The following is a 144,179-nucleotide window of genomic DNA, read 5'->3' as shown; positions in this document are numbered from 1 at the left end:
TATACAACCAGTCCTGTATAACCAATCCTATACAAAGAATCCAATATAACTAGCGCTATAAACTAGCTTTATACAACCAGCCCTATACAAGTATCCCTATACAATCAGCCCTATACAACTAGCCCTACGCAACTAGCTCTTTTAATCCAGTCTAATACAACCAGTCATATACAACTAGCTGTATACAGATAGCCCTATAAATTAGCCCTAGTCAACTAGACCGACTTTATATAAATATACCAATAAAACCCGCTATATATAACCAACCCATTAAAACCACTTATAGCCAGGCAGCCCTATACAACTAGACCTACTGTATACATCTAGACCTAGAAAACTATCTCAATTCAACCATCCCAATGCAATTAGCCCTATACAACACTGCAGAAAAAAATCCTATGTTTTGGTGCCACAGCCTCCTCCTGTGTGATGTGTTGTCTACATAAGACCTTCCTGGCTTCAGGGGCAGGACTTGGGTGCAGCTACAGGGGTCCTGAGCCTTTAAACAGTGGTTTCCAAACTGATAGGTTTCCCACCCATTGGCCAAATGCCTACACTCTCTTCTTAAATTGGACTATAATCTTGGGAAATTCTTGGATTTTGGTTGAATGGATGATCAAGCAATGTCTAATCTAATTGTAACCTTGTGGGGGTCCCTGATCAGACATTTGTCCACCAATGGGGGCTGAAGATGCAAAAGTCTGAAAACCTCTGCCTTAGGGAGTCCCATGGGCACCAATAATTACATGCTTCACTGCTAGTGATGAGGAAATTTTTCCGCCGGGCATCGATTCACTGCGAAATTCTGCATTTAGACATTAGCAATTTTTTTCCTCAAACTGCTGCAAAAACTTGCCGTGACGGAAAATTAGCGGGGAAAAAACACCCACTGACTTGTATTTACATTTACATGTATTTGGAGTAAATTGCGTAAAAAAAAATTGTGGTCACGTAAAAAAAATCACATTAGAAAAGCTGTGGTAGTAGAAGCATTTTGCGAATTTTCCACTGTTATGCGAATATATCAGCAGTTTTGCTAATTCATTACATAAAAGAATGTCGCATAAAGCAGTTATTTCTGGTGGCCATATGCAGGACATGAGGGATAATCAAGGCAATAGTCAGGGGAGGGCCGAGCCGACTGGGCGCCCTAGGCAACCCGGTCGGCCACCTTGCCCCTGCACCTGCTATCGTCCCCGTCCCCCCTGATAGTTCCTTCCTACCACCACATAATGACAATCGGCGGGGGCAGTGAAAACAGAGCACAGACTAGGGGTATACAAGAGAGGCTCCTGCCTGGCGCCCCCCAATCGTTGCCTCTTCTGCTTACCCCTAGTTCCGGCCCTGGCAATAATGTACTGGGTCCCCCTTTCCAACTTGGTCATAGAGTGAGAACAGGAGTGGCACAACTTCAAATAACTGCCAATGGAATTAGGGATCTATTTTCCCAACTGAATCTGGCCCTAGGGAACATTCGCAGCATATCATTTGTCAGCTACACAATAATATTATTATTTACTAGCAACATATTCAAATTAGTTTATAATTTTGGGAGAAAATCTAATTGGTGGAGTGTCTGCTCTAAATGTTTCACAATATTAATAGCAGGGTGTATGCTTAGCCAGTACCAACACACCCCACATATTGGCACTAAAGTCTTGCCAACAGGATGGTATAAACCCACACACCTATAGTAGCCTGCCTAATTGCTGCGAGTGTTTGGATAAATTAGTCTTATTTTCATTTGGTCTGGTAACCCAAATTAACGGACTGTATAACAGAATATAATGTATTCACTGAGATGTGTGAGCGAGTGGTATTAGTCTGGGGAGGAAAGATATAAGATATAAGAAATGTAAAGTGCAATAAAGGCAAATCAAGCAGACAAAGGCAAACAGCTCCCATAAAGTAGGCCCAATATAAAGCACAAATCCATAGCAGCTTTCAGCAACCCAGCAGAGTTTCCAGATTGCCAGTCCCTGTCTGTTTAATCATCAGACCATGGAGGAGATGGAGATGAATTGTTTAAATTTGCTCGTTTAATTTGGCCCAATTTGTCCTACCTGCCAGCTGTTGGTTGACTGGTCAAATTCCATACGTTATTATTATTATTAACATTTATTTATAAAGCGCCAACATATTCCGCAGCGCTGTACAATAAGTGGGTTACATACATTGGACATACAGAGTAACATATAAAGCAATCAATAACCCATACAAGAGGTGAAGAGGGCTTTGAGTGCTTTTCTCTGTAATATTTAGAATAATGGGGTGAGGGATTCCATGGCAACAATATTTACAGAGCTGATTTTAGGGCATGGTAGAAACATGCCCCACCCTACATCTCTGAACTCATCTCTAGGTACCATCCAACCCGCTTGTTACGCTCCCTACTGACCTGCTCCTCAACTCCTCTCTCATTCCCTCCTCACACGCTCGCATTCAAGACTTTGCAAGGGCTGCCCCCCATCTCTGGAATTCGCTCCCACAAACTGTCAGACTTTCTCCCAATCTCTCTGCCTTCAAGAGATCTCTAAAAACACATTTATTCAGAGAAGCTTACCCTAATCTAGCTTAGCAACACCCTGTGCCACACCTCTCACAACTCTGGTCATGCCCATTCCCACACCTTGTGTCTCAACCCTTTCTCCTTGTAGATTGTAAGCTCTTTTGGGCAGGGCCCTCTTCACCTCTTGTATCGGTTATTGATTGCTTTATATGTTACTCTGTATGTCCAATGTATGTAACCCACTTATTGTACAGCGCTGCGGAATATGTTGGCGCTTTATAAATAAATGTTAATAATAAATAATAATAATGGTGCTCACTGAGGGTTCAAGTATACAAATGGGCAAAGAACACACATTTGTAGCAGGTGTTGTTAGGTTGTTAGGGGTGTCCAACCTGCTGCTCTCTAGGTGTTGTTGAACTGCTAGAATTGTACCAAAGGGTTTATGGAAGATGTTTGAAGTTGAAGTTCTAAAACAGTTGAAAGTGCCCTGGCTAGGACCCCAGAACTGCAAGGCAAGACAAGCTTTCCAACGCCAATGGAAAAATCCAACTGGTTGCTATGGGTTTCTAGACTTCTAAACCTTGAAACTTGTTAATAAAGGGGATGTTCACCTTCAGACAATACTGTAAAAAATAAATAAATTGTAATTCATCTTTATTATTTAAAATGTTTAGTTTTGAAGCAACAAACCAGGATCAGCACTGATAAAACTCTCTCTGCTCTGCTCTCACTTTGGAAGGGATCACCGACACCAACTTGCATTCTGCCCAAACAGGAAGTTGACACTGAACTAGTTACTACTCATGCCTTTCCTCTCCTGCTACATTTGCATATCTTTGATACCATTGGTTGGCAAGATTCAGCCAATCAGATCAGTAAAATGCAAATGAAGCAGGACGAGGGTGTTGGTTGGTGTCGGTGATCCCTTCGAAAGAGAGAGCAGAGAGCAGAGCAGAGAGAGTTTTATCAGTGCTGATCCTGGTTTGTAGCTTCAAAACTAAACATTTTAAATAATAAGGATGAATTACAATTTTTTTTTTCTGGCGGGGCTCTTCTAATTCAACTATTACCTAAAGGTGAACATCCCCTTCAATGCACCTCAGTGGGGGACACAGGTTATTTAACTACTTAAAGTGATACTGACACGAAAAAACATTTTTTTTAAATATGAATCTACATAAAAAGTAACCTGTAGGTCGTGTTGATCATTTTTCCCTGGTAGGGCTGCTTATGTAAGTAATTGTCACTTGAAGTTCCTAAACCCGACTGTTTTGCCAACCTAACTGTCCCTTCTCAGCCTGTCAGTTATAGCTTCTAATGCTAACAGCCTACTGCTGCACAAATATGGCAGCCCCCTCATAGAGGAACATGGGGGATCAGATAGTTACATAGTTACATAGGGTTGAAAAAAGACCAGAGTCCATCAAGTTCAACCCATCCAAGTAAACCCAGCACACCTAACCCACACCTACCAATCTATACACTCACATACATAAACTATAAATACAACCACTAGTACTAACTGTAGATATTAGTATCACAATAGCCTTGGATATTCTGATTGATCAAGAACTCATCCAGGCTCCTCTTAAAGGCATTAACAGAATCTGCCATTACCCCATCACTAGGAAGGGCATTCCCCAACCTCACTGCCCTCACCGTGAGGAACCCCCTACGCTGCTTCAAATGGAAGCTCCGTTCCTCTAATCTAAAGGGGAATGTAAAAGCTTGGACAAATACTTTTATGGCAAAATAAAATAGCATCAAAAGACAATGTTATGACAGATGTAAAAAAAGGTTTCATTTCTGGTGTCAGTATCTCTTTAACTATTTAAGTACCAAGAAAATGATATTTTGCATTGATGTTGGTATCAACTCAAGCCTCACATTACAGAGGAACATAAAAACTATAATTATTATTCCAATAAATGATATATGAACTCATTTTTGCATATGGAAATTGCCGATTGGTCCCATATGGCTGAATATATATACGAAACACCTAATTAGCAGCTTATTACATGCATAAAACAACCTTATAGTATCAAGAGACATCAAAATCCTCGCGACCTAATGAGAATTATTACCCCAATTAATTTTAGTGACATAATGGTGTGAGATGTTATGAGCAGAAAGTGATGATCTTGTCTCGCTGCAGTGCCATGTCATGTAATTACAGTTTAATGGGAAACATTCATTCTGACTTAAGCAACATTTATGGGCTCAGTGCGTCTGGATGAGACACTGGGCTTATTCTAATCAAGTACCACATTCTTTATTCAGAATTCATTCATAAAAAATGCTGCGCTTCTGATCGTCGCACAACAAACGCACTGTTACAGCAACAAAAGTGTGAAATGGAAAGGCCTTTTTTCCCCTCCGGAGTCTTTGCATATTTGTGGTTAATAAAACCACGTTTTCCTAGAGCGGCAGAGCTGCTAAGTGGGCCGGCAGTTGGACAATGCGCAGAACTGTTCCCTTTCTTGCGCCGGAGACAAAACTTGAAATAAAAAGGCAGAGAAGCTGCAGCCACGTCCTCGCTTTCAAGAACATGACAAAGAATATTTGTCTTATCTTTTTCACACTAGGGAGGCATTGGGTTATGTGAAGGACAATCTGCCGCTTTATCCCAGAGGATGAGAGGTTCTGCAAAGCAAGGCACTTCCTCTGCAGGGTCGGACATCCAGAAGATAATGCTTTTTTTGTGAAGTGAACTTTCCCTCAAATTGAGATGAAGATAAACAGAAGAAAATGCAGATCTCCGGGCTGAAAGGCCATCTAATTGGTGTGAAATTGCTCTGATATTATATTGTCTTGACACTTTAATCATCATGGTTTTTCCTAGAAGCAGCAAAACACAACAAATCACATGAAATTGCCACTGATTTTTAGCAAATAGGCATTGTGTGATATATAAGGGATTATTTATGATTTTGGACACAAATCCGCATGTTTTGGTTATCCACAATGAAGCATTTTTGCCACAATTCCAGTCTCATTGTGTCTACGTGGGAAGTTGAGTCAACGCAATTGTACTCAGTTTTTCAAACCAGACACTTGCAATTGATTTTCTGCTGCAAGTATTGAAACGACCTGCGGTGGGAACCCCTTGACTTTCCATTACTTTCAGGGTGGCAGTAGCTCGAGGGTTCCCCTGGGTTAATATGTGCACGGGCCAATTAATAAGAAAGACTGAGGGGGCACAAACACTCTTATTGCAATCCCCATATCCCCGACCATGGATAACTAAACTACAAATATGGCCATTTGAGCTGTAGGCCAGTTAGATCATTTGAACATCATAATTCGTGGAGAACACTGCTCATCCTTAGGCCTAGATTCTCACTACTCGGCTCTCTGCATAATTAGCAAAATATTAACTTTTACGGGGAAGAAAAATCTATGCACATTTTTCTCAATCCCACTTCTTTTATTTTGACTCCCTTGCCTAGAAACAGCCTGCATTTGTATTTGTATGCACGTGCCCCTGATGAAGACAACTTGTATTGTGTTGAAATGTGTTGGGTACCTTTCCCTTATACTTAAGATAAAATTAAAAAAAAAAGTTTTTTTTCCCTTCCCTGTTCTTTTTACTTTTCCCTAGAATGACAGAATGTCAAAATTACATACAAATAATTGGCCATTAGATCCCGACCTGGTTGGAAGATAGGTAACATATGTATAATTCTTGGCAATATACTACTAATATTTTTAACCTTTCAAATGTAATCGTTGGCAAAGCTTTGCATGGCAGTGTCATTCTACTGTACTGTGCTAAAAGCCTTCGCAATACAAAAAGTGAGAATGTGCTTTAAACCTGAAAGAACATAGAAAGATCTCTGCTGCCCCCATCTGAACTGCAGTTGGATAGTTATCAAGAGGATGCAGTGAATACAAACACTGTTTATATTTCAATAAGTTGATGGAGGGTCAAGCTACTGACATTTCTAAACTTGTGCAGCCCTTCGCTTTCAGGGGCCTCCCAGCCAACCAGTGAAGCTTCTGCACCATCTCAAGTATTGCCCCTAGAGACATGGATACCCAGATGGAAACAGGTCAGAGCTCTGTTACAATGATATGGAAAAAATCCTGTTACAAAATATATAAGGGCATTTAAAGTGAAGCAGTTGCAGTCACACCAATCAACATTACATCAAGCTTAATAGTTACCCCCTTCGGAATACTTGTTAAACCCTGATCACATGTAAAAGGCTATTTACTGTTCTGCCCGGATGACTTCAAACTGACAAGTGAGCGAAGGCAGACGAACTGACTCTTATCTCTTGTAGTGCGATGATAAATAGAAATAGTCTCTGTTGTGATGTGTAACTATAATGCAGGCTTTACAGATGTGTAGGCCTGCATAGAAATACTGATATTTCCATTTTATCCATGGCACACAGTAGTCTACAGGCATTAGTTTATAAAAATGCAGGCCCTGGGCCAGGTGTCTTTTCCAGTAAACAGTGGACAGTAGACCCTGGTCTGGCTGTCTATGTAGAGTAAATAAAGAACAACAGACTCTGGTTTTGCCATTTATACACAATAGACAAAAGACCCCGAGCAGGGTATCTTCTTACCCCACACAGCTGTATTCAATACACCACAGACACTGTACCCCACCCAGAACCTTTTTTTTTTTATTTTTCTCCCACTATTTGAGCGGGGGAGTTAGCTCTAGAGCAGGGGGTTCCCAACCTTTCTGAATCATGAGCCACAGTCAAATGTAAAAAGACTTGGAGAGCAACACAACACAAGCACCATAAAAGTTCATGGAGGTGCCAAATAAGGGCTAAGATTGGCTATTAGGGGCCTCTATGCACACTATCAGCTTACAGGGGGCTTTATTTGGTAGTAAATCTTGTATTTATTCAACCAAAACTTGCCCCCAAGTCAGGAATTCAAAAATAACTACCTGGTTTGGGGGCACTGAGAGCAACATCCAAGGGGTTGGTGAGCAACATGTTGCCCCTGAGCCACTGGTTGGGGATCACTGCCCTACATTATTATAGAGAAATATAGGATAGATCATCAGCTTCATCCTGATAGGTCCCCATGTTACAGGTTGAGTAAGTATGCCTAGGTTGTGATGTTTGATTGGTTGAAAGTTGGGGTAGAAAAGAGCTTGCACAGGATGTCTTATATAAAATCTTATATAGGACGTGAAAGAGGGAAATCCCATGCAGGACTATAGAGGGGATCCCATTGTGGACTTTCTCACCTAGACATGTAACTCTTTACTAAAGGGGGCTATTTTCACCAAAATAGCCAACTACATGAGGCCCCCAGTCGGGGCCTCATAAATGACCTCATAAATAGTAGGGGAAAGCATAGTTTCCAGCATTTGAAATTTATTGCTAGACACACTAGTTGCTGGGTAAGATTCCCATGGAATCAGTTGTGTCCAACTCTTATAAAACAAAGGACAACACAGCTCCAGGGTTTTCAATTAATTATCTCAAAAATAATCTCAAGATAATGAATCACTGGATTGTTCTTTATATATTAAAATATATATTATACCCTGGTATGAGAAATGAGTGCTCTATATATCTTCCCTGATAGCAAATTATTTTTCTTGCTTGTTTTTAGTAAATACTCTGCAAATGCCATATATTTATACATGTGTGTACATCCCTCAGGATCATGAGGAGCTTTAGGGACAACTCAGTCCACACTGGAGATGCCAACTGCTTTAGTCATCGAACTGCCAAAATATTTACTTTGGCTCTTCCGTGAGTATGGGTATCCCTGTAGCACTGCTTTCTCTCCATTACTAGCTGAGGAGGAGTAAAGGGGTTCTGGGGCAAATCCCACAGGAAGAAAGGAATGCAGCAGGTGGCAGAAAATGAGAAGACTCGATGAGAAGAATGGACCTAAATGGTGGGAGTACACTCACAAATGTCATCTAGATAGACCATTTGCAAATGAATAATGTCAAAATCTTCAAAGCGGTTAAGACAAACTGTTTAATCCCTTCGTGACTCCAAATTATTTCCACTATGTGCAAGAACATTCCATGTAAATGTCTCTTTTTAGAACTTATATACAATCCCTGCTGGAGAATGAAGGGTCCCCTTATGATGTATATTTTGCTGTCTGAGATGACATTACAGTGAACTAGGTGAAAATGCATGACATGACACAAATGGGCCTGATGTACAATATGAGTCGCAATTTGGGCAAAGCCATCCTTAATAGTATTAGCCCAGTTGGCAGTATAACATAGAACCTTAGTGGCCACTGCCCCCTCTTGTAATGGACTAATACCATCTCTGTATAATGTGATTATCTAAACAGTAGGGTCACTGTAAAGGTGGCCATACACTATAAGATCGGCAAGGTCACCAAACGAGTGGACTTGTCCCCTGATATAGCTACCTAAGGTGGGCAAAATCAGATTGGATTAGGAGCCTTTGGAGCGAGGACTACATCAATGAGCAGATGTGGTCCCTGATCCAACGAGAAAATCAAACCCACCCAATCAACATCTCGATGATTTCCAGCCAAATATCTTTCCACTAGGCCCATCAGGGGTGGCCAAACTAGCTGGCAAATCAGTCAGGATCCGAATTGGCAGCTTAAATCTACCCGTGTACGACCACCTTAATTGTATTTGTTCTAGGAGGATTAAGTGAAAGGGTTTGGGTGCAATAACAATAGGAGGCCACAAAGATATTCAGGAACCCAGACTTGCACCATCACTGTGTTTACAGACTGCCTTTTGGGACTTGCGTGTTTTTGCCCTAGCAGTAGCACAGACATGGTAGCAGGGGGGCTCAATAGGTTTAAAACAAAGCCTTGGCTTTCAGTGACACCAGTAATAACTCAGGCAGAACACAGCTTAGACATGGCACAGGTCAGGCAGGCAATTATAGTTTTACAACACGCAGGTACAGTTATTAAGGCAATACAAGGACAACTAGTATCCAGGATGTAAAATGATAGGAAGTGACAGTGTTCCAAAAAGCAATATGGCTGCCAACAAAGTTGGAGCTATTCAACAAGGTGACACAGATAATCCTGTCTAAAGCAACTGTACATTCTTCTGAAAGGTTCTGCAGTTTTTCAGTATAGTCTGTGGCTGGCATTTCTTTTGCCTTCTCAGTGCATGCTATTGAATATCTACCCATGTTAATAAGGACCTGTACCAATATGTGTTCCCTAACAGTGTAAAGCAAATGTGAAATATGAACTGGGGTAAATGTGAAACTGTGACAGTGTGTGCATAATGTGAAAGCAATCCCTACTTACACACAGGAGCTGATACTCAGGGCTGCCATCCGAAACCCATTCTCTTACTTATATCTTTCTGCTAATGGTTATTTTGCCTGTATTTAAAATATATTCTGGTTTGCATGACAAATATTGTTCTGCACATTTGTTATTCAAATACCCTTCCATGCATAATGCCTGAACCTGACACTAAGCACCTGATGCTGTTACGGAAAACACTGACGCTTGGTGCACTGCAGTATTGGGCAGCCATTGGCTCATCTGATAAACTGGGATTCTAAGCATTCAACACCATGTTGAGGACCAATATTTGCCTATTGCTTTGTGTATATTTTACCTCTATTCCAGTTTCCCATGTACGTTGTGTACAAAGGCACTGTGTTCAAAGCAATAAAAGAAATGATTGCACCACAGGCTGCCAGTATCAGCTAACTGATGTTTAGTTGCTATGTGTTACTGCACTTAGACAAATCATAACCCCAAATAAATCATGGAAATGGATCACATGGAATTTTTATTTGCCCATTGTGGTATAAGTTACCCTATACGCCCTGTGTTCCATAGCAATTCATTCTTGTTTAATCATCTATTATAAGAAATACACATTTGTGTAGCTCAGTGGTTAGCATTGCTTCCTTGCCGCACTGGGCGGCACCGTATGTATCTTCTACTTTTCCTGTGAGGTTCCGCTGGGTGCTATGGTTTCCTAATCCTAAAACATAGTGCTAAATTAACTGATGAAATTGGCTCTGGGGTTCATGCATATCATAACAAATGAGACTGTAAGCTCCTCTGAGGTGGGGAGTGGAATCTAATCTAGAGGCTGCACTGGCAGATTCACTAGAACGTTTCTAGAAAGGGTTGGAGAAATCCTATTGGCGGAAGGGCTAATGCCCCCTATGCGCTTATCCCTGCTTCCCACCGAGCACTGAGAGATGGACCTCTGCTTAGAAAGCTGCATTACTGAAGATTGGAGCTTTCACCCTGCTTTGGATCAGCTAAAAGTCATGTAGGAATTATTTTATCAAAACATTGGACCTACTTGGTCTTTGAAAGAGTGTTTGCAAGCATGATCATTGCTAAATAACAACGTATTGCTCCCCGTACCCTCCAGCAACCAAGGGAACATTTTATCAGTGCTGAAACTCTGGCACCATGGATTGTCCTTATTTTGCACTCGGAACCAGGAGACGGAAGGAGACAAAGACACATACAGTAGGTCATTTGGCTCATGTGTCTATCACCCGTCTGTCACTGACACGTGTTTTTGATTTGGCCTTTGCAGCAGGCTATACGCTGGCATTTACGTTGTGTGAAATGACCGCTTTATTAGCAGTATTTGCTACTTACCCAGGATCCGCACATTAATCTGCTTTGGGGCCACGGCTGGTTTGTGCATTCCAGTTTGGTATGCCTGTCATGTGAATAGCAGACTACATATGTTGTGCCCAGGCCGACTGCCACTGGCTCAGACCTTAACGTTACAAGCCTGGCTTTCTATTCTTAGGTTCATTAAGCCTTTTATCAGAGCCCTCGGCATCTCATTATTCCATAACTGTGTCGCTTTATAGCTTTTACACTAATGACTAATTACACTTTGACACCATAGCTCCACACACAAGATGCCGTTACATAAGGGCTGTAATGAGTGGGCATAATAGCGAGGCTTAAGCGGCTTTGTGAAATCGACTCCCCTACTGTGAGGAATTTCCTTCAAATGTGGAAATAGGTTTAGGCCACACTACAGCCAAGTGCCAGCAGCTCCCCCCCCCCCCATGTGCTATAAATATTTTATAGGAATAGCATTACACTTAAAGAAATCAGTTCTGGCCAAATTCATTCAGTTATGGAGTATGGGGCAAGCTGCAAAGGGAAAGAAATTGGTGCAAAGTGTCCTGTTATTTGTACTTTGTAGCTAGTCCCTAAACTTATTTAGAACTTATTTACGGGGGGAAGGTGTTTGTTGCTATGTATTTTTGCTCTTTGCACCCTATCCCGCTATGTACACCCACCAGTGATGATTGAAATTTTTAACCAGGCATAGATCTGCAGTGAAATTCTGTTTGGCCATTGGCAAATTTTTGTGAAATCATGGCCAAATTTTGCTTTCAAAAAAAGAACTTAAAAAAATGCTCATTGACTTCAATGCATTTTATGTGGCACAAAAAGGCAAAGTGAAAACGGACATAGACATTGTATTTTGCACGAACAAAACCCACTGCCATAAAAGCCCATTGACTTTAACTCATTTTGCATAGGGAAAAATTTGCAATAAAAGCTCATTGACCTAATGCGTTTCAGTTGCGTTTTAGTGAATTTTTCTGGGTTTTCCTGATTTTTCAGCAAAGTGAAAAGGGACAGATGCATTCATAGCTAACGCCCACCGCTACACATGCTTGGTTTATGAAATGGAGCAGTTATGTATTCATGGGGGGGGGGGCAGGGGAGGCACGTACAGGGTTGGATTGGATTTGCAGGGCCCAACGGGGCTACTGCCTCAGGGCCCCCGCTGCAGCCTTCACACCCCCGCAGGGGCCCCATAACCCCTCCTCCAAGCGTGTGTAATTTAAACTTACCTTCAGCATGTCGGGGGAGGGAGACCAGTGGCTCGGGGGGGTGCCCAGCGGGCATCAGGTCAGGGCCGGCGGGGGCCAACAGGTTTTTTCTTGGTGCCCCAGTGGCCCCGTCCGACCCTAAGCATGTAGGTTGTTCCTATGGCACCCACCTGATCTGTACATAGGTTGTTCCTATGGCACCCACCTGATCTGTACAAAGGTTGTTCCTATGGCACCCACCTGATCTGTACATAGGTTGTTCCTATGGCACCCTCCTGATCTGTACATAGGTTGTTCCTATGGCACCCACCTGATCTGTACATAGGTTGTTCCTATGGCACCCACCTGATCTGTACCTTGCATTAGATTCAAATCTGGCACAAGGTGCACACTTTGCCCAACCAGGAAACAGCTGCACTCAACACCTTGTGCCAATTTATATTTTCTTATCACCTATAGCAACCAATCAGCAGATAGGATTTCCTGGTCACATGTTTAAAAGCAAGCATCTTGTTGGTTTCTATGGCTTACTGCACCGGCAATTTTTGGGCCTAGAATGGAGTGCATAGAGTTGCAGTTCATTCAATATGCAATGCTGGCTGTGCTTGGCGCTGCTGCATATAGTGAGAGTAGCACGTGCCCTGGAACATCCAGATGCACAGCAACACCAAGGGATTCCAAGGTACGGGGGAAGCCATGTACTTACCACCTGCATTGCACCAGATTTGCAATTCATGAATAGTATTAAACCTTTTTGTGACAAAAAGTGCAAAAAATAATTCAATCCCAACTTAAATTTCAAAATGAGTAAAAAAAATGTAGCTGGGGACCAAAACACCCAGGGTCATTGAGGAAAGCAGCTGCAAGTGCAGTCGCACTAAAATGGATGCAATTGTTGTGCTTATTGACGCGATTGATTAATTTATAGAGCATCCAACGCTTCCATATAGTTGCGCTAAGCTCCATTGCTTCCATCCAGAATCCTGCGCACGTGCACCTATTAACTCTATAAATCCCTGGAGCATCCACCTCCCTGAACCTGGCAGCAAGTCAAAGGTTCCCACAGTGAGTTGCATCAATTGCCGCAGCAAACTTGCACCAGAAGAATGGCATGCTAATGTCAAGTGGCAGAAGTGACACAGTGCCAACTTTGGCCATGCCAGAGCGCAAATGTGTTTGTTTTTTTTCTCACTCATGAGATGCAACGATTGAGCTGGAATTCTGGGAAAAAAACACATTGTCAGTAAAGGACATGGCAATTTGAATCCAAATATTGCACTCTGCGCATGGTGTTACACCCTGGAACAATAGATTCATCCTTTAGCAAAGAGCCCCTTAATGTCACCCAATGGCCTCAGCCAATAAACGTGCCCATTATTTCCACGCATTGTGTTCTCCGCCATTACTGTGCCTTTTGGGTTATACTGATCCCAAATCACATGCATGGTGTTACCCCCTGGAACAATAGATTCAACCTTTAGCAAAGAGCCCCTCAATGTCACCCAATGGCCTCGGCCAATAAACGTGCCCATTATTTCCACGCATTGTGTTCTCCGCCATTACTGTGCCTTTTGGGTTATACTGATACTAAATCACATGCATGGTGTTACCCCCTGGAACAATAGATTCAACCTTTAGCAAAGAGCCCCTCAATGTCACCCAATGGCCCCGGCCAATAAACGTGCCCATTATTTCCACGCATTGTGTTCTCCGCCATTACTGTGCCTTTTGGGTTATACTGATCCCAAATCACATGCATGGTGTTACCCCCTGGAACAATAGATTCAACCTTTAGCAAAGAGCCCCTCAATGTCACCCAATGGCCTCGGCCAATAAACGTGCCCCATTATTTCCACGCATTGTGTTCTCCGCCATTACTGTGCCTTTTGGGTTATACTGATACTAAATCACAGTAGCAAGGTCTTATGCAACAAATGTTCCGACTCTTTAACCCACCGTGCTCGGCGCTATGTCCTTGCGCAGTTCAGTTTCCTCAGCTAATCCAGCAGGGCCCTTGCCAAATATCTGAAAGCATTGTTGGAAGGCTGGCATACGTTGCTGCTTAGGTTACATATCTCTGTCCTGTTTATCACAGACAGACTGTACTCTGGCCAGGCCAAGAGACTGCTCGCTTCAGACCACACATATCTAAGATGATTATTCATTTATTTTTGATTCTCCTATAAATACTTCAGAGTCCCAGCAGTATGCTCAATAGATAGCTCACATATGTATCAGTCTTCACATTGGGCAGCCTATACCAGCGCGGGGATTAGTGGTGCCACTCACCTAATGGAAAAGGCCTAGACACGCAGGCCACATGCTAAGCAGCCCGCGAAGTGAGTATTTGTTGCATCCTGTTATTATCATGTTTAACCGCTAGGCATGGGAATTCTTTTAATACTGCTGAAGAAAGGCTTAATTTCCGGTGCCTATTAGCTACGTGTATTATGTAACGGCAGCAATCTCTTCAGCTTGGGGCCCAGGATTTAACCCCAAGCTGCTCCTACCTAGAATAAATGCTTCTGCCAATAAGCCTCTGTTCTCATAGATAAAATTGTATTGCTTTTTCCCCAGTATAAACCAAGATAGTAAGTGAAGCCGGAGACTGAGATGCCGGGGGCCACGCTTACATTTTGCTGTGTCTGTCTTTCCTTTTTTTGCGAAACGAAGTGAAATGCAATTTGCCCTCTTTGTGCGTTTATTGTACGCGAATATAGTGTTGCGAATATAAATGCACATTTTGCGAAAATATTTTTTCCACCACCAAAGTTGTGGTGTAACTCGGACGCAGAGTGCGCGTATAAATATTCGCAATTTGAGAATATGCCACATTTTAAAAGCTTTTGCGGACATTCGCACTGAGAAAAGAATTCGCAAAATTTATAAATGACTCCCACTGACACCTGGGCCCACTGGGAGTTTCCTGGTTCCTATTATCCAGAATACTCAGGACCTGGGGTTTTCCAGGTAAGGGATCTTTCTGTAATTTGGATCTCCATAACTTAAGTCTGCTAAAAATATGTTCCCAGGGGGCAGAAATTCAGTGCTTGATCCCAGGATCAGGAACTCCCTGCACCACAAGACAATAAATGAATATGGAGGAGGGCCATGTCAACTGTTTAGCAGTGGGGGGATCTTCCTCTTTGGCCTTCATCTGTTGAACCAGGGGGATGTTCCACTGAGCCTGGGATCAACATGGCCCCAGTAAAGACTCATTTGCCCTAGAGAAGCCATCTATCTCTAGTGATGTTGGGGAGCAGGAACCCCATGAATGAGGATTTAGTAAGTGCAGGATATCTTGTGTTATATATTGTGTTATAGCACCGTCTAGGAAAGTATCTGGGGAGTAGCTTTTTGCTGGTAACTTGAGGGGCACTGCCGAGGTGAGTTTCTCAGCTTGCTTCATAGCAGCAGCACCCCTGTTTATAGCAGTAAATACATTTTTACCCCATGCATTATCCTTAATGACCAGCAGGTTGGGCCAATTACTCCAAATTGCTACCAAAACTACTATCCTATCCACATATTCAGGTTGACCTTGCTGGAAGTCCTATAGCTTGGGATCCTATGCCATAAAGTGATGGGTCTGCTGGGATTTGCCCATCTAGATATGTAACTTTAATAGCACATTTTTCTGCACCTTTGTCTCTGCGGTCAGCTGGAAGGCGTTTGGCAGAGCTTCTAGTTGGAAATTGACCACGTTGAGTTTGTAATCCAGTTACTGGCCATATCTGGGGAGTTCTGGTGAGGCCTCTGGGGTGACTAGCCTAGATAATCCAGTTCACAACCTTTGTAACTCTTTGTATTCACATTTGCTTCTCATCTCATGAGACAATTAACCTGATCTCGATGGATAAACTCTGGATGGAATGGTTTCAGTCTTTGTGCTAAAATGTATATCTTCTGGTCCAGCATCACCATGCAATAGCATTAGGAGACTGGCCTACAGCTACTACAGTTGGAGCATCTCATGACATAAACATAACTAATACAACTGTAGACTTTAGTGCCCCTTTAATTGACTTACCCTAAAGTCAGAAAACAACCAAGTCCCTCTTTTGAAAGTGAAACCAAAGGAACCGTTATGTTTGTATGAATATAAGATCATGTCCGTTAGCCTTATGCTAACCATAGTCAGATCCAGTGCATGTTTTCACCCCTGACTAATGGCAAAGTTTCATAATTAGAAGATTGACTATCCCCATCCCTTTCAGGATAACTGATTGGCTTAGCACAGAACCAAAAATGGAGCAGGCCGGCATATAAAGTCAGAATACCGCAGCCAATTCTGTATAACTGACCCAAAAGTTTTGTAGGGGGAATAGTATAGATGTTTTTTAGAAGTAGAAGAAATATCAGTAGACCTTTATATAACCTTGCAAATAGCATTACTGTGTCACTGCATTGTGTGTGGGATATTGCAAAACAGACTTGTAGCTTGTAACTAAGCTGATCAGATCATCTGAAGAAACATGTTATTAGCAGGATGAGACTGATTGCAAATTGATTGCAATTAAAGATAATCAGTTTGTAATCAGTGCAGTCATTTTAATGGTAGTTTCTACTAGGGCCCCTAATTCTTCAGACGATATAAAACTTTCTTATTGTAATCTAACCTGTTAAGAGCAGCAAATGGACAGATAGTGCCTATAGTATCAGTGGGATAATAGCCTCTGGGAAGGGACTGGGGCTGTGGGATAGCAGGTATAGTAGGGAGAGATGGTGCCTATAGTATCAGTGGGATAATAGCCTCTGGGAAGGGACTGGGGCTGTGGGATAGCAGGTATAGTAGGGAGAGATGGTGCCTATAGTAGCAGTGGGGGGATAATAGCCTCTGGGAAGGGACTGGGGCTGTGGGATAGCAGGTATAGTAGGAAGAGATGGTGCCTATAGTAGCAGTGGGGGGGATAATAGCCTCTGGGAAGGGACTGGGGCTGTGGGATAGCAGGTATAGTAGGGAGAGATGGTGCCTATAGTAGCAGTGGGGGATAATAGCCTCTGGGAAGGGACTGGGGCTGTGGGATAGCAGGTATAGTAGGGAGAGATGGTGCCTATAGTAGCAGTGGGGGGATAATAGCCTCTGGGAAGGGACTGTGGCTGTGGGATAGCAGGTATAGTAGGGAGAGATGGTGCCTATAGTAGCAGTGGGGGGATAATAGCCTCTGGGAAGGGACTGGGGCTGTGGGATAGCAGGTATAGTAGGGAGAGATGGTGCCTATAGTAGCAGTGGGGGGATAATAGCCTCTGGGAAGGGACTGGGGCTGTGGGATAGCAGGTATAGTAGGGAGAGATGGTGCCTATAGTAGCAGTGGGGGATAATAGCCTCTGGGAAGGGACTGGGGCTGTGGGATAGCAAGGTATAGTAGGGAGAGATGGCGCCTATAGTAGCAGTGGGGGGGATAATAGCCTCTGGGAAGGGACTGGGGCTGTGGGATAGCAGGTATAGTAGGAAGAGATGGTGCCTATAGTAGCAGTGGGGGGGATAATAGCCTCTGGGAAGGGACTGGGGCTGTGGGATAGCAGGTATAGTAGGGAGAGATGGTGCCTATAGTAGCAGTGGGGGATAATAGCCTCTGGGAAGGGACTGGGGCTGTGGGATAGCAGGTATAGTAGGGAGAGATGGTGCCTATAGTAGCAGTGGGGGGATAATAGCCTCTGGGAAGGGACTGGGGCTGTGGGATAGCAGGTATAGTAGGGAGAGATGGTGCCTATAGTAGCAGTGGGGGGATAATAGCCTCTGGGAAGGGACTGGGGCTGTGGGATAGCAGGTATAGTAGGGAGAGATGGTGCCTATAGTAGCAGTGGGGGGATAATAGCCTCTGGGAAGGGACTGGGGCTGTGGGATAGCAGGTATAGTAGGGAGAGATGGTGCCTATAGTAGCAGTGGGAATAATAGCCTCTGGGAAGGGACTGGGGCTGTGGGATAGCAGGTATAGTAGGGAGAGATGGTGCCTATAGTAGCAGTGGGGGGATAATAGCCTCTGGGAAGGGACTGGGGCTGTGGGATAGCAGGTATAGTCAGGGACGGATTTCTATCCTGGGCGCCCCGAGGCCGCCCCTGTGGGTGCCCCCCAGTGCGCATGCGCGAACGCGCCCCCCCAATGCGCATGCACAAATGCGCCCTCTCCCCAGTGCGCATGCGCGAACGCTCCTTTAAACTCCCATACGGAGCAGTGGGGAGAGGTTTATTGAGGTGTATGACTTCCCGGCCCAAATTGCTGTGCCAGTTATAAGTGGGGAAAAAACACAGAATGAACATATTTTGCAAATAATCCCCATCTGGTAGGAGTTACATGAGTTTATAATATAATGAAACTGAATGTTCCATAACACTGTGTCTGTGAATGGTACAATCATCAGTACCTAAGGGACTGGACAGGATTTAATGAGCTACAATTTAAAAAATGTTCTTACTGGCCAATAAAAACATAGATATATACGGTATATATATATATGTAAGAGACCAATAAAATAGTTACCATGTTGATCAGGCATTCCCTTAAAGACAGGTCCTTAGTTATTGTAGGGAAAATGTTCCTGAGTTTAAGTATTTACCTGGCAGTACAGGAACTGGCCAGTAGATGTCACTGTTCTAAAGTGTATAACCAAAAGCACACATTTACTCTGTTTCTTCCTGGATTTTTCCATAGACAGGCATTGGAAGAAGGCTGGAGCCTAGGCAAAGCTAGGCATAGTAAGTGGTCAGGATATTTTCATTTATACTTCACACCAGGAGAGATAGGAGTAGGGTAGTTAGTGAGCAGAGTGCTGAGTACACTGCCCAGAGTAGGGATCTGAGTGTACAGACCCAGGGGTAATTGTCCCACCTACTGTAGGTTCCACTCATGGGGCCTGAAAGCTTGGGTTGACACTTATCCCATGTGCTGTTAATGACCCCTGGGGGGCAGTGACTCCTGTAAATATATACTTTATGCTAAACAATTTGCTACCACCGCTGCCAGTGATCGGAATATTATCCTCCTAATAAAGAAATACTACTGGCACCCAATTACTCTCTCTATACAGTTAGGTTTGCCACCCGGTATTTCACCAGCCTAGCTGGCAATGTAGTTACTGGAAAATATATAATAACTCCTCTCTCGGCTCCCTGTTTAGTTCACCCTACTCGCTATTTCCCCTCAAATGCGACCCACTGACACCATGCTATAATGATATAATGCTGTAATACTCTATATATCCCTTTATTTCCTTGTCTTAGTCACTGCAGACCAGCTTTTAAAGTGACTGGCCCACCTCTGCCCCCACCCAGCCCACCCATTTCCAGCCCATTTCCTGGCCCTATTTGCCTTTTCTTCACCCAGCCCACCCATTTCCCCACCCCTTGTTACAGCCCTCCCCCCAATGACATTACAGGCAGCATCTGAGCCAAAGATCAGCATTACAAAAGATAAAAAAAAGTTGGCAACCGTAACCTGAAGGTGAACCGCCTCTTTAAGACTATGGGGTTGATTCACTAAAGGTCAATATAACAAGTGCTATTTATAGCATGCGTTAAAAATTTTATCTTTTCTTACTTTTTGCGACTTAGCGCTCGATTCTCTAAAAGGACAGGCGTCATAATTAAGACGCAATGTTCTTTGCATTATTTAACTCGCAATGAGCATTTTTCTTGCTTGATTTCCCACCGTATGCGTTATTTCCCACTGCGTGCAATATATTTTGCCTCTTGCTATATTAGCACACAATATTACGCACGTACCAGTTACTTTCGGAAAACTACAGTACTGAAAATGCCCATTTCCCTGCAAACTGGCGGCTGCATCACTCTGGGGCCAACATAGACTGAATAAATCCCACTGCAAAGTCCTTATTGTGTTGCCAAAAGCTCACGAACCACAATTTTCTTTAAGTACCGCCTGCCCCAAGTAGGTGTTAATATTCGTAGACGAATGCGATATTTAGCACGTTTAACGCTAATTAATGCAAAAAAGCATGCGATAAGTGTTATCGACCTTTAGTGAATCAACCCCTATATGTGTGGCATGTGTGTAGCATTTAGTCATGTGAATGGGAACCTTTCACTGCATCTCAATATCTTATACCCACATACCCCCATATGTAATAGAAGGGACTACATTTGCCCAGTAGCAGTAACTCAACTAATAAGATGTTTGCTTTTAAACAGGTGACCAGTAAATGCTACCAGCTGATTGGCTGCTATAGGGTAGTGCTCCTGGGCAAACGTAGTACAGGTATAGGATCCCTTATCCGGAAACCCGTTATCCAGAAAGCTCCGAATTATGGAATGCCCGTCTCCCATAGACTCCATTTTAATCAAATCATTTAGAATTTTAAAACTGATTTCCCTTTTCTCTGTAGAAATAAAACAGTACCTTGTAATTGATCCCAACTAAGATATAATTACCCCTTATTGGGGGCAGAACAGCCCTATTGGGTTTATTTAATGGTTAAATGATTCCCTTTTCTCTGTAATAATAAAACAGTACCTGTACTTGATCCCAACTAAGATATAATTACCCCTTATTGGGGGCAGAACAGCCCTATTGGGTTTATTTCATGGTTAAATGATTCCCTTTTCTCTGTAATAATAAAACAGTACCTGTACTTGATCCCAACTAAGATATAATTACCCCTTATTGGGGGCAGAACAGCCCTATTGGGTTTAATTAATGGTTAAATGATTCCCTTTTCTCTGTAATAATAAAACAGTACCTGTAATTGATCCCAACTAAGATATAATTAATCCTTATTGGATGGAAAACAATCCTATTGGGTTTAATTAATGTTTTATTGATTTTTTAGTAGACTTAAGGTATGGAGTTCCAAATTACAGAAAAACCCCTTATCCGGAATACCCTTGGTCCCAAGCATTCTGGATAATGGGTCCTATATCTGTACCTTTTATTCCATTACCCCCATTATTTGATAAAAATTGATCCTTCTAGTATTAAACGAAGTCAAGTTCTCCCAAAATCAGGGCCGGCAGACACATTTTCTCATGGTATGGATTAGCCGTTAGAATGTATCAGTGTAATCTGCCACATCCTGCTCATGTCTCCCGATTATAGCGCCCCCCCCCCCTATGTCCTAAGTCCTTCCTGTAGTGTCCCAAGTGCAAAATGTAACAGGAGCCAGCTTCGGAGGCGTCCATGTTTCTGTCTGCTGGGGTCACCTGCTGCCCCGGGCTCATCGCACAGCTATGCGCTGCCCTGATACCAGACGGAATGTAGGCCCCGTGCTTGAGATTCATGCCAGTGTTCCAACCTTAGGTAATACCCCACGGCCCGGCCAAGTGCTCTGTTTGAGAACACATAAAAGCATTGGGTTTCCCTCGCTGTTGGCAGGACTTCAAGGACTATCCCAATGAAGAGATCTTAACAACATACTTGCAAACTCCGCAGGCCGTGGGGGTTTTAAACAACGGATTATTTATGAGCCGACACTCATCTCTGAAATAGTTGCGGTGCTGAAAGTGAACATTCGGATCTTGCGTGCTACCGGGCCCGGCACACCTGCCCCCTGTTAATTGGTAGTGAAAAGCTCTGTGTTGGCTCTCTGGGGTATGGGGGGGCAATTTAGCACTTACAGAATGAAAAGCTGTCAGACATTATACATGCGCAGAGAGACACTCAGTGGGGGGAATGATTTTCATAATCAAATAATTCAGATTTTTAAGATTGATGTCCTTTATCTCTATAATAATAAAACAGTACCTGTACTTGATCCCAACTAAGATATAATTACCCCTTATTGGGGGCAGAACAGCCCTATTGGGTTTATTTAATGGTTAAATGATTCCCTTTTCTCTGTAATAATAAAACAGTACCTGTACTTGATCCCAACTAAGATATAATTACCCCTTATTGGGGGCAGAACAGCCCTATTGGGTTTATTTAATGGTTAAATGATTCCCTTTTCTCTGTAATAATAAAACAGTACCTGTACTTGATCCCAACTAAGATATAATTACCCCTTATTGGGGGCAGAACAGCCCTATTGGGTTTATTTAATGGTTAAATGATTCCCTTTTCTCTGTAATAATAAAACAGTACCTGTACTTGATCCCAACTAAGATATAATTACCCCTTATTGGGGGCAGAACAGTCCTATCGGGTTTATTTCATGTTTAAATTATTTTTTAGAAGACTCAAGGTATGGAGATTCAAATTACAGAAAGATCCCTTTTCCGGAAAACCGCAGGTCCTGAGCATTCTGGATAACAGGTCCCATACCTGTATTAGCAACCAACCATTAGGTAGCATATACTGCTTAGCTGTCTGGAAACAGACATCTGATTGGCTGGAATGGGTTACTAGAATAACACAATATATTACCCTAAAAATATTTGGGCATACAGGTAAAGACAGACATACCCAGCAACATCTGCTCTTTCAACAAAATGACAAGGGCTGTGGCAATTACCCAATGTTGTCCTGCTCTGATGGGATTTTATTAGGCTTGGGGTAGAGGACCCAATGAAAATGCAATATGTTTTAAAGGAAAAGTAGCCCCCAGAATGAATACTTAAAGAACAGATATTTTATGTCATTTTAAGTGGGCACTTGCTGAGGATTGATAAATCAGACTTGTGATTGGTGGTAAATACATTAGAATGGCACCCTATCACAGAGAACCTCTACTAGAATATAATATACTGTATGTAGGGACCAGTTATTCCTCTATTTATGCTCTTTGGTACTTCTAGGTCTCTTGCTTTACCCTCACTTTTCAAAGTTCTCCCTACTTTTTAGTTCTTTGGGAGCCAAATAACAGAACAACGCTGTTTTATACAGTTTGTTTCAGAGTTTACTGGTTTGTCTGGTTTAGAAACATAAACCTAAGATTCAGGAAAAGGATAATACATTCTGAACTGGCCCAGCAATCACCTAGTGCCATCTAGTGGCCTATGAAGACACTGCAGGACAACAGCACCAACAAAAAACCTTATACAGGGTCCAACTGGGGTGTGTGAAGCCCACAGAGGCTGCTACCTCCAAGGCCCTCACATCCCCTCTGGGGCCCCCCACCACCAGCCCCCCCCACGCATGCACCCAGGGCCTCTCCTGCTATTAGACAAGGTGAGAACCTTCCCTCAGGCGGCAGGGAGCAGCCACTTACCAGGGATGGCAAAAAGCCACCTCATCATTTTAAGAGCCAAATTTCGGCTCTGTTAGACCTTCTTTGAATTCAACCAGACACTAAAGTTATAAGCATGGAGTGGCCAAGAGGGGGGCCTGGGGCAGCAGCCAGGAATCCCCACTGGATGCACCTTATACATTTGCTGTGATTGGGGGAGGGCAGGCAGCAGGGAAGCAATGGGGCAGGGCAGGCAGCAATCAATTCCAGGTCGGCGGGGCCCACTGGTTTTTTTCCTGGTGTCCTGCCGGCTGTGGCTTTAAAAATAGAGGAGGCAGACCCTGTGGTTGTGGGGGGCTCAGATCTGCTTCTTTCAGTGTTGCATTTAAGTCTCTGCTCACCGCCGGCTCTCTGGTTGTAGAGGGGGCAGGAGCAAGGATTTATATGCAAATGGCTCTGGGCAACGCGTTTCACTGGTGCTGGTATTACAGACTTACTGGCAATATACCTGCTGGTAAATTTGTAAAGCTGGCAGCCCAACCCATAGATCCCACCCTTCCCCGACTTGCTCTGTGTCTGATCAGCCCCCACCCTTTTCCCTGCCCCACCTGCCCATTTCCCTGCCCCACCTGCCCATTCCCCCACCCTGTGACATCATCACCCACCTCCAAGTGATGTCACTGCCCGACCCCAAATCTGAAGGCCAGTATTATTCTAAAGAAACAAAGATGGCAGCCCTAGTGGGAAGCCTGGACCTACCGTCTGGTTTGGAAATGCACTGCACTTGGAACAGGAGGCGGGGGAGGCAGCAGCACTGAGCACAAAATGATGTCCTAATAGTGCAATTGGGACTAAGATATCAAAATGCAAAATGGGATTTGTATTTCATTCTCATTTCATGTTGATAGGGAAAGAATATGTCATTTTTGTGCAACCAGACATGTGATGTCCCAGAGGTCGCTATCATTAGGGGGTGCCTCAGTGAAAATATTGGAAATAATGGAACAACATTTTCAAATCATCTGGTTGAAGGGAGGGGGGGTGGCAAATGCACCCGGACCCGCCCCTTTATACATTGCTGGTAAATTTGTAATACTGGCCTTGGTAGGTGTTTTTTGCTGGCTAGGCCGGTAAGATACTGGCTGGGTGGCAACCCTACACACCAATATTACAGCTAAAAAAATACATTTGTTGGCTCAAGAATAAAATTTTAAATGGTAGAGACCAAGGCGTTTATACAGGTCATGGAAATCCAAGTTTACCTCTAATGTCTAAAAGCGAGGCATCAATATGCCCCAAATTGCCCCATTTCCCTACATTGCCAATCAGGCTGCTATCTCCTGGATGTGTCAGTATTAGGCATTATTGCAGAAAGTGTCCCACGTGCCATTACCTGTCACAGTCAGTGCTGCTGTGTCTCCTCCAGGGAACGCTAGGGATGTTTGATGGAATTCATTCACTTGCACATTCCCTAAGTGAGGAGATGCCAAATGTTAGCTGCAACTTGCATTGATTTGCATGCAGGAATATGCCTGTTATGTGTTCCTTATGTCTCGGCTGGAACCAATATGAAACATCTTTACAGAAATGTATTTTCATGACTTTTTACGTTCTGCAAAACTGTTGTGTGATTTTGAGATAGGCAAAAAGAAAACAAAAAGAGAGACAGTTCTTGCAAATAGCCACTAGAGTGCGCTGTGTATTCACAAAACTACTGTGAGTTTATATTCTATGCATTCTGCCTGACAGATAGTAAAGGTTTATCTTTACATGTAACACTACAGCTAATAGGGAATAAAACCCTTCACTCTGGGCTCTTACCTGTGGGCACAGGAACACTCTCGCTCATTGTGCACTGATGGAATAGACTCAGTCTCTTTATTCTCAGCTGTTATTCAAAGTCTTTGAGATGATTCCATCATATTTTATAACTTACTTTTCATGATACACATGTTTTAAGTTGTGATACTGCACCAGTTATAAGTAAAGACATCATGCTCTTCCCTGATTGGTTCCCAATGTAGACAACACGGCCAGCAATATCAGAGCCGGGCACCAAAGGCTATAATTCTTAAAGGCAATCTATACCTTAAATACAACTGAATGTGAAACTGCTCAGAATGCTCTTCTAAGCACTTTAGCACTTTAGAATTAATTATGCTGCCGAATTTTCAAGATAATAATTATTAATAGTAATAATTTTTAAACTGCTCATATAATGAAATTAAAGGAACAGCGCCACAAGTTGGTCAGTTCTTCCATCAGCTGGGAGAAAATCTTATAAGAAACCTTCTGAGACTTTGGGTTCCACCTCTGCCTGCTATCTCACTGAGTCCTGCCCCGTTTTCCTTTTTTGAAAACCGGGCAGGAGGTTTTGACGTGGACAGCCCTTCCTAAAACCAGCTTGTCCGGGTCAAAACCAGACAGGTGGCAACCCTACCTGGGGCGCTGTGCCTAAATATGTAAGTTTAATGTGCTTAGGTTTGGACTGGGCCGATGGGGCACTGGGAAAAAACATGGTGGGCCTGCGCCCCCCACTGACCCAGGCCCACTCCCTCCACCAACTGCAGGTGCCGGCACATCTTACCATCTCCGCCAAGCGAGCCGAGCTTCTCCCAATATCTCCACCTACGGGTGGGCAATATCGGGTGAATTCAGGCTAACTCAGAACGCCAGTAATAGGCGCAGTTGGTTCTGGGGCAGAATCAATGAGCCGATGCGGTCCCCGATCTGACTAAATTTTTAACCTGCCCGATCGATATCTGGCCAATTTCAGGGGCAGGCCTGCAGTTTGTGCCCCTATCCGGCCGATAAGCTGCTGAATCGGTCTAAGGGACCGATACTGGCAGCTAGAATCGGCCCGTGTATGGCCACCTTTAGTGCAGTACACAGTGGGGGGGGGGTTGATGTTGTGACTGGGGTAGTGGCCACCAGGTGGCAAACTCAGTGGGCCCTGGACACCCCAGTCCAATGCTGAGTGTGTTGTGTCAGCCACTGAAAATATGTTTGGGACAAGCCTTCTGTACAACAGATACAGCACTGGGCCCTTATAATGGTAAGGAAACCATTCTGCACCTTTTCTTTTTCAGCATCTCTTAGCAAATCATGGCATTCCCCTGCCCCAATGATATATAAAAAAACATATTTGGTTTAAGCTATAACCCTCCACCACTCCCACTGGTGCGACTGCGTCCGTCCTGCCCCATCTTGGGTACCGCGTGCCTAATGGTGCTACCTTCCCACAGCAGCCAGCCTCAGTAGGCACAATGTACCTTTTCTACAGTGTAGCGGCACCCAAAGAATCAGGCGCAGACATTATTTTGGCTCAGAGAGTTGGATGAGATACAGTCCTGTCCAATTTGACAAAACATGAATGCACAGTTGCGAGTGTCTGTACACACTGGCTGCAGTTGCAAAACAAAATTGTGCTTTGTACCCGGCACTTACAGTCATAAATCCCCCCTCCGCTTCCGTCTTCCTCCCTAATAAATTCCTTACTGCTGAGTCGGTCGCTCATTAATCCTCTTATATCTCTTTCTAATGGAACATTAATGGTTTTCACTTTCCTGAAATCTCATTGTCTCTCATCCTTTATAAGATTTTTTTTTTTTGAGAAATATAACAGTCATTATTACCCAAATGCGCCACTGCTTGCATCATTTCATGCATTCAGGGTTGTTAGAGATCTCTAAATACAATATATCTTTATATCATATTCCTGGTTGGGTCACCAACAATCTCTGGAAGCATGGAATGTTTATCCTACACATTTAGAAACTTGCTTCCATTAAGTATATACACACATTATAAATGTATATGTGTATGTATGTGTGTATATTGGTATGCATATATATAATTATCTTAGAATCTATATCTACAGTATCTATGTAAGAATACAAGTATATATGTATGTGTATAAATGTGTATATATAGAGCTGCTAGGATATGCAGCAATGTACTTTGTGATTTTACAATGTGAAAAAGCACACAGGAAGGACACACAAATAATATAATAATAATAATATGTATAAAAAAGAAAGGAAGTCCCTGCCCCAAGAGCTTACAATCTGAGTCTGTTGGCAGTACCATAACTCCAGTCCCCTGCTACACCCAGGTCCCTATCCAACCTGTTTTCACTATTTCTTATTATTCCTCACTGCTCCCATACATTAGTTTAAATTCTCCTCTAACCATCCGTCCTCTCCCTCAAAAAATTTGCAGCTCACCCCTAAAATATAATATCCCCAGGATAAACACTCGGGAAGCCCTCGCCTTCAGACTGCTGCTGAATTTTCTGATACCATTGTTAATCTTTCCGCCCTTCCTTGTCTTACTGTAGACTCCACACATACACAATCAGGGGCCATGTTGCTAGGCTAATAACACAGATGCCAACTGGGATCTGTATTAAACACTATAGGGCAAGCATTTGCCACTGTGGCACCTATACATGACACCTGTCCCCTCCTTTGTGCCATGAATGTTCCATATAGATATCTAACCTCCCCCACCCTACTGCCCTCCCAAACCGCATTGGTTTCCCATTCAGAAACCTTAGTTTGCCCATGAAATGTAGAGATCTTAAGTCTGAAGAGTTTTTTGCAGCCAACCATCTTGGTGCCATCCATCATTTCTTGAAGTAATGCAGGCAACATGGCAAGAAGGGCAATCTCTGCTTTTTTTGGCCGGGTTTCATTAACTAAAGGTGACCATACACGTTAAGATCCACTTGCTTGGAGAGGTCGCCAAGTGAGAGGATCTTCTCTCGATATCCCCACCTACGGGTAGGCGATATCGGGGAACATGTAGGCTAATTCGATCGTTTGCCCATCGAATTATAATGGTGGCAATGGGGCAGTCGGTTCGGGGACCACGTCAACGAGCCAATGTGGTCCCCGATCCGACTAAATCTTTTACTCTGCCCGATCAATATCTGCCCAATTTCAGGTCAGATATCGGTCGGGCAGGCCCCTCGTTACTGCCCCTACATGGGCCGATAAGCTGCCGAATCAGTCCAAGGGACCGATATCGCCAGCTACAATCAGCCCGTGTATGGGGGCCTTAAGAGTACTGGATTTTGTTGGGACCAAACTTTACCCTAATTGTTGGGTTTTTGCCCCAATAATATGCCCAATGCACACTGGATCCCAGCAAACAACACCATTTTCAGCATGCAGGACCTGGGCAGCAGATTTCCTTAATCACCGTTGTATTAACTGAATTCCCTATTACTATGACTTCCTATAAATGTTCTGCCCCCCTCTGTATCAGGCAGGCTGCCCCCTGGGGTGCCCTGAGAGTCACTCTGCTCCAGGTGAGGTTTCATACTCAATGAAAAAGAGAGTTTGGAGTTACTGAAACACATAAAATATAACCTTATGGAGCACCAGTATGTGTTTATATAACAATGCCCCTTGTGCAAGTATGACCTGCCCCACATCCAAGTCCCGCGTCCTCTCCTGAACTTCCTGCTGGCCGAGGTGACACACACGCCAGGGGCGCTCAATGTATAGGGAATCCATGACCTGATGTCAGGGTGGAATGTTGATGAGGCAGACAGGATTTGCCCGAGGCGCTGATGGACTGAATGATATTAGTAATGCACAGAATGACTTGTTTCCGGGAAATCATTCTCTATGGACTTGATATACATATCATTCCCTTCTGTCGGAGAGAACAGATGCGCTACTGTATCAGTGCAAGAGGCTACACATCCATAGAACGTCACAGGGTTTCATTGACAATGCCAAGCTCTCTCTAACCAACCATTAAACACACCAACATGACCTTCACTAGGAAGGACAGAGTAATCAGATGCAATCAGTACTCCGACACCACGAATGGCTCCTCTAATCCCCCCTCTCTCTGTCACTGCTGGCCGCAATAATGAGATGATCACTTGAATCACTCGGACGATAAACCAATCCATTCTGAACAAAACACACATATATAGACTCCCCACATACACAATCAGGGGCCATGTTGCTAGGCTTATAACACAGATGCCAACTTGGGTCTGTATAAACACTATAGGGCAAGCATTTGCCACTTGGGTCTGTATAAACACTATAGGGCAAGCATTTGCCACTGTGGCACCTATACATTCCATATAGATAATTCGACCCCCACCCTACTGCCCTTCCAAACTGCATTGGTTTCCCATCCAGAAACCTTAATTTGCCCATGGAATGTAGAGATCAGAAGAGATGGTTTGAGTTTATTGCAGCCAACCATCTTGGTGCCATCCATCATTTCTTGAAGTAATGCAGGCAACATGGCAAGATGGGCAATCTCTGCTTTTTTGGCTGGGTTTTTTTATTGACTACTAGATTTTCAAAGCAAAATCTGGGGACACCTATAAAAGTCAAACAGGGATTTTTTTTGGCCATTGCCTATTTTTGACCATCTCTATTGACCACACCCACTCAAGGTAACAGCTACAAAGTTCCATTTAATAACTAACACAAAATAAATAGTTTGCTGTGTTATAATTTGTGGCTGCTGTGATTCTGCCATCTTCCCTACAGCACGATCATGGGGCTGGGGGGGCCAAACAAAAAAAAAAAATACATTATTGAGCCAATCGCTGCCTGTGTCTGTATGGGACACTTTTTCCAAAGGACCAAGGTCCTGAAATGAGGCTTTTCCCCCTGAACTGATGGGATCCCAGTCATGGGCATAATAAGATTCAATTCAGTTCAATTAGCGATAGGAAAGGGCGATCTATAATATAATAACAATTAATGTGAGCGACCTCTTAAATCTTTATTCTTCATTGTTTATTAGTTTGTGTGCGTCGTGTTTTGCTCTCCGTCCCTATTGTATTGTCAGGATGAATAATCTATGGGCTCAAGGAACAATGTTCAGCAGTTCAGAGGAATATAAAACAGTTGAGAATTACACAGTGCCAGGCTTTGGCCCAGGGTACATTGTTACAAGATATAGTACCATATTAGATGAATTAGAGACAAAGGTAGCCATCAAACGTGTGGCATAGTGTAAGTTTTGGAAGCTGAGGCCCAGAAAGGGAAGGTATAGTCTTTACACTGGGGAACGACTACTGGAAGTGGAACCTATCACCACATTCCATCACAAAGATCTGAAGATATTTAGGCACCGTGTCATTGTCTGTCACCAACTGAGGTATCCATGCCCTGCAGGCATCTTAGCGACAGGTTAGACCCCAGGATCTAGTAGAATTAAATCTGAAACAACTGGACTTTTCTGAGTTTTTCTTGAAAACGTTTCACCACTCATCCGAGTGGCTTCTTCAGTTCAAATGACTGGTAGGGAATTCCCCGGTATTTAAACTCTTGTTGGTAGTAGAGTCACAGACATCCAATCACAATGGTTCCATTGAACTTGTTCAGTTAGGTGTTAGCTGAAACTGACAGGTGTAAGAAGGTATGATCCAATCACAATGGTACCAGGATTCTCATTGATGAAGGTGTTAATCCTTCAAAGTACATGACTGGAAGTGTGAATTGTTGTGAAACCACCGGGGTAAGGATGTCAACGCGCCATTGTATGTTGGTGACAAGCGGTGTCTCAGGCCCCCTCCTCTGTTCAGGGATGGTTTTTTCCAGGCTGGCATAAATGGCCTCTTTCACACCTCTGTCCTCTCGGTCCAAGATATGCACGTTAAATACCGGGGGAATTCCCTACCAGTCATTTGAACTGAAGAAGCCACTCGGATGAGTGGTGAAACGTTTTAAAGAAAAACTCAGAAAAGTCCAGTTGTTTCAGACTTAATTCTACTAGATACTGTATCATGAGAATCTTCATAGACATGTTAGACCCCAGGGTTTCCTGATCTGCCCATAGTTACAGTACATACACTCACACACATACACTAAGGGGCTGATTTACTAACCCACGAATCCGACCCGAATTGGAAAAGTTCCGACTTGAAAACGAACATTTTGCGACTTTTTCGTATGTTTTGCGATTTTTTCGGATTCTTTACGAATTTTTCGTTAAAACTTAACGCTACGAAAAATGCGCAACTTTTCGCGTAAGTTTTAACGCTACGAAAAATGCGCAACTTTTCGCGTAAGTTTTAACGCTACGAAAAATGCGCAACTTTTTACGCAACTTTCGTAATGGATACGAAAAACTCGCGTTTTTACGCAAAAATCATATTGGTAACGAAAAATTCGTAAAGAATCCGAAAAAATCGCAAAACATACGAAAAAATCGCAAAATACCGATCATTACGAAAAAAACGCAATCGGACTCATTTCGACCCGTTCGTGGGTAAGTAAATCAGCCCCTAAGTGCCCTCAAGCACAGAGAGGGCTTACTATCTCTAGGATGTTTGCCAACTGCAGTTTCCTGCTATTTCCTACTACTTTTTTGGGTCACCAAAGGAGGTCACCTGTTGACTTTGGTCACTTCCAAAGTTCTGGCTCTATATTAACCATCGTGGATAGCAATGGCGTAGACAGGCAACGCAATTTATTATATTACAAGGCAGCAACCACACAAGGAAATAATTTTTCTTAGAATGTTACTGCCCAAATGTGTGCCGGAGAATAAGGGACATATGAGGGGTCAGTTTTGAAGACCCAATACCATAGAAGGAATTGTTTCAATAGAAACCATGGAGGACATTTTGTGTTACCTTTGCAGACTAAACAGTAGTGCAACACTGATAGAGGCCACAAGTAAAGCTGTCTGTATAGAATCACCTTGGAAGGGACCTTTTGGCCATCAAGTGACCATAAGTAATATGTGTACCCATTGATTATGTGAAACAGATGTACTTTTTTTTACTTTATATGACATTCAGCTCTTCACTATCAATGGCCACCACCCCATGGCCCAGGATAGGCTGGAGATAAACTGCACCATAATCACCAGATATTGGCATATTGACTGAACTGTGTCTCTATAATGGGGATTAGGGAAAGGGGTAAAATAATAGAAAATGCATCAGAGTGCATCAAGAGAACAGGAAGGTTATGCAGTGGGATTATTTACTTGACAATGGATAATGAAAGAATTGGATAATGAAAGGGGAAAGATCAAGACAAATTGAATTGAGTGTTTGGAATAGACATGCAAAAATCTACATAACAGGAAATGGTTGGGCAAACACAGTTCCTGTCTAATATGAAACTATAATACTGTATATGGGCAGACTACATGGGCCAGCTGATGCTCATTGTTTAGTACTAGGTATTTACCTAGGAGAGTTGGACATAAAATAATATAATGCATTTGGTTGATGAACGGTGCCCTCCAGGAACAGAGGCCCAATTCTCAGTAAGCACAGGCCTAGAATAAATAAAAGCAGGAAACCTTGGCATATAAATAGAATGAAATAACATGTAATCTATGAAGCATGCAGCCTATTTACTGTCTCAGCAGCAAATTTCCTGCCAAAGCAATGGAAATTTAAGCCCAAACAGGAATTGACTGGCTTGGTCGAAAAATGGTTATACTGGCCAACTTTATCTGCCCTTTTGTAACAGCTTAGCTGCCACCTCCTGCAACGTGCAGTGTTAGTGCTGGGAGAGGCTGTGCCAGTTATGCCCTTCTCTTCCTCATTGTGCTAACTGTGCTTTCCGGCACAAAATATAAAGTGTTCCTTCTTATGGTTAAGTTACAATCACGGGGGGCTGCCAAAATATTAGGCCCCCCCAGTGATTGTAATCACTTACCTGATACCCCCTGTTACCTGATGCTTCTGTTAGGAGAAAACTGCACCAGCTGGGAGTTTATGCAATCATTCCTCTTCCTTCTTCAGTCTTTGCTTGTGCATAATAGAGTGAAAAGCTGAACTTTAACAAAAAGTTGGCTTTTTCATCCAACTGGCTCTGGGAAAAGGAAAAGGAAGAGGCAGGGGCGGGCCAAGACGACCGGGCGCACTAAACAACCCGGCGGCCTTCTCCAACCCCCCCCCCCGGGGGCTTTGCGCAGTGGGGGGGGGGATCGCGATGCGATAGATCATCACAATAATGCAATGATGATGGAATTAGGCAATGACTAAAGAGAGTGGACTAGGGGTAGGCAGGAGAGGCTGCCTGATGCCCCCAATAGTTGCGCCCTAGGCAGCTGCCTCTTCTGCCTACCCCTAGTTCTGGCCCTGGGAAGAGGATTGCTCCCCTGCATTTACCACGGTCCGGTGCAGTTTTCTTCCAACAGGAGCACCGCCTGGGGGTTTCAGGTAAGCGATTACAATCACTGGGGGTGCCTAACATAGCCTTAACTTCTCTTTTAACGATGAAGGGAATAGGTTTGCCACCTGATTTGCCTTTGAAAGGAACCCATATACCTGGGGTGTGAGTTTGACAAGATCTTACCCCTTCCTGTATTTGCACCCGAGGCTATTTCCCTTTGTTCTTTGATACTATAAGCAAACTGGAATTGGATTTTACACATGAAACCCATATGATAAACCCATATGTATTCTGATGCTTGCCTGTAGTGGCCAATACAGCAGGGATAATATATCAGTGCCTATTGTGAAACATATGTCTGCCATGTATTACATTATTATGAGAGTATAATTGCAAATAAATTACAATACATGAGTTAGTGCAAATGCATTCAGCGAAGGCAATCATGTAATGTTGGTTTAGAGGTCATGGTTTGCCCGATCTAATGCAGGTAATTTGTGCAGGAAAGAAAGCACCACTTCAGGAGCTATTATTTTCAACCTAGTTGGCGTGTCAGTTCCCTAATCAATTCCTTTATTAATATATTATTCTAGAGGGAAATGATTTGCTCTGATGATACAAATAAAAGGAAATCATGTGTGTGTGCAATATACCATCAATTGTCAGAGGTAATTCAAAAAAAACATATGGGCTATAAAACTTAACACGTGCCTTACATATTGTGGGTGAAGATTTTCTTTATAGTTTGATCAAACCATGGCCTGCATATTGTCAGCTGCTGCTGTGTTATGCCAATAAATACATAATAATATAGTCCCAAAATAATTCACAACTCCAGTGGGGACGTATAACGTTAACACAGAACCCAATGATCTCCTGGATTCTGAATACTTGTTCTTCATGTAGACATGTTCCCACCCATGACTGGTCTACCTCTTTTCCTCTCCAGTTTTAGAAAGACATTCTATTATCACATAGCTCCCATCAAAGGTTATATGTGATTGGCTGCTGATGGGGTCTTAAATGTTAAGCCTTCTACCTCACAGGGTGAGTTTATCATCATTCACCAATTATGACCCCCAAAACATCCCTCACACCTTTCCTTCCAACTGGCAGAAAGGGAAGGTTCTGTTAAACATTTTAGAGTTCTTTATTTTGTGTAAGGTGATAGTTAAGTGGAGGTACTTCATGTTCCAGACACTGGAATGAGCCAGCCAATGAATGCAATTCTTGATCTCTGGGAATGGGACCCCCTGTACTGTTGGAGGAAGGGTGTTGCAGAACTGTACTTCTCAGGTGGAATCAATAAATTGGTCACCAGGGGCTCTTAAAACAAATAATAACTTCTTTATTTGTAGGAACGTAGAAGAGATCTTGTAGAATGGACACAAATTATACAGTACAGTGTTCTACATATATTCCCAAATACAGAGTTAAGCCAGTGATTTACCCATCGGGGTCAATAATTGAACAGTTGACTCAGAACTGCCCATTCCCCAGTAACAAGCCCTCCAAGCAGAACCTAGTGAGCTAGAGTAGTCCCTAAGTCTGTACAACCGTGTCCCTACTCTGTGGGTGGTACACCCAGGACTTCTAATTCCTCACTGGAGCTTCAGGCTGCTCACCAGCTACCTTAATCCAATTTCCGTTACAGAACTATCCTAACACAAGCTTCTCCTACTGGGCCTGCATCCACCTAGGCCCTAACCTGCACCCACATTCCACGAAGGGGGAATCCAAAGAAAAAAACTACTGGGCATTTACTGAACTACCAGAAAACCATTTTAACCCAGGATAAGGGAAAAACTTCCCCTCCCAACAGTAAATTACAACCCACTTAGCTGTCTAAAGCCTTAGGAGACGGCCTGAATAAAGAATAAAAATAGTAGTGGGGGTTTAAGACAACTCTGCTGAAACCCTTTATTGTGGAAGTGCCCACCTCCTAGGGTTCCTGTTCGGTTTTGAGCAAAAGGTTTTGGGCTTGTGAAACCCAAACAATGTTCTGCTCAATAACCAACTCTGATGGTCCCGCCCCCACCTGACATGTACAAGCTGCCAACTGTCATATTCCCACCCATGTCACCATCCTGTCCTGTTTGGTTTTTGATAAGGTAAATAATGGCAACCCTGCCACCTGCACCTCCAATTCTTTATGTTTACAAAATGGGGAATGTCTCTCCCTCCATCAAAACAAAGTACTCCCTGGCTGAAAGAGCAGGAAAACAGAAAGAAAATATAATGTGAATATATAAGAGAGGATGGAAATATTTTAAAGATAAGGAAATGTACAGGGTAGGACTGGGCTGGCGGGACACTGGGAAAAATGCCGACCCATCGGCTCCACACCACCCAAGGTGCCTCCTCCAGCTGCATCCCCCACAGGGGCCCCTGCCTCCGTGCACCCCTAACCCCCCTCAGGGGCCCCTGCCTCTGCGCACCCCTAACGCCCCCCGGAGGGGCCCCTGCCTCTGCGCACCCTAACGCCCCCCACAGGGGCCCCTGCCCGACGTCCTCCCCTTAACACGTAGGACATTGGAGGCCAGAGGAAGCGGCAATAGGGTCAGGTCTGGGCCACTGGGGCCCGCCGGGTAGTGCAGGGGGAAGGGGCCGACAGTGGTTGAGTGGCCCCAGAGGGTGTGTGGGTACCCCTGGAGTAACATCTCTAGCGGGCCTTGCGCACCCCAGTTTTACCCTGAAAATATGATGGGGTAATGAGGAACCACATAGTTAGCAGACAATCAAAACATTTAAACCAAAGAAAAGTAAAAAGGAAGGTCAACAGGAAGGAACCAAGAAAGACATGGGATGGGAGAAGCCAAAAGATGGAGAGATAAAGAAAAATGGAACGAAGTAGCAGAAGATCAGAGCAGAAAGCAACACAGGGAAAGGACAATGAGAAAATAAAAATGTTCTACAGAAAGTACAATAAGAAAACAAAAGGGACATTCAAATGACCAACAGAAAGATCAGTGAGACATGTGACTGCGTGTTTGTACTACGGACGCCCCTAGCTATGTATATATCAACTCACAGACAGCGGCACTAATATTTACAGTTACATCCTGTTTCCTGTTCATACACCGCCCTCCCAGTAATCCCTAAGGTTGCAGAGGTCCCGGACACCAACGTTCCCATCGATTTCCTTTTCTATAATCAGTCATTTTGTTTCACTCCCCCCTATTCCCAGAGAAATATACATTATCTCTATGTATTATTAGCCTACATGTATGTAGCACCCACACACTTACTATAGATTATCACTCCTTCACATCAGCCGCTATCCCAGCAGAGCTTACACAATCCCTATCACATTTACACAGCACCCTGGGTAATGTTATCAAATAAATCTGCTTGTGGGTTTTTGGAGGATTTTTTTTCAAGTTTTCTTTAGAAGGAAAACTATGCCCCTAAACATTGAAGGTTTCTAAAAAATATATTGCACAGAACAGCTTATATGTAAAGTTCTTCTCCATCTCAATGACCAATTTTCATAATAATATACCTTTTTAGAAGTATGTGCTCCTGGGTAATCCTAAATAGAAAACTGCCATTTTAAGAATTAAGGGCCGCCCCCTGGGATCATAGGATCCACAGTGCACACAAACAAGCCAAGGCACACATACATGCTAGGCCCCATCAGCCAATGAATGGGCAGAGTTCTGCCTTTTACTCCCACACTAGCATGGGCAGAGATAATTCTGCACAGTGGGTCCTTTATATCTATCATATTTCCATTTATTACTGTTGTTAAGACAGTGCAAATAAAGCCTCCCTGTACCACATAGTGATACTCTATGCCAGGGATCCCCAACCAGTAGCTCAGGGGCAACATGTTGCTCCCCAACCCCTTGGATGTTGCTCCCAGTGGCCTCAAAGTAGGGAGTTATTTTTGAATTCCTGACTTGGAGGCAAGTTTTGGTTACATAAAAACCCAGTATAATGCCAAACAGAACCTCCACATAGGAGCAATTAAATAGCCAATTATTGCTCTTATTGGCACCATCAGTAACCATTTCCATGCTTGAGTTGCTCCCCAACACATTTTCCATTTGAATGTGGCTCATGGGTATAAACGGTTGGGGATCCCTGCTCTATAGAGTAGAATATTGGGTACAGAACAGACAGGGGGCAATGGTAGGGAAAGACGCCAAGGTAAGGATTTATGTGATTGTTGTTTAACCTGTGGCTCCCAGCATTTACCAACAGCTATAGGATCTATGTATGTGCTTGGTTTTGTAATTTAGCAGTTGAAAGTTCATAGGTAGCACAGTACTACTTTATATGGATAATGGGCACTGCCCTGGGCCCTGATACAAAGAAAGACTGCCCTGGTTGCCATACTGTTTTCTCTACCTAAGTTATAATACATAAAGTACTGGTATTCTGCACTCATATGGAAACATGGGAAACAATGTGACCCCTGAAAGCTGGAGAGGGGTTGGGGGTATCACCAAAAACATGGCACTTTGAGCAAAAAAAAATACCTTTGCACTTAGTAGCAGTGGGGGGATAATAGGCTCTGAGAAGGGACTGGGGCTGTGGGATAGCAGGTATAGTAGGGAGAGATGGTGCCTATAGTAGCAGTGAGGGGATAATAGCCTCTGGGAAGGGATTGTGGCTGTGGGATAGCAGGTATAGTAGGGAGAGATGGTGCCTATAGTAGCAGTGGGGGGATAATAGCCTCTGGGAAGGGACTGGGGCTGTGGGATAGCAGGTATAGTAGGGAGAGATGGTGCCTATAGTAGCAGTGGGGGCATAATAGCCTCTGGGAAGGGACTGGGGCTGTGGGATAGCAGGTATAGTAGGGAGAGATGGTGCCTATAGTAGCAGTGGGGGGATAATAGCCTCTGGGAAGGGACTGTGGCTGTGGGATAGCAGGTATAGTAGGGAGAGATGGTGCCTATAGTAGCAGTGCGATAATAGCCTCTGGGAAGGGACTGTGGCTGTGGGATAGCAGGTATAGTAGGGAGAGATGGTGCCTATAGTAGCAGTGCGATAATAGCCTCTGGGAAGGGACTGTGGCTGTGGGATAGCAGGTATAGTAGGGAGAGATGGTGCCTATAGTAGCAGTGGGGGGATAATAGCCTCTGGGAAGGGACTGTGGCTGTGGGATAGCAGGTATAGTAGGGAGAGATGGTGCCTATAGTATCAGTGGGATAATAGCCTCTGGGAAGGGACTGGGGCTGTGGGATAGCAGATATAGTAGGGAGAGATGGTGCCTATAGTAGCAGTGGGGGGATAATAGCCTCTGAGAAGGGACTGGGGCTGTGGCATAGCAGGTATAGTAGGGAGAGATGGTGCCTATAGTAGCAGTGGGGGGATAATAGCCTCTGGGAAGGGACTGTGGCTGTGGGATAGCAAGTATAGTAGGGAGAGATGGTGCCTATAGTAGCAGTGGGATAATAGCCTCTGGGAAGGGACTGGGGCTGTGGGATAGCAGGTATAGTAGGGAGAGATGGTGCCTATAGTAGCAGTGGGGGGATAATAGCCTCTGGGAAGGGACTGGGGCTGTGGGATAGCAGGTATAGTAGGGAGAGATGGTGCCTATAGTAGCAGTGGGGGGATAATAGCCTCTGGGAAGGGACTGGGGCTGTGGGATAGCAGGTATAGTAGGGAGAGATGGTGCCTATAGTAGCAGTGGGGGGATAATAGCCTCTGGGAAGGGACTGGGGCTGTGGGATAGCAGGTATAGTAGGGAGAGATGGTGCCTATAGTAGCAGTGGGATAATAGCCTCTGGGAAGGGACTGTGGCTGTGGGATAGCAGGTATAGTAGGGAGAGATGGTGCCTATAGTAGCAGTGGGGGGATAATAGCCTCTGGGAAGGGACTGGGGCTGTGGGATAGCAGGTATAGTAGGGAGAGATGGTGCCTATAGTAGCAGTGGGGGGATAATAGCCTCTGGGAAGGGACTGGGGCTGTGGGATAGCAGGTATAGTAGGGAGAGATGGTGCCTATAGTAGCAGTGGGGGGATAATAGCCTCTGGGAAGGGACTGGGGCTGTGGGATAGCAGGTATAGTAGGGAGAGATGGTGCCTATAGTAGCAGTGGGGGGATAATAGCCTCTGGGAAGGGACTGGGGCTGTGGATAGCAGGTATAGTAGGGAGAGATGGTGCCTATAGTAGCAGTGGGGGGATAATAGCCTCTGGGAAGGGACTGGGGCTGTGGGATAGCAGGTATAGTAGGGAGAGATGGTGCCTATAGTAGCAGTGGGATAATAGCCTCTGGGAAGGGACTGTGGCTGTGGGATAGCAGGTATAGTAGGGAGAGATGGTGCCTATAGTAGCAGTGGGGGGATAATAGCCTCTGGGAAGGGACAGTGGCTGTGGGATAGCAGGTATAGTAGGGAGAGGTGGTGCCTATAGTAGCAGTGGGGGGATAATAGCTAGGGATGTAGCAAACTGTTCGCCGGCGAACTAATTCGCGCGAACATCGGGTGTTCGTAAGTCCGCAAATTCGCGAACTTTTGGCGATGTTCGCCATTTGGGTTCGCCTTAGCTGGCGCCAAATTTTGACCTCTCACCCCAGACCAGCAGATACATGTCAGGCAATCAGGCAGCTCTCCCTCCTGGGCCACCCCCCCCCCCTTGGACCACTCCCTTCCATATATAAACCGAAGCCCAGCAGCCATTTTACATTCTGCCTGTGTGTGCTTGAAGAGATAGTGTAGGGAGAGAAGCTGTGATTCATTTCAGGGAGAGTTTAAGTAGGATTTCTGGCTAGTAATCTACTACTGCTCTGTATTTGTGTGGGGATAGGAGCTGTGCATTCATTTCAGGGAGAGTTTAAGTAGGATTTCTGGCTAGTAATCTACTTTCTACTGCTCTGTATTTGTGTGGGGATAGGAGCTGTGCATTCATTTCAGGGAGAGTTTAAGTAGGATTTCTGGCTAGTAATCTACTACTGCTCTGTATTTGTGTGGGGATAGGAGCTGTGCATTCATTTCAGGGAGAGTTTAAGTAGGATTTCTGGCTAGTAATCTACTTTCTACTGCTCTGTATTTGTGTGGGGATAGGAGCTGTGCATTCATTTCAGGGAGAGTTTAAGTAGGTTTTCTGGCTAGTAATCTACTTTCTACTGCTCTGTATTTTTTGTCTAAATAACAATTTGTCTAAATAACAATAATAATTCCGTGTCCAGAAACATCACTTGAGTGACGGTTTTCCACCAGCAATAATATATTCCGTATCCACTACTGTATACGTTGCCCTTGCAGGCCTTGTTGCCCGGTGTCTGCAACCAAGTGCCACCTAGCTGTGTGAGCTTTTTCACAATTTGTCTAAATAACAATAATAATTCCGTGTCCAGAAACATCACTTGAGTGACGGTTTTCCACCAGCAATAAAATATTCCGTATCCACTACTGTATACGTTGCCCTTGCAGGCCTTGTTGCCCGGTGTCTGCAACCAAGTGCCACCTAGCTGTGTGAGCTTTTTCACAATTTGTCTAAATAACAATAATAATTCCGTGTCCAGAAACATCACTTGAGTGACGGTTTTCCACCAGCAATAATATATTCCGTATCCACTACTGTATACGTTGCCCTTGCAGGCCTTGTTGCCCGGTGTCTGCAACCAAGTGCCACCTAGCTGTGTGAGCTTTTTCACAATTTGTCTAAATAACAATAATAATTCCGTGTCCAGAAACATCACTTGAGTGACGGTTTTCCACCAGCAATAAAATATTCCGTATCCACTACTGTATACGTTGCCCTTGCAGGCCTTGTTGCCCGGTGTCTGCAACCAAGTGCCACCTAGCTGTGTGATCTTTTTCACAATTTGTCTAAATAACAATAATAATTCCGTGTCCAGAAACATCACCCAAGTTGTTGTTGTTTTGTAAAAATAAAAAAAATGCCAGGCAAAGGCAGGCCGCCACGCAGAGGCACTAGGGGCCGTGCTGCTATGATATCCTGTGGCCCTAGGAAATTGCCCAGTTTTCCGAAGGCACTTACCCTGAACTCCCAAAATGCTGAAGAGGTAGTTGACTGGCTTACACAGCACACCCCATCCTCTACTGTTTCTAACTTTGCCACAACATCCTCATCCTCCTTTGCTATGGGCACCCCACGTACCACTTCCTCCACCACCGCCGCCCCTTCTTCACTGGAGTCAGAGGAGTTATTTACTCATGAGTTTGTTGAACTGAGTGATGCGCAACCATTATTGCCAGAAGAAGATGAAAGAGATGCGGACGTTACACCAGATATCATAATTCAGGCAGGCAACACAACAGAGATGGACATAAGGTGTGATGAGGTCCCCGCTGCTGCTGTCTTCTGTGAGCTGTCAGAAGAAATTGATGCATCTGAGGAGAATGATGATGAGGAGAGTGATATTTTGTGGGTGCCCACAAGAAGAGAGCAAGAGGAGGATAGTTCAGATGGAGAGACGGAGAGTCAGAGAGGCAGGAGGAGATTAAGACTTAGAAGAAGCAGGGACAGCTCCCAGGGAACAGTAGGGCAACAACATGAATCGGCACCTGTGGTCAGCCAGCCAACGCACCCGCCAACTTCTACTGTTACTGCTAGAAAGCCCACATGAAAAGGCTCAGCAGTGTGGCATTTTTTTAATGTGTGTGCCTCTGACAAAAGCGCTGTAATTTGCAATGAGTGCAGTCAGAAACTGAGTCTTGGGAAGCCCAACACCCACTTAGGTACAACTGCTATGCGAAGGCACATGAACGCCAAACACAAAGCACTATGGGAGCAACACCTCAAAGGCAGCAGCCAAACGCTAAGCCACCCTCCTTCTGCTCCAGCATCTTACTGCTCTACCTCTGCTGTCCTTGACCCGTCTCAACCACCCTCCACTCCGCCTTCCAGTTCCTGCTCATCTGCCCCCAGCCAAGTTTCTGTGAGGGCCATGTTTGAGTGTAAGAAACCAATGCCTCCGAGTCATCCCCTTGCCCGGTGTCTGACAGCTGGATTGTCTGCACTCTTAGCCCGCCAGCTTTTACCATACCAGCTGGTGGACTCTGAGGCTTTCCACCAATTTGTAGCAATTGGGACACCGCAGTGGAAGGTACCCAGCCGCAATTTTTTTTCACAGAAGGGAATACCACACCTGTACCAGCATGTGCAGAGCCAAATCACCGCATCTCTGTCATTTAGTGTTGGGGCAAAGGTCCATATGACTACTGACACGTGGTCCTCCAAGCATGGTCAGGGCAGGTATGTCACCTACACTGCCCACTGGGTGAACCTGGTGATGGCTGGGAGGCAGGGAATGCGTGGTTCAACAACAGTGGAGTTGGTGTCACCGCCACGGGTTGCATGCGGGTCTGCCACCACCTCTACTCCTCCTTTGCTCTCTAACTCGTCTTCTAAGTCGTCTTCTAAGTCGTCTTCTAACTTGGCTTCTTCCTCGGCTTCTTCCTCCTCTGCTGCTGTGTCCTCCTCCACACCTGTGCACCCCCAGCTCCACATAGGCTATTCGACGTGCCAGGTACGCCGTTGTCATGCTGTCTTGGGCATGACGTGCCTGGAAAGTAGAAACCATACCGGATCTGTACTCCTGTCATCTCTGCACTCACAGGCCAATCGGTGGCTGACCCCACACCAACTGAAAATTGGAAAAGTGGTGTGTGACAACGGAAGCAATCTGTTGGCAGCACTGAGACTGGGCAATTTAACACATGTGCCCTGCATGGCACATGTTTTAAATTTGATAGTCCAACAGTTTGTCTCGAAGTACCCAGGATTGCAGGACATTCTCAGGCAGTCCAGGAAGGTGTCTGGCCATTTCAGACGTTCCTACACAGCCATGGCACGCCTTGCTGACATTCAGTGGCGGCACAACTTGCCAGTCAGGCGTTTAATTTGCGACAGCCAGACTCGCTGGAATTCCACGCTAATGATGTTTGAACGTCTGCTGCAACAACAAAGAGCCATCAATGAATACCTATTTGAACTGGGTGGTAGGACTGGATCTGCAGAGTTGGGGATTTTTTTCCCCCGTTACTGGGTGCTTATGCGCGACGCCTGCAGGCTGATGCGCCCTTTTGACGAGGTCACAAATATGGTTAGTCGCACTGAAGGCACCATCAGCGACCTAATACCCTTTGCTTTTTTTCTTGAGCGTGCCGTGCGACGAGTGACAGATGACGCTGTAGACCAGCGTGACCAAGAGCCTGATTTCTGGGCGGAATCACCAGAACGTTCCCAGGCACCTGCTGCAACGCAGGGAGAGGTGTCAGAAGCGGAGTCAGAGGAGGAAGGTGGCTTTGTGGAGGCAGAAGACCAACAGGAGCAGGCTTCCCAGGGGGCTTGTGGTCACCTTTTGTGGAGCCCTGGTCTTGTACGTGGCTGGGGGGAGGAGACGGTGGTGGATGAGGACGTAGTCCTTGATAACGAGGAAGGGGAGATGGATACCTCTGCATCCAACCTTGTGAGAATGGGGTCTTTCATGCTGTCATGCCTGTTGAAGGACCCCCGTATCAAGAGGCTTAAGGAGAAGGACCTGTACTGGGTGGCAACGCTACTAGACCCTCGTTACAAGCATAAAGTGGCAGAAATGTTACCAACGTACCACAAGTCCGAAAGGATGCTGCATTTCCAAACCAGCCTGCAAAACATGTTGTACAATTCTTTTAAGGGTGATGTCACTCCACATTCCAGGGGCAGAGGTGCCGGTAATCCTCCCACGAGCACACCTGCAAGGACAATGCACTTTGGCCACTCTGTAACGTCAGACATGCAAAGTTTTTTCAGTCCAAGGCAGCGCCAGGACCCTTCTGGATCCACCCTCAGAGAACGCCTCGACCGGCAGGTAGCGGACTACCTGCCATTAACTGCAGATATTGACACTCTGAGGAGCGATGAACCCCTGGACTACTGGGTGCGCAGGCTTGATCTGTGGCCAGAGCTGTCACAATTTGCCATAAATCTGTTGTCTTGCCCTGCCTCAAGTGTCCTCTCAGAAAGGACCTTTAGTGCAGCAGGAGGGATTGTAACTGAGAAGAGAACTCGCCTAGGTCACAAAAGTGTTGATTACCTGACCTTTATTAAAATGAATGAGGCATGGATCTCGGAGGGTTACTGCACGCCAGAAGACTTGTTCTGACTGCCCATGCAGCTGTCCTTCTCTGCACGCCGCTTGACACCACACACAGCTGTCCTTTAGCGTCCTCCTCCACCACCGTACAAACTAGGGTGCAAATCCTACTGGCTTAATTGTAAGCCAAACTTTTTGGACAGGTAAATCCTGAATTTTTCTCTCTTCTACTCTTCTGTGCTTGTCACCCTATCTGAGTTCTTTGAAAGGGTTTGGCTGGGGCATGGTTATGATACCATCTAGCTTTGATGTTTTTAATGTCTTCTGTGCTTGTTGTCACCCTATATGAGTTCTTTGAAAGGGTTTGGCTGGGGCATGGTTATGATACCATCTAGCTTTGATGTTTTTAATGTCTTCTGTGCTTGTTGTCACCCTATCTGAGTTCTTTGAAAGGGTTTGGCTGGGGCATGGTTATTATACCATCTAGCTTTGATGTTTTTAATGTCTTCTGTGCTTGTTGTCACCCTATCTTAGTTCTTTGAAAGGGTTTGCCTGGGGCATGGTTATGATACCATCTATCTAAGATATTTTTTCTGTCCTCTGTGCTTCAGTGGCTGCAACAAAAAAAACATAATTTTTTAGGAATGTACACATTCCTGATTTTTCAGGGTTCTGCAACTGCGGCAAAATCGTATCTTTTATGGTCACCACAGGTGATCGAAAAGGTAGGACAAACCTGGGCCCACACTGCAGAATCAGTGTTTTTTGGTTCACGTTACTCTACATTGAATTACCTCTGCCTGACCATGCACGTGCGCACAAGCACGGTGACTGCTAAACACACCACTACAGAAATATTCCCACCGACGGGACGAACGTCCTGGAGGTGACAAGCAACTAGTAAAAACTAATATTCGCACACTTGACAGTATCATTAAAGCTTTTTGCGTTTTTTTTCGTTGCAGTAAACGCGGCGTTTTGTCTTTGCGTGTGAACCGGCCGTAACCTTTACACGACTTGATTGGAATGTAGATGCCGGACTTTTTAAAGCAGTTTATTACATAAGTTTAGGAATGTAGTGTGTTTTCTCCCCTTAACAGCACAAAATGCAACGCTGTGTCAACAACGTATTTTTCAGAGAAATTTTTGCCCTTGATGCCCCTCCTGCATGCCACTGTCCAGGTCATGGCACCCTTTAAACAACTTTAAAATCAGTTTTCTGGCCAGAGATGGCTTTTCTAGGTTTTAAAGTTCGCCTTCCCATTGAAGTCTATGGGGTTCGCAAAGTTCGCGAACGTTCGCACTTTCCAACGAAAGTTCGCGAACGGGTTCGCGAACATTTTTTTTTAGGTTCGCTACATCCCTAATAATAGCCTCTGGGAAGGGACTGGGGCTGTGGGATAGCAGGTATAGTAGGGAGAGATGGTGCCTATAGTAGCAGTGGGGGAATAATAGCCTCTGGGAAGGGACTGGGGCTGTGGGATAGCAGGTATAGTAGGGAGAGATGGTGCCTATAGTAGCAGTGGGGGGATAATAGCCTCTGGGAAGGGACTGGGGCTGTGGGATAGCAGGTATAGTAGGGAGAGATGGTGCCTATAGTAGCAGTGGGGGGATAATAGCCTCTGGGAAGGGACTGGGGCTGTGGGATAGCAGGTATAGTAGGGAGAGATGGTGCCTATAGTAGCAGTGGGGGGATAATAGCCTCTGGGAAGGGACTGGGGCTGTGGGATAGCAGGTATAGTAGGGAGAGATGGTGCCTATAGTAGCAGTGGGGGGATAATAGCCTCTGGGAAGGGACTGTGGCTGTGGGATAGCAGGTATAGTAGGAATAGATGGTGCCTATAGTAGCAGTGGGATAATAGCCTCTGGGAAGGGACTGTGGCTGTGGGATAGCAGGTATAGTAGGGAGAGATGGTGCCTATAGTAGCAGTGGGGGGATAATAGCCTCTGGGAAGGGACTGGGGCTGTGGGATAGCAGGTATAGTAGGGAGAGATGGTGCCTATAGTAGCAGTGGGATAATAGCCTCTGGGAAGGGACTGGGGCTGTGGGATAGCAGGTATAGTAGGGAGAGATGGTGCCTATAGTAGCAGTGGGATAATAGCCTCTGGGAAGGGACTGGGGCTGTGGGATAGCAGGTATAGTAGGGAGAGATGGTGCCTATAGTAGCAGTGGGGGGATAATAGCCTCTGGGAAGGGACTGGGGCTGTGGGATAGCAGGTATAGTAGGGAGAGATGGTGCCTATAGTAGCAGTGGGGGGATAATAGCCTCTGGGAAGGGACTGGGGCTGTGGGATAGCAGGTATAGTAGGGAGAGATGGTGCCTATAGTAGCAGTGGGGGGATAATAGCCTCTGGGAAGGGACTGGGGCTGTGGGATAGCAGGTAAAGTAACAACCTGTTATCTTGGTCTTTCCTTACAGTGGTTTGTATGAATAGGGGAATTTAAGGGCTGTGACTTTGCCCTGGGAGCTGTGTGATGGATCCCAGATGTTAGGAGGCAAGATAGGGTGCATATCTGCTATCATTATACACAGTAAAGTGTGCTCACATATTTGGAGCACTTGTGTTTATTCCCATGGAGAAACAAGCAGGTCTATGTATTACTTGTTTGCATGACCCTCTGTTGATTTTCTGGATACAAAACAAAGGGTCGGATTAGCCTTCCAGTGTAGCAAGGGATTTCCCAATAGGCCCAGGTCCTTGCAGCCCAGCAGAGGCCAACTTCCATCAGTCCATTCTCATTTGGTCTATGTAAAGGTTATACTACTTATTACTATCTATGTGTAGTTGTTGTGAGTGTGGGTCCTGGATATCAGGTTTTCTGGTGGCGTTAGGAGACCCGAAATATAAATATAAAATATAAATAAATTTGTAACCTATTAAAATTCCCTAAGGCTAAGGTTCTAAGCAGCAGGGTGAATGATTCTGTATTTAACTTGTTGATCAATAACATGGAGAGGCCATTGAAAGAAATGTATTTATAAATTCTGGGCAAACTGAGGATTAAAGACTCAGATGAGGTTCCCTGTACAACACACTCCAAAAACATTCAAGGTTAACTGGCTGCCCATAGTGTGTGTGAATGGGATAGGGACCTTAGACTGTAAGCTCCGCTGGGGCAGGGACTGATGGGAATGTGATAGGGACCTTAGATTGTAAGCTCACTGGGGCAGGGACTGATGGGAATGTGATAGGGGCCTTAGATTGTAAGCTCACTGGGGCAGGGACTGATGGGAATGTGATAGGGACCTTAGATTGTAAGCTCACTGGGGCAGGGACTGATGGGAATGTGATAGGGACCTTAGATTGTAAGCTCCACTGGGGCAGGGGCTGATGGGAATGTGATAGGGACCTTAGATTCTAAGTTCCACTGGGGCAGGGACTGATGGGAATGTGATAGGGACCTTAGATTGTAAGCTCCACTGGGGCAGGGACTGATGGGAATGTGATAGGGACCTTAGATTCTAAGTTCCACTGGGGCAGGGACTGATGGGAATGTGATAGGGACCTTAGATTGTAAGCTCCACTGGGATAGGGACTGATGGGAATGTGATAGGGACCTTAGATTGTAAGCTCCACTAGGGCAGGGACTGATGGGAATGTGATAGGGACCTTAGACTGTAAGCTCCGCTGGGGCAGGGACTGATGGGAATGTGATAGGGGCCTTAGATTGTAAGCTCACTGGGGCAGGGACTGATGGGAATGTGATAGGGACCTTAGATTGTAAGCTCCACTGGGGCAGGGACTGATGGGAATGTGATAGGGGCCTTAGATTGTAAGCTCCACTGGGGCAGGGACTGATGGGAATGTGATAGGGACCTTAGATTGTAAGCTCCACTGGGGCAGGGACTGATGGGAATGTGATAGGGACCTTAGACTGTAAGCTCCGCTGGGGCAGGGACTGATGGGAATGTGATAGGGGCCTTAGATTGTAAGCTCACTGGGGCAGGGACTGATGGGAATGTGATAGGGACCTTAGATTCTAAGTTCCACTGGGGCAGGGACTGATGGGAATGTGATAGGGACCTTAGATTGTAAGCTCACTGGGGCAGGGACTGATGGGAATGTGATAGGGGCCTTAGACTGTAAGCTCCACTGGGGCAGGGGCTGATGGGAATGTGATAGGGGCCTTAGATTGTAAGCTCACTGGGGCAGGGACTGATGGGAATGTGATAGGGACCTTAGATTCTAAGTTCCACTGGGGCAGGGACTGATGGGAATGTGATAGGGACCTTAGATTGTAAGCTCACTGGGGCAGGGACTGATGGGAATGTGATAGGGGCCTTAGACTGTAAGCTCCACTGGGGCAGGGGCTGATGGGAATGTGATAGGGGCCTTAGATTGTAAGCTCACTGGGGCAGGGACTGATGGGAATGTGATAGGGACCTTAGATTCTAAGTTCCACTGGGGCAGGGACTGATGGGAATGTGATAGGGACCTTAGATTGTAAGCTCACTGGGGCAGGGACTGATGGGAATGTGATAGGGGCCTTAGATTGTAAGCTCCGCTGGGGCAGGGGCTGATGGGAATGTGATAGGGACCTTAGATTGTAAGCTCACTGGGGCAGGGACTGATGGGAATGTGATAGGGGCCTTAGACTCTAAGCTCCACTGGGGCAGGGACTGATGGGAATGTGATTGGAACCTTAGATTGTAAGCTCCACTGGGGCAGGGACTGATGGGAATGTGATAGGGACCTTAGATTGTAAGCTCCACTGGGGCAGGGACTGATGGGAATGTGATAGGGGCCTTAGATTGTAAGCTCACTGGGGCAGGGACTGATGGGAATGTGATAGGAACCTTAGATTGTAAGCTCCACTGGGGCAGGGGCTGATGGGAATGTGATAGGGGCCTTAGATTGTAAGCTCACTGGGGCAGGGACTGATGGGAATGTGATAGGGACCTTAGATTCTAAGTTCCACTGGGGCAGGGACTGATGGGAATGTGATAGGGACCTTAGATTGTAAGCTCCACTGGGATAGGGACTGATGGGAATGTGATAGGGACCTTAGATTGTAAGCTCCACTGGGATAGGGACTGATGGGAATGTGATAGGGACCTTAGATTGTAAGCTCCACTGGGGCAGGGACTGATGGGAATGTGATAGGGGCCTTAGATTGTAAGCTCACTGGGGCAGGGACTGATGGGAATGGGATAGGGACCTTAGACTGTAAGCTCACTGGGGCAGGGACTGATGGGAATGTGATAGGGACCTTAGATTGCAAGCTCACTGGGGCAGGGACTGATGGGAATGTGATAGGGACCTTAGATTGTAAGTTCCACTGGGGCAGGGACTGATGGGAATGTTATAGGGACCTTAGATTGTAAGCTCCACTGGGGCAGTGACTGATGGGAATGTGATAGGGACCTTAGACTGTAAGCTCCACTGGGGCAGGGACTGATGGGAATGTGATTGGAACCTTAGATTGTAAGCTCCACTGGGGCAGGGACTGATGGGAATGTGATAGGGACCTTAGATTGTAAGCTCCACTGGGGCAGGGACTGATGGGAATGTGATAGGGGCCTTAGATTGTAAGCTCCGCTGGGGCAGGGACTGATGGGAATGTGATAGGGACCTTAGACTGTAAGCTCCGCTGGGGCAGGGACTGATGGGAATGTGATAGGGGCCTTAGATTGTAAGCTCACTGGGGCAGGGACTGATGGGAATGTGATAGGAACCTTAGATTGTAAGCTCCACTGGGGCAGGGGCTGATGGGAATGTGATAGGGGCCTTAGATTGTAAGCTCCACTGGGGCAGGGACTGATGGGAATGTGATAGGGGCCTTAGATTGTAAGCTCCGCTGGGGCAGGGACTGATGGGAATGTGATAGGGACCTTAGACTGTAAGCTCCGCTGGGGCAGGGACTGATGGGAATGTGATAGGGGCCTTAGATTGTAAGCTCACTGGGGCAGGGACTGATGGGAATGTGATAGGAACCTTAGATTGTAAGCTCCACTGGGGCAGGGACTGATGGGAATGTGATAGGGACCTTAGATTGTAAGCTCCACTGGGGCAGGGACTGATGGGAATGTGATAGGGGCCTTAGATTGTAAGCTCCGCTGGGGCAGGGACTGATGGGAATGTGATAGGGACCTTAGACTGTAAGCTCCGCTGGGGCAGGGACTGATGGGAATGTGATAGGGGCCTTAGATTGTAAGCTCACTGGGGCAGGGACTGATGGGAATGTGATAGGAACCTTAGATTGTAAGCTCCACTGGGGCAGGGGCTGATGGGAATGTGATAGGGGCCTTAGATTGTAAGCTCACTGGGGCAGGGACTGATGGGAATGTGATAGGGACCTTAGATTCTAAGTTCCACTGGGGCAGGGACTGATGGGAATGTGATAGGGACCTTAGATTGTAAGCTCCACTGGGATAGGGACTGATGGGAATGTGATAGGGACCTTAGATTGTAAGCTCCACTGGGATAGGGACTGATGGGAATGTGATAGGGACCTTAGATTGTAAGCTCCACTGGGGCAGGGACTGATGGGAATGTGATAGGGGCCTTAGATTGTAAGCTCACTGGGGCAGGGACTGATGGGAATGGGATAGGGAGCTTAGACTGTAAGCTCACTGGGGCAGGGACTGATGGGAATGTGATAGGGACCTTAGATTGCAAGCTCACTGGGGCAGGGACTGATGGGAATGTGATAGGGACCTTAGATTGTAAGTTCCACTGGGGCAGGGACTGATGGGAATGTTATAGGGACCTTAGATTGTAAGCTCCACTGGGGCAGTGACTGATGGGAATGTGATAGGGACCTTAGACTGTAAGCTCCACTGGGGCAGGGACTGATGGGAATGTGATTGGAACCTTAGATTGTAAGCTCCACTGGGGCAGGGACTGATGGGAATGTGATAGGAACCTTAGATTGTAAGCTCCACTGGGGCAGGGGCTGATGGGAATGTGATAGGGACCTTAGATTGTAAGCTCACTGGGGCAGGGACTGATGGGAATGGGATAGGGACCTTAGATTGTAAGCTCACTGGGACAGGGACTGATGGGAATGTGATAGGGACCTTAGATTGTAAGTTCCACTGGGGCAGGGACTGATGGGAATGTGATAGGGGCCTTAGATTGTAAGCTCACTGGGGCAGGGACTGGTGGGAATGGGATAGGGACCTTAGATTGTAAGCTCACTGGGACAGGGACTGATGGGAATGTGATAGGGACCTTAGATTGTAAGCTCACTGGGGCAGGGACTGATGGGAATGTGATAGGGACCTTAGATTGTAAGCTCCACTGGGGCAGGGACTGATGGGAATGTGATAGGGACCTTAGATTGTAAGCTCCACTGGGGCAGGGACTGATGGGAATGTGATAGGGGCCTTAGATTGTAAGCTCACTGGGGCAGGGACTGATGGGAATGTGATAGGGACCTTAGATTCTAAGTTCCACTGGGGCAGGGACTGATGGGAATGTGATAGGGACCTTAGACTGTAAGCTCCACTGGGGCAGGGACTGATGGGAATGTGATTGGAACCTTAGATTGTAAGCTCCACTGGGGCAGGAACTGATGGGAATGTGATAGGAACCTTAGATTGTAAGCTCCACTGGGGCAGGGGCTGATGGGAATGTGATAGGGGCCTTAGATTGTAAGCTCACTGGGGCAGGGACTGATGGGAATGTGATAGGGACCTTAGATTGTAAGCTCCACTGGGATAGGGACTGATGGGAATGTGATAGGGACCTTAGATTGTAAGCTCCACTGGGGCAGGGACTGATGGGAATGTGATAGGGACCTTAGACTGTAAGCTCCGCTGGGGCAGGGACTGATGGGAATGTGATAGGGGCCTTAGATTGTAAGCTCACTGGGGCAGGGACTGATGGGAATGTGATAGGGACCTTAGATTCTAAGTTCCACTGGGGCAGGGACTGATGGGAATGTGATAGGGACCTTAGATTGTAAGCTCACTGGGGCAGGGACTGATGGGAATGTGATAGGGGCCTTAGACTGTAAGCTCCACTGGGGCAGGGGCTGATGGGAATGTGATAGGGGCCTTAGATTGTAAGCTCACTGGGGCAGGGACTGATGGGAATGTGATAGGGACCTTAGATTCTAAGTTCCACTGGGGCAGGGACTGATGGGAATGTGATAGGGACCTTAGATTGTAAGCTCACTGGGGCAGGGACTGATGGGAATGTGATAGGGGCCTTAGACTCTAAGCTCCACTGGGGCAGGGACTGATGGGAATGTGATTGGAACCTTAGATTGTAAGCTCCACTGGGGCAGGGACTGATGGGAATGTGATAGGGACCTTAGATTGTAAGCTCCACTGGGGCAGGGACTGATGGGAATGTGATAGGGGCCTTAGATTGTAAGCTCCGCTGGGGCAGGGACTGATGGGAATGTGATAGGGACCTTAGACTGTAAGCTCCGCTGGGGCAGGGACTGATGGGAATGTGATAGGGGCCTTAGATTGTAAGCTCACTGGGACAGGGACTGATGGGAATGTGATAGGGACCTTAGATTGTAAGCTCCACTGGGGCAGGGACTGATGGGAATGTGATAGGGACCTTAGATTGTAAGCTCCACTGGGGCAGGGACTGATGGGAATGTGATAGGGACCTTAGATTGTAAGCTCACTGGGGCAGGGACTGATGGGAATGTGATAGGGACCTTAGATTGTAAGCTCCGCTGGGGCAGGGACTGATGGGAATGTGATAGGGACCTTAGATTGTAAGTTCCACTGGGGCAGGGACTGATGGGAATGTGATAGGGACCTTAGATTGTAAGCTCACTGGGACAGGGACTGATGGGAATGTGATAGGGACCTTAGATTGTAAGCTCACTGGGGCAGGGACTGATGGGAATGTGATAGGGACCTTAGATTGTAAGCTCACTGGGGCAGGGACTGATGGGAATGTGATAGGGGCCTTAGATTGTAAGCTCACTGGGGCAGGGACTAATGGGAATGTGATAGGGACCTTAGATTGTAAGCTCACTGGGGCAGGGACTGATGGGAATGTGATAGGGGCCTTAGACTGTAAGCTCCACTGGGGCAGGGACTGATGGGAATGTGATTGGAACCTTAGATTGTAAGCTCCACTGGGGCAGGGACTGATGGGAATGTGATAGGAACCTTAGATTGTAAGCTCCACTGGGGCAGGGGCTGATGGGAATGTGATAGGGGCCTTAGATTGTAAGCTCCACTGGGGCAGGGACTGATGGGAATGTGATAGGGACCTTAGATTCTAAGTTCCACTGGGGCAGGGACTGATGGGAATGTAATAGGGACCTTAGATTGTAAGCTCCACTGGGATAGGGACTGATGGGAATGTGATAGGGACCTTAGATTGTAAGCTCCACTGGGATAGGGACTGATGGGAATGTGATAGGGACCTTAGATTGTAAGCTCCACTGGGGCAGGGGCTGATGGGAATGTGATAGGGGCCTTAGATTCTAAGTTCCACTGGGGCAGGGACTGATGGGAATGTGATAGGGACCTTAGACTGTAAGCTCCGCTGGGGCAGGGACTGATGGGAATGTGATAGGGGCCTTAGATTGCAAGCTCACTGGGGCAGGGGCAGGGACTGATGGGAATGTGATAGGGACCTTAGATTGTAAGTTCCACTGGGGCAGGGACTGATGGGAATGTTATAGGGACCTTAGATTGTAAGCTCCACTGGGGCAGGGACTGATGGGAATGTGATAGGGACCTTAGATTCTAAGTTCCACTGGGGCAGGGGCTGATGGGAATGTGATAGGGACCTTAGATTGTAAGCTCACTGGGGCAGGGACTGATGGGAATGTGATTGGAACCTTAGATTGTAAGCTCCACTGGGGCAAGGACTGATGGGAATGTGATAGGGACCTTAGATTGTAAGCTCCACTGGGACAGGGACTGATGGGAATGTGATAGGGACCTTAGATTGTAAGCTCCACTGGGGCAGGGACTGATGGGAATGGGATAGGGACCTTAGATTGTAAGCTCACTGGGGCAGGGACTGATGGGAATGGGATAGGGACCTTAGATTGTAAGCTCACTGGGGCAGGGACTGATGGGAATGGGATAGGGACCTTAGACTGTAAACTCCACTGGGGCAGGGACTGATGGGAATGATGTAAATTCTCAGTAAAGGACTATGGGAATGGAAAACTACTCAGCAGAGTAATGTTGTAAAGAGGAAACCATATACATAGAGGTTTTATAGGGGTGCTGAGCTTGGTTGCCTGGCCTGTTTGCCAGTGCTGGGTACAAGCCCAGCTACCTATTTGACCAATGACATTGAGGCATTTAATAGCACTGGAGGACTTCTCAGAAGTTCAAGTGATTTTCAAGGCATAGTCCTTGTATAAAGAATGTATTTTGTTATTTTAAATATGTAACATCAAATATTTATCAGGTACATCAGCTAGTGTGTATACATTTATATAGAAGGATCAGCACATTTCTTGGACTTTATAGTTTACATTTCTTAATTGCAGTGACTGACCCTGGGTGTGCCGGTGTGTTTGAGCAATGCCAGTACCACTGTTCATGTCAATGGTCATGTTTCCAAGGGAACACTGCAAAGGTCCTCCTCTGATGAAGCACCCAATGGTGCGAAACGCGTTAGGAGAGTGGGTACCATGAGGCACTGGGATGCACCTATCCACTGTTTGGTACAGTATGTTTGCTTTTTTTGAATTGTTTGTTTAATTTTGAGCCAATAAATGGTTGTTTATTTCACTGAATACTTTGTTGATTGATTATATATGTATGTTCAGGACCTATCAGTGGGAAATAACTTATAGATTCTCTTTCTTAATCTACCATTAATATTAAGAACACTGTAAAGGGCCTATTTATTAGCATTCAATTAACGTTTTACAGCTTAATGTGTTCCGTGTTCCGCCTGAATGCCAGTAAGGGTCAAATTTGGAGACAATGCATATTTGCTTTTCTACGTACATCTGAAAGCCCAACTTGAAGGTCAGTTAGGGTGAGATTTGGGTTGACAAAGTATTTGCTGCCCTAGATTTCCTTGGAACTGCGGAGGAATGATTGCTACATCAATATTTCCTATATCTGTAACCTTGTTAGGAGCTAAGGGGGCCCCTTAGCAAAGGATGGACCCCCAAGAGGGAGCTGAACTGAAAAAGTCTGTCCAAAGAACTCTAATACCTTCTACTGAGCAGAGCCTGCCCTGGCAGGACATACACTTAATTAATCAGATGAAAGAGGCTTCTGGCACGGTGTTAAAACTCCTCTATCCAATAAAGTTTCCAGAAGGGCCTCACCAAGGAATAAACTCAACCCATGAGTTAAAAATATCTTAGATTTCAGGATCCCTATTTTATTTTCAACAGCCCCTGTAACCATTACTGAAAGGTTATGAGCTTTTAGATACCACTTCTATAAATATGTTACATCCCTCTGAAGAATTGCATTTCACGATGCCTTGTCCTGCTTCTGCGGGCATCATAATGCTGCCGCGCTTCCTCTCCGCCACAAACAAACTTTCAAAAGCTCTTATCTAAATTTAACTTGGAGGGTTCTAAAAGACTGAAGCCTGACGGAGCGAGGAGATGGATTATTTTTATCTCGGAACATTTTGGCAACGATCACAAAATTATTTTTGATATATTAAAATCTGTTCCTTATATGAATCAGCAAATGGTTTTAGAGCTTCAGAAAATAAAATGTGTCAGACCTTAATTAAACTTTCTAGGGACCCAATGGCAGCCTGGGGGGCCCAAGAGCATTGTGGGACCATTAGGGGCCTGACTGAGGTGCAGTTACAATACTTGTGCATGCCAAACGGATAATGTTCCCTTCTGTTTGGTGGTTGGAGGGATAAATAGATTTTGCTTGTAGGTTCCTTACTCGATTTCACATTTTCTCACATTGTACATGTAACAGGTGTATGGTGGGGGGGAACCCCAAAATTCACTATTACTCTCTACTGTTATACTCCAGACATGGTCAATGGGCCTAACGTTACATCGGACTCTTTCCTCTCACTGATAATGGAGGAAGGTTTAACCACACTGCTATTGTACACCACACTCAATCTCTTACTTTGGGCGCCAGTGGTTCTTGAAACAAATGAACAATCACTTGGGTTCCTATAATGGCAGCATTGACACCACAGGGTACTAACCCTCACTAATCTCCTGGTAGGAGCCTCTGGCTGTTCACTAACTTCTCTTAAACCCACCCTAGAGTGAACTATTACCGAATGTATTTTGGCATCTTCTATACTGGGCCTAACTCCACCCACGCGCTCCGGAGCCCACCTCAGATCCTCCAGCAAATAGGGAAACCAAAAGAGGCAAAACTTACTTGGGCTTTCCCTTTGATTACCTTGGGGAAACCTGACACCTTCCTTGCTAAGAGAAATATTCCCCCTCCAAATTTATCAGGACCCCGCCTAGTCGGCCAACTCAGTCCTAGGGGTTAAAGAGCTAAAGGTTTGCAAAAACTTTACCCTACTACATACACATTTTTAAAGTCTAAGGATCCAAAATAGGATCAAAAATAAATCTTTCTTTTCCTTAAATTTATTACATCGTGTTTACTTGTGTTGGGCAGGTATGTATTTGTGGCAAAAAAAAATGCATTTTGCCATAGTTGAACTTTGTGAAACCGTGACAAATTTTTGCCATAAAATTTTCACCACAAAATCCTGTTCTTCTACGAGAAGATGCTTGGGAACTTCCTATTCTTCTGCTCACTTATTCTTTTTACGGGAAATAAACCCACAAGAGAATAAAGATGCCTTAAGGACAATTACTAACAAGGCAATGTCGTAGAGAAGCTCTACCACAAAGGCCCAGGCCTAGGGCGGCATAAATTTAGGGGTGTCCTGCTGTCCAGCCGCACGTAAAATTTGCTCACATACAGAGCACTGGGGATGGGACACACAGAAAACCTCTGGGTGCTGAAATCCGTTGCTGACGGGGCCAAAATGATGGCTTTGATTGGTAAGGTCTCATCTCCCTTAAGCTGGCCACACGATTTTCGATCTTTCATGTGACCATCGGTCACACAAAAGATCATTCCAACCCTCCACTGACGTTCAGGGCTGAATAGTCAGATATGGAGGTAGAAACAATAGGATTTGTACCTCCTTCTGTCAATTCAGCCCTGAACTTAGATTTTGCTCGGCCCAATCGGCGAGTCGTCCGATATCAGCAGCCTCCTGTGATATCGGCCGCCTCGCCAACTTGCCATACACATCGATATTAACAATATTATCGGTGCGTGTATGGCCAGCTTTAGGATCTGAATGAATCTCCCCATAGATGCAATTTGTGGCATGGGGTCCAAACAATTACAGTAGATCAGTGAGTCACATCACTTGAGTATCAAAGCATACTCAATATTGTGAACCCATGAAGCTTGTACAGAAGTTAAAATTCACAGCAAGGTCAAAGTGCTTTGGGCTTCCTATGTCCTATATTCTTGATAATTTCTTGAGAAGGAAGGAAGGTTTGCATCTGATTGAAAAGAGGCATTTCAGGGGTAGATCCAGAATAAGTAGAAGTAATTGAGGTCTTCTTACCTTGCATTATAGCTGCACCCATGGGGGATCATATTTCCAGATAGATACCAGCCTGATTGGCCAGAAGGTTAATGCAATTTGGTACTTAAGGGTAGTTGGTAGGAATAAAGGCTAACAATAATCTGAACAAACTGGTTTATTTGTCGCCAGATTAAAGGCAAGGCAAGAAGACCATGTTTACTTTTGGATCTAACCTGAAATGCCTTGCCTCTTTATGATCAAATGCAAACCTTTCTTCTTTCTTAAGAAATTAACAACAATTTGCTCATTGTACTTGAGTGGATTGATATTTCAAAGAATATAATAGGAATTGATTATTCACGTAAAAGACCTGCGCTATGGGCGAGTGAGTTTAATTTCAATCATGCTGAAATACTGTAAATGATTAATAAGAGAGGTGATTCATGAAATATATTGTTGTTCTCTGGATTATAAATCAGGATCATTGTTTCTTTTATTGTTTTTAATGACAAACAGGCAGTGTTAAATAATTCTGCTTGATTTCTGCGCTGGTGTAAGTGGGAACATAGAGAAAGGAAAAAGAAATGTAGGGGAAGGCTATTATATTTAGATTGTGAGGAGGTTTCTTTGCATAGGCAAAGTGTGCAATTCGCCTTACAGAGCTGCATTTGTAGGTGGGAAATGGTAGGTATAGTGGGGGTATAAATAAGGCATCTGCCCCCTCTGCATACATATTGCTGCCCCACAAGCAGAAGCTGTAGATAGTATGTAGTACAGTAGGTATAGCATTGCAACATGGCGACAGTAGAATGAAATGACCACATTGAGATCAGTGTGGCCAACCTTCTGCTTTATTGTTGTTTAAATACAACTAACAGCACCCACTATCATCTCTAGCACCATAGACTGAACAGTCTACTTGATATAAAAACATTCGGATCTATTATCCAGAAAGCTTGAGACTTGGGGTTTTCTGTGTAGCCCACCCGTGGGAGTGATAGAAGTGTGTGCTGCTTGAATTGTGCCTCTGATAGAATTTTGTTTGGGATAACTCTCTGCATCTCCCAGCAAAATATATTACCTGTGGTTCTTCTCGCTCTGGTAGATATCTGCTGGACCACTGGGGGAAGATCTCCTTGGATATCCTAAGTATCTGTCTAATGACAGTTTGAGCAAATGAGAACTTCTGGTGATATCAGGACTTTTCTCATAAATGAAATAGCACATTAGATTGTAAGCTCTACGGGGCAGGGACCTCCTTCCCACTGTGTCTCATACCACATGGCACTTCTAAATATCTTCTTAATCAGCAATAATATCACAGTTGGGCTCACACTCGTGATCTGTCCTCTCTAGAGGTTGTAGTGTCTGCCTTAGTGCCAACCCCCAGTATAATCTGGTCCCACAGCAGTCCCTTGCTCCAGGAATCTCACTCACTGTATCCCTGAGCTCAACCACTTTGATCCCTATACTGGTGGCCTTGTCCCTTCAGGGTACTAACCCAACTATCCTCCTTGTTGGAGCTTGAAGCTGCTCAGCTAGCTATTCCTGAGCCCGTCTTTCACTCCTGGAGTGGCTATTACAGGACTGCCCCATCTCCTTACCTAACTGGGCCTGCCACCTGCCCATGCTATACCCAGGTGGGATCAAGGAAAAAGACCCTGAGCACATGAGTGCTCTCCATTTTATACAGAAACACACTGCCATCTACTGGGCATTTCTTGATCTGGTATGAAATTACTCTGGAAACCCACATACAAACCCTGCACACTAGAAAAACATATACCAGGGTGGTACTATAGTTAAATAGCTATACAATAACCTGGTAAACAAAAATGTTTTTCAACTATAGAACCACCCTGGTATATCTATTTCTAGTGTGCAGGGTTTGTATGTGGGTTTCTATGGCATATATAATCCTCTATTGGGGGGATTTTGGAAACCTTAGAGCCTAATTTTATTTTTTATTTTTAAAAAATATATGTTTTATTTTTTTGTTTTTTTAAAAGGCAAGTATACCTTAGCCTGGAGTACCCTCCATTATTCTAAATTATGAAATTACTCTGACTCATAAACTCAAATAACTACTCAGGCTTTAACAAATGGCCACTGAAGGTGTCCATACTAGAGGGGAACTGCCTGAGAAAAGTGCAGCTAATTTCCCCTGGGTCCCCATCCCTGAATAAGGGTGTTTTCTGTCATTTGGATCACCGTGCCTTGCTGGAATTCTGGGGAAAACTGCTGCATTTTGTGGAGATTGCAGACGTAACTTGCCCCAAAATCTTGAAGAAAGTAATAGAATACGCTCAGAATTCAATCTAATGCTCCATTTCTCATTTTCCAAGGTTGACACATGTTTCCTGAACAGAGCAACATCAGAACAGTTGTCTGTTTTCCTTCTGAACAGATTCTCCTCAACAGTCAGAAAAACTGACTGACAGGTTTTACTAATTAATAATGGAACAAAAAAACCCTAAAAAAAACCTAAAAGTGTTTAGAAGAGCACCCTGTGCTATTTAATATTCCTTTTTGTTAAGACTATTCATTCATCCAGGTCATGGTACGTAGCTGCTCGGATGAGTAGTGGAACGTCTTCAATGATTATTTAACAAGTCCAGTTGCTGTAGACCTTTTTGTTAAGGATTATATTTCTTTTAAAACATGAGTACTTTGATGCCTAAATAGGGTAGGCTGTTCTTTTTAACTTTATTTATATATATACATTATAATGCCCCATTGTAAACAGATAGGAGAAAGGCAATATTCAGGACAGTAACTCCTCAGCAGAACCTCTTTAGAACCCCAGAACTTTTTATAAAAGGTAAAACGGTATAAATTGTTCTTTTCTTACTAAGTTTAAACTTCTGAGAACTATTATATTCCATAGTTGTAACAGCCCAGGCCATTGTTGTAATCCCATATCATACACAGCAATAAAGCTGCTGAGATCATTGTACAGCGCACCGGAGAGGCTCACTGCCGGCAGCAGGAGTGGGACAGGGGAAAGGGATTATTGTATTATGCTGACAGCTAACAAACCTGCCTGCCTGCTGCCTGCTGCAGGATTATGGGTTGTGCTGACGGATACAGTACAATATCCTTAGCCTACAGGTTGGCTACAGGCTGCCGTACCTAATGCTTTATATACAGGAGCAAAAGTTTTGCATTTAAAACTTTTGTTCTTAAATGTTAAATATAGCACTGGTATAGGGGTGGCATGGCGGCACAGTGGTTAGTATTGCTGCCTGGTTCTGTTGTAATGGCTGAACCCAGCCTGAAGGATATTTAATAAATCTGTTTGACACACAGCAATTCATTTTTTTTATTTATAGAAGAGACAATAGGGTTGATTCACTAAGGTGCGATAACACTTATCAAATTTTTTTTGCGTTAAAATTGACGTGGAAAAAACGCGATTCGCTCAAGGTTAAGTCGCATATTGCGTGCGTTAAATAGCGTGCAACCGAATGCGTTAATTTTAACGCATTGCATAAATTAGCGAATTAAAAGAACACTAACGCATAATTCACAAACACTTAGACGCGCTAAATATCGCATTAGTCTGTGCGAACGGAATGGTGTGTATGACTAATATGGCGTGCGCGACGAGTATTGCTTGTGCGTTAATTAGCGTGCACGACAAGTAGCACGCACGCGTTGTGTCGAATACCGCACGAAAATAGTCTTCACGACTTAAATAACGCACACAGCATCGCGTCTAAATTAACGCAAATATACTTTTAATGAATCGTGTGTTTAAACGCGAAAAATTAGACGCGATAAAATTTTTAACGCATGCTATAAATAGCGCTCGTTTTAACGCACCTTAGTGAATCAGCCCTTATGAAATGATGTAGTAATGTGTCCTCCAGAAAACTGACTCCTACTGATGGTGACTGTCTGCCCATGTGTGTAACCAAACTGGTCACTTGATCTGCCCAGCGTCGGAGGTGGGGTTATTGTGTGCTGGACGCAATTCAGAGGGTTTCTGTCTGGTTTTCTGAAAGGCAGAGGATTTTTACCCAGACAGCCCGTTGAAAAACCTGGCTTTGGTCAGAGCTGGACAGTCGGCAACCCTGTTTGGAAATGGAAATTCAATCAGGCCGAATGATCAGAACAGCAGGAAGTGAAGAGGAACCACAAAGATGGGGCACCATTTCAATCCTTTCACCCGACTGCTGGAAATGATCCCTCAGGGCCGATAATCCTCAATGCACCAGGATTTTAGGATTATCTGCTGGAAGAGCGGCACAACTGGCCTCCCTGTGCACATAGTCGGGCAATGTGGTCAGAATCAGCCAAACCGCTTGCACTTTTCTGAGCATGTATGGCCAGCTTTAGGTTAAAGGGCTCATCTTCTACTTGGAGTGAGAACTAAGGCAATCTATGGCTTTGCAGTTTAAACCATCCAGCCTGTCATTTGCTTTAATGGAAACCGCCTGTCAGCAATGGGCAGGTTTGGGCACCTAAATATGTCAATTTTGCTACAATATACTACTAAATTGGGCACTTTAGGATAAGCAAAGGGATTTCTGTCCCTGAGTTCCCTCTAGGAATGGCTTATGTGTTTATATCCCAATAATTATCCGACACCCTCACATCCCGCAGGAGGCTGCCAGCCCATCTAACCAACACCCTGGAATCCTCTCTTTGAATGTCCCATCAATTAAGAGGAAACAAAGCCCTGTTCATTGTCTTTCCTTTTCCAATTATCTATCAAAGGCAGAGGCCTCCACCTAAATACCTTTGGGCAAGCAAAGAGTTGCTTATGATGTGTTAAAGCCATTGTATGGGCAGGCAGGTAATGATCCTGAGCTGCTTATCAGCCCTTGTGTCACCTGAGAAGAAACAATGCAAGGCATTTAGTGAGGAAATCACTGTGTCAAAGGCAATTTCTGTACCACTGACCCAGTGGGGGCTTCATTGGTTTAATTGGTTTTATGTATAATACATACAGTGTGAGTGTGAAGGGCAATGGCACATGGGGCAATTTCACCCACCCACAATTATTAGTCACTAATATATTCCCATTGCCTTAAAACAACTTTTCTGGTTATATAATCCAGTCTCTGGGACCTCTCGGTGACTTCTAATATCCTTATTATTTACAGTAGGGGGTACATTATCCCTTATAATACATGAGTGATACTCAGAGTTCCCTGTATAACTCAGCCTGCAGCCTTGTGCCTTTATATGGGCACAGAACCCCTCAGTGACTGCTAATATCCTTATCATATACAGTGGGGGGTACATTATCCCTTATAATACATGAGTGATACTCAGAGTTCCCTGTATAACTCAGCCTGCAGCCTTGTGCCTTTATATGGTCACAGAACCCCTCAGTGACTGCTAATATCCTTATCATTTACAGTAGGGGGTACATTATCCCTTATAATACATAAGTGATACTCAGAGTTCCCTGTATAACTCAGCCTGCAGCCTTGTGCCTTTATATGGGCACAGAACCCCTCAGTGACTTCTAATATCCTTATCATTGTGAATAGTGGGTGCTAGTGAATAGTGGGTGTAAGTGAATAGTGGGTGTAAGTGAATAGTGGGTGCTAGTGAATAGTGGGTGTAAGTGAATAGTGGGTGCTAGTGAATAGTGGGTGTAAGTGAATAGTGGGTGTAAGTGAATAGTGGGTGCTAGTGAATAGTGGGTGTAAGTGAATAGTGGGTGCTAGTGAATAGTGGGTGTAAGTGAATAGTGGGTGCTAGTGAATAGTGGGTGTAAGTGAATAGTGGGTGCTCAGTACGCTTCACTCGTATTGTATTGGATAATTCTGGTCAAATGTGAAAGTCAGTGTAGCAATCAGACGCATCTTTTCTGGAAGGATATTTATTCACCCGAATCCAAAAATAATTGGATTTAACACATGCCAGAATCTCAGGGATATGAGGGGGCTGCTCTTTACTTCTGCAGACAGTAGAAATATAATTACATTTTCAGATGGTTTCTGTAGAATTACAGTGATTTGAATACAAGGTTAATGTCTGTTTTTGTGACTTTGTCTTCTGTGCAGCATCAGGGTCCTGTGCTCTCCCTCTGTGCTGAATCCCAGATAGGGGCTCCCCCAATGCCCCCTGGGCTCTGCCCTAATCCCATCACCTCTCCCCTTCTCTCCCATTCCAGCAGTGGAACCCCTGTCTGTCTGTCAGATAATTGAACGGAAAACAAATTCCATTGTAACCGAGGTTGAAAAAACACCCAGGTTGAATCTTTTTGCTGAGTTCATTCCTGCGCAACTTCTCGCAGATCCTGAGGATGAAGATGCAGCGAGGAAATAAAATCCTATTGCTATGATTATTATTGTCTCTGGGTTACTTGCCCTTTACTGCGAGCCGTGCCACGGGTAGTTATAAACAGGAAAGTCAGTGTTTGGGTAATTGCCACATGAATGGGCAGATGGGGATCCCTGTGCCACCAAGGTGCCCTGCCTGTCACTAAGTGGCCATATAAGTGCCCCGCGTGGCCCCTAATCCCTGCATGTTGCTATATTAGTCTGAGTGGCTGGAGCAGTCTCAACCCTCCATCTGGGAGATTAATTCCTATTTATCCTCTTAGCTCCATAGACTCCCACTGCCCTTCTTCCCTGTGCTGCCCCCCCCTACAGGCACAGGAGCATCAGGAAAGCAGCAGGAATGGTAGAGGCCAGTGGGTTGGCTTGTGGATTTTGGGATGTAATTTGGGAAGAGGGGGGAGGAGGCAGTGGGAGTAGGCACATATTGTAAATTGCTTTCTTGTGCTGTTTGCAGTATTGTGGTGGGATGTCATTGCACAGAGGGGCCCCTCCTGCACGTGGAAAGTCCGCTCTCTCCTGTCTGCTCTAACCCTCTGCCTCCTGGGCTCCACACAACATCTATAAGGATTTAAAGGGACAGTTGCCTGTGGGATAACATTGCGCTGCACGGATTCCTTCGGGGATGGATTGGCACTGGTTGGGCACATTGCTGCTTCTGACTATTGGCATTGGACTCACTCTGGGCAACAAGAAACCTTCCACAAGGAGACAAGGTAATGGCTGTGCTATTAACCCTAATCATGCCAGGGGGGTGTTGCACACTTTGATAACTTCTGCATGCAACTATTGCTCTCCTGTGTTTGTAAATGAAGCCTTCGCAGCTGTATATAAAGTTCATAGTATCCTCTAGTTGTGCAGGGGGACCAGCATAACAGCTGTACTGGGGCAATAAAAGCAGCCCCGCAAGGTTCTGTATGGCAGCTCCCACGCCAACAGCTGAGCTTATTGCTATAAAAAGCATTGGAGTGTCTTAAGCAAACACTGCCAGTACACTAATAGCGCATGAAGCCCTTTCATGTTACTTGCCCTTTAAAACACAAACCCATGAACAAAGTTCATTCTTTGGAGGGAAGGGGGGCATTTGAACTTTTGTTGCTGTTGTTGTACTACAACTCCCACATCCCACAACTGCATCCCTCGGCCTGAGGATGCTGGGAGTTGTAGTCCATAAAACAGCTGGATGGTTTGTCGGTGTGGGAGCTGCTGGGAAGCATCTGGGCTTAATAATAAGAACATTCCAGCTGCGGAGAGTACAGGGAAAACAAAAGAGCGGCTGCAGGACTGGGGGATCAGAGTACAAGGGAATTCCTTTGTCTGGGCAGGGTGCCCTGGGTTTTATTATGCTCAGTGCTGTACCCCTGTAACTGCAGGAGGGCCGCCCAGTGCCACTGCTCCAGGCATTCTGATCCCCCCAGTTCCTCTCCTTAGTGCCTGCCTAGCCCAGCAGTACTGATTAACCACTAACGTGCCAGCACTTAATAACCAAACCCTAAAGGATTTGGGTATAATTAGAAGCTCTCTATAAGCGTAAGGGCTACCATTTACAAGTGAAAATAATAGGTTTTGCTTATATAGCACCAACATATGCAGTGGGGCCGCCTTGCTGATTGATAGTTTGGCCGGAGAGCTGGGGCAGGACTTGTCCTTTGAAGAACAATGAAGATGAGTGCAAAGTGATCCTGCCTTACTGACAAAAGCTACATAACTTTGCTGGTATAATTAACTCATGTCTTGGGGCCCTTATATACTGATCTCAGCGCTGTTAACCCCTACTGTGCCAGGCAAGATTATACTGGCTTAGTCCTCCGGGATCAACAGCAAGGGATCTAAGTACATTTTTTGTGTGATGTTGTAGTGCAGGGATTGGTGACCAAATAATGCTTTCTGGGAGGTGAGGCTCATACAGAACCCTAAGGAATACTTAATAGTTGTGTATTGGAGTTCCTTCAACCCATTAACTTACATAACCCTATACTCAGGGTACAGTCATGCAGACTTGTTGATTTGAACCATGAGGTTGATATTCCTGCTAGCATCTCCTAAGTCAGTGTTTCTTTCTTTTTAATTGGGGCAGAAAGTTTGCTGGGAGTTGTAGTCCAACAGAATCATCTTACAATTAAGAATAAAGACTGCCATTTGCTATTGGCTGAAGGTTCCTGCGACCCAATGCGTTTCCTAGCATTCTGGAATCTCCCACAAATTTAATGCAATCAGGTTGTGCATGTATGTGGGCCAGTTGTACAATATGTAGGGCCCAGAGCTTGTTACAGGCACAGCCTGTGTGTATGGCAGGCACGAGTATTCTCAACCCATTGTACCTGTATTCCTTTTTCTTTTTCATAGATTGTTAGCACTTTGGGCAAAAGACCCAGTCAGCTGTTAATGTTCCCCTTTTTGTTAGTGATTCTGTTCTTCTATTTGTTAATTGTTTGCTACCCTTAGGGGGCCATACTAGGAATAAATCAGTGCCAGGTTCCCCCAGGGGGGCATGTGACATCTCATGGGGCTCACAGATTTCTTATTAAGCAAGCTGTAGAAAGGACGTGTGATATAGAATTTAACCCATGGAAAGCCACAGCATATGTAGAAGCATTCCATACAAATATCTATTTTTGGGAAGGTGCAATAAAATGAGTATTATAATTATAAATGAAAGGTTTGATTGGTGTCATGAGGGATCCCCCAGTGTGAGGTCTACCAGCCCCCATATACAAAATTGCCTTTATTACAGGCAATAATACTTACAGCTCCCTAGGGTCTGTGAATGACAGCACTGTACTGGGAATGCTGGCTACTAACAGATGGGCGCTGGGAGTTGCACTCCCCTGCTTTGAGCTCAGTAGCAGCAATGAAGCTCTGACTTCTATCTATATCTCAGCTCAGTACAGCTTCCTACACACACGGTAACTGGGTGCAAAGCCAAAGAAAAAGCAGGTACTTGAACAGGAAGTAAAGGGTGCAAAGGAGCAGAGAACCAAAGTGGGAACCGAAAGTGAAACTTGTGCCGGCATGAGAAAAAGGTGTATTACTTGTATTCAAGTTTTCTGTATCATCCATGATTGGTGAGTCTATTATCCCAAGTGAAATCAAGTGCAGTACATCAACCAACAAGAGAGAAATCTGCATCCATTGTTCATTATACCCAGAGGGCGTTCTTTGGGTTTGGAGAAAATGAGGTATCCATTGTGGCAAAGGCATGAGAGCAGTGAGTGTAAAGTACAGAATTACTGGCACATAGCGCAGATACACAGATAAGGATAGATGCCTTTACACCAGAAACCTCATAATTATCTGGGTTAAAAGTATATTGTATTGTAGGGACCCGGGCACTGGTCATCCTGACCTTTGGAACATACACTATATGTATCCAAACACTGTCTAAAATGACATGTTCTCTGTAGAACTCCGCTGAGCTCCAGACTGTCTCAGCAATGTCGGCACATAAGCTATTTGTAGGGAGAGTGGGAATTTTATGGCTGATCGGGGGCAGACAAACCTAACCTCACCATGTGTAATGCCAAGTGTCGGCTGGAGCGGTGCAAAGGTCACTGCCATTGGACTGGAGTGATAAAGTGCATTTCACCATTTGGCTGATGGGAAAAGTGGGTTGGCAGATGCCAAGAGAACTCTACCTGCCTGAATACATAAAACTGATGGTGAGGTCTGGTTGTGGCCTGCAGCTACTTTCCATGGTTTGGGCTAGGGGTCTGGCTGTTCCTAATGAAAGCAAAGCTTAATGCTACAATGTACAGGGACAGTGTGGGTGATTCCATGCTATTCTTTCAGCACAATTATGCCCCATGTACAAGGCCTGTACAGAATGGGTTTGCTGAGATGGGAGAAGAAGAGGGATCCCCAACCTTTTTTACTCGTGAGTCACACTCAGTGGTAACAAGTGTTGGTGAGCCACACAAGCATGAAAAAAGTTCTTTAGGAATGCCAAATATGGGCTGTGATTGGCTGTTTGGTAGTCCCATGTGGACTGCTAGCCTGCAGGCTCTGTGCTTCCAAAACTGGTCTTCAAGTCCAATGAGGCCACTGGGAGCAACATGAAAGGGGGTGGTGAGCAACGTGTTACTCACAAGCCACTGTTTGGGGATCAGAATGGATCGTGTGAGGAAAGAGTGGAATATCCGGACAACTATGTTCCAATACATGTAACCACCCAGAACAAACCACTCTTTGGGGAGGGAGCTTTTTTTAAACATTACTTTGCATTTTTGCTCATAGATATGTATTGATCTCCCACAGACAAGAATATGCCTTTGTCTCCCTTTGCTGAATGGGATCTATTTAGAGTTCCCGGTCACCCCCTCTAATTCTGACCACAGGGCAGCGATCTATTTGCATGGTCTTACAGTCACTGCTGCACTCAACCTGGGAGGCTCAATAGTACGGCTGGGCCAATGCAAGGAAATCAATAGAAGCCTTATAAGATGAGCCCATATGGCTGCTTCTATGGGAGGTACAAAAACGTTACTAAATCTTCACTAAAGATATTTGCACCAGAAGTTCTTTAGCAATTCTGCCATTTGCTTGCTGTTTGTTTTGTCTGCTCGCTTGAGCATGAGTAGGTATTTACATTTGTCTCTTAGCCCAAGGCTAGTGATTCCTTAGGGGGTGTCCTAAAAACAACCTCCACTTGTTGCAGAAATTCTGGGAGTTAAACAGCTGGAGGACTGCAATAAGAGAGTGACCCAGACTACTTTAGTTGCTTGTTACATATATCTTGGCCCCTCAAAAGATGAAATGAAGCACAGATATGTCCTCCTCAATGTCATTGTCATTCAAGACTTGCTGAGCATGAGGGGAGAAGCAGTCCAAGGGGCTTAATAACAGTACAATAAATAAGCTGCTAAATACCATGTTTCTTCCCATCATTTCAGTAAGTATTATTTTTAGTAAGGAATGTATCCAATATTGTCTTTATTCCTCTATGAAAACAAATACCATTCTATAGTCCCATGTTTTGAGCTGAAGGCTTTGCCACACTAGTGAATGGTTTAATTGTAATGACCGATCAGCCCTTGAGGCACAAAAACATTTCCAGAGACACATAAGAAGCCACAGACAGTAGTAGTATATACAGCTGCCCTTAGGGCAGAGCTTAGTGGAGGTGGGGGCTATGGCAAAACAGACTTTGTATGGTCCCCATTATTTATAGAAGGTAGGACTGCCCTACTTGTGACCCTAGAGCTGTTTCTGAGCTGCAACTGCTTGAACCCTGATAGCCTTGGCAGTTGGGGCAGGTGGGTGTTTAAAGTTGTACTTGAAGGGTCATGTTGTGCCTCACTGCTATTTTGCCCAAGGGCCCTCTGACCCCATTTTTATTTTGTAACCCTTGTTTGAAAACGTAACCCTATCTGGACACAGAATACGTTTTCTAGCTTAGTTTGGCATAAACATTGGTTACACCGCACTCCTTTTCTCAGATGGAGGAGAAAGGGAGTGGTGTTGTTTAACTACACCTCACAGACTGTACAACTAGATTTAAGGATGCCGGAAGTTCGTCAGGTGGCCATACTCAGGCTATCCGGGGACTTCTAATGAAAATCAGGAAGATATTGATCCTGTTGGGACATGTACCGAATTGACTTGTTAATACAGTCCTAGTCCCAATGGCTTACATTTCTGTTGTTGTGTTCCCATTGTGCAGCAATAAATCATAGGCAGAGCATAACATACCTTTTGGGACTACAAACTAGTGGTCCCTTGCTGTAGAAATAGACAGGGAGTATAATACTAACCTGAATTCCTATTTGTACTGTTGTTCCTACACTTTAGCTAAAATGTCTAACTTACATTCCTGGAACAAACTATGGCAGATGCTTTCTAATCCTCATTCAAGGAGTCCCTGTTCTCCAACTTCTATAAAGGGATTGGCCCTTCAGAACAGAATTCTTAACTGGGGCCTTGTTGTCCCAGATGCCCCAGCAGACCTCCAGTTTAGTCAGGAGATGGAGATAAAGCCGGGAAGTTACAATCATTAAAGCTTAGTAGGAAATGGTCCTGCACTTCGTGGGCCAGTGGGGAATACTAACCCACCATTATCTTGCCTGTTACCATCTTATCTTACTATGAGTAGCTTGTCCTACTATCACCATACCAGACTACTATCACCATCTCACATTACTGTCACCATCTTGCCCTACAGTCAGCATCTTTCCATACAGCCAATATTTTGCACTACTGTTGCCATTCTGCCCTCCCTTCACAATCTTTTCCTACTGTGACCATCTTTCCCTATTGTCACAATTTGACCCTTCTGTCACCATCTTGCCATAAAATATTTTTTTGCTCTACTTTTGACATCTTGCCCCCTTTTCACAATCTTGTCCTACTGTAGCCATCCTTCCCTACTGTCAGTATCTTGCCCTCTTGTCACTATCTTACCCTACTATCACCATCTTGTCCTACTGTCACCATCTTGCCCATACAAACTGTGTGTATTAAACACTCTTAAGTACATATTTATAATGCCAGTTTACACGTATGCAATGTATGGATATAGCACATCACAAAATAACAAATAATGCATAAAAATAGAGCACATCATAAAAATTGTTATATTTACACACTTTCCTGTTCATGTTCTATTCTTGTCAACAAACCACTTGGTTGTTAAAGTAAGTGTGTCCATGGCAACCAGTTTAAATTCATAGACTCATACATGAGACTGTCCAGGTTATGTTATGGCCTGGTTATAGCAATGCTTTTAGGTATTTACTTGCTACTTCGATAGAAGAACATTGATTTGCAGTGTATATTTCAGTAGTGACATGAAGTGTAGCACTCAGGTAATATGTTTAAAAAACCATGATAAAGATGAAGGACTGTATTTGCTATTGCAGATCTTTTGGGTGACCAATATGGTCTCATACACTGATCTAATTTGTTGCCTTAAGGTAAGCAGGGGGTGATGTATGTGCTGTCACTAACTAATGGCTTCTGGTTGTTTCCAAGTGAAACAGAAGTCTATTCATAAACCAAATGGTAACTATATGGGACCCCCTGTACATAAAGCTGATGGACACAGGGTAGTTGTGTTTCTGCAACTGCAATTAATGAGCTACTATGTTTCCAAGTGACCAAACCAGACTAATGACCGACTTATGCTGCATCTTTATTACCCAAAATGCTGATTGATAATATAGCCCTAACCATGTACCATCACCGGCATATCACCAGCATATGTCTATCTTGACCTGACTTGGGAAGGTACAAACATAAATCAATGTGATGTAATAGACAAAATGACTTTGCTGTAATAAAACTACTTTAGCGTAACTGATCTAATGCAACTGACGCAAACAGAGGCCATTGTAGCTCAGTTCTAGTTGCAGAAACCCAACTGCCCAATGTTCCATCAGGGGTGGCACCATGCTTTATGAATAGCTAGACTTCTTTTTTGTCTGCTACTTTTCGCTGATCATATTCCAGAATATTAATTTGTATTTAGTTGCTAGTTGGTTGATTTCCATCTTGAACACGTTTAGCTCTACCCTGACAGTGCCCTCGATCGGCAGTAAGTGCTCTATGTGGGTATTTAGTGTTGTGGCCAAACTGGTGCAGCTTGTACTATGTCATCATTTAAAAATGTGTATTTTCCCTTTAAGCTGAGGGTTCTTCTCCATATTATATTTCAAGTCCCATTAATGGAAATATCACATAATATTTTATGTAATTCACAACAAAAATATCTCTGGATTTTCTCATTTTTTGGAAGAGTATATGGGCTCCAAATCCAGCTGAATTATTTGTCTGTGTAGGCTTCATGTTGTTCCCATTCATATTGGCAACCACACACTCACACAATGGCTTTTTAAATAAGATCCAGCTGGCATTAGAAAGAAAAACATGCAATATATGCAGAATTATTTAATTTTCCCATTACTATGACCAGCCTGGAATAACTAGGGGAAATCACTTTTCCCGACACCACAAGGTTTTCTACGAATGAGCAGACAGACCTACTTTGTTGATGTCTACCTCCTACAGGACCAGATCTGGAGACTAATTAGCTACTGATTCCCAGTATTGGACAAAAAAGCAAAACTACTGCTTCTAAAATGATAGAGATAAGGTTGGCATCGCTAATATCACAGTGTAGTCGATTTTTTTGTGCCTAATATGCATTGCCAGTCTTGCACCCATTCTAGCAAAATGTATGGCAGCTCACATTTGCTTACACTGTGAGCAGTAAGCAAAGGTATACAGGTATGGGACCCCTTATCTGGAAACCCATTATCCGGAAAGCTCCGAATTACAGAAAGCCCGTCTCCCATAGACTCGATTTTAATCAAATAATTCATATTTTTAAAATGGATTCCTTTTTTCACTGTAATAATAAAACAGTACCTGTACTTAATCCCAACTAAGATATAATTACCCCTTATTGGGGCAGAACAGCCCTATTGGGTTTATTTAATGGTTAAATGATTCCCTTTTCTCTGTAATAATAAAACAGTACCTGTACTTGATCCCAACTAAGATATAATTACCCCTTATTGGGGCAGAACAGCCCTATTGGGTTTATTTAATGGTTAAATGATTCCCTTTTCTCTGTAATAATAAAACAGTACCTGTACTTGATCCCAACTAAGATATAATTACCCCTTATTGGGGGCAGAACAGCCCTATTGGGTTTATTTAATGGTTAAATGATTCCCTTTTCTCTGTAATAATAAAACAGTACCTGTACTTGATCCCAACTAAGATATAATTACCCCTTATTGGGGGCAGAACAGCCCTATTGGGTTTATTTAATGGTTAAATGATTCCCTTTTCTCTGTAATAATAAAACAGTACCTGTACTTGATCCCAACTAAGATATAATTAATCCGTATTGGGGGCAGAACAATCGCATTGGGTTTGATTAATGGTTTATTGATTTTTTAGTAGACTTAAGGTATGGAGATCCAAATTACAGAAAGACTCCAAATCCGGAATACCCTTGGTCCCGAGCATTCTGGATATTGGGTCCTATACCTGTATTGGCAAATGTCTTCTATCTGTGGATAGTTGTGACTCATATCCTGATCAGGAACAGAGACCCTCATCAATATAATGATTGGACAGAACCCTGTCTATATTAATTGACTGATACAATATTGGAAAGAACAATGTGGTTAAGCGTAATGGAAAATTTTCATCACACCCCCACTTCAAACCATGAAGGATATTGAATATCACATTGGGGGAAAGAGTCAATTTGCCTTTGTTTCCCACAACATTGTTTGTTTTATGGTCAGCTCCTGGAAGCCATGGCCCGTAGCTCTGAGTGGATTCTGGCTGCTCAGTCATACATTCAGCGCTTCCATTGCATTTATATAAATAAATGTAGTGCTGGAAATTGAACACCATTAAAAAGAAGAGAACAGATGAGTTCCTGTTGGAGGTCAGAGCTATTAACCTGGAAAATTGTGTTATATTATTTAATACCTAGACTGCATAGATACATTAGGAAATGTTTTCATCACAATAAAAGAAATGACTAATTAAAAGATGGTTTAATAACTATTTCCATTTGCAGGAAATGTTACGTCATTAAAGGGGGGGCTAATTAAAGACATGCTGCACACAGATTCCTTTATAGTATCCCAGGGCTAATTCCATGTATAAAACCCCAGAACACACGGCAGAATAAATATAGTGCTAATTCAATATGCAATGCCCTAGAACACATGGCAGATAATTACAATGCCATTTCTGTATATAATATCCTCCAGAACATCACAGAATAAATACAGTGCAATTTCTGTATATAATATCCTCCAGAACATCACAGAATAAATACAGTGCCATTTCTGTATATAATACCCCCCAGAACATCACAGAATAAACACAGCGCCATTTCTGTATATAATACCCCCCAGAACATCACAGAATAAATACAGTGCCATTTCTGTATATAATACCCCCCAGAACATCACAGAATAAACACAGTGCCATTTCTGTATATAATACCCCCCAGAATATCACAGAATAAATACAGTGCCATTTCTGTATATAATACCCTCCAGAACATCACAGAATAAATACAGTGCCATTTCTGTATATAATATCCTCCAGAACATCACAGAATAAATACAGTGCCATTTCTGTATATAATACCTCCCAGAACATCACAGAATAAATACAGTGCCATTTCTGTATATAATACCCCCCAGAACATCACAGAATAAACACAGCGCCATTTCTGTATATAATACCCCCCAGAACATCACAGAATAAATACAGTGCCATTTCTGTATATAATACCCCCCAGAACATCACAGAATAAATACAGTGCCATTTCTGTATATAATACCCCCCAGAACATCACAGAATAAACACAGCGCCATTTCTGTATATAATACCCCCCAGAACATCACAGAATAAATACAGTGCCATTTCTGTATATAATATCCCCCAGAACATCACAGAATAAATACAGTGCCATTTCTGTATATAATACCCCCCAGAACATCACAGAATAAACACAGCGCCATTTCTGTATATAATACCCCCCAGAACATCACAGAATAAATACAGTGCCATTTCTGTATATAATACCCCCCAGAACATCACAGAATAAACACAGTGCCACTTCTGTATATAATACCCCCCAGAACATCACAGAATAAATACAGTGCCATTTCTGTATATAATACCCCCCAGAACATCACAGAATAAATACAGTGCCATTTCTGTATATAATACCCCCCAGAACATCACAGAATAAATACAGTGCCATTTCTGTATATAATACCCCCCAGAACATCACAGAATAAACACAGTGTCATTTCTGTATATAATACCCCCCAGAACATCACAGAATAAACACAGTGCCATTTCTGTATATAATACCCCCCAGAACATCACAGAATAAATACAGTGCCATTTCTGTATATAATACCTCCCAGAACATCACAGAATAAATACAGAGCCAGTTTCATATACAACAAAAATAATATCTCCCAGAACACAACAGTATAAATACAGTTTCATGTACAATATCTTTGTTCTGGCTGTTGTAGGAAATTCATTGCTGTTGGTTTCAGGAGGCTTAGCCTTTCTAAGTCTTCATTAAAATCCACCTATGGTCGTAGAGACCCACCCTAAACAGCACACAGACCCATTTTCAAGACCCACAGTAAGACCCTGGTGTAAATATATTTCCAAACAACCTATAAATTTGATTATATTTCTAGTTTGCGTGTTTATACTTATATGAATGATTTGTAAGTATTGTTGAGGACCCAACCTGATTAAAAACATTTATATGGCAACCACTGCTTGTCCTGGGGCATAAAGTGTTGTTGGTTACTTAAAAGCCCAAAATACAAACACTGGGCGATTATTTAGCAATACAGGTATAGGACCCATTATCCAGAATGCTCGGGACCAAGGGTATTCCAGATAAGGGGTCTTTCCATAATTTGGATCTCCACACCTTAAGTCTACTAAAAAATTAATAAAACATTAATTAAACCCAATAGGATTGTTTTGCATCCAATAAGGATTATTTATATCTTAGTTGGGATCAAGTACAATGTACCGTTCTATTTCTACATAAAAAAAGAAAATCAGTTTTAAAATTCTGAATTATTTGCTTATAATGGAGTCTATGGGAGACGGGCTTTCCGTAATTCGGAGCTTTCTGGATAACGGGTTTCCGGATAAGGGGTCCGATACCTGTATAATGAAAAACTGGTTAATGGCTCTTTGTTTTTTCTTAAGACAAGAAGGGCCCAAGAAATTCCACAGCAGTAGGGTCTTTCTATTGCTTCAACACTGAAATCACTGATAGACAAAAGAGGTGAAACATTCAACTATCTTTGCAAAAACGGGCGACAAATGTAGCCGCGCCACGTGCATCGTTTTCAGTGAAGGGAAACGGGACAGATTCGCTCATCACTAATCATTAACCAAGGGCTCAGGCTGCACCCTGCACACACAATACTCATGTTATATATCTATTAGTGCAGGGATGTCCAACTGGAGGCCCACGGGCCAGATGTGACCCTCCAAAGGCCTCCAAGCTGCCCAGAAGCTCCATAGACTTCACTATTTGACATCACCATTTTCATTGAATCCAGCCCTCCAGCATACTGTATGAGATATAACTGGGCCAGTACGTGTAACTTGAACAGCACCGTATCCGTAAATGTGGCCTTTATTAAGGGCGAGAAGGTGACACTAGAGCAGAATAGGCGCTCTGCAGCCTGTGTGACAGGAAAATGAGCCAATTTGTTAAACTTTTGCAACAAAACACTGATTAGCATGTTGCTGAGCTTGCAGCTGGGATTACAGGGGGGATCTTTGGAAGAAAATACCGTTAATGAGCATTTTATTCGCTCTGCCCCCTCTCTTCCACACATTGGGAAACTGCAAATTGTGCAAAAATCTTTAATGATGCAATTCATAAAGAAATTATGAAAGAGCATCCATGAGCGTTATTTTTAACTGCTCTACACAAGTAATATAATAAAAAATAATAGGGCTGTAAAAATGTAAATGGAAGCCTGCAAAGGGGAAATAAGCCCATCTTAATGATATAAATTATATTAGAGGGATATTAATATATAGTAGTAGGTAAAACCATTGCTGTTTTGGGTTAGGGAGGGATTCCAACCATCCCACAAGACAGGTTGGCTTTTGGCCTGTGAGGTTTGGCCTACTTCTGGATCAACTTGTTGTGGGCTGAACATGATGGAAATACTAAATAAAATAATGTTTTTCACATTCGCTTGCTTTGTAACAATGTGCTTGGGTTTGAAGCATCTGTGTGTTTTTACGGTGTGTAGGTTACCTGTTTTTGCTAAGGTTTTTGTGTTACAATCTGTGCATTATAAAAATACATTGTGGCCTATGAAGTAACTGCCCTCCAGGGTTTGCCAGTGACTTCTAATACCTGCTTATGGAGGTTATCAGGTGACCTAGTTTAATAAAGAAGGATGAAAAGCATTTGCATTCCTGTTCATAACTCCTGGACTTGCGTTGGACTTGGTTGCTTTTCATCCTTCATTATTACCACTGGCCTATGTTTCCCTACTATGCTAATGGGGGGATATATTTGGAAAGCCATGCTATGTATTTGGTTCCCCGAGCATCACCATGGGTTTTGGTTGCTACCAATAAGTATGCACTTTGGCGAGAAAATCTGGTTATTTTTAGCCTACTTATAAATTACCTAGTTGAGCTCCAGACCTATATTTTAGCCAATGGAACCCAGTTGCAATTGCACTAGTATAGATCAGCCATAGTTTGTGAGTACACAAACTAACAAGGGACAGGATAGGACTTAAGGGACATGACATAGTTACATACCTTATGACAGTGCTGTCCAACTGGCGGCCCGCGGGCCGCATGCGGCCCGCGACCCCCCTCTGTGTGGCCCTCCACCTGTCTGGCTGCTTTGATGGCTTACCCTTGTGTAAACTTTAAATGGTTTCAGTACTGAGATTAACTGCCCCCCCTGCATGGTTCTCACCTCAGATTCAGGCTGTAATCCTCCTGTATTGTTTAAATATGTAATCAACTGTACTGTTCACACCTTTTAATCTCTGCATTGTTCACCCCCTGCAGTGTTCACACCTTAGGCTCAGGCTGTAATCACCCACATTGTTTGTCTGTTCACACCTCAGACATTGTATGTAGTGCCTGGACTATGCTGTCTGTGTGTAGGCAGCATAGGGTAGGCAGAGTATGGCACATAGGCAGCATAGGGCAGGGAGGGTATGGCATAAACAGGCAGCATAGGACAGGGAGGGTATTGAACACACAGGCAGCATAGGGCAGAGAGAGTATGGCACATACAGGCAGCATAGGACAGGGAGGGTATTGAACACACAGGCAGCATAGGGCAGGGAGAGTATGGCACACACAGGCAGCATATGGCAGACACAGGCATCATAGGGCAGGCAGAGTATGGCACACACAGGCAGCATATGGCAGACGCAAGCATCATAGGGCAGGCAGAGTATGGCACACACAAGTAGGTGCCTGTGAGAGGTGAACCTGGCAGGGGTTTGTTCTGGGAGTTTGTTAGCAGTTGGAAATAGCCATTAAATGGTCCCTAAGGTGTGTAATTATATGCTGGGGGTTGCTGTTCTATCCACAGGGGAGGAGGAGGCATATGGATTTTAGGGTATGTCTTAATATGACATAATATAATTCTTTCACATATGAATGATGGTTGATATTCCTGCAGTGAGGACCAAGCATTTGGGTTTTTGCTGCACTACCACCATTGTGATTAAATGGGTGTGGTTTGAAGTGGGTGTGGTTTAAAAGGGGGGAGTGGTCAAAACTGGCTTTCATTAGCGGCCCTCCACCATGTATGCGCGAGAAATTCCGGCCCTCGGCACCACATAAGTTGGACAGCACTGCCTTATGACATACCTTAAATACAGCAGGTTGTAGGTTAAACACAACCTTGGCCAGAACAGACACATGAAACTGTATTACAATGGGGGAAGTGACTTATGAACTCCTCATCTCCTGGTCTAAAAGGTTTACCTTAACTTACTAGGGATCATCTTCACAATGCACAGTTAGTTCTCTGTGCCATTGTCCTATGGAACATATGGAACTACAAGTGACAAAATACTGAGATGCACCTGGACGAAGCATCAACCTACTTCTTATTAGCAAGAAAAGAGCTGTAAGATGTTACTTCTAAGAGGTGATACTTGTGATTTGAAGGACGCATGTCATTGCCCATCAGGTGTTATTGACCAGTCATTGATCATTTGTCCATATGTTCTCCAAAACCCATGCTAGTTAGAATATGCTGTTATATTTGTTGTGATCTCTTATCCCACATTTTTGCTTTGAAACAGATCGACTGGGGCCTCCTCTGGATATTCATTTGGAAGTTCTGAACTGCACGGCTTTCAGCGTACAATGGAGAATGCCAAGACAGCACGCAAGCACCATCTCTGGCTATACAGTACGTTTATTAACCCACACTTAGGGGCTGATTTACTAAGACATGATTTCGAATCTGAATTGGAAAAATTCCGATTGGAAACGGACAGTTTGCGACTTTTTCGTATTTTTTGCGATTTTTTCGGCGTCTTTACGATTTTTGCGTAAAAACGCGAGTTTTCCGGCGTCTTTACGATTTTTGCGTAAAAACGCGAGTTTTTCGGCGTCTTTACGATTTTTGCGTAAAAACGCGAGTTTTTCGTAGCCATTACGAAAGTTGCGCAAAGTCGCGATTTTTTCGTAGCGTTAACACTTGCGCGCAAAGTCGCGCCTTTTTCGTAGCGTTAAAACTTAAAAGGCGCGCCGTTTCGCGCAAGTTTTAACGCTACGAAAAAATCGCGACTTTGCGCAACTTTCGTAATGGCTCCGAAAAACTCGCGTTTTTACGCAAAAATCATAAAGACGCCGAAAAACTCGCGTTTTTACGCAAAAATCGTAAGGACGCCGAAAAAAATCGCAAAATTACCGATCATTACGAAAAAAACGCAATCGGACGCATTCGGCCTGTTCGTGGGTTAGTAAATGTGCCCCTTAGAGTACATGATATGGCAAGCAAACTACTATTCAAACCCAATGGCATACAGACAGAGTGCACATACCCACAAGGCCTTTTCCTCATATCAACATTTGTAATATTTCTCAGTCTAGTCCAGTAGTGACATCAGAACTGGTAATTAGATATCTATTTAAATGAATTCACCATTGCAGATGTCAGGCCGTGACTCATGTTTTGGGCCGAAGCCCTTGGTCGCAGTGTAATACTGAGGGTATGACTAAGGGCTTAGACCCTTCATGCAGCAGATGCGCCAAGATCAAGAAAGAAACCAAATCAACATGTTTGAGAAACTATATCAGAAACACCCATAGCCCTAATCTTCAAAAGATTATGCTCAAAAAGCTGTTCCATTTCTCTAAAATACCTACCATGCTAAATAGAAAGCCAGTGCCTATACATATGGCAGTGATCACACTAGGCTGAGGGATCAGAGGATCACCAGACTTTGTCTTCCACCTAGGGTTGCCACCTGACCAATATTTTAATAAAATACCAGCACTATTACAAATTTACCAGCAATATACTGTACTTACCGGTAAATTTGTAATCCCTAATTTTTTCTGCCTCCGGCCCTCCCCTATTCCACACCCACTCTGCCTCCTCTCACTCCCCCTCAATCCTGTCCATTAACTCTTCCACCCAGCAGTTCCCTCCACTTTTCTGACAGCTTAGCAGCTCCGCCCCACCTTTTGCTTTATAGTCCCACCTATTTTTGCATCATGGGCTGGTAAGGGACCATAGAAAAGGTAGTAACCCTACTTCCACCTGGAGCCACAAGTAAAGGTCCCCATACACAGGCCAATTCTAGCTGCCGATATCAGTCCCTTAGACCAATTTGGCAGCTAATCGGCCCGTGTATGGGCACTACCGACGGGACTGCCCGACCAATATCTGGCCTGAAATCGGCCAGACCTCGATCGAGCAGGTTAGAAAATCTAGTTGGATTGGGGACCGCATCGGCTCGTTGATGCGGGCCCCGGACCGACTTTGCCTATACCCGCCATAATAATGTAAAAACCTGGGGCCAAATGATCGAATTAGACTGGATTCTCCCGATATCGCCCACCCAATATCGCCAAGCGAGCGGATCTGAAGGTGTATGGGCACCTTAAGCCGGTTACTGCTCTCCTTCCAGATCTGAATCTGGGACCAAAAGAGAGTCGGCAGCTGTGTTAACAGTGCCTGGTTCATGGCAGATGTGCCATTCTATACAAAATAAAAGTAAAAGCAGGCAATAAGAATATGTTTGCGTATTTATGGCAAAAACCACACATGCATTAGACATCCTGGTACCCAACACAAACAGTTTGAGCAATGTTCTTACATAACACTTACTTTGCCCACACATCGGGCCAAAGGTTAGCACAAGCTATTCATTTTTTTAAACATGGCTGGCCAATAACGTTAACATCAATTTGTCCTTAAACCATGAGAGAAGCTAAGCAGCTTGGTTATTTTTCTAATAATCATTAGTGGGTGTATGGCCTACAAGCCAGCTATTTCTCCATTCTCCGTCTCTTGTTCCAGGTAGTGATGGTATTGGGTCACTGAATCTAGCCATCCACATGTGTAGCCGCACTGTACAGATCAGCCTGTGGGCCAGTAGTCAGGAGAAATGGCCAGCAGAAATGAAATCTTCCTGTTTACAGAAAGCTATTTTCCTCTGTTATTAACCAGTTCAGGTTTAGAGAGTCTCTTTGTAGTGAGTCCCAGTCAGCTTGGTGGCAGAACATCAGATGTGCATTGGAACAATGGCTGCATCCATAAACATGGCCTTATATATTATTTATCTGATACACTCCTGAAAGCTTTTGAGGGGTTTTTCCCATTATCTATAATTCTCAGTCTTTGTGGGGCCGATGTTACTGTGACTTGTGGTCAGCTACTTACATACGTACCTTCCAGTGTCGCTCCATATCTATTGGCACAATACAAGTGACCCGCTCTCCTTGGTATCTGCCCATCAATCAGTGCTATCACCTCAGTAGCCTTTCATGTTGGGCACTTTATAGTAGAGCCCACTATCCGGATGTGCCAACCATCACGTTTATTTCTCATGGGAAACAAAAAAATATTTGAAAAGTATCAACATAAACAAAAGACTCAGAGCTGCATCTAATGAGAAGCAAAACAACAGAAGACAAGGTTAATAAATTATTGAGGAAAGTAGCTGGGAAAATAATTGCACATAACCCGTGGGTATTGGAATCCGGTGAACAATTACAGTTATCGATGAAACATGAAATGATAAATCTTCATTTTTTTTTCGTAAACCCAATGCAAAAAGAATGAAAATGCCAGTGACAAGGTACAGTACAAGCCAGTATCCTTCATGAGCCATTACATACACCCCCATGGGTCTGCAATGAGTCTGAAAGATGCCTGAAGTATTGAGACAGAAAATGAGTTTATCCTCCTGAGAATATACTGATAAAGAGCCGTGGGTCCGTCTCTTGTCAGCCTGTGTTTGATTTTACTTGTCATATATTTAGCATGATAGGGGTAGCTGGATTAATCAATAACAAGCTGCAGCTGCAGGGGTGAATTCAAAAAATACTTGCTATGGTATTACATACTGATCTGTAATTGGCAGAATGGATTTCCTAATAGTGAAAGTGTTGCTTCCTCTGAAATGGGAACAATGCCTTTAATTGATACTGAGACTTCTAAATTAATGGCAGCTTTGGGTTCTTGACACAGTGATACCCCCAGGATGGACAATTATTTTATTGTTTTGGAGCTCACCATAGTCGTAGTATGTGTCAATGGAGAGTGTGGTTTTTGCTCTAACAAGTTATTGGGCCCCAGAGCAAAATGATTTTAGTCCCCCTATAGTTACTGCCCACCCCCTCCAGGGCCTCTATAAAGTACCAGCAGGGTAAAATTTCATTGGCCACTGCCCCAAGAAATCTGTGATAGAGTAGCCATCAAGCACATGAAGTTCAATATAGTAAGGCAGGCAGAGAAGAAATGGTCTGAAATAGACACAATCCCCAGGTGTGCCACCCTGGACCAACAGCCCTGAGAGCAGAAAGATGACAAAATGTTGATGCTATAAGAAAAAAACAAATCAATTAAAGCTATACCATTGAGTTCTTCCAGTTGATTAAAATGAGGGGTCTGCCATCTCTGCAGGATTCTTCTGGCAAAAGTTATCCCAGGTGAAAGTGTGCTAGTGGGGCCCCTTTTTGCCCATTTGTTAAAATGGTGTTCAATTATATTACTTGTGTCACACTGAAAAAATGTGCATTATAAATAATATCTCCCCTATTGTAAAATATGAGGGTATTAGGAGTCACCATCAGAGCCAGGCCATGTAGTATTGGCGCTCAAGGAAATACTACTTGGCCCAACAGCCTGCCAGCCCCCTTGCTCTCGCTGCCATAGCCACGTGCCTACCCCTAGTGATTGCCCTGGTCATCCTGGCATTCAACAACCTGTACAAAAGAACTCAACCTACAGTTGCCTTCCAATATGCATATATTTATGTTACAGTGAGACAATTAGTTATACAACTTTGCCAGTTTGGAGGGGTCTTATGTGATTGCACCCATGGGAAACTTGCAAACACAGCACAGCTGATAATACAAAAACGCAGCTTCACCAATGTGGGAACAATATGGGACCTTCATGGCTGAGAACCTTCAAGCTGTGGCAGTTCGCTTGCTTGTAGGAATCTATTGTCTTTTTTATAGATGATTTATGACTGTGAGAGTTTCCCTGCATGCAGCACTTTAGCTTCCTGCCATTTGTCACCATGACTCTTTTTGAAACTGTCACCCTTCATTTTTACAGGGGAGATGATGTAGTTGATGACTTGACCTTGGTGCAGTGGCTGCATCATATTCCCTCAGTGCTTTCTGATTGGTTCCCAGACCTGCAATTCCCTCTTTCAAAAAAAATAAAACCCTTCCCTGTCTTCCTTCATATGAAAGAAGCCTGGTTTAAAAATACCCTGTAGGCCATCTTCCCTGTACCTCCATCTCGTATCCTGCAGGGGCTTTTGGCTCACTCTGTAGGACCTTGATGTCCAGTTGCAGGCTTAAATCACCTTGTGCCTTCCAGCCTAATGGGATTTAATATCCACCAGCAGCCTATCAGTAGTCCTAAGCCTCTTTGGAACAGAGCAGACTAATTGTTATTATGTTCCATCCCGAATGAATCACCCGGTGAATCAGGGGTGCGTGTGGCACAAGTATAGCCCAAGTATAACCATTGGAAGAGCCATTTAACTTCCTTTCATTTCTTTCCAAGGGAAAATGAAAATGACCAACTAACAAGTATTTGGGACAGAGGAAGTCACTTAGCACATGATAATATCCCAAATTGGCTGCTCAGACATATGTTTCTTATTAATGCCTCGCTGTGCTTGGCTGTTTGTGGTGTATGTGCAAGGCTATTTGGGAAGCTGTTATGTAAGCAGGAATATATGGCTCAGCTAAATCATTAACAAAAACATGTATAAAAAAAGGGCCACAGAAGGGCTTTGGGCTGCTGAGCTGAGATTCAGGGCTTCTTCAGGGGTTGGAAAAAAAAGGCTGCCTGGCCAGAGCCATATGCATGGCGGAATTTGTCAGCACTGCAAAAGCTAGGGTGCCTGTCCCTCAGTGACCACTCACCGTAAATTCAAATAAAATTCAATAATCTCGCAGGTTGACTTGAGATTCAGGGTTTCTTTAGGGCATTGGGAAAAGTGCTCAAGCTAGGCCCAAACTCATGGGGGTATTGGTCAGCACTCCAAAAGCTAGGGTGCCTGTCCCTCAGTGACCACTCACCACAGGCTCAAATGAAATTGAATAATCCCGGGCAGCACTCCAAAGCCTTTCATTCTCGTGATGAGCACAGGCCCTCGCGTGCTTGTCTATTTGTGCCAATAACTTTTGAGACATCGTTGTGTGCAATTTATTGCTGAAAAGTGTAAACATTTTCTTTTTTTAGGTTTTCTATACAGAAGTAATTAATGGCAAACATGTGAAGCAGCTCACACAAGATGTTCCCGTTAAGCTGGATATGCTAACACTGGTGAGTTCAAAAACACTCAAAGATTTGTCTAAAGCCTCTGGAAACCCTTTTTGGTTTATTACAAGCTTTTTATTACAGTACAGGAAATTGTACTATAAACAACTATTTCTAGCAATGTCCTTTTTCTGCTCCAAGCTTCAGCTACAAATAAAAACATGTCTGTAAGATGAAAATGGAAGCTAAAAAAAGTTCATTTTGGAGCTATGTCTAATTTCTTTTCAGCACTAAAGCCCGAAGGTCAGAAAGCTATAAAGCTATAAAGCTATAAGGAAGGTGGTGTTTTTTTTAGTTCAAGCCCCACATGAAGGTCCAGCCTTTGACCAGGGTCCACTTTGTATGTCTAACTTTTGACAAGGGCCCCCATTGCAGATCCAACCTTTGGTCAGGGACCCCCTTACCTCATGAAATGGGTAAAAATCTAGAAAATCAGCCATTGCCCCAAAAATACATTTTCACCCCAAATCTAAACCTAAACAACCCTCCAGCTTGGCCTTTAGATGTATGTAGGAGATCAAATAGCCATACTCCCAATTTTCACCCTAAATTTTCTTCAGGCTGACACCATAGTCTGGGAACCACTTCTATATATACCGGAAGTTTTGAACACCTTGGTCCTCCCAGGATGGAACTTGCCTTGTCCTTTCAATTCTGGTGAATAGAAAAGGCTGCTCGAGGCACCTTGTATTTATCTTGAAAAGTTAATACTTGGGAAATAGGCTAAATAGGCCATTAAACTTGTTTGGGGAGGTCATCAAGGAAGCAACTTGTTACCCAGTTTGGCAACCAGCACACAAATTGTGATGAAACATACATGTGGCTCACTGCCTGCGATGGTAGGGACTGACATAAAGAGAGCCTGGTCAACTACTTAGACAGAACTGAGCACACACATATATCCGAGGGAAACATTGTGTTCTATTAGTACTGGTGTCTTAAAAATGACAAGATGGTGTTAAATACATAAATAAATGGAAGTTTAGACTAATAAATTATAATATAATTACTTTAAAAAAAAAATTGGTTGTAATAAAGAATATAAAGTTAGATAATTCTTTATTTATAATTCTTTCTATGTACAAATCTTTCTCTATATCAATATAGATATATTCAGAAATAAATTATTTATAAGTAAGCTTTTGCTCCATTTTATCTTATATTCTAGGATCATATTATTCCCCCCTGTTTGTCAAGTCTGGGTAATTTGCCCAAAGCACTTTGCTCTGCGGGAAGCTTCTATATGGTAGACTTTAACACACAGTCCTGTAAGACAATATATCATTCTATCATGGAATTCATTTTGTCTCATTTCCTTCTCTATTGCAGGGGCAACTGGACGCACTGGTGACTTTTGTAAGTATCTCTATTACATGGCTGGATACTGGGCTGATGCTCTTTCTATTCTAGCAGCCGCTATTTTCCCGAGTTGGCCGACTGTGGCAAATACAAGTGTGCGGCACACAGACTGGGGAAGCTTTTTAAGTACAAGGAGCCGTTGTCATTTTCATTTGCTCACCCACCAGTGCTATGATTTGCCCATTGTAATTGCTCTTACATGAACTGGAAATATTCAATTCTAAAGGTCATAGTAACCACAAATATCTGCCAACATTAATGCGAACTGTACTAATAAGTTTACTGCAGTTAAGGCCATTGTATTTATATTTTTGTGCACAAGTGCTAATCAAAAGAATGCAGCCCCTGACTGGCAATCTGTGGGTCTGGCAAATGCCAGAGGGGCTGCTGTAAGATGCCACAGTCACTATTTATTGGGCTGGGGGGGCTGTTTGGGCCTCTGTGTACTTGAAATGCCAGGGCTTATTTTGAATCCCAGTCCAGACTTGCAAGAATGGATGTAGAGAAATAAGCAAGCACAGAAATACTTTTACAAGGGCATGCTCAACTTGGGCAAAAGCCACTGCACCCGTTTAGCACTGGTCGACCTCTGGCACCAATGGCAATGTGCTAATGTACTCTAGGGAACCCTATAATTAGCCTGGACCTGGTGGTATTTCCAGGGTTCCCCTAGCATGGTGCGTTAATGAAATTATGAAACCCCCACTGTGAGTATAGCTTTCCCTTTAGTGTGCAGACATTATACCTGTGCTTATCTATAGGATCTCTGGTCAGTAAATAGGTCAGATTATATCAATGTATCCAGTAGGGGAGATGCTGTACATTGTGTGCCCCAAATCCTTCCTTTCATGATTATAGGTTAAGAGGTTTCTCTTTGTCTCCAATCAGGAAGTAATCCTAGTGGATTTAAAACCGGGCACCCTACATCGGGTTAGCGTAGGCGCCTACAGCTGGGCAGGAAAAGGAAGGCCGAGTATGCCCAGGGATATCTCCACGTTACCTCAAGGTAAATATCTTGTGTAAACTTCCTGCCAAACAGATGTCTCTCTGCAGCTTATACTAACAGTCAGGCACTTTAATGATCTGTTATCTTTATTTAAGTGTTGCTTGATTTATAGATTGTTATAAGTTATTGTGCACGCAAGGTACTCTGCTGGGTTATAGAGCTGCATTCACATAGGGTATTCCGTTAACTTCCCCAGCCAGACGCACATATGGACAAAAAATAATGTTTTCTCCAATGTTATTTGAAGTCATTTGGAGGAATATTGCCTTTTTGTTCAGATTTATACCACCATATGTAATAAAAGACACTAAGTTTGCCCAGTAGCAGTAACCCATAGCAACCAATTTGATGTTTGCTTTTTAACAGGTGACCAGTAAATTCTACCTGCTGATTGGTTGCTATGGGTTTCCAGTCCTGGGTGCCTTTTATTACATAACCCCCATAGTGCTGCTCATTGCTAAACAAACTTTGCCCTGTTATGCTGGATGGCATGGGGTAATATTTGTTAAGCCACTGTATTGCTGAATTGTCTGGGGTAATATACAGGTCCTTTTCAAAAAATTAGCATATTGTGATAAAGTTCATTATTTTCTGTAATGTACTGATAAACATTAGACTTTCATATATTTTAGATTCATTACACACAACTGAAGTAGTTCAAGCCTTTTCTTGTTTTAATATTGATGATTGTGGCATACAGCTCATGAAAACCCAAAATTCCTATCTCAAAAAATTAGCATATCATGAAAAGGTTCTCTAAACGAGCTATTAACCTAATCATCTGAATCAACTAATTAACTCTAAACACCTGCAAAAGATTCCTGAGGCTTTTAAAAACTCCCAGCCTGGTTCATTACTCAAAACCGCAATCATGGGTAAGACTGCCGACCTGACTGCTGTCCAGAAAGCCATCATTGACACCCTCAAGCAAGAGGGTAAGACACAAAAAGAAATTTCTGAACAAATAGGCTGTTCCCAGAGTGCTGTATCAAGGCACCTCAGTGGGAAGTCTGTGGGAAGGAAAAAGTGTGGCAGAAAACGCTGCACAACGAGAAGAGGTGACTGGGCCCTGAGGAAGATTGTGGAGAAGGACCGATTCCTGACCTTGGGGGACCTGCGGAAGCAGTGGACTGAGTCTGGAGTAGAAACATCCAGAGCCACCGTGTACAGGCGCGTGCAGGAAATGGGCTACAGGTGCTGCATTCCCCAGGTCAAGCCACTTTTGAACCAGAAACAGCGGCAGAAGCGCCTGACCTGGGCTACAGAGAAGCAGCACTGGACTGTTGCTCAGTGGTCCAAAGTATGTCATTCGGAAATCAAGGTGCCAGAGTCTGGAGGAAGACTGGGGAGAGGGAAATGCCAAAATGCCTGAAGTCCAGTGTCAAGTACCCACAGTCAGTGATGGTCTGGGGTGCCATGTCAGCTGCTGGTGTTGGTCCACTGTGTTTTATCAAGGGCAGGGTCAATGCAGCTAGCTATCAGGAGATTTTGGAGCACTTCATGCTTCCATCTGCTGAAAAGCTTTATGGAGATGAAGATTTCATTTTTCAGCATGACCTGGCACCTGCTCACAGTGCCAAAACCACTGGTAAATGGTTTACTGCCCATGGTATTACTGTGCTCAATTGGCCTGCCAACTCTCCTGACCTGAACCCCATAGAGAATCTGTGGGATATTGTGAAGAGAAAGTTGAGAGACACAAGACCCAACACTCTGGATGAGCTTAAGGCCGCTATTGAAGCATCCTGGGCCTCCATAACACCTGAGCAGTGCCACAGGCTGATTGCCTCCATGCCACGCCACATTGAAGCAGTCATTTCTGCAAAAGGATTCCCGACCAAGTATTGAGTGCATAACTGAACATAATTATTTGAAGGTTGACTTTTTCTGTATTAAAAACACTTTTCTTTTATTGGGCGGATGAAATATGCTAATTTTTTGAGATAGGAATTTTGGGTTTTCATGAGCTGTATGCCACAATCATCAATATTAAAACAAGAAAAGGCTTGAACTACTTCAGTTGTGTGTAATGAATCTAAAATATATGAAAGTCTAATGTTTATCAGTACATTACAGAAAATAATGAACTTTATCACAATATGCTAATTTTTTGAAAAGGACCTGTACATAAAGCCAGTTGCAATGTATTGCTGAATTGTCTGTGGCAATATCCAGGGTTGGACTGGGGGGTGCTAATTGCACTGTATTGTTGGACCAAAAAACAAATGGCCCCCGCCATCCCAGACCCACTCCCCTGGGATCCTCTCCCACCCCTTTTCCCCCAATCACAGCTACAAAGTTGACGACAAAGGAGGTCCGACACCCCAGATAAGGCTGCTTGGGGCAATATACATAAAGACAGTTGCACCATGCTTGCTTGTTTGGACAGTTTTTGGTGACTTTTTAGGTGACCTGCTGGGCTAGTATGCAGAACATTCACGGCACTGTATTACCAGCCTGCCTATTGGGTATTATATACAAACCTCAGTGGTTAGCACAGTTGCCTTGCAGCATTGGGGTCCTGAAATCAGCTTGGATCTGGGTATTTGTGTGTTTCCATGTGTCTGCTCCAGGAACCCTAGTTTCATGCACTGTGCATAGTCACATAATAAGGGGTGTCAGACTGGGGTAGGGTTACCAGATCACTAGAAAATTGAGGGACACCATTAGAAGATCCAGCTAGAAGTTATGCTCCGAGTTCAATTTAATTTAAATGCAATCAGTGCAGCCCTGCATCATGCATTTATTAGGAGTGTCCCTGATTTTTCCAGTGATCTGGTAACCCTAGACTGGCATTTCAGGGGCCTACCAGGGCTGCCACCTGGAGGGCCCCCAAGCCTGGCCAGTAAGGCCCCACACTGTTGCGATTCCCATAGCCCCAACATGTACCTCTGTGTAGCACCCTGCAAATGCCTTGCTGCTGCCTTGGCCTACCACATCCTTCTCTGTAAGGGTAAATACTGGGTCTAGGTTGGCGGGGCCCACAATGGCTGGAACCCACTGGGTTTTCTCCCAGTAGCCCTTCAGGCCAGCCCAATGCTGCTCCCCCCACTGAAATAAAATGTATTTTACCACTAATCCACTTAACCACTTACAGCAACAACTAGTAGCAGGAAAACAGTTGTAAATTTTCTGCAAAGTTTTTGCACAAAATAATTTGTTACCAGTCTATGCACTGTGAATAGGCACAATGTACCCAATGTAATCCCAGCAAACGCCACCCAGCTCCCAGTTTCCATCACTGGCTCCCCAGTTAGCAGCGCTCCAGTTATCTACAAATCACACTTAGCGAAGCGCTGTGCTGCCATTGATTTTTTTCTTTATGGGTTGTTGTAGCAGTATCTCACAAATAAGCTTCTCCCAATGGAGATGAATATCATAAATCAATGGTGTAATCATTTACAGCTTATACCTGGCCCCCCCGACGCATTAACTGGGATTTACTGCGGCTCTCGGAATGATTGGCTTTTCTCTTCTAATTTCTACGTGGCTTTAATTTACTGCGTCTGGTGGATTTCCGAAAGGCTTTGCTCTTGTGTCTCAGATGTGAATCAAGCTATTGATTGGTCCAATTCTGATTTTCTTTTTTTTTCTTTTTTTCCTTAGAGAGCTGCATGGCCCCCGGTTCCCCGTCGCAGCCGCAGGTTGTGGTTGTTTCTGATACAGAGGTCGCTGTTTCATGGCAGCAAAACACCAGTGAAGGAAGCCCCCCAGTCCAGTATTACTCGATGGAATATATCAGGTTTGTTTAGGATTGGCACTCATAAAGGAAACTGGTTCTGGCTGGGAATTATCCATAGATAAACTAAGGCTAAAACAAAAGCAACATAAAGGGCAACTAAAGACCTATAGCCATATGCCACCTAAGCTGGAGCTCCACAAACCAGTACAGTGTGTCTGTTGGTGCAGGCCGCTGGGGGAACCCTAGAGCTACCAGCACCTATGAGGTGGCAGTAAGCTCAATAGGATTTGTCAAACAAGTACCTATGGTGTTGATTTGCTCAACGACTGCATCCATATTGCAAGAACACAACTGCGGTCGCATTTTGTAAATGAACCCTAATATCCTTCACCTTATAAACCCATGCAATGCAATGTTTTCTTGCCCATAATGCAAAGGTTTTTTGACAGGGTATTAAAGGCCTCCCCTTTTTGTGCAAATTAACCAATGCAGTGTCAGACTAGCCAACAGGGATACCTGTAAAACTCCAGGTGGTTCCAGGTGTCAGAGGCCTCCTACTTCTAACCATTTGGTATTTTTCATGGATTATACCAGTGATCCCTAACCAGTGGCTCAGGGGCAACATGTTGCTCCCCAACCCCTTGGATGTTGCTCTCAGTGCCCCCAAACCAGGTAGTTATTTTGGAATTCCTGACTTGGGGGCAAGTTTTGGTTGAATAAAAACAAGATTTCCTACCAAATAAAGCCCCCTGTAAGCTGATAGTGTGCATAGAGGCCCCTAATAGCCAATCACAGCTCTTATTTGGCTCCTCCATGAACTTTTATGGTGCTTGTGTTGCTCTCCAAGTCTTTTTACATTTGACTGCGGCTCACGAGTAAGAAAGGTTGGGGATCCCTGGATTATATGTTGTATTATGTAAAGAAAAGAGACTCTGAGAATAAAGAGGTTAAGTGAGAAGGAGTAGAGAGTGGGTCTGTGGTCTTATGCTTTCTGGTGGGCCCCTGGCAATCTAACTGTCAGCGGGGGCCTCCGGCACCCACGGGAGAGGTGAAGTCAGGATCAAGGAGGAAGGCTGCTTCCAGCGAGTCCGAGCGAAGTACAGATGCAGGATAATCCAATAGAGAGGTCAGGTTCAGGCAAAGGTCACTAAAGGCAGGCAGCAAGGTTCAAGGTCAGGAACAGGCAAATAAACCGCAACAGGAAGCAGATAAGAATATTAGAGACCCAGGAACACAATAGGTATGTTGAGCTATACTCGGGCATTGAACCTGGGTCTCTGGCGTCCATTTAAGTTTGAATTTGGCGCCATAGCGCGTGACGTCATCGCGCCGGCGTCCCTGCGCCCACGTGGAGCCCTGGGCGCCGCCATCTTGGATTCGCCGCGCCGGGAGGAAGGACGCCGCCGCACAGGAGCAGGTAGGGAGCGTCGCCGATTCATGACAGTACCCCCCCCCCACGGGGGGCCACTGGACCACTAGGCCGAGGCTTCTGAGGAAATTGATCATGGAATGCCTTCACAAGACGAGGAGCATGTACATCAGAGTCTTTCTCCCAGGAGCATTCCTCAGGGCCGAATCCCTTCCATTGGACGAGGTATTGGAGTGACCCCCTGGAGAGCCTAGAATCTAGAATCTTCTCAACTTCGTACTCTTGCTGACCATCCACGAGGACGGCAGAAGGAGGGGACTGAGCAGAGGAGAAGTGATTGAGCACCACTGGTTTCAACAGGGAGACGTGGAACACGTTAGGAATCCGCATCTCTGGGGGAAGTTGTAGCCGGACTGCTACGGGATTGATCACCTCAGAGATGGAGAAGGGACCCAGGAACTTGGGACCCAGTTTCGGAGATGGTACCTTCAAGCGGATATTCCTGGAAGAAAGCCAGACTTTTTCACCAACCTTGTATGGAGGGGAAGGCTTTCTCCGACGATCAGCGAAGGTCTTGTGTACCAAGGAACTCTTTTCCAAATTAGACTTGGTGGCAGCCCAGATAACAGACATGTGAGCCGCCAGGTCATCTGCAGCGGGAACTTCGGAGAGAAGCAAATCTTGAGGGAAGGCCAAAGGATGTTGACCATACACCGACAAGAAAGGAGATCTTCCAGTGGAGGAGTGACTGGCATTGTTGTGAGCGAACTCTGCCCACGGGAGTAAATCCGACCAGTCGTCTTGGCAAAGGGAAACATGGTTTCGCAGAAACTGTTCAAGAGCTTGGTTTACACGCTCTGCTGCCCCATTGGTCTGAGGATGATAGGCCGAGGAGAACTGAAGAGATACTCCCAGAGACTTGCACAAGGAGCGCCAAAATCTGGAAACAAACTGGGACCCTCTATCGGAGACAATTTCCACAGGGAAACCATGTAAACGAAAGATATGCTGTATGAAGAGATGAGCCAGTTCCACAGCCGAGGGGAGTTTCCTCAAGGGTATGAAGTGTGCCATCTTGCTGAAGCGGTCTATCACTACCCAAATGACAGTGTTACCACAGGAGGGCGGCAGCTCCACAATGAAGTCCATACCCAAATGCGTCCATGGGCGAGAGGGTATTGGCAATGGATGCAGAAGACCGCAGGGTCGAGAGTGGCTGGCTTTAGTGGTGGCACATACTGTACAAGCTGCGACAAAGTCTCGGACATCCTTGCGGATGGTCGGCCACCAAACTAGGCGTCGAAGAAGCTCAAGAGTTTTTTCAGAACCCGGATGGCCAGCTTGTTTGGAGCTATGAGTCTGCTGGAGAATAGGAAGGCGTAACTCGGGAGGTACAAATGCCATTCCTATAGGAGTATCGGAAGGAGCGGCAGACTGGCTTAGCAAAATTTGTTCAGCAAATTGGGGCAATACAGACGCAATGATCCTGAAAGGAGGAATGATAGGCTCTTGCTCTATAGGTAGACGATCTTCGGGGGAGAAACTTCGAGACAGAGCGTCTGCCTTCCGATTTTTAGTCCCAGGACGATACGTCAGGACAAAATTGAAACGGGAGAAGAACAGCGACCACCTCGCCTGACGGGGATTCTGTCTTTTGAGAGACTGAAGAAATTCTAGGTTCTTATGATCAGTATAGATCGTGACTGGATGAGATGCTCCCTCTAAGAGGTGTCGCCATTCCTCGAGGGCGAGTTTGACAGCCAGGAGTTCACGATTCCCAATGTCGTAATTCTGCTCGGCGGAGGAAAACTTCTTGGAGAAGTATGCACATGGATGGAGCTTACCATCAGCAGAATGTCTCTGGGAAAGGATAGCACCTGCTCCTACATCAGAGGCGTCGACTTCAATAAAGAAGGGTAAATGAGGCTCAGGGTGTCGAAGAACAGAGGCCGAAATGAAGGCATCCTTCAGGGACTGGAAGGCTTCAAGGGCCACAGGAGGCCAACAATTGGGTCTCCCTCCTTTGCGGATGAGGGAAAGGATAGGAGCAATGCGGGAAGAAAAGTCTTTAATGAATTGGCGATAATAGTTCGCAAATCCTATAAACCTCTGGATTGCTTTGGTACTCTGGGGAAGTGGCCACTTCTGGATAGCAGATACTTTGGCAGGATCCATTTCGAAGCCCCTAGACGAGATAATGTAGCCCAGGAAGGAGATCTTTGGTACTTCGAAAGTGCATTTCTCCAACTTGGCGAAAAGGAAATTTTCTCTAAGGCGAGAAAGGGCTTCTTTGACTTGGGAGCGATGGGTCTCCAAATCTTGAGAGAAGATGAGGATGTCATCCAGGTACACGACAACAGACTTCCCCAGGAGGTCCCGAAAAATATCGTTAACGAACTCTTGGAAGACGGCTGGAGCGTTGCAGAGGCCGAAGGGCATCACGAGGTACTCGTAATGCCCATCACGGGTATTGAAAGCCGTCTTCCACTCATCGCCCTCTCGGATCCTGATGAGATTATAGGCCCCGCGGAGATCCAACTTAGAGAAAATCTTGGCCCCTTTAAGTTGGTCAAAAAGTTCAGAAATAAGGGGTAATGGATATCTGTTCTTAACAGTTATTTTATTGAGACCCCGGTAGTCAATACAGGGGCGGAGTCCACCGTCCTTCTTTTCAACAAAAAAGAAGCCAGCTCCTGCTGGGGAGGTAGAAGGACGGATAAATCCACGCTGGAGATTCTCAGAGATATACTCCTTCATGGCAGCCGTCTCTGCAGGGGATAAAGGATAGGTCCGCCCACGGGGTGGCATGGTTCCAGGAAGGAGATCAATAGGGCAGTCATACCGCCGATGCGGGGGAAGAAACTCTGCTGACTTTTTACAAAAAACATCAGAGAAGTCCCTGTAGACGGAGGGGAGAGCTGAAAAACTCGTGGAGGAGACTGTAACCCGCTGGAGTGGCTGAGGAATTAAACAATGTCTTTGGCAGTACTGACTCCAACGGGAGATTTGACCCGATGACCAGTCAATGGAGGGGTTATGGAGTCGTAGCCATGGCAATCCCAGCACAACAGGAGACGAAGGACATGGGATGATCAGGAATGACATCTTTTCCAGATGTAGTGCTCCAATCTGGACAGATAGTTCACCGGTGGTTAAAGTGATGGTGTCCGTGGAGAGAGGTCTGTCATCGATGGCGAAGACCCGAATAGAAGGAGTCACTGGAAAGAGGGAAATGCCAACCTTTTTTGCGAATGCCAAGTCCATAAAGTTTCCTGCCGCTCCGGAATCAAGGAAGGCTGAGACTGGAATTGCCTGGGAGGGCAACCGGATCTGCACAGGAACATGAAATTGGTGAGATTGTTCCACTGACTTAGGAACAATATTACCAGCAAAAGAAACAACAGTCTTACTTGAAGCAGGAGTATTCCCCAGCTTGACAGGGCAGGAAACCGCTAAGTGGGATTGTCCGCCGCAGTACAGACATAGGCCGGAAAGGCGTCTCCGAAGCTTCTCTTGTGCGGATAGTCGAGCCTTCCCAAGTTGCATGGGTTCCTCCGAAGAGGAAGTGGTAAACTGCGGAGAAGGCGGGGGTATCATAGGGTTCTGGAAGCGCGGAGCCAGGACTGGATGAGACTTTTTACTCCGCTCTTTATCAGCCTGATGTTCTTTAAGGCGAGTGTCCACCTTAATAGCGAGAGCAATCAAATCTTCAAGGGAGTCAGGTAGATCTCTGGATACCAGGTCATCCTTCAGACGGGACGATAGGCCTTGGTAGAAGACTGCCTTATACGCCTCTTCATTCCAGGAAGTTTCCGCCATGAGGGATCTAAAGTCTATGGCATACTCACTGGCACCGAGACTGCCCTGTCGGATTTGCAGCAGGCGTGAAGAGGCAGTAGCGACACGACCAGGGGCATCAAAGATGGTTCTGAACATCTGTAGAAATTCCTTCACATCAAATGTCAGGGGTGACTGGCTCTCCCAGAGAGAAGTTGCCCATTCCAGTGGTTTGCCCTCCAGACGAGACATAACGTAGCCCACCTTTGCTCGCTCACAGGAGAATTGGGAAGGTTGGAACTCAAACTGAATCTGGCATTGAGTCACGAATCCCCTGCAGGCCTGCGGATTGCCACTGTAGCGCGGAGGAGGAGGTATTCGTGGCTCACGAGCTGACGACATTGCTGGCAGAGGAACCACCACAGCAGGAGGAATTTCCGCGACAGCGGGAGTAGCGGGCAAACGGGACAAAATGGAATCAAGTACTTGCCCAATTCTGACTTGCTGGGATTCATATGCCTCCATACGGGACGCCAGCCCGCGAAGGGCTCTTCCGACGTCCGGTACCGCTTCCTCGGGATCCATGGCCCGAGTATAATGTCAGCGGGGGCCTCCGGCACCCACGGGAGAGGTGAAGTCAGGATCAAGGAGGAAGGCTGCTTCCAGCGAGTCCGAGCGAAGTACAGATGCAGGATAATCCAATAGAGAGGTCAGGTTCAGGCAAAGGTCACTAAAGGCAGGCAGCAAGGTTCAAGGTCAGGAACAGGCAAATAAACCGCAACAGGAAGCAGATAAGAATATTAGAGACCCAGGAACACAATAGGTATGTTGAGCTATACTCGGGCATTGAACCTGGGTCTCTGGCGTCCATTTAAGTTTGAATTTGGCGCCATAGCGCGTGACGTCATCGCGCCGGCGTCCCTGCGCCCACGTGGAGCCCTGGGCGCCGCCATCTTGGATTCGCCGCGCCGGGAGGAAGGACGCCGCCGCACAGGAGCAGGTAGGGAGCGTCGCCGATTCATGACACTAACAAATGTAACTAAGGCATCAAATGTATATAAAGCATCATTAAGTGACCACAAATAGTAATGACAAAAAATTAAGAAGGAGACATTTCTGTTATGTAACAATGATTGTTGTGATAATTATAAATATAAGAAAGGGTTTCCAAGAGTTCCTCCAGCAAAAACCTGGATTGACTTTTGCTGGGGTCCAACTCATTGAAGTGCTGGCATTCCTAGAGGTGCAGAAGGGGAGGCCGGTTTGATAATATGTGGCAGGGTTTATCCTGGATAAGGGCTTATTCTTCCATTAAATCACACCAGTTTAGTTGCTTTTGAAATAATTGTTTATTCACTGGACCTTTTCCAGTACCATTGTCTTTAAGACATTTGTAAACGGTGCAAAGTCACTGTACCATGTAAACAAACCAATTGCTTAACTCTCCATTAATTAGTAGCAGAATTAAATTGCAATAAATATGTGCGATCCAGACTATTTGCTTTCTGCGGTGCGTGCCTAATCATGTCCGTTAGAGAGTCGTTCTCTAAAAATGGCTTTTTAATATTTTCAGTCTGGATTCCGATATCTTTACAGTGACCTTCATCAATGTAAAGGCTAGAGGAAAGACCAAGAAGCACAATACTTTTGCACGGTGTATTTATTGTCCCAGAATAATACATTGAGAGATATAAACTGGGCACCAGGGGTTCTTAACTATGAACAGTGGATTTATTGAAGATCCCAATAAAGAGAAATAGTTAATTCCTACACCAATGAGGAAACAAATCAATTGGCAAGACTTGTAGGTGCAAGGTACTTATTGGCCAATACCCTTTGGGGTAGGAGACCAAATTGTGTGCCGTTTCACCAGCAGCTTTAACACCTCAGTGTACTGGGTCCCGTCAGTTGATGCCTCCCAGGGATTGGAGCAATAGCCCAGATTTCTTTCTACTTTGTTCTCTACAATTGTTTAGTGTTGCTTGGGAATTATTAACCCCATACTGCCCCTCAACAGTGGACCACAGAAGTGCCCTTGATAGCTATTCCTGTCTGTCTCACTCTCATATCTAATATTTTTTTTAGAGAATCTAGGGAGTTCCCAAAATACACAAGGGCCAATGGATATACTGCCCAACCAAACTGCATAAGTCATCTCCATGGGACTTCATGCACAGTGCAGAAAGTTAACTCCTCTATAGTAGAGACTAGAATAAAGATTCATTTTACAACTTTTGGGAATGTTTATATCCTGATAGTGGTGAATTTAATTTCCTACTACCTTCAGATCTAAAAAAGAGTGCCATGGTGAATGACTGGCATTCTAGTTATCTTTGATCAGGTCACTGCAGAACCAGCTTCCAAAGAACCTAATAGTTTCAAATAATGTTTCTTAAAAAGAAAAGCAAAAATACATCTGAAGCCTTTAATGAATGGGATGTCAAGAATAATACACCAAGAGATCCAGACCTTACATCCAGGCCTTTCAATGTTTCTTAAGCAAAACACAGTGCTGAGAGAGATTTATGAAGGTGGTGTAACACAAGGAGATCAGGCCGAGGAGTAGTGGGACCTGTTTCCTTTGGGAGGGGGGAACAGTAGACAGGCTGATTCTCCAGAAGAATTTTATTCTGAAAAATTGCAGTTATTATGGTCAGGTTAAACTCCAATTAACCTTCATTATTCTCTGCCAACAGGAACAGGGCAAAAAGGATCACCTTTGGCATTTCAAACAGCAGATACCATGAACTATACAAGATTCCCAAATGTAATATTAACTTATTTAACCCCATAGGCTTTTCCCTCCACAGATAGTTACCACTCTAGTCCTACATGAATGCATCTAACAGACCTTACCAGATGCTCATACACTTCCAGTTTTTTCTACAATAGTTACTGCTACCAAGGTCCATCCTTGACCTTCAAACTTGTCTACAAGTCTGCTCCACAATTACATTACTGACCACATAACCACATAGTAATTTCACAACTACTCCTTATTTTCAATATATTAAATTTTCATCTGCACGACTTAGGGAAGCCTCTAGAGCTGCACCACTGTCTCCATATGTTCCATCAGACTTTCTCCTCAGCCTCAAAGGAACCTTAAACCTCAGTGTGCCCTCAAGAACAATTACTTAATTCTACATATCCCATTTTCTAGATTGCCCAGTGTGTATCGTCTACAAATTGCCTTACTGTTGTTCCATTTTTAATAGCATGTTTGAAAGAGCAGGGACCTGTCTTATATAGGCCCTTGTCCTTCTCTAATGGTACATGAGTGAAGAAGGGGTGAGCACGTCATAAATAACTTATAATAAGCATTTCTGCCAGAGGAAGAGTTGACTGTTATTGGAAGAGCATGTAGTGTGGTAATGAAAAAAGCTAGCCTCAAGGGAAAGTGCCCAAAAAATATGAAACTCTATAAATTTAAGCAAAAATGTTGATGGAAGGGATGTGAGGAAAAAGCTATGAATGACTGTAAGCAGGGAGGGTTGGCAAGGGGAGTTACTAGGAGTAAGACATTTTCACCTAGAATTCAATTGACACATTGCTAATTGGAGATGATTATATTTTTGAAAGCTTCTATGAATAGATAAACACAGGCACGAGGGGAACACATGTTCCCATACTGAGGAGGAAGCTTATATTTTACAATGTTACCAGGACCATTTATAGTTTTGTGTGAGCATTGGGAAAGCTGGGTTTTTGGACCCTGTTATTTATTAAAAGTATGAAGACTGAGCCTGTGGCCCTCAGCTGCTGTTCTAGTACAGGCCATCGTTTTGGGGACAAAGCCATTACTGTCACCATCTTGCCTTACTGTTACCATCTTGCCTTACTGTCACCATCTTGCCTTACTGTCACCATCTTGCCTTACTGTTACCATCTTGCCTTACTGTCACCATCTTGCCTTACTGTCACCATCTTGCCTTACTGTCACCATCTTGCCTTACTGTTGCCATGTTGCTTTTCTTTTGGCATCTTACCCTATTGTCTCTATCTAACTCCACTTCTCCCCCATTCTTCCCAACTACAATTGCTGCTCTGTGGCTCTGTGGGGCCCGACGTGTGCAGACCAGGGCAGTTGCCCCCGTGTAAGACGGCTCCACAGCAGTGTGCATAGTGTTGCTATAGACTACATATGTTCCTTCTGACCTTTTCTGCAATCACATTGGATTTGATATGACCTAATTCTGATGGGTGGGAAGGATTTACTTAAGGTAAAGCTGTTTTCTTGTCAGCTCCAAGAAAGAGAGGCAGGCCGCTGAAGACATTGGCTTTTAGATTGAATATGTACCTATATTATTTTATCTCAACATAGAAACTTCTTTGTATATGTGTATTCAGCCTTAAAGGGGTAGTTCCCCTTTTAAAAATATGCAGAGACTGCTATTCTGAGACAATTTGCACATAGTCTTAGGTTTTTTTTTAAATTTGCAGTTTTAAGTATTTAACTTTTTGTTCAGCAGCTCTCCAGTTTGGAATTTTAGCAGTTATCTGGTTGCTAGGGTCCATTTTGGCCTAGCAACAAGGCAGTGGGTTGAATATAAATAGAGGAGGGCCTAAATAGAAAGATAAGTAATAAAAAGTAAAACTGACAAAAAAATTGTAGCCTTTTGCTCGCCGGGGTCAGTGACCCCCATGTGAAAGCTGGAAAGAGTCAGAAGAGGAAAAAATTCAAATACTATAAAATAAAAAATGAAGACCAAGTGAAAAGTTGCCAGGAATAGGCCATTCTTTAAATTAAAGGTTAAGATTAGGAGCTACCATATTGCTAAGCTTAGACATTCATAAATATCAGTATCCCTGTTACACACTATTCAGAAGGAGACAATACAAACATATAATAATGAAATATACCAGGGAAGCTGTACCCTCATATGTTAAACAGTTATATTAAGGGTTTCTAATTTCCCTTGAGTTTAGGAATAGGGGCTGTAAACAAATCGATGTATTGATGTCAATTTTTTGTAGCGTAGTTGCTATGGGGGAGCTATGCAGGTTTGCAATGATGTGAGTGCCCATTGTAGCGTCACTTATTGTCGTGGTAACTGAGTGCATGGGTACAGTTTGTCTGCACAGATGCTTTCAAGTACTTTGCCCACTTGTTTCGCTGGCACTTCACCAGCTGTTCCTTCATACACGGGTAGTGGCACGGATACAAACAATGCCGACCATTTGCTTAAAGGAATGCAGTAAATACAGTGAGGGGAGGCAGTAACATGCTGAGCGGGACCCAGCGAGTCTGTTTCTTGCAGTTAAATGAGGCCTTGATGCACCGGATAAAAGGTCTCACTGGAATTCTACCAACTGTTTAGCGGGAAGCTTGTAGTTACAGGTATCTATTCCCCATGAATGGAAATCCTGTATTGTATCCCATAGATGTGAATATCAAATGTAAATACCAGAACAGTTCAATATCTATGGTTATTCCATGTTTTGGGATTTTTCAAGGTTTCAAATGGTTTTGAACATCCAGGAGGCAGACAGGTTCTTATTTGAGATTTATCAATATTTTCTAATGATCTTGGTCTCGGAAACACAGGATCCGCATAATGAACCTCTCAGGAAGTCCCTTCTGTTAATTGGTAGATGGTCTTCCCACCCCCCTCACCCGGGGCTAATACTGCCTGCCTTGGGGCAGATCAAGGGTCCAAACATGGCATGGGTAAAGATGAGATAACCTGCAATCAGACAGGTCAGACCAAACCAGGCCAGCAATCGCAGTGCAGAATCATTAGGCAAGTCTGGGGCCAAAACAGACATAGGTCAGGGCAGGCAGCACTCATACACGGAGGAACAGCAGGCTCAGATTCAAAACCCAAACAACAGAACAAGGAAGCCTGGCTTGGATTTGGGGGGTTTGCAAAAGAAAATCAAAAGGTTGGACCTCCATATGGAGTTGATTTTAGCTAGTACAGTGGTTCTCAACCTTCCTAATGCCGTGACCCTTTAATACAGTTCCTCATGTTGTGGTGACCCCCAACCATAAAATTATTCCTAAGACCATCGGAAATATGTGTTTTCCGATGGTCTTAGGCGACCCCTGTGAAAGGGTTGTTCGACCCCCAAAGGGGTCCCGACACACAGGTTGAGAACCGCTGAGCTAGTACAACAGGGGGCAGTAGGCATAGAAAGGTTTTTAATAAGATTGACTCATGCTGCCTGCCTCGTCAGCATAATGGTAAGGTCACATCACCCCAGTACACGAGGCCCTCGGTTTAAGCCCATCTGCATACCAGACATCTTATAGAGACCCCTATAAAGCTTTAAAAGCAAAAGTTGGCCATGCATAAACAGACATTGGCTGTCACATTCATTGACTAAGGTGCCATATGGACTCTCCCTTGTGCTTTGGGCAGGGTGGATAATCAATGTTCCAGTAACCTGGATGCCCCGCGCATTTTGTCACGATGGAAGGATTCTTGGGGGGGAACGTTTGGGGGAGAGTTACCACTAAAACCAACAAAAAACAGAAAGGGAAATAAAAGTTTAAATTGATAGATATTTGTCCTTTTCTTTTGTCTATGACCATTTGTAGGCCTCGCTCAGACTTTTTGTTCTGCAATAACTGCTTAATGGGTGTAATTTCCTGCATTTAAGAGTGAAAAGGCCACCTGGAAATCATCTTTCATAAAGCACTCGTGCACGTGGCTAAATAAGGACACTGTTCTGTGCCGGAATAAAGGGAAAAAAAGAACCTCCAGCCATTGCTCTCTGCTGCTTCTCTCGGATGATTTCTGTGTACCGATCCTTTGATAAGGAAAAGTACAAATCCGACTCCCCCCTGGGGCTCATCCTGGACTTAATGACAGCAAATAGATGCTTAATGCAAGTGTTTCACAAATTAGCCCTTTCCATGCTAAACAAGGGGCTGTGTTTGCTCTTATCAAACAAAAGCGGAAGTCACTTAGTGCTGGGAAACAACTGCTTTCTTCTTGGTGGTGGGTATTAAAATGAAGGCAATCGGCTGTTGCAAAGCTAATTATGTGCTGGTTCTGGTAGCGGCCATATTTACCTTGTAAATACAGTTGCTTTAATGCGGGCACTTGTGAATAATGGATTAGAGCAGGATAAAGGGAGGCAGCAAGTTGGCAAGCTGAATGCATGGGCACAGATTCCTTTCTGAATGTGTCCCCAGTTTTACATCCATTTTGGTACTTTGTACTCTCAATTGCGTTCATATATGCCCATTGGAATCTCTTATCCAGAATGCTTAGTGGGGTTTAGAGGTCTCAGAGTAAATAGCAGCTGTATTTTCTTTTGTAAGAGACGGCCAGGGACAACTTTCTATTTTGTTGAAGGGAAGGGCAGAGAAAAAATCCGCTGAAGCTCATTTTGAGCTGATGAATTGCTAACAAAGAGCAATATTGCATTTTGTAGGCCACATTGTAAATGAATAAGCTCTGGTCTATTAGAGAGGGAGACAATGTGAAATATTTCAGCAAGAAACACTATTATTTCAGTCCCCTTCTACCACTCAAACAGACTTAGCCAATGTATAAATACAATGCCGAGCTGCCCATCACCTGTTACATTACTAGGCCTGGGTAAACATCCCAGCTCTCGCTACAAACCCGCCCAGCTCACACACCATTGTCTATTTTCAGCTGTTTTTAGTGTGGATGTTGTACAGATGTACCAACTATGGGAGTGGAATGGGTCAAGATCATTGTTACTTGGGAAATACATTACCATTCATGTCAACTCTTTAGAATTTTATGGAACTCAGCTATGACTATGAAGATTTTCATTCATCCACGTCATGGTATATCTAGTATAAGTAAATCTAAAGCAACTGGACTTGTTAAGTAATCATTGAAGAGGTTTCACTACTCATCTGAGCAGCTTCTTCAGTTGAAGAAGCTGCTCGGATGAGTAGTGAAACATCTTCAAGTCCAGTTGCTTTAGATTTATTTATACTAGATGGAACTCAGCTAGTTCTGCCACCCTATTCTGGTATTCTGCAGTTTAGACAAGTCTTCTGTTACCCATAAAATCAAAGTTATTATTCCACAACTGAAATTACCTACAAACCCTACCAAAGCCTCAGATACACATAGCTTAGCATGGTTTTTTAAACTTCAAGGGGCAGATAGGAACTAGTTTGTAGATTTCCTCACCAAGTTGACAAACCAGACCCCCAGCATAGTTGTCCTCAGTAAAGGACAGTTGGCAAATGTGCCTTCAGCCATCTGTGGAAACCATATGGGCACCAATAGAGTTTAGCTTGAATGGTTCATGCACAGGTCTGTCTATGGGTTATCCAGTCTGTAGAACATAAATAATGGTCAGATATTTTCTAATTTGGCCACGCAACCAGCACTGACTCAGAACAGAACTGAAAAGGAACTCATTCCAGAATGAGCTAGCATCTTATTGGTTGTGTATGCAGATAACTCACAGTCTACTTAATCATTACCTGGCTGGGAATTGGGCAGATTTATATGGGGATGGTTACATACATCTCGAATTGAATCCCCTATATCCACAACTGAATTATGGCGACAGTCCTGAATTATGGTTGCGCCAGTCATATTGGATCATAGGCAACCTCCCCAAACAAGCAAGTCCAGCTTTATTCTGCAAATGAAAATCAGATACCACCATAACAAAATGCAATACAGACAGGTACGCTTATGTGTTTTTTGGACGTGGAATGGAAGCATCTACTGTATCTGCTGAGTAATGTCGCAAACATTGCATCGTGTCTAGTAGTGATGAACAAATCTGTCCCGTTTCTGTTTGGCGTAAATTTCGCGAAACTGTAAAAATGTTGCCAATTCTTTTGACGCCACCGTCAATATTTGGACGCGCGCAAATCCATGCCTGCCGAAACATTTCTCCCGTCACTAGTGTCTAGTAAACCCTAGTAACCAATCAAATATTTGCTTTCAAACAGGTTACTAGGAAATGCTGCTTACTGAATGTTTGCTTTTGTTTACTAGAATGGAAGTCAAATTTGCACCTTTTATTACATGTGCCAAGCAGTATCTTCAAGCAGCCACTATTATTGCACTATTGTATACTTATTATATCTCTGCTCTTGTTCATTTCAGGCCGGAGCTTGATGGGATCTGGATCCCCATACGAGACCAGATACAAATCAATTCCATGGTCCTAAAGGGTCTGACTCCGAACACCAAGTACCAATTTGCAGTGAAAGCCGTGAATTCATTTGGGGAGAGTCTGCTTAGCCATGAAAGTGAAATCATCAGGACATTCAGTAAGTAGAACACTAAATAACAGTATCTCGCTTTATGGCTGCTGCTGTTCACTGAGGGGGCTTGTAGCTGCCCCCAGCCACCAAAAACTAGAGACCATATAAAATCTAAGCCATGGGTAATATTCTCCGGGCTTTCAGAGCAAAGGCAAATCCTTCCTGCCCACTCCCTCCCGAGACCACAAACAGGATTTCTATTTGGATCAGCAGCTACAGATACTGTCACCCCTTGCAATATTAATAAATGGAATTAGATTGTGGAGAGCGACAGACAGGACGTTGGTGGCTTGAAATCGAACGCGCTCTCAGCACGAACCTTAACATTTTAACCTGCAAATGATTGAAGCCCAGCAATATTGCACTGACCTTAAGAGATTACTGTATTGTTACAAGGTAGGGCGCCATATCTCTCATGACCCAGGAGACATTCTCTAATGGAATGAACTAGAGAGGCAAATGATTATTTTCCGCTGTTGGGTTCCTACAAACTTTATGGTTTGCCTGCAAAATAGTTTTATGTGCTTTAATTGTTTCATACAAAATAAAGCGATCTGTGGGTAGCGCTGCAGTGCCAGGGTCCTGAGTTTGATTCCGCCCAGGGCACTATCTGCAAGAAGGCTATAGGGCTGATTCACTAAGGTGCGTTAAAACGAGCACTATTTATAGCATGCAGTAACAATTTTATCGCGTCTTATTTTTCGTGTCTTAACGCACAATTCACTAAAAGGATATTTGCGTTAATTTAGATACGATGCTGTGTGCGTTATTTAAGTCATGAAGACTATTTTTGTGCGGTATTTGATGCAACGCGTGCTAATTAACGCAGCGCGCACAAATTGTCACCGCACGCGAAAAGACGCACGCCATATTAGCCATACACGGCATTACTTTCGTAAAATTACTGTACTGAAAATGCCCATTTCCCTGCAAACTGGCGGCTGCATCACTCTGGGGCCAACACAGACTTGAATAAATCCCACTGCAAAGTCCATATTGTGTTGCCAAAAGCTCATGAACTGTACTTTTCTATAATTACCGCCTGCCCCAAGTAGGGGTTAATATTCGCACAGGCTAATGCGATATTTAGCGCATCTAAGTGTTTGTGAATCACGCGTTAGTATTTTTCTGCGCGCTAATTAACGCAATGCGAATCGCGTATTTTTACGCGTCAATTTTAACGCAAAAAAGCATGCGATAATGCTTATCAACCTTTAGTGAATCAACCCTTATATGTTATCTGCATTGCTTCCCTCTTGGTAATCTGGTTTCTCCCTACAGTATAAATACCAACAAAGGAAACAATAACAGAATGCCCTAAAGGGTTCTATGTTTGACAGCAAAGTAGGGCTTCAACCCAAAACCTATGTTGTAGGGTGAGATTTCCAGCCTCTTGATCCAGAACTGCCTTGAATGCAATACACTGCATTTCCCTGAACAGTATGGGGACAATGTAATAAAAGCCTGGATCTTACTGGACTTTGTGAAAGCAGAAATCCAATAGTACTTCTCATTGCCTTCTGTCCACAATTGCCCCAGTTTGTTTATGTCAACTCTTCCAGACTTTGGGACAGCCACCGTAGACATGGGACATGGAACTGGGTAAAGAGTAGCCCACTAAGCTGTGTTCCTTTTGGCTGACCTTCTTATACTTACCCAATCAGCTTTCTGTTACTGAGGTCTCTTCCTTTAGTCATAGGTGCCCATATTCTGTGCAACTCTGCCCCCCATGATTCTAATATGACCACAAACATAATAGCACAATTATTGCAGGATCCATAACTGTCCCTAAGCACCTGGTTTCCATACCCTTTGCATTCTATGTTTACTCAAGTGTTAGGAAGGCAGCGGCACAGCTACAGAGGAAGTTTACATTATGGATATCCCGCTAGTGTTTTGAGCTTATACTCTGGCAGCCTTCGGCTTTCTCCTGTGACTCAGCAGAAGGTGGGGGGCTGTTAGTTGACCCCCTTGACTTTCATGACGGCAGGACTTGTATGCGTCTCACACAGAGCTTGCATGAATTCCTCAGTCACTGCCTGGATTTCTTAACCTCAGCATTGGCTGCTGTTACCTTGTATGGTTTGGTTTAAAGCCCATTTAGTTCTTGGCAAGGACATTTCATGAAGTCCATTCATATACACTGAACTGGCCTGGACTATGTTTTCTTCTATCTGCAGAACTGTTTTTTATCTGCTGTAGCTTGTATTAAACAAATACACTGGGGTTTTCTCTCTCTTACTTTGGGTTTATAACGATTTGTTTATTGCCTTGGTACATCAACCTTCTTTTTGTAGTCACGGGATATTTTAGATAAAATGTATGTAATTTGAAGGTAGTAGCAAGGAAACAAAGTAACACAATTTCCTATTATATATGATACTGTATGTTGACAACAAAAAGCTGTGTAAACAGACCTTTTGTTTGGTAAACACAAATATGGCACACCATTACAATGCCTGTGGCCTATACTCTGTGAGCGAGCCCTAGTGTATATGCACAAGTGTCATTCAGAGTTCTTTATGAATTATGAATTATGTGCCTCTGGTCAATGGGAGCTCAGCCAACCAAGGAAGGGAATGTGCATATAGTTCTACTTAACCCTTTAAGTGCCAAGGGACGTAGATTCTACGTCCCAGGTACCAAGGGACCAAAGTGCCATGGGACGTAGAATCTACGTCCAATGGCACTGTCGGGTTTACAAGCGCTGCGCTCGCTTTTAAAGCAGCGCAGCGCTTGTAAACCCCTCAGATCCCCCTAGGCAACGAGCAGAGCAGCACATACATACCGATCCGGGTCCCCCAGCCGCACCGATCGCGTCGCCAGCCAATGACAGCAGTGGACACGCGTTGATGACGTGTCCACTGCTGTCCCTTTAAATAGCGCCGCCTACTGTCGGCTCCCTCACTCCTGCTGCGCACTTTGGACAAGATGGAGCTCCCCTGCTGCCTTCCTGCTGGATTGATCGCCCCTGATCGTCTGCCTGCCTTGGGTAAGCTGAACTACAACTCTCTACCACTGTTTATTTTGCTTATTTCTATCTCAACTGTCTAAAAAATTTTTTTTTTTTTTTTTTTGCATTTTTTCTTCTATCTTTGTCATTATTACACTTTTGTACACATACACACTTATTTACAACTTTCCCAAGCACACACAGACACTTACACACACACTTACACTTACACTTTTTTTTTTTTTTTTTTTTTTTTTTTCTTTCTTTCTTTTCTTTTCTTTCTGTCTTTGCTTTCTTTGGCAGTCTTTTTTTTTACTAAAACTTTATTTCTGATCTTGCTCTATAATTATCTGATTTATTTGGTTGCATTTTAGTGTTTTTTTGGCATTTTCATAATTGATTTCTGTTTTTGAATTATTCTATTGCACTGTAACTTTTTGTATTGCTATTTGGTGCTGAATTTGCAGTGACGTTGGTGGATCCAGGGCTCTGACCACCGATTTCATTGCAATTATTGTTCTTCTGTTGGTTTAGGTGGTTTTATTGGATTTTACGGTGTTTTATCTTTGCATTGTTCTTTATTGTGTGTTTAGTGCCCCCAAAAAGGTTGCTTTTGCAGTGACATTGGTGGATCCAGGGCTCTTACCGATTTCATTGCAACTATTGTTCTTTGATTGCTTTTAGTGGTTTTATTCCATTTGATTTCAGTTGTTCTAGAAAGGTCCAGAGGTGCTAAGATTGTTCTGGTAGTTTCTATTGCCAAGGGTTAGGCTGATGCCACACGAGGCGTAGGGCTGATTTTTTCAGCAAGTGGAAAAACGCTTGCCGAAAATTCAGCCCTACGCCTGCTACTTGTTCCTGCACCCGAATGAATGGGATACGCTCGGGTGCAGGCACGTGTAGCCGATATACGCATGAAAACGCGAGACTTTGCATTCTCACGCGTTTTCATGCGTATATCGGCTACATGTGCCTGCACCCGAGCGTATCCCATTCATTCGGGTGCAGGCAAAAAAAAAAGGGGTGCATAGAGTGCAGCCCCAATATTATGCATTTTCAGGTTTGGCGGCCATGTACTTATGTGCAACCAGACATAGGTATCGTTTTATTCAGGGGAACTTGCAGATTGATGGTTAGTAAGTTTTTGGTAGTTGCCATGGAGATTTTGGGGAGAAATCTAGGTTTTTTATCTGGTTTTTCCTTGATTTCTGACCAAAATCTAGGTTTGTATCTGGTTTTTCCTTGATTTCTGACCAAAGCGCTGACTTCTGCAAGGGACTGCGGCCACAATTTTCCATGTAGAAAGAGAAGAGTGGCGTCTCTGAATAGCTGAAGGTGTGCACTTTTCGTAAATATATAGATTGTGGGGGTTATCTCACAGGTAGGGGGGGTTAACACTGAAAAACTGCAGGTAGTGCACATAGAGCGCAGCCCCCAAAATTTCAACTGAAATTGCCCTTATGCATTGCCCCTGTTTGGGGGCATTTGGTGGCCACGTCTTTATGTGCACCCATACATATGGGGTATCGTTTTATTCAGGGGAACTTGCAAATTGAGGTTTAGTAAGTTTTTGGTAGTTGCCATGGAGATTTTGGGGAGAAATCTAGGTTTTTTATCTGGTTTTTCCTTGATTTCTGACCAAAATCTAGGTTTGTATCTGGTTTTTCCTTGATTTCTGACCAAAGCGCTGACTTCTGCAAGGGACTACGGCCACAATTTTCCATGTAGAAAGAGAAGAGTGGCGTCTCTGAATAGCTGAAGGTGTGCACTTTTCGTAAATATATAGATTGTGGGGGTTATCTCACAGGTAGGGGGGGTTAACACTGAAAAACTGCAGGTAGTGCACATAGAGCGCAGCCCCCAAAATTTCAACTGAAATTGCCCTTATGCATTGCCCCTGTTTGGGGGCATTTGGTGGCCACGTCTTTATGTGCACCCATACATATGGGGTATCGTTTTATTCAGGGGAACTTGCAGATTGATGGTTAGTAAGTTTTTGGTAGTTGCCATGGAGATTTTGGGGAGAAATCTAGGTTTGTATCTGGTTTTTCCTTGATTTCTGACCAAAGCGCTAACTTCTGCAAGGGACTGCGGCCACAATTTTCCATGTAGAAAGAGGAGAGTGGCGTCTCTGAATAGCTGAAGGTGTGCACTTTTCAGAAATATATAGTTTGCGGGGGTTATTTCACAGGTATGGGGGTGTTTAGACTAAATAACTGCAGATAGAGCACAGCCCCCCCTTATGCATTGCCCCTGTTTGGGGGCATTTGGTGGCCACGTCTTTATGTGCACCCATACATATGGGGTATCGTTTTATTCAGGGGAACTTGCAAATTGAGGTTTAGTAAGTTTTTGGTAGTTGCCATGGAGATTTTGGGGAGAAATCTAGGTTTTTTATCTGGTTTTTCCTTGATTTCTGACCAAAATCTAGGTTTGTATCTGGTTTTTCCTTGATTTCTGACCAAAGCGCTGACTTCTGCAAGGGACTGCGGCCACAATTTTCCATGTAGAAAGAGAAGAGTGGCGTCTCTGAATAGCTGAAGGTGTGCACTTTTCGTAAATATATAGATTGTGGGGGTTATCTCACAGGTAGGGGGGGTTAACACTGAAAAACTGCAGGTAGTGCACATAGAGCGCAGCCCCCAAAATTTCAACTGAAATTGCCCTTATGCATTGCCCCTGTTTGGGGGCATTTGGTGGCCACGTCTTTATGTGCACCCATACATATGGGGTATCGTTTTATTCAGGGGAACTTGCAGATTGATGGTTAGTAAGTTTTTGGTAGTTGCCATGGAGATTTTGGGGAGAAATCTAGGTTTGTATCTGGTTTTTCCTTGATTTCTGACCAAAGCGCTAACTTCTGCAAGGGACTGCGGCCACAATTTTCCATGTAGAAAGAGGAGAGTGGCGTCTCTGAATAGCTGAAGGTGTGCACTTTTCAGAAATATATAGTTTGCGGGGGTTATTTCACAGGTATGGGGGTGTTTAGACTAAATAACTGCAGATAGAGCACAGCCCCCCCTTATGCATTGCCCCTGTTTGGGGGCATTTGGTGGCCACGTCTTTATGTGCACCCATACATATGGGGTATCGTTTTATTCAGGGGAACTTGCAAATTGAGGTTTAGTAAGTTTTTGGTAGTTGCCATGGAGATTTTGGGGAGAAATCTAGGTTTTTATCTGGTTTTTCCTTGATTTCTGACCAAAATCTAGTGTTGTATCTGGTTTTTCCTTGATTTCTGACCAAAGCGCTGACTTCTGCAAGGGACTGCGGCCACAATTTTCCATGTAGAAAGAGAAGAGTGGTGTCTCTGAATAGCTGAAGGTGTGCACTTTTCGTAAATATATAGATTGTGGGGGTATCTCACAGGTAGGGGGGGTTATCACTGAAAAACTGCAGGTAGTGCACATAGAGCGCAGCCCCCAAAATTTCAACTGAAATTCCCCTTATGCATTGCCCCTGTTTTGGGGCATTTGGTGGCCACGTCTTTATGTGCACCCATACATATGGGGTATCGTTTTATTCAGGGGAACTTGCAGATTGATGGTTAGTAAGTTTTTGGTAGTTGCCATGGAGATTTTGGGGAGAAATCTAGGTTTGTATCTGGTTTTTCCTTGATTTCTGACCAAAGCGCTAACTTCTGCAAGGGACTGCGGCCACAATTTTCCATGTAGAAAGAGGAGAGTGGCGTCTCTGAATAGCTGAAGGTGTGCACTTTTCAGAAATATATAGTTTGCGGGGGTTATTTCACAGGTAGGGGGGGTTAACACTGAAAAACTGCAGGTAGTGCACATAGAGCGCAGCCCCCAAAATTTCAACTGAAATTGCCCTTATGCATTGCCCCTGTTTTGGGGCATTTGGTGGCCACGTCTTTATGTGCACCCATACATATGGGGTATCGTTTTATTCAGGGGAACTTGCAAATTGAGGTTTAGTAAGTTTTTGGTAGTTGCCATGGAGATTTTGGGGAGAAATCTAGGTTTTTATCTGGTTTTTCCTTGATTTCTGACCAAAATCTAGGGTTGTATCTGGTTTTTCCTTGATTTCTGACCAAAGCGCTGACTTCTGCAAGGGACTGCGGCCACAATTTTCCATGTAGAAAGAGAAGAGTGGTGTCTCTGAATAGCTGAAGGTGTGCACTTTTCGTAAATATATAGATTGTGGGGGTATCTCACAGGTAGGGGGGGTTATCACTGAAAAACTGCAGGTAGTGCACATAGAGCGCAGCCCCCAAAATTTCAACTGAAATTGCCCTTATGCATTGCCCCTGTTTTGGGGCATTTGGTGGCCACGTCTTTATGTGCACCCATACATATGGGGTATCGTTTTATTCAGGGGAACTTGCAGATTGATGGTTAGTAAGTTTTTGGTAGTTGCCATGGAGATTTTGGGGAGAAATCTAGGTTTGTATCTAGTTTTTCCTTGATTTCTGACCAAAGCGCTAACTTCTGCAAGGGACTGCGGCCACAATTTTCCATGTAGAAAGAGAAGAGTGGTGTCTCTGAATAGCTGAAGGTGTGCACTTTTCGTAAATATATAGATTGTGGGGGTTATCTCACAGGTAGGGGGGGTTAACACTGAAAAACTGCAGGTAGTGCACATAGAGCGCAGCCCCCAAAATTTCAACTGAAATTGCCCTTATGCATTGCCCCTGTTTTGGGGCATTTGGTGGCCACGTCTTTATGTGCACCCATACATATGGGGTATCGTTTTATTCAGGGGAACTTGCAGATTGATGGTTAGTAAGTTTTTGGTAGTTGCCATGGAGATTTTGGGGAGAAATCTAGGTTTGTATCTAGTTTTTCCTTGATTTCTGACCAAAGCGCTGACTTCTGCAAGGGACTGCGGCCACAATTTTCCATGTAGAAAGAGAAGAGTGGTGTCTCTGAATAGCTGAAGGTGTGCACTTTTCAGAAATATATAGTTTGTGGGGGTTATTTCACAGGTAGGGGGGGTTAACACTGAAAAACTGCAGGAAGTGCACATAGAGCGCAGCCCCCACATTTTTAGCTGTAATTGCCCTTGTGCATTGCCCCTGCTTTGGAGTGTTTGGTGCCCATGTCTTTATGTGCACCCATACATATGGGGCATCATTTTATTCAGGAGAAGTTTGTCTTTCAAATATGCCTTTGTTAGAAAATTTTTATGAGATTTTTTTTTGTCAAATCCACATTTGATCATGCGTCCAAGTTTACGTTTTAGAAAAAAAAAAAAAAATGTCATAAAAAGTTCCAAATTTCACAATGCACTGACAAAAGGTATTTGGCTTTTGAGTGAAAACTACATTGCACCTAGAAACCTGAAGGTCTGTAGTTTCTAAAGATACCAAACATGAGGGGATATTTTAGATTTACATATAAGTTATGCTGCATTAACTGTTACAAGCGCTTTTCTGCTTTGTTCTGGTGTGATATTGTACTAAGTATTGCCTTAGTTTGGGGGTTACTTCTGGACAGGAACTGTGGGGTACCACCACATATTTGGTATCGTTGGAATTGGGAGTATCAGGGCTTTTACAAACAATAAAAAAAAGTGAGTAAAATTAACTTTTCTATGGAAAAAAACCTCAAAATATACAGAAATTTTTCATAATTTTATTTTTTTTTTACATATTTCACCCAAAATACACATCATATCTCCAGAAAAGTTATAAAATTTGGTATGTATGTCGAAGCCCAATTAGTGACGAAAAAAACGATATATAATTTCCCTAGTTTCGTGGAGGTTTTCCTACCAAAAAACATTGTTAAAGTGAATGAGTACAAAATGCTTAAAAAACGTCTGGCACTGGGGGGAACCGAAATGACGAATTCGGCTGGCACTTAAAGGGTTAATGTACACTGTTTCCCTATGGTTAGTCACTGCTTTACAGAGCTTACAATCTAGAGTTAGTGATTAGGGCACAGGGAGGTTCTGTAACCAAACTGACAAAGGAGTAATTACCTGGAAGTATAAGACTGCATTGAAACAAGAGATATAGGGGAGGTACTGGGGGGGGGGGGGGCAGAAGTATAAAGGAGCCAGTAGGTTTGGGTTATGAAGCTTATTGTGTTCTACTAGCGCTACTGTTCGGAGGCCAGCCCTCGAGCCACTTCTTAGAATTAGACTTAGTTGAACTTTATTAAATTACTTTCATATAATTAAATTGTTTTATAAAGTGAAATGAAATGATGCAGACATTCCCTGACTCAGTGATCTACAGAACATATCTAACGTGTGCAGAAGATTTTTTTTTTCTATATGTCTCCCCTCTATGATTAGATTGTTTTTATTCACATTGGTTTTCCCCAGAGACCCTGATTTTCATTCCAAGAGAATTGGTGCAAGACATTTCATCATTTGGGGGCTCTTACTAAACTCCCGGCAGGCTTTTATCTAAGAACTGCTAAATGCTGGGAAGGGAAGAAAACAAACAGCCACCATGGAACATTCTCTGTCTACTTGCTTAACCCTTTCACAGCACTTCATATAGATAAAAGCAGTTCAGCAATGGGGAGACCCTGTCTATTAAGGAGTTTATTCACACCACCCAGTTCTATCTAAAATCAGATATTTTATTATGCTGGCTAATACCTTCTAAACCATACAACAACTTACTAGAACATAAGAAATTCTACTATAGGCTCACTCTTTATGGGAATTCACTCAAAGAAAGAAACAGCAACATCCATTGTATACAAAGCAGGTAAGCACCTGTGTTTTATTCACAGTAGGGTTTTCTCACAAACATAGTGACTCAGCTACTATAGAAAATGATGGTCTCCTTGTTTCTACCTATTGGATACTTACAGCTCCTACACTTTCAGCCTAAGTGAACACAGCCCCTTTGTTATTCTCCACATCTGTTGTGCCTCATAAAGCATTCTGAGACACATACTTACTCTCTAAGGCTTTTACCATCGCTCTACCCCAACTCCTGTTTACATAGTAATTATATTAGTAACATATAATTCTAAAACAATATTGACTCAATATGTAGAATAAGTAAAAATATCCACAATCTGGTGGGTTCAGGGAATAACATATCAGCTGTATGTAAAGTATAGGATATTAGCAGCCCCAAAGAGGAGGTACATAACCATAATGGCAGGGTTCCCATTTACATTGTTACATTTATTGGTTAATATCTTTAGTGTGTTGATTAACACTATGTGATTAGAATTTATTTCCACACAGGGGGGCAAGCATTTTAGTTTATTTCCATTTAACTGAATTGAAATGTGTCCAGCTGTTTCAGAGATAGAGGAAACTAGAAGAAGAGCATGAGGTGGGCATCTTCCTTGGTGGGAGTCAACAACCTCTCGCCTGCCCCAATCTGCTGTCTTTTGGGGAAGACGTTAAAAAAATGTAATTAGAAAAACTTGCTTAAAACCCCACAGATTTCAACTTTTGCTCTTAAATCAAACAAAACATTAGGGTAAGGGCCAGGGCTCCCCCACCCCTGTTTCTAGTTGGATGTAACCCTTGTCCCTTTGTAAAAGATAGTTGCTAAAGATAGCTAATAATAACAGAGATACTCATTATGTTATCAGCCCAGTGTATATAAGAAATTAATGGCCGGAGGATGTGTTTATATACTCATTCCAGACCACACAGCGGCTTGCACTGTCTATTCACATTAAAATCAGCAGGAAACCAGCCATAATAGGAGGTAGCATACTTTAACCAATCTAAAGCTGAGCTGAGCTCAACCAACTGTAGTATGGCACAACTCCCAGCTGGTTCCAGTACAGATAGGTACATTCCCTGTAATGTATATTTGTAGCCAAAAGCCCTGTGTAAATGCATGCATATACAGTATATTCCCATACAACAAAGCACGAAGTGCTTATTTGGCATTGTATACAGTAAGACCTACTTTTCTGTCATTGTCTAATATAGGTGGGCCAGGCCACCAAAGACATGGCTTGGTAGCTTTCTCTTCATTTCCTTTTGTAGCTCTCTCTTTGTAGCCGAGTTCTGATGTGTTTGTTTGTCTAGTGTGAGTATAGGTGGTAATGGTGGTTTAATGGTAATAGTTTCAATTTTAGCCTGCCCATAGTCTTTTAGAATATTTGAGTAGAACTTCCTGCACCCTCAAACAACCAAAAGGGCTGATTTACAACCACAAGGCACATGAATGGGTGCAAAGATGGCACCCAGACAAGCTTCATACAAAGGTGCTTGTGCCCAGTTCTGCCTGTTTTTATGAGTATGGTGCTTATTTAAAGCTGCAAGGGTCACGTGAGCCCAAGAAAGCCTGACATACCTTGAGCAGGTCATGTTTCCAGGCTCCATTTGGTAGTTCACCTACATCCACTCCTATGTGCACTAGTTGAATCACTTTCAAACTCCATTATTTTCGCCATGTACAATCAGCATGAGTAAGCAAGCAGGAGCTAGGATTGGACCATATTGACCATTCAAGCACAAGTAGCAGAGCCTGCAATTTTGGAATATAAAAGTGGGGATAGCACTGTCTTTGTGCACTAAGTACTTAAGCAACAGCGAATGAGCCATAGGTTGGAACGTTCTAGGCTATATGCAATATACCTTCCTTCAAAATCCAGCTTGGTGACCCTCAACAAGTGGCTCATAAGCAACATGTTGCTCACCAACCCCTAGGATGTTGCTTATTTTGGAATTCTTGGCTTGGAGGCAAGTTTTGGATGCATAAACACCAGGTTTACTGACAAAGAGAGCCTCCAGTGTGCATAGGGGCTACTAAATAGCCAATAACAGCCCTTATTTGGTACCCCAGGAACTTTTTTTATGCTTGTGTTGCTCCCTAACTCTTTTTACATTTAAATATGGCTCAGTCATGGGTAAATAAGGTTGGGGATCCCTGGTGTAGCTTCCTCGCTAGGTCCCACCTCTACAGCTGACAGTTGCATGTGTGACTGCTGTCTGTTTAGAGCCACAGAAGACCTTGCCCCACATTTCCTGCAGCATGTAAATAGCTGCATCGCACACAGTTTAAAATTCCTAATTCCCAACAAGTTTCCAACTAATTTACCTTCATGCCCTGGAGCACTTGGCTTTCACAAGTGGAAAGTTTTTAATCGGTTGCAACTATTGTAAAAAGGCAGCTGATCTGAAAACTAGGTTATATGAAACATAAATATAATGGCACTGTGCGTGTTGCATGCATCGATCAGTCTTTTGAAGGAATCGTTATGCCCTTGCCAAATGCATTCCCTATTATAGATAGTGTAATTGAATTCAGTTTCACTGCTCATTGATATTGATTTTGAGAGTTCCCCACCCCGACGCATCTGGAAATTCTGCAGCTGTAAGAGATGTTTATAAAAGTTGAAACCAAAGATTCTATAGGGAAAAGTGTGCTCTCCTTCCATACATACTATCAAATGTAAACCTCCAATTGATGTGGCCCACATGGTTTATCACTTGGTATCATCTTTGTGATACAGTTGGCCCTTGGGGTAAATGATTGGATCATGCAGAATTTGGTACAAACATGGATACACAGATTCACTCATTCTGCACATGAGCGGTAGAGGAATCCCGGCTCCTATCATTTCCAAGACTACTGGTGAGCTCCTGCATGCTTAGCTGGGAAATACATTTGATATATGGGTGTATGACAAGTGTTGTAGTGATGGCCTGCCCCCATACAGTTTATCTACATCTACAAAACCACCTGGTTAATCACGAGTTATAATCAGTGAAGAGCGAATCTGTTCCGTTTCTCTTTGCCGAAAAATTCGTGAATCTTTCAAAAGATCCACGAAACAGCGAAAAATTCATGAAACGGCAAAAATGTTGTGCGGCAAAAAAAATTGTCACTCGCGACTATTCTTTTGTCGCCCGCGGCTATTCTTTTTTGACGCCGGCGACAATTTTTGGACGGGCAGTGAATTTTTCCGCTGCAAATTTTTTCATCCGTTGTGCGAAACAATCCGCCAATGGCGAAACACGGAGATTCGCTGTGAATCCATGCCTGGCGAAACATTTCGCGCATCGCTAGTTATAATTAGCCTGACCTATTTAATCACTTGCAAAGTGTTATGGAACTAGTAACTGCATGTAGAACCCTACTGACTCTTTAGCCAATCACAGACTTGCAAATATAGACTTGCAAATGGCACCTCCTTGTTGGGGACTCCCTGACAGCCTAATAACCTTCTTCTTCAGAGATAAATTGCTAACTGGCCATGCAGGAATGAGATGAATGGAACCTACAGATGGGTATGAGGGTTCAGTATTGGCCTAATAATTAGGGGATGCTGATTTTATCACTAATTATCTGGATGACTGTTCTGTACAAATGAGTACATCACCTGTTATCAAAGATATCATAGTAACAGTTACTGAGCAACGGCTTATACATAGTGTTTTATTAGCAAGAAAATTTGCGAAGCGGCGAAAAAAATTTGTCGCACAATTTTTTTGTCGCCCGCGTCTTTTTTTTTTGTTGCCTGCTCTTTTTTTGACGCTACTGCGCCCAATTTGACGCGCGACAAATTTTTCTGTGGTGAATTTTCACTGAAGTTTCAAGAAACAATTCCCCAATGGCGAAATGTGGGAATTCGCTGCGAATCCATGCCTGGCGAAAAAATTTGCTCTTGACTTATTAGCATCATTATATTTTGTTAACACACTAATCCAGGAATCTACAACCTTTTACTTGTGTAAATGTGTTGGTGAGCTACATACGCATGAAAAAAGTACCTTGAGGATGCTAAATAAGAGGTGTGATTGGCTATTTGGTAACTCCATGGGGACTGCTGCCCTGCAGAAGTCTTGCTTGGAGTAAAGCTGTGTCTCTGTGCTTCCAAAACTTGTTTCCAAGCCAGAGATTTAAAATTAAGGACCTGCTTTGGGATCACTGGGAGCAACATCCAAGGGGGAGATGCCCCTGAGCCACTGGTTGGGGATCCCTGCACTGAGCCAACAAAGCAGAAAGGACTGACATTTGTGTTGTCTCTCACTGTAGGTACAGAAGAACTGGGGTCTGGAAGCTACGGTGAAGGTTATGTGACAGACCCTAAAAGTGATGACGATGGTTATACGACTGATGATTCAGATGATGATATCTACATAGATGAGGTAAGTGGAAATACCCAGTCATTGAAGATACTTAAAGGTAAACAGATACCAACAGATAGTTTATATCATATTAAATGGCACATTAAAGAATATTACCTTGTTTCCTTTCCTTCATTTCAGTTCCTTTTCCCTTTATTATACAATATGGAATAATGGTGTTATTTACTGTGATGTGTAACATAAATTGGCATAGAATGGCCCATTAGTAAGGATATTACAAGTCACCAATGAGATACATGACAATATAAGGTACAAGGCCATGGGTGAATTATACAGGTCTTTGGAGTCTGGAGTGGCTTTAAATATGGCTTTTTCCCACTGAGTAATGTGACACAGGTGACATCACTAAGCACAGATTATAACTGATTACATCACTACAGCACTTTCATTAGGATACAGAGCGTAGTCTTCTAACTAACTTTGAGGTTAAAGTTCTGTTCTGCCTTTTTCCTTTTGGCCTTCTGCTGTCTGGGATCTAAGATCACTGAGATCGCCTGTCGAACAACAGCACAGGTTCCCTAACTTGACTGCTCCCTTGTCCCACCTTCACAACTTCAAAACTGTGCAGTGGTGTTGGCGGCTACCATCTTTGGCCAGCTCATTTCTATTTCTCACTGTGGTCTCTATGACTGGTGAACAAGAACATGCACACTGGACCAGGACAATGGGTTAGCTTCCGTTGCGCATACAGCTGCTCGCTGATGACTGGGGCCAAGGCAAGGAAGAGAAGAAGCTTGGCCAAAGATGGCGTCCACCAACCACACTGTGCAGATACACAGCTATGAAGGCATGACAAAGGGAGCAGCTGGAGAAGCTGTAATGAATATATTTGGGAAGAGGCCGGGGGGAAGGGGGGCTGTGCATTGGGGATGAAGGGGACAAATTTGTGGGAGTTAATACTATACTATAGTCTCACATAGGTCTCTGCCTGTATCAACCTCACTTGTCAGGTAATTGGTTATCAAGTAACATCTCTGTATTTTGATCTTGGTACAGCTCAAACCACTTCCTTCTGGGAAAGCGGGAAGCACAAAGGTTCTGGTTGATACTAAGGTGACCCCAGGAACTTACACAAAGATCATTCCATTGGCATCAAAATCTACTGTGTCCACAGTCACCTCTACCATTTCGACTAAGGCTCCAGTGACCACTTCTGCAACCACAACCTCAACTATGGCCTCCACTACTACTGCAGCTAAAGCCACCAAAGCGAAAATGGCCAAAGACCGTGGCACAGGCTTCCCCCCGAGGCTCTTTGATCTGACTTGTGAGGAAACATTCTGCCCGGCAGATAGCTTCTGCCTTAATGACTATGACCGTGGAGGCTCCCAGTGCCACTGTAACCTAGGGAAAGCTGGAGGGACCTGTGAGAATGGTAAGAGTATTTGCCATAATCATGTATTAATCATCCATCACAATCTGGGCAGATATAGATAGATAGATAGATAGATAGATAGATAGATAGATAGATAGATAGATAGATGATAGATAGATAGATAGATAGATACATTGATGATAGATAGATAGATAGATAGATGATAGATAGATAGATGATAGATAGGTGATAGATAGATAGATAGATAGATAGATAGATAGATAGATAGATGATAGATAGATAGATAGATAGATAGATAGATAGATAGATAGATAGATAGATGATAGATAGATGATAGATAGATAGATAGATAGATAGATGATAGATAGATAGATAGATAGATAGATAGATAGATAGATGATAGATAGATAGATAGATAGATAGATAGATAGGTAGATAGATAGATAGATGATAGATAGATAGATAGATAAATGATAGATAGATAGATGATAGATAGATGATAGATAGATAGATAGATAGATAGATAGATGGATAGATAGATAGATAGATAGATAGATAGATAGATAGATAGATGGATAGATAGATAGATAGATAGATGATAGATAGATAGATGATAGATAGATAGATAGATGGATAGATAGATGATAGATAGATAGATAGATAGATAGATAGATAGATAGATAGATAGATAGATAGATAGATAGATAGATAGGATAGATAGATAGATGATAGATAGATAGATAGATAGGATAGATCGGCTTTACAGAACCGTTCTAGCTTGTGGACTGGTGTCATTGTGTGGACATATGAAGGTGATGGGGGAATGAAATTGTGTTTTCTTCACTGTAAAAGAAAGTAACACATGTGCCCTTAGCTAGGAAGTCTTTAGAAGCATTTCATGCCAAGTTATTGTATGTTATGTAGATACATTTGCTGAGAGGGCTGGTTTCTTAGATATCCAGATATCCAGGAATTTTACCTGGGGTTTACGGTGCTTGCTCCACCTAGTGGCTGGTTACAGAATATAATAAGAAATATGTATGTATGTATATCTTTATTTATAAAGTGCTACTTGTATACGCAGCGCTGTACAGTAGAATATATTAATACAAACAGGGGGTTATTAAGATAATAATAGATAAATACAAAGTATAACAATAAATACAACTGAATACAAGATACAGTTGCAGAGTCAAAGACACAAGAGGATGGAGATCCCTGCCCCGTAGAGCTTACAATCTATATGATTATTATTAATAAAATATCTAAATAAATAAAACCCAAGGTGTACCGGACCCTTTCGGCTCGACACTATAACCAGTCGCTGTCTATAGGGTTAATAGTTACAAAATGATAACTCTATGATTTAAGTAAAACATTGGGTACAATAAGCACTGCAGGGAAGGTCATACAGAACCAACAGACTGTATTTATTCTGGAGACTGAGAGGGTGTACCCCACCCCACAATTACGTAGAGTATTGATCTAATGTTGGTATTTTGCTGCCTTGCATTAGTAGGCTAATTATATTAGGCTTGCGGTTAATTAGCAGTGTGCAAGCAATGGCAATGGCGATATGATGTACGTACAGTATGGAACTCTGAGTAGTACAAATTAGGCCAATGTGACATTCCGTAGTGCAGGGCAGTCTTAAAGAGCAGTTCAACCCCCCCCCATGAAATAGTCAGATAGTATAATGCTTGTTCCATAGGGAACCTCATGCTCCATCTGTAGGTCTGTAGTCTTTATTGTGTGTATGAATATTACAATGCACTACTGCACATAAGATCATCTTGGGTTCCGCTGGGTTTTCATTTCTATTCTTATGGCTTGGATCAATTCTGCTTTTTTTTTTTTTAAGGATTAATTTTATAATTGAAATATAGGGATTTGAGCCCAGCTCCAGCAATCCTTTAGCTAACAATCTGTCTTTCTTTCCAGATATAAATGTGCAGTTTCCCCAGTTTTATGGGCACTCGTACATGACCTTTGAGCCCTTGAAGAACTCCTATCAGACATTTCAAATAACTTTGGAATTCAGGGTATGTGACCAAGAGGGCCATTACTAAGTTGGACTGGTTCAAGGGTATTGCTAAGTTGGACTGGTTCAAGGCCATTGCTGATTTGGACTGGTTCAAGGCCATTGCTGAGTTGGACTGGTTCAAGGCCATTGCTGAGTTGGACTGGTTCAAGGCCATTGCTGAGTTGGACTGGTTCAAGGTCATTGCTGAGTTGGACTGGTTCAAGGCCATTACTGAGTTGGACTGGTTCAAGGCCATTGCTAAGTTGGACTGGTTCAAGGCCATTACTGAGTTGGACTGGTTCAAGGGGAGGGTGTAGAGGGCAGTTGCGTTGGACTACCAGCATCAGAGGGGTCTCTTAGGGAGAGTTGTAGTTTACACCAGTGGTCCCCAACCTTTTTTGCACCATGGACTGGTTTCAAGCAAGACAATTTTTCCAAGGACAAGGGATGGGGGGTGGCACATCTAGTGCATAGTATATAATTTAATTATTACATATTTGACGTAAATGTAATTATTAAATTTTATATTATGCATTTTATTATTAGTATTATTATTACATACAGCTTAATAAAGTACTTTGGTCCTTGTCGTGATCAGTAGAAATCTTCCTGGGCTTCGCATAGCTGTTGTCATGGCTGTGTAACACATCAGTTGGGATCACAGGTAATTGGGGCCAGAGGTGGCCGGTTCAGCACAGCACATGGCCTGACACCAGTCCCCGGACCGTTGGTTGGGGACCCCTGGTTTACACAACAAAGAGCATGTTATGTTGCATGTTTACTACATACATGGATATATCCAACCTGCAGCCCTGGAGTTGTAGTCAACAACATCTGATTGGCTGCCTTTTGCACATCCCTGATTTATATATGTGCCCCCCTTGATTGGGCCCCTGTTTCTGTAAATCAATCCTGATTATTCTGCAAACTGACATATCCATGTTTGCCTTCAGGCTCAGAGTGATGATGGCCTACTGCTGTACTGTGGGGAAAATGAGTACGGCCGTGGAGATTTCATGTCGGTGGCAATCATTCGCCGAAGCATCCAGTTCCGGTAAGTGTGTGTGGCCAGTGTTGCTCTTTTCCATGAGCCAAGAAGCTGAAGTAACACACCAGACTCTAGCGGGGTCTGCAGTGGTGTAACTATAGAGGGAGCAGTCCCCATGGTTGCAGGGAGGGGCAGAATACAGCAGGGGGGTTGGCACAGTGTTGTTACGCTACTGGGTTACGCTACTGAGATTAGGGTTGCCACCTGGCTGGTGTTTCACAGCCCTAACATGTAGACCACCAGCCAGAGCCATGGTCGGTTTACTGGCAATATACTTGCTGATAAATTAATTCGTAATCCCCAGTTGGTCAGCCTAAGCCCACCCCTGAGCTTCTGCCCCCCATCTCCCCTCTTTCCTGGCCAATACCACTTTCGAACTGCCTTCTATCTGATTCTCCCTCTTCTTTGACCAATGGTGTAGCAGCGCACCATAGCCCCACCCATTTTGCGTCACAGACCCACCCTTTTTGGTCCCGCACCCCCCACCTCCATGTCATCAGCAGGGTCCACAAAAAAAAACCTTATCTGAGATGCCATGTTTTGTTGCTGCTTTATGGATTCAGTATTCATTGTTCCCAGGGGTAATCCTAAAGACTCATTAATTACATTAATGTAATAAGGGGCTCATTTAAAAATATATGTAATAACTTGCATTAATATGGTTAGAACAGTGTAAAAAGCAGTTTTTACACTGCTAATATCATGAATCTAAAACAACAGCACCACCTGCTGTTTACTTTGGCTGACTGTGGTTGACAGAAACAGAAACAAACGCCACTTTCTGAGCAGAATATCGCGTAACTCCTCTGGTTACTATCTAATATTGAATATTGCAAATTGCAAAGGGGTTCAGAAGAGCACTCTGAGCAACTTTACATTAATCTGTGGACTTTAGAAAAACAATTGTGCATGCAGTTTGCATTGGGGATTAATGTTTCCAGTGGGTATTAGTGTTCATTGCTGAAACGAAGCCAGTAGGAAATGACTGTTTTGGATCACTGAATGCATTACTTCTGGCTTTCTATGTAATACTATGTTTACTATGTAATAAATCTGCCCATTATTGAATCAGACCGTGGGCATTCAGAGAGGCAGGGGTAACACGGCTGAACTGGCTCTCTCATCCCTTTCCAGGTTTAACTGTGGCACAGGCACCGCAATAATCACGAGTGATCGTAAAATCAAGCTGGGCAGCTGGCACGTCGTGCGTGTGTATCGGGAGGGAACAAACGGATGGTTACAGCTGGATAACAGCTCCCCTATATCCGCAAAATCACAGGTCAGAGTCATAGAGATGTTTGCTAAATATATTGTCAGTTTTCCTGGTATCTAGGAAAGTATAACAAATTTAGAAGTTTACAACTTCAGTCTATCTCAAGACTTCAATGTTCTCTGACTAGCCAAAACCTAGTTAGAAAAAGCCATCAAGCTTGAAGAACTGCATTTTATCCTCGTCTACCAGTTATTGAGCTACTTTTTCCTTCTCTCCTCAGGGGCAGTACAGTAAAATCACATTCCGTACGCCTTTCTACATTGGTGGGGCGCCCAGCGTCTACTGGTTGGTCAAATCAGCAGGGACTAACCGTGGCTTTAAAGGGTGTGTGCAGTCTCTGTCTTTAAATGGAAGGAGTGTTGACATGAGACAGTGGCCCCTGGGAAAGGCTCTGAGTGGAGCTGATGTGGGTGAGTTAGTAGGGCGAGTAGCCTCATCATGTCCAGATCTGAAGGACTGAAGTAATGGAATCTGTTTGTTCCCAACCCTTAGGTGACTGCAGCATTGGCATCTGTGATGAGGCTCCCTGCCTTAATGGGGGCACATGTAGAGCTAAAACAGCTGATTCCTACCTGTGTCTCTGCCCTGCTGGATTCCGGGGGCGCCACTGTGAGGAAGGTAAATGAATTACCCTTGTCCTACCCCTTCTTCTTCTAAATGCTTTGACTGGCAGTTCCCAAGCTTCTCACTTACCTACACCTAAACACTAATCTCCCTAACTGGCACACAATCACCTCTGGGCACCCTATTCCTTGCTGGGGCCACAAGGTGCCCTTTATAGCTATCCTATCACCAAATCTCTCCTTCTCCTAGTTAGCCCTATCAGGAACAATTTGTCTGTGCTAGTCATATGCATTTATTACATTGGTATAAGCATGTGAGCGCATTGATGGTACAAACATTATTTGGATATAGACTATATATATATAAGGTATAGATTGTTGAGTATTGATGGTTCCAGTTACAGGAATCGTGATTTAAGTATTAAGAGAATAGTTGATTGATGAACAGGAGGCATGGTTTGTATGTGCTGAGAAACAGGAAATATTATGCCAATAATAGGGAGCATTATTGTTTATTATAGGCTTTCCAGTGCTGGGTAATAGATTATTCCTGGAAAGAAAACATTTGTTATGTATAAGGGCTAAAGAAGCCAGAGGTTGTGGCTCAAGTAGTTTAGGAGCCAAGCTCTTATATGAGCTAAAAGAGATTTATTAGATAGGGATTGTAGCGTAGGAGGCGGTGGTTGCAAGTCCCCCTTGGAGATCCAACCTTTTGTAAGGGCCCACTTAGCTCATTGCAGGGAAATATCAGCGTATCAGCCATCCAACCATAGTTACAAGAACATATAGAGCCCCAAATCTCCCTACAACTTACCCTCCAGTTGGGCTTTAGGGTGTATATAGGAGATATAGGCTTTCTTCCCAAACTTTAGACTAAGGCCTTCAGGCTGAGCCCATGTCATTGCTCCAAGCCCTATGTGAGGGGCAAGGCTCTCATTGCCCACAAGTGGTGTCACTAAGCAGCAATAAAAACTAATATAAATCACCATTAATCAGGATATAATTGATTAGTGTATTTGTTCTGCATTCCAGTTATAATGTTTCCTCTGTTTTTTAATTTTTTTTAGCCTTCACCCTGGCGATTCCTCAGTTCAATGAATCAGCCCGTTCCTTTGCATCGGCAAGGTGGCCCTTAGAACCTCATCACTATCTTTCTTTCATGGAGTTTGACATGACGTTTCGTCCAGACATGGAGGATGGTACCATACTCTACAGCTACGACACAGACAGCAAAGACTTTATATCTCTAACCATGGTCAATGGCTATGTGGTGTTCCGCTTCGACTGTGGCTCAGGGACCGCAGTGATCAGGTATGTAACAAATATTCATTTGAAAATATTCATATCATTGCTGGGAATCGTATTTGAGCAACAACTGAAGGGCCAACCATGTGGCAATAGTGATATAAATGTTCTTGTCCCCAGCTTGACTTACATCCTACGTCCCCCCATCTTTCTAGCAAACGCTGCTCTGTGAAGCCCCTATCTGCTCTGTGAAGCCCCTATCTGCTCTGTGTCAGCCCAGTTAGGCTTATATAATAAGAACAGTTAGGCTGTGATTTGGAGACAACATTTATAGTATTTGCTTGTCTAGATATTCTTGGAACAATGGCTGAATGGCCACACAGTAGTGTTTTATATATCCATAAGCTGAGGCTAGTGGCATACTTGGCAGATCCTCTATCACCATTTTTTCTGTCAAATTACTCACTAAAGGAATTCTGGGAACTAATCCCAAAGAGCTCCAAGAAAATCCCATTTACATGGGTTTATCCTATAGCAGTGATCCCCAACCAGTGGCTCGGGGGCAACATGTTTCTCACAAACCCCTTGGATGTTGCTCTCAGTGCCCCCAAACCAGGGAGTTATTTTTGAATTCCTGACTTGGGGGCAAGTTTTGGTTGAATAAAAACAAGATTTCCTACCAAATAAAGCCCCTGTAAGCTGATAGGGTGCATAGAGGCCCCTAATAGCCAATCACAGCCCTTATTTGGCACCTCCATGAACTTTTATGGTGCTTGTGTTGCTCTCCAAGTTTTTACATTTGACTGTGGCTCACGAGAAAGAAAGGTTGGGGATCCCTGTCCTATAGGCTAAAGCTCACCCACTGGGTTCTAAAGCAGAAGCCAGGATAATAGCTGATCAGATTCCCAACTACAGACCGGTTTCACCCTTCTTGGAGCTCTTCAGGATTAGTTCTCAGAATTCCTTTTGTCTATTTGCATACGTATGAGGCGGTCTCCTCAACCGTATCGATTTGTTCGTGAATCCCCACTCCTGGCTCTACCTAAGCTGATCAGAAAACCCTGCACTACACTGATGAGCCCCAACAGTCTGTAGTTGGGAATCTGATCAGCTATTGTCCTGGCTTCTGCTTTATAACCCATTGGGTGAGCTTTAGCCTATAGGATAAACTGTGAATTTTCAGAATTCCTTTTGTCTATTTGCATATGTATGAGGTGGTCTCCTCAAGGGACACTTGAACCAAAAACTCTGAAAACCATTGTGTTAGAGGCAATGACATGATGTCCTGTTTTTTTCCAATACATTTGTAACATAGGTTTCCATATGTTTAGTATTTTCTCTATTTTATCTACAAAAATCAGGACTGAGAAACCAGTTACAGTCGGCCAATGGCACGAGCTGCGGTTCTCACGCACGGCCAGAAATGGGATCTTACAAGTGGACAACCAAAAGCAAGTGTATGGAATCTCAGAGGTTGGAGCCCATTTTCACTTTCCTTTGACTAACCTACAGTATATCTACTAACAGTGCATATAGCAATGTATATATTCAGTTATCAGGGATGCAAATTGATAGGTTAAGCCATAGTGAATCATAACTATGCATTCTCTCTCTTCTAAAACCTTTCTCAAACCCAAGCAAGCAGACATTCACTATAACCACCCATGGCATGGAACTGCATTACCCACCTGCCCTTACAGCTAACAAACATCTCCTGTGGCCATGACACCTCCCTGCTCCATTCTCCTCATCGCCCGTAACAAGGAACATATGAACATATCACTGGTGTGAGATTAATTACTGAGCCCACAGCTTGGGATCAATAATACCTAGAGCAAATGTACAGTACATGTCCCTAGTTTGCAGCATATCTATGCTAAAAGATAGCGCAACATAAGAAAAAATGGCGGTGTCTATATTAAGCTGTTCTTGGACTCCTACATGGTTCTGTAGCCAAATCATGTTTAATATGGCAGGATATGCTGAAAAAAGTATTTGTAGATTACAATGATGTGATCATTCAATCCGTGTTATTATGTTTCCGTGCTGCTTCCGACTCCCAAGTGCTCAGAGCAATCCCATGTTGTTCTTCATAGCGAGTTCCCCAGCCCTGCTGTCTCTGTATGATTAATGCTCTTAAAGTGGGACACATTGGAATCCAGAGTTTAAATCCTCTTTCTAATTGGCTACAAGTGTGTTTGTCTGTGACACGGGGAACTAAGCCACTAATGACATAACGTACCAAGAGGAGTTTGTTTGTAATGGCAAGTGGAAATCATTTATTTATTCTTGTTGGCTCTTAGATGTCAATGGGGGTCCTTAAAAAAAGCTTCTTCTATTTAAGTCTGTCTCTTTACATAGTCCCTAGAGAGCGGGAGTACAGAGCTTCATTCTTATGTAGTACTACTGGTGTTTATTAAAGGGGAACTGCACCCAAACACAACTTTTTGAAAAGAAAACACAATTTCAAGCAACTTTGCAATATACATCAATTGAAAGTATGCAGCCGTTTCCTGACGGTTTGGAACAGTTCCCTAAGCCCCGCCCCCTGTTCCCCTGCTGATCTGGCTGACTACTTTGAGACTCAAATAAAATGTAATAGTAGTCGCCTGTCCTCAGCCTGCCTTCAGCCTGCATCCTCCCAATCCCACAATTCCCTGCACACATGCTGTCAATAAGGAAAGGAACATTACAGTACAATGCATTGTGGGTTATGTAGTTCCTGCATGCTGCCTGTAAGCTGTGGAGAAGTTGTTACAATTTGTAACATCAATGTTTTAGTCTCTCCTCCCCCGCCAGGATTTCCGATGATGCAGAAAGAAAAGATTTCAGCATATAGGATTCGGATTCGGTTCAGTATTCACCAGAATCTGTCAGGGAGGATCCGGGGGTTCGGTCGAACCTAAAAAACTGGGTTTGGTGCATCCCTAATATCGATACTGTACGGCCAAATACCGTCATAACTAAGAAAAATAAATAAATACATATTGTGAACTGTAACTCCTGCTGAAACTGTTGCTATTGACTCTGTGGTCCCAGATTACCCATGTGTTATGCGTGGTAGATATTCATTCAGTGGATAGAGTAGACCACACTATAGCTACTGGCCTACTGACATGGGAATATCTCTAACAGACTAATAGTTGGGATTTTAAACCTGTCCCAGCATTTTTGGAAGAAGAAAACCCAGAAACAAATTCTCCTTATATGTTCCATGACATAATATTCTTTATGTTTTAGGGAGGGTTCACTCAGATTAAGTGCAACACTGATCTCTTCATCGGTGGGGTTCCTGATTATGATACCGTGAAAAAGAACTCGGGAGTGCTTAAGCCTTTCACTGGGAGCATCCAGAAGGTAAGTGAATATAATTGGACACTGTGCTAAGTCAGTTGGATGAGAAGTCCATTCTTCTTAATAGGAGCTAAATATTACACGTGTTAGTGGGCGCAGGGAATAAAATATAAGCTGATTTCCATTGTTGTTGTGATACATACCAAGTATCCTAACGATCATCATATACTAGGCCCAGAAGCATAACACATAGTGCATCTGAAATCTGACCATAAAATGGCCTTCAGTTTAGCACCCCCTCCACTATATGTCCTGCTAAGGGGAAACACTTCATAATATGCAGCAACATATTCTTAACCTCCCAGTGTGCCATTGATTGGTGTTTAACGGCCTGTATGAGTAGGCCACGAGTCACTGCAGGTCAGAATATTCTTATCTAGAACATACAGTGACCCTGGGGGGTGAATAAAGGTGATAACAGCTACAAAATACAATATTACCTTTATTCTATATTGAATATTTTCATAAAAGAGCCTTGTTTCTCTTTGTGTTCTCTCAAAGTCTTGTTTCTCTTTGTATTTTGTGCGCAGCTCGTACTTAATGACCGGATCATTAGCCTGATACAGGGCTTGAGTTCTGGAGTCAATCTGGAAAATGCAAACCATCCGTGCGCTAACATACCCTGTGCAAATGGAGGGAGCTGTAGGCCCCAGCATGATAGTTATGAATGCGATTGCCCTTTAGGCTTTGATGGAAAGAACTGTCAAAAAGGTAAGTCACCAAGGGAATTCATGTTTATTCTAAAACAAATGTACTACAGAGATTTATTTGTATTTTCTTATATTCTAAATTATATAATTTTATGGATGTTTGTGTTTTTATATCTGACTGTATTGCTTGCCTAAAGCTGGCCAGACACAGACCCATAAGAGTTTCCAGCAGAGTCAGTGGCTTATTGATTAGTGCATGGGGCAAAACAACAACCTGCCCATTCACTGTCCCAAAATAGGCCAGAAATCTATTGGGCAAGTTTGGAATTTCTTCAAGCAAGAACCTCATTTACTCGCTGATGTGGGCTTCTACCAAGAAGTCCCTATAGACTTCTATTCTAGAGGCCAGATGTTTAGATCAAGGCCAAATTGGTAAAATTCCACTTTTCGTTGACCTTGCCAAAAAGAGGATCTCTTGGTGTATGGCCAGCTTAAAGGAGAAGGAAAGGCATTTTGGCATTTTACTGCCAATAGATTAGCCACATTAGTGCCACCTAGAACAATATTTTTATTCTGCAGAAAGCTTTCCTAGAAGCTCCCTCTGTTTGTTTAAGATAGCAGCTGCCATTTTAGGTTGGTCTCAGTAGCTTCCATGTTGCAGCTCTAGCTGCTGGTAGCTCAAATTACACAGAGAGAGAAAGAAGGGGGAGGGGAGAGAGGAGAGAGCTGCACAGACTTTTGCCCTTGCCCTGAAGGACTTTTCTGAGAGAAGGAAGTCTGACACAGAAGAACATGTTTACAAAAAAGAAGAAAATAAATCCTTTGTTTCTTTTGATAGAGGACTCAGTGTAGCATTACTGTGGCTGTATTTACATAGACCTTTCTGATAAAGCTTACTTAGTTCTTACCTTTCCTTCTCCTGTAAGGCATTCCCTGTAGCTACAGAAGCCCTAGTGGCTTAGGACAGGCTTATTTTGTGTCAGAAATGGTTGTGTTGTATAACAGAGACATGGTTAATTCTCAGTTTGACAAGACACGATTTCATATGCTGAATGCTAATGTTCTGTCTTTTTTGCTGGCATGTGGCAGAGTGTGGAAATTACTGCATTAATAGTAAGTATTGTGATATGTCACCCCGGCTACTAGGGAAACTCTGGAAACCTTTAGTAGATTTGGGTAGAAGCCCAGAGCTGTCTTTAAAGGGATGAAGAGTGGAGACTGCCCTCTGCTGTGATAAAGCCATGGGGAGCATGAGCTGCAGATAGGAAGTGTAGGTATAGCAGGTACAGGAGAGCAAAATGGAGACCACGGGCCAAGATGAGATATCTTTGGTGCCCAACCTGTGGCCTTTTAGCCATTTCTGAAGTACATCTCCCAGCATGCACAGGCAGCAGAACTGCTAAATAGTTTGCCTCCAGCCCAGCACAGCTAAATTAACCTTTACAAACCATCATGTACAAGGAAATTGGATATTATTACCAACAGTGATCTGGTATTCTCACATAATGATTCCGTGCAGGCCTCCACACTGCAATTCTGTTTCTTGTGATCTGAAGAACCTAGAGATTTATACCCTATGTAGTACAGGGGCTTCTAAGTAGGGAACAAGGTTACTGGGTCCTACAGCAATATTATTTTTAGGGTCCCCTCTGACATTAGGGAAAATAACCAGTTTTGGATACATACTGATATTGTGTCTTTATTAGGAGCCAGCACTGGGCCTTCTACACTCTTGGAACCCCAGGAAGCACCTATGGTCAATTATATGTGAATGTTTATGGAGCCAATACAATTTCTCTTTAGATGGAGCAGGAACATTTTAATGGAGCTCTCTTGCATTTTTTTTTCAGTCATTACAGAAGCAATTGAAATCCCACAGTTTATTGGTCGCAGTTATCTCATATACGACAACCGAGATATTCTCAAAAGGTAACAGTATATACTTACTAATCTAATAACATTCCATGTCAACATAAACATTGTATAGTATCGAAAAAGTTTTATCATTATATGTATAACAAGATACAAACCCAATGGCCTTACGTGTTTCGTGCCCTAATGGTACTACGTCATAGACATGGATTGTAAGCTTCATTGGGGCAGCAACTGAGCTAAACCATTGATGATCCTGATACAGAGTTGCATACCAGTTTGGTTCTATATAAATAAAGGATAATAAAAGGCAGTCTCAATAGACCCAATGCAAAAAAAAAAAAAACTCAATTCACACCTTTTAAAAAATGAAAATCAGCAGGTTGGTTCCATTAGGTTTATAAGACCTCTTGGTGGTACCAAAGCTGTGACAGGCTTTATTCATTACTTATCATTTTTTTTTCCAGAGTTTCAGGCTCCCGATCCAACCTATTTATGAGATTTAAGACGACAGTGAAAGATGGTTTGTTGATGTGGAGGGGGGACAGCCCGATTAAGGCCAACACTGATTTCATTTCCCTGGGGATCCAGCAGGGAAACATTGTTTTCAGGTAATAATGCTTATATGTGAGATTGCTAAATGTTACTCCTAGGGGCTGATTTACTAATCCACGAATCCGAAAACTTCGGATTGGAAAATGAACATTTTGCGACTTTTTCGTATTTTTTTGCGTTTTTTTTCGTCGCCGTTACGACTTTTTCGTAAATTGTCGCGACTTTTTCATAGCCAATACAAATTTCGTGAATTGTCGCGACTTTTTCATAGCCATTATGACTTTCGTGAATTGTCGCGACTTTTTCATAGCCATTATGACTTGCGTGAATTGTTGCGACTTTTGCATAGCCATTACGACTTTCGCGAATTGTCGCGACTTTTTCGTATTGAGCACTTGAAAAATTCGCGACAATTCGGGGAAAAGTCGCAAAATACCGATCATTACGAAAAAAACGCATTTGGACGCTTTTCAGACGTTCGTGGATTAGTAAATGTGCCCCCTAGTCTTACTTCCAGTAATATATACATATTTATATATAATAGTCTGTATGATAAATTATTATAAATGGTACTTGGTGATGTAATTTCTGTCACATGACTCACTGAAACTTCTGTGAAATAATGTACCCCCTGGCCATTAGTCACCATGACTTGTAGAAAAGCTCTTTCCTTCAGCTTTGTGCCTTTATATGGCCATGGAACTCCTTGGTGACTTTAAATATCCTTATCATTTACAACCCAAGTCATGCCTATTTCAGTATGTGCCAACATACTGGATCCCTAGGTATCTCATTGGCTACAGCAGCTGACCACATCAGTCTCATTTCCCAATTCCCCAGCATATTGGGTATTTGGTCTGAAAAGGATATTGCTAAAGAATAACAAATACTGTGGTTCAAAAAAATAAAAAATGGTTGAAGTTAGGTGCAAAGTTAGTGGTCAGGATGTAATTTTCTATTATAAATACATTAAAGACATAGAAAAGCTAAGTGTATTTTTTCCTGTTCTTTCTCACGGATGCAGCTATAACCTTGGCAGTGGCATGGCCTCTATTGTGGTCAATGGCTCTTTCAATGATGGACGATGGCACAGAGTAAAGGCTGTACGGTAAGGGAACATTTTGCTCATGGAGTTGTCTTGTAAGCTGTAGATCATGCAATGGTTCTTTCTATTTTTTACAATTCATGAATGCTTTAGAGCAGTGGGTTTCATGCATTTTCCCCCCCTTTGCTTACAGCATTGCACTCCAAAAGGTTACACATATATCTAAACATTGACTTATCAGTCATTCTACCTACTCCAGTCTCATTCGAAAGCATTATCTTGGATAATAAATATATACTGGTATATATATATTTTTTGAAAAGCCTTTTAACAATGTACATGTTTAATTTTAGGGATGGTCAGACTGGAAAGGTTACAGTGGATGACTATGGTGCTATAACTGGGAAATCACCAGGTCTTATGCGTCAACTGAACATTAATGGAGCCCTCTATGTTGGTAAGTGCCAGTCAAGTTCCAGGGACAGTTTGAATTATACACAATCAGTTTTCTGCTATAGTGAAAACACCTCTTTGAATTGGCCAGTGGCCCTGGGCTATCAGTATCCATTCATATAAATATGTAAAGGGAAGAGGCTTAATAATGGTGATTGGCCACTAAAGACTCTAGTTAGGCATCTATTTTGTGGGATCATATGGATACACCATCCAAAGAGACACAGTCCATACACTGAGCTTTGAAAGTTCTATTAATGTAGAGAGGGACATGGTGAAGTGATGATGAAGTGGAGCCAAACATACCTTCTTGGGAAAAAAGAATAGCTTGGCACCATTTTGTATCTATTATCATTTATAACAGAATTATCCTAGTTGATTATCAAGAATGTATGTATGTATATCTTTATTTATAAAGCGCTACTTATGTACGCAGCGCTGTACAGTAGAGAACAAAGGACACAGGGCATATAAGGTAAAATACAATAAGTGCAATAGAAAAATTCACAGGGATTGTCAAACCTGTAGCCAATGCAACAGTTAGAATGTTTGATGCATGAAAGTGCCAACAGGGGGCGTTCTAACTTCTTCATTGAGGGATAGCTGGGTTTGAAAGTTCAACAAGTAAGATAGAAAACAAAGGAAAGCAGCATTTCTTTGAGCTAAAGAGCGAGCCACACTTTACAGAGAGTGGAGATTGCCCTGACCCGTAGGTGGCTATCACAGGAGACATTTTAGATGTAGAATAAGGAAGGCACTTGATGGCTAGGACACTTTACATGGAAAGGCTGTTCTACTGGTCACTTAAATTCATATTAAGGGTTACCAGCTTGCTCATTGGTTACCATGGTCCGGCTGGGTCTACTGACAGCAGATACATTTGGATAAAAAGGAAATACAGGTATGGGATCCCTTACCCGGAAACCCGTTATCCAGAAAGCTCCAAATTATGGAAAGCCTGTCTCCCATAGACTCCATTATAAGCAAATAATTCTAATTTTTAAAAATGATTTCCTTTTTCTCTGTAGAAATAAAACAGTACCTGTACTTGATTCCAACTAAGATATAAATAATCCTTATTGGATGTAAAACAATCCTATTGGGTTTGACTAAGGTTTTATTGATTTTTTTAGTAGACCTTAGGTATGGAGATCCAAATTATGGAAAGACCCCTTATCCGGAATACCCTTGGTCCCGAGCATTCTGGATAACGGGTCCTATACCTGTATACAAAAAGACTGATGTGGCAGTAGAATATATAAGGGAGATCATGGTAAGGAGAAAGGAGAGGAGAAAGCAAGTCTAAGTACAACCCAAACAAATGACAACTATACTAAGCCACAATGAGAGCTGATTGAGCAGGGTACAAACACCCCTGATTATGGCACGGTGGTTATCTATTTCTGATGGGGTATTTGCGGGCAGTGAATTAATCTCATGAGCTCCTGTAATACCCAACCTCCTGCATTTTTGTCTCCTAGGTGGCATGAAGGAAATAGCTCTGCATACAAACCGTCAGTATTTGAGGGGCCTGATAGGCTGCATCTCCCACTTCACACTCTCTACAGACTTCCATATTTCACTGGTTGCAGATGCAAATGATGGGAAAAATATAAACACCTGTGGAACAAAATGAAAACAATCCAAATTGGGTAAATTTCCCTTTTCCTTCCACTCCTGGAACAGTGGAAGACTTTGCACTCTGAGGATGCTTGGCAGCCTGAAGGTCATTCCTGAAGAACCCAAGACAGGAACCAAAAACCAAGATTTTACCCTTTATTCACTTTTATAAACCAAGTGTAATATTTTCTAGGATTTTTAAAGTGAAGATCTTTTAGAATTACAGGACTAAAGTGAGAGAAACGTGTGCCTTTCTCCTACCGCAAATGTTCCATTGAGTTGTTCCTCCCATCTAGGTGTCTTCTGCCTTCAATGAGTCCCACGTGATTCTTGTGGAATTGGGCAAAGCTTGTTTACCAAGTGCATACGGACAGAAGGGAAAGTGACTAGAGATAGGTGGTTCATGCCTTTGGCACAACGCACCTGTAGCTATGAAGAATCCAAAACCTGTGACTTATTATTAGAGACATAATGGTCTAGTAGGTAACTTTTTCCAGTCCATCTAGAAACGATGCCAGTTTACTATTTTACTGGATGGATGTTTTTACGTGACATCATTTCAAAAGGGGAGACTCGATTTCTTTTCTATTGCATTAATGCATCCAAACAGAACCAAAGAAAACCAATGGAAAATTCCAGAATGTCTACCAGCAGCCAAGAACCGATGTTTGGGGACCCAGCATGTCCAACAGGAATCACAAAAACACTGAGCGGTATTCACTGTGGTTTATTTGTAGCAGGGGTCGGTTGTTGTTGCAGGTAATGAAGTTATTTTAGAGAACATTCATTCTGATAAGTTTTTTTCCCCCTTTTGCTAATTTATTTTATTTATACTTGGCCTCAAGGGCTGAGAATGTTCAGGTCAGTGTTAATCATGCACATTAAAGTTTCTCACTTTTTGCTTTTTAAAGTAAATACTTATTTCTTTGCTTTATTCTAAACTGTTGACGTTCTTTTGGCTTCTTTGATATTTTCTGTTGTTCAAACGTTCTGTAAAGAAGAGAGACGGTTCCAACCAGTCCAGCTTTTGTTTTATTGGAATGACACTCTGGATGGGTTCTCCGAAGCAAATGGAAGCATTGTACTTCATTTGTTGTGTTCAACAGAACACCGGGAATTTTCTGAAACTTTCCCAGTTTAGATATTACAAATTAATGGTGCTTGGCCAAAAATATTGACCTCTGAATGAACACCTAGCAGTTCTGAATGACAAGAGAAGAGGGCTGAGATGCTCAAAAGCGGAAGCTAATTCCAAAATGTGGTTGGGTATCTATAGGCAAATACAATCATATGAAATCAAACAGACTGATATCTGGTCATCGAATGGGCTTGAAACCTCTCATTCAAGCAGATTCTGTTCAGTTGTGTTGGTTATTCCATTTGGCCATTGATTCCGTCCTTCTGTATATCAAGTGGTTCTCCCACTTGATCTGGTGAACTTGGTCAGACCTGAGGATGTGGACCCAGGTTAAGGGGATTGATAGGAATATTTACATTGCCCTTGCAGAACAAACTACACTATAACAGGTAGGTGTGTCTCTGGGCTGCATAACTGCTACACTAATGGCACTAACTGCTGATTTATGGAGTACTAATGGGTTACTGAATGGGTTTCTGGATAACAGATCCTACCTTGTGCTTAACACTTACATGCAAGTCGCCTGAGACTTTATTTAGTGTTGGTAACACATAACCAGCTGGAAGAAAATCTAAATCTAGCCTGAGAGGGTTTACCAACAATTTTGCTATAATAACCAACATTTTGTCCAATGTCTCTAATATAATACAGGCACGGGATGCCATGTTAGTGATGGGATTCTACTAAAGGAACAAGGCGGGGGGGGGGGGCAGTGTCGGTGACATGGAATATTCTCACATCTGGGGTGATCATTAAGCAGAAAATATGGCTCCTTAATCATAGAAGCTGAAGCTACAGGGCTGATTATTCCGTTCTAATGCAGAATGCACTGGTTTCTGAGCTGCCATGTAATGTGAATGAATTACTAATCCACATTGTATTGTGTGGGCCCCTAAGCTCAGTGCAGGGAATCAGCAGAAAAGAAGATGGGGGGCTACAGGGGCATCTTTGGGGGCACAGACCTTCCCTGCTAAAGGGCTGGGGTTGCCTTGGGCTGGTACAGAAGCACAAAACATAATGTACAACATTTCCGCCCTACTTCTTTAGTTAGGCTTTAGTTCTTCTTTAAGAACTGTATTTGTCTAAGCTAAAACATGGCTTCCAAAATCATAATTCACATATTAAATCACATGGTCAGGGGTGGGCCAAGCCAACCGGGCGCCCTAGGCAACCCGGTCAGCCACCTCGCCCCCATCCTTCTCATCCATCCTAATAATAGTGGCAAAACTTGATATTACTGGGCCCCACAGCAAATTCAATTTTTTGAATTTTGAATTGAAATATTAGTAAGTTGATCTATTCTACCAAGATATATTGATATTGCTAATTAATTAGGTCTCAACTGGGCCCCCTACAGTCCTGGTCCCCCTACAACTGCAGGTTCTACTCCCTTTATAGTTACGCCCCTGCTAATAACCACCCCAAGCCCAAATACACGTTCTATCCAGTTTATCAACCATTCTGACCATTTAACCCAACAGTAACTCCACACATTCTATTCCAAAGATCCACAATATCCTATCTTACACTTCATACCCATTCTATGCAAGCTACCATTTCACTCTCTTCATTGCATCAGGACATAAAAAGTATTTTCAAAACAAAATACACCAACCGCAATGATTATGTACAGGATAGCCCACACTGTTAGGAAATTTTCATATAAATAAACTAGTAGTAGTTTATATAAATTAGTAGTATGGGCTATTGGGCAATCCTAAATAGAAAACTGCCATTTTAAGAATTAAGGGCCGCCCCCTGGGATCATAGGAGTCACAGTGCACACAAACAAGCCAAGGCACACATACATGCTAGGCCCCATCAGCCAATGAATGGGCAGAGTTCTGTCTTTTACTCCCACTACTTCCTGTTACAGTTAGAGCTGCATTACTTCCTGTCAGCTGATCTCTGAGGGAACACACAGCTCATCACTAAATGGCGGCTCAAGGGAAAGGGTGTAAAAGCGCAATATTTACCGATATATATATTGCAGTTTGGCGAGATTCTTTAATAGGCCACTTAATACGATATAAACTACCTGTTAGTTAAGTATTCATTCTAGGGGTATAGTTTACCCTTTAAAATGGCTTCTAGCCAGTGGATAAGACATGCAGCAGCATCCCCAGGTTCCCTTCTAGGACAAAAGGTGCAGGGGATCCGGCAGGAACTGTTATTTTACAAGTATCAGTAACCATTTCATAAACAAGTTACTGGCGGAATTGTCTATGTATCCAAATCCTCAGTGAAACCAGAACTAAAATAAGAAGGAATTGCTCTTTATAACGCTCCTCTGTTAGACTGTAAATACTGCTCCAAGATAGTTTTATAAAACAGACCTAGAGCATTTGTAAATGTACATATACATATATTTTTTAATAGATAATTATGGGCTCAACCAAAAACATTGAATTTAGATGTACTACTTGTTTGCACAGATCCAGTACTTGTTTTTGTACTACTAATATACTGTATGTGTGTGCGGCTTTGTGTTTGGGAATATCATTGTAACCGGTTAGTTTTGTAAATTAAGTTGTATATTCATCTTGTTTCAGAATAAATGGTTTGTGTTATTGTGCTCCCTGGTTGTGCCCCTTAATTACAGAATTCTGAAGGAATGATGTCAGATTTGCAAAGTGAAAGGTGGGGACACCTGGTGGGTCCCTGTGGGACTGCTACAAAAATCAGGTGGGTAAAGCACATCAAAAACATTTTTATTTAGGCCATGCCTACTTTCTGACCACTCCCCATTGACCACACCCACTCAAGGTCACAGCCACAAAGATCCATCTCTTGTGCAGAAAATAAATACAGGTATAGGACCCGTTATCCAGAATGCTCAGGACCAAGGGTATTCCGGATAAGGGATCTTTCCGTAATTTGGATCTCCATACCTTAAGTCTACTAAAAAATTAATAAAACAATTAAACCCAATAGGATTGTTTTGCATCCAATTAGGATTATTTATATCTTAGTTGGGATCAAGTACAGGTACTGTTTTATTATTACAGAGAAAAGGGAATCATTTAACCATTAAATAAACCCAATAGGGCTGTTCTGCCCCCAATAAGGGGTAATTATATGTTAGTTGGGATCAAGTACAGGTACTGTTTTATTATTACAGAGAAAAGGGAATCATTTAACCATTAAATAAACCCATTAGGGCTGTTCTGCCCCCAATAAGGGGTAATTATATCTTAGTTGGGATCAAGTACAGGTACTGTTTTATTATTACAGAGAAAAGGGAATCATTTAACCATTAAATAAACCCAACAGGACTGTTCTGCCCCCAATAAGGGGTAATTATATCTTAGTTGGGATCAAGTACAGGTACTGTTTTATTATTACAGAGAAAAGGGAATCATTTAACCATTAAATAAACCCATTAGGGCTGTTCTGCCCCCAATAAGGGGTAATTATATCTTAGTTGGGATCAAGTACAGGTACTGTTTTATTATTACAGAGAAAAGGGAATCATTTAACCATTAAATAAACCCAATAGGGCTGTTCTGCCCCCAATAAGGGGTAATTATATCTTAGTTGGGATCAAATACAGGTACTGTTTTATTATTACAGAGAAAAGGGAATCATTTAACCATTAAATAAACCCAACAGGACTGTTCTGCCCCCAATAAGGGGTAATTATATCTTAGTTGGGATCAAGTACAGGTACTGTTTTATTATTACAGAGAAAAGGGAATCATTTAACCATTAAATAAACCCAATAGGGCTGTTCTGCCCCCAATAAGGGGTAATTATATCTTAGTTGGGATCAAGTACAGGTACTGTTTTATTACTACAGAAAAAAAGGAAATCAGTTTTAAAATTCTATATTATTTGATTAAAATGGAGTCTATGGGAAACGGGCTTTCCGTAATTTGGAGCTTTCTGGATAATGGGTTTCTGGATAAGGGATCCCATACCTGTATGTTAGCATGTCCTACTTTGTGGGTGCTGTACCACTGCGGTTGGTGGGCTCAATCCAAAAGCACCTCCTTTTCAACAAAACTGTAGGGCCTGTGAGCAAACCAACAAAAAAAAAAGAACCAAGACATTCCCTGGGTCCTGAGGTCCGGACTGATGGGATCCTTAGGGTCCCTGTTCATCAAAAAGCTTAAATGGAGCACAAACTCGCTCAACTGTAAAACTGGAATTTTAATTGGCCCTTAAATGCACAGTAAATGTAAATATAAAGACTCAGCTTATTAGAAAGGAACATGATGAGGTTAAAAAAAACATAGTTTTGTTCTGAGAGAAAAGTGCTTGGATTCAGCAGGTTTGGTCAGGTCAGAAGCACTTCCATCAGCCTTCAAATACCCTTTTAGGAACTGCTGCAACCTGATGGGTCAAGAAAGTAACTTTTGTACAGAGTTATTTATCTTGTATAGGGAGTGACTAGAACAAAAGGAATCTGCAGAAACCAGGATGCTCTGGGTATATTATACATACTGTGTCCCACCAACATAGGAGGGGGTTAGGGGTTAGGTGCTACATTTGTGATCTTCATGGTCCCCCTTTTTTGGGTATAAGCTTTCTTTGTGCCAGACCATACCTCCATCAATCATGCCATATCTGGTCATCAAACAGGATCCCTGCCTCGTACCAGTTCTCTGACTGGAATGGCCACAGTTTGCAGTCAATGGCTTAAATGTACTGTATGTATTAACTGAGCTTGGAAATCCACATGTACCCAACAGCACTGGCAACTATTCCTTTACATGCAACCTAGCAACTACCAGGCTTCCTTTCCAGATCCAAGTCTGATCTTTGTTGGGTTTCTCTAATGCAGCAAGGCTCTAAGTGTAGGGCTCTAACTATAAACACATGGTCCTCTTGTAACATTTTAAGCCTGGGGTCCCTTTTTGTTGTAGAAATAGTCACCTATCTTTTAATTCCACCCATCCCTCTGCTCTGTGCATTCGCCCTTCCATAATGAGATTGTCTTTGCTCTGTCTTTCTTCTGTGGAGATAGAAATATATTTTTCTGCCCATGGAACCCCCTGGTGTCCTTTTCCAGGCAACAACAATGGTATTTCTCTTTGTGGGGAAACCTGGTCTTGTTAAGAAGGGCTTGTCTATACCTTCCATATTGTGACAATAACAACCCAACTGGCCAACAGAAAGTTTCACATCCCCACTGCAATGGATAATAGCTTTCTTGACCACATGTGGACACTGGTCGGTGCTTCAGTCCAACCTCAGGTGACATCTTTTTCTGGCACATTTCAGGAAGACCAATCACACGCAGCACCACTCAGGAGTAAGAAAAATATATTTATTATAACATGATTGCAAAATGGACACATGCATGATTTAGACAAACATTGGTGTTATATATCATTTAAAGAGGGTAACAGTTGTCATGACATTATGTATGCTCTTATATGACCATTAAGGTGGCATTCTAGATGTTGGTATCCTGGACGCAAATGCTACATCATGCACTAATTGTTTCTAATATACTAGTTTACATGGTAATAGTTCATTTTAAATGCCCTCCATATACAATAAGTAGAATGAAAGTTCACTGAAAGCACTGGCCACTAGTGTCCCTTGTATCTGTAGCCCCGCCACTCATGTCCCTTGTATCAGTAGCCCCGGTATTCGTGTCCCTTGTATCTGTAGCCACAGCACCCGTGTCCCATGTATCCACAGCCCCGCCACTCATGTCCCATGTATCCGCAGCCCCGCCACTAGTGTCCCATGTATCCACAGCCCCGCCACTCATGTCCCATGTATCCGCAGCCCCGCCACTAGTGTCCCATGTATCCGCAGCCCCGCCACTCATGTCCCATGTATCCGCAGCCCCGCCACTAGTGTCCCATGTATCCGCAGCCCCGCCACTAGTGTCCCATGTATCCGCAGCCCCGCCACTAGTGTCCCATGTATCCGCAGCCCCGCCACTCGTGCCATAGAGCTTTACAGATAAGGCGCACGTGCTACATATTGCTCTACAGAACAACAAATAGTGAATAGTGGTAATCATCCATTTCTTTGCACATGGTTCATTTTTCTCTCTATATCTGCATTTAGAAGTGGGTGAAGCCATATTCATGCTTGATTTAGTCATTAGCTCTCACTCATAAATGCAAATATGCTAACGTGTAGGTGCACAATAAGATATTTGTTCTTGTAAATGGCCATCTATAGGTGTCTCGGGTAGAGCTGACCTGGGCTCATATCAAGTACGGAGCATCGCTAGCTGCAACAGCCCGAGAGGTTCTGCATATACGGGCCGGGGTCCAATCAAAACCTTCAACATAGGCACTGGCCATCAATAAGCAAGACATATCTTACCTATACTGGTAGAACTATATGGATATTATTTCCGTATAGTATTAATTTGCCAGTGCTATTATCCTTGCAGTGCTCAATGTGTCCTTCTCAAATGCCTTATTCAAAACACCTGCCTTGGTATCAGGAAGAGCCAGCAGAGCAGTGGTTCCCAAACTGTGGAGTTAGCTTCCATAGAGGGGGGTTCGGCAGGGCCGGAACTAGGGGTAGGCAAAAGAGGCAGCTGCCTAGGGCGCAATGATTGGGGGCCTCTCCTACCCCTAGTTCGCTCTCTTTAGTCATTGCCCCCGCTGCTTGTCATTAAGAGGTGGGGCAATGATTCATCACATTGCACCCTCCGTGACTGCGCATGAAGGGGCGAGGAGGCCGACTGGGTTGCTTGGGGCGCCCCTGGGGTTCGAAGATGTGGCAAATGGAGCTTAGAGTGAAGGGCAGTTAGGTTGATAATTGGGGAGAATGGTCATTTGATCGTCTTCCTACATCTGAACGCTCAGCTTGAAGGTCAGTTAGGG

The 144,179-nt window shown here is 43.5% G+C and overlaps 1 protein-coding gene across 2 annotated transcripts; it reads left to right on the top strand.

Annotated features, from left to right (window-relative positions):
- Window positions 1-64,634: 64,634 nt before the first annotated feature.
- egflam (EGF-like, fibronectin type III and laminin G domains) lies at window positions 64,635-137,179 on the top strand. 2 transcript variants are annotated; one of them, XM_002938190.5, is made up of 23 exons: window positions 64,640-64,951; window positions 79,064-79,173; window positions 84,706-84,789; window positions 86,113-86,139; window positions 87,031-87,148; window positions 90,755-90,890; window positions 105,039-105,205; window positions 119,089-119,201; window positions 120,198-120,576; window positions 122,479-122,579; window positions 123,514-123,614; window positions 124,743-124,887; window positions 125,102-125,291; window positions 125,374-125,499; window positions 126,512-126,755; window positions 128,051-128,162; window positions 129,930-130,046; window positions 130,574-130,754; window positions 132,544-132,622; window positions 133,033-133,176; window positions 134,145-134,228; window positions 134,519-134,622; window positions 136,100-137,179. In XM_002938190.5, exons 1-23 carry the CDS (start codon window positions 64,861-64,863, stop codon window positions 136,252-136,254), a joined length of 3,108 nt encoding a protein of 1,035 aa, XP_002938236.3. In that variant the 5' UTR covers window positions 64,640-64,860; the 3' UTR covers window positions 136,255-137,179. The 2 variants fall into 2 exon arrangements, with proteins under 2 accessions (XP_031750385.1, XP_002938236.3); XM_031894525.1 differs by lacking the exons at window positions 132,544-132,622; window positions 133,033-133,176; window positions 134,145-134,228; window positions 134,519-134,622; window positions 136,100-137,179 and adding an exon at window positions 131,783-132,496 and having other exon boundaries at window positions 64,635-64,951.
- Window positions 137,180-144,179: the final 7,000 nt, after the last annotated feature.

This window comes from Xenopus tropicalis, chromosome 1 (genome assembly GCF_000004195.4).
Source record: "Xenopus tropicalis strain Nigerian chromosome 1, UCB_Xtro_10.0, whole genome shotgun sequence".
Classification (NCBI taxonomy): Eukaryota; Metazoa; Chordata; class Amphibia; order Anura; family Pipidae; genus Xenopus; species Xenopus tropicalis.
This window is presented reverse-complemented; position numbering and strand designations above follow the sequence as displayed.

What these genes read in the sequence shown, in the direction of transcription:
- egflam (XM_002938190.5), top strand. Translation starts at nt 64,861, where the DNA reads ATGGATTGGCACTGGTTGGGCACATTGCTGCTTCTGACTATTGGCATT. An exon ending in TACTCGATGGAATATATCAG is followed by an intron (nt 90,891 to 105,038) that starts GTTTGTTTAGGA and finishes TGTTCATTTCAG; the next exon opens with GCCGGAGCTTGATGGGATCT. An exon ending in TGGAGGGACCTGTGAGAATG is followed by an intron (nt 120,577 to 122,478) that starts GTAAGAGTATTT and finishes CTTTCTTTCCAG; the next exon opens with ATATAAATGTGCAGTTTCCC.